Here is a 106,197-nt window from a genome sequence, read left to right on the forward strand (position 1 = left end):
TGGCACCAACAAATCGGCTGCTTTGAAATTACAGACCATTTAACTGGAAAAACTTGAAAGATGTAATCTTTTCTTCTACTGACCTTGCGGTTCCCCCACATGAGCCTACTACCATTGTATCTGCAGTTACAGATTTTGGCTGTCACTTCCTCCTATATTTTTAACAGATGGGTTCATTTGTTAGTATGCTTTTTTTTCATGCCTGCTTTTAATTTTCCTCTTTCCCCCTTCTCAAAGCACCAAGTTTATATGGAATGTTTCCTCTCAGAGAGGCACGTCACCCTCCACAACCCCCAAGGAGGCTGAGACCTCACCCTACCACCATGAGGAGCGTGCCAGCTGCTCCGCACCAGGGAAGAGCTTTCTGTGGAATACAAAAAATCCTTCCCAGGAGACAGCGACAAGAACAACCCATTGTTTTGGTTTTATATGCACAAAAGTGTCAGTTGTTTTTTTAACATTTAAATATCTTTCCAAATGATTGACAAATTAAATGCACCTCGCTGAATAGGAGGTCCATCTAACATTCAAAGTACAGGATTTTACTTGCAGGTAGAGAGAAGCAAATATTTGGGGTAATAAAACCTTCATTAACTAAGTACTTTCAGGAGAGTCACAGAAGTAAAACTTGGGCAGCTATTAGCAATCTGACAAGATGCTGTTTATTTAGGTCAGGTCTTCAGAGTGTCTGTTAGCCCTGTAATGATTTGTTAATATCTGTAATTTTCCTTAAGGCTAAACAAATGAGGAAGCCATCTTGTTTTCCACATCATTGGACCTAGCATGCTCCAGCAGATTACCATGGCAACCAGAGCAAGTGTGCCCGGTGTGAAGGGAACAGTCTAGGCCTCATTTCCTAAAAGCATGTTCCTACTGAGGTTGAGTCACCAATTAAAAGACTTTTCTGTCCTCCAGGGTTTCAGGGACATAAATAGAGATGTGAAGCCTGGATGATCAGCTGCTTTACCTGAGCTAGCTACTCTTACCAATTGCCTAAATATAGAAAAAATATCCAGCAAATAGGGAAAGAAGTATTCCTGGAATTTCATCAAGGACTGTATTAATCCTAAAAAGAATTTTTTTTTAAAGAAAAAGATTGCTTTGAAGAGTGCATTGAGACAGTTCTTGTGATTTTGTGATTACTGAGTAAACAGCTTGAACAAGGGGGTGCTCTCCAAACCTTGGAAGATGCTCATAGTGCATCTTTTATAGCATCAACAATAACATGTTTTGTCATCAGCCCTCTGTCAGTGTGTCTGAGTCACACACATTTGGTATAAGTGATGATTAATTATAGATCTAATAAAAAAAAAAAAAAAGATGTGAGACTGTGGGATGACTGTTCCAACACAGCTTTTAGACATCATTCATTTTCTTATGATCAGCTGCTCACAAGTTGCTTTTATTAAACAAAACTAAATATTATAAAGAATGGAAAGCTTTATAGTACCATCAATTAATGAATTGTCTCATCATGATATCAGTTTGCTTAGCACAAAATTGTGTCGGCAGCTGATTCAAACCAAAAAAATTTCTGTAATAATTTTTCCTATTTTGCTATATTCAGACTGATTTAGAAAAGAAGATATAATAAATTGAGAAATATGATAGAAATGCAAATATTAGCAATAAAATAACATTTTGGTCAAAGTGAAGTAATCAATTTATTAGGTAGTCATTGTCAAAATGTAGATCAAGCACTGAAAGAAGCAGTAACACTACATATTTGACTCAGTATAAGATTTGTCTTAACACATTTAGGGTTGATCGTGTAAATGTCTCTTACTGGAAAACATCCATCATAAAACTCTAAAAGTCTTCAAACCCTTCAGAGATGTGGCTGGAGCAGCCATCAGAGATAGAACACATTAGTATTCTAAAAAACATCTCTATATAGTGCCATCCTGTTTGGATAAATACTGAACACACAGTAGTTTTCAGTCAGGAGTTTCTGAGCAGCAGTAAATCCAAAACCACCCTTGTATTATTGTATTCCCACTGAACAAAGAAAAACCCCCAGCATCATGCTTATTTAGTACATGCAGGGCATGTGAGAGCAGTATAAGACATAGGGTGAAGTAGACTTGACATACAGACCTACGTTTTGTACTGTACTCCAAATGAAGGACACACAGGAGAAAGGCAGATCTGTCTACAGCACCAAGCACACATCTATCCATTTTAAGATGCATATAAGTCCCTGTTAAATTTTTTCGAAACATATCTGCTACTGATTTCCTTTAGAGTCTCAGGTGATTTTGAGTCCTATTTAAACACCGAGATACTTGACTGCCTTGCTTCCACATCACAGTGAGCATACTCAGAACCCCAATTCAGAAAAATAGCTGCTTCTAAACTAATAACATTAGCACACACTTTATTATTCTCCCTAGACCATCACTCAAAATATAATTCTGCCCACTCCATTGAATAAATGTGATTCCCTGTTATTGAATCTAACTAGCTAAATATATTCTGTTTAAGAGTTATCTTGTAGATAAACTCAGTAACTGCCTGCCTTGGAACATCAACAGCAAATTGTGGCTATGGTTTTAGCTCACTAACTAATCAGCATTTCCTCTAACAAATTCCTAGACACAGTGCTGTCCAATTTGACAGAGCTCATTAATTTTCAACTCCTGAGGAAAACAAAGTGTTGCTGTAAAAAAAATTCTTGAAAAGACAAAAATTCAATTTGCATGTACCTCTGCATGCTGGAACTTCTAAGAAGACTTCTTGCCTTAAAGAAAAATGCCACATTTTAAGAATTCCTTTAAAATACTGCATTTTAAAATGGATAGAAACAATATAGGAAATATATAGCACCATATAAAAATGATCAATTCTGACTTGTAATATTGAACTCAGTTGTGGTTGACGCACTTTCAAGAAAGATAAAGCAGAGATTGATGAATTTCAGAGTAGAGATAGAGGTAAAGTGGGATTTATATTGGATGAGAGATTAACCCAGACAGAACAGGAATAACAGGAGACTTGATGGAGGTATACAAAATTGCTACTAGTATAATAATAAACTGATCAATCTCTCCTTTTATTAAACTTGTCCCATCATATAACAACACAGAATTGCAAATTAAAAGGCAATAAATTCCAATTAGAATCAGAAGTATTTACTTATGAGAGACATAGCACTGCACAAGGTCATTAAGTGAAATACTATGGACAGAGTTGAAAAAGAAGGCTAATGTTACAACCATTAATACCTTCTGTAGATATGAAAGTCATCATAAATTACTATTAAACCTTATGTCACGAGCCATATATAAAATGCAATTTTTTCTTACATAGTTCTACTTGTCTACTGCCTTGGTTCTCTGACAAGGATTTTACCTCACTCCATAGCATCTACTGTCAGCTACTGCCAGCTTATTCTTTATAGATTTTAATTTTGTTTCACTGCCTACTGTTTGTAATTATCTCAGATGCATGAAAATAACATTTTATCAACTGCTTTTTATCCTTTTCCATTTGGCAAACACTGGTTTCTTGTGTGTGTTTTGAGCCAAACTGAAATCAACACATCTGTTTCAGTTTAATATCTACAGTTTATATAACAAGACCTATGCAGTAATATGCTGTCTTTACAGTGGTTTTTCCTAACTAGTGAAATCAAGCCAAAACACCTATGGCACATTAGAATTTTATTGATTATAGGAAATCAAGGCCTTGATAATATGTCTCTGCTAAAAGATACCTTTAGTCATGCCAAACAACCTTTTTGTTTCTGCCAGCGTTATCACTTGCTCAGGAAATAGTGTGCTTAGATAATTACTGCTTTGGAGTCAGCAGATGGGGTACAAATAATCTCAGTTCAAGAGTTGCAGAAGTAATGGGAATTGTTTTCTTTTACAAATTCCCGGTGACGAAGTATGCAACTTAAGTAAGAAGGATTGGGTACTGCTTTTGGCATCCTCTGATACCATGAATAGTTGCCACTGAAACCAAGAATCCTTCAAGTGACATCCATTTGCAAACCTGCCTGAGGACACATGGGTTGAATTTGCTTTGAAGGGATGCAACAAAGCACAAAATTCCAGGCTGTTTTCAAGTAATCAGCCCATAGTGATAAGAGTATTTGGATCCAAATGAAAATTGTCATCAGTTTTTAGATGTTTCATCACTGGCTTGAAGTTAAACTAATACCACAATAAATAAACAGAAAGCATAACTAGTAAGGTTTAGACTCATGGCAGCTTTGCTCAGATTATAGTATCCTTATGTCAGAACCCCAAGGGCACCCACAAGTTTTGTCCTGGTGAAGCCTGCCACTATTACCAGCCTGATCCTGTTCACACCTTGTAGGACAGTGCCTAACTGATGAGCACCCTCCCTCTGTGAAGGTCACTTTTGACTCCTGACTTGTCCTCCCCCTTGAAGGTAACCTGTTCTTGCTGCTCCCTGAAACAGATATGTCTTCCTAAAAAATTAAACATGGAGTTTATAACAGCAGTGATTTTTACTGCTATGAAAATTTCTCTAGCCTTCAGTTCCCTATTTACTTTGAGCCTAAACACCCACGTGACATCTTTCAGTGCAGTTTTTCTCTGTGCACCAGTTTGTGCTATTCTGAGTAGTGGCACCTCCCAACAGAAAGCATTTATGACAGTGGTCAGTTGAAAACTAGTCCCCCAGTAAATTTCCAAAGACAATCCAAAGGTACAGAGGTTTTCTACAACCAACCCAAAATTACTCTTTCTGAAAACCCTTTTCAATTGATTCTTGAGACTGTGACAGGCAGCAGAGACAACAAAGTGAGAACCCCTTAACTTAAAATAGGTTCTTTGCTCAAAGTCTCTAGTTGCTTTTCCATGCAGCTCCAGAGGAGTTTAAATTGTTTGGTCTTCAAACTATTAACTGGATAGAAATATAACTTCTACTCTTTCTGCTGAACCTGTCTCACTGCTAAGAATAAAAATTTAAAATTCATTGGTTGGAAAGAAAATACAGAAGAGAAACACTTTATTCTACAGTTTAGCAACAAGAGATTTCAATCAAACAGTTTTGGCCTTTTGATTATTCAATAATAGTTTACAATGTCTATCAAATAACTGGTTAATGCAAAATATACAAAAATATTTGAAAATAATTCCAGTTTCCTCCTTGAATCTCTTACAAATCAGACCAAAAAACTCTTCTAATGATACATTCAATAGATCACAAACAGCTAATTTGTTTAGTGGTTTTAGCTCTTATTTGATTTCTTTGTCAGAGAAGTGTTAATCTCTCATTGTGGTCACACCACAGAGATGGTACAGCTATACCTTAAGAAGTTTCATAGCAATGGTAAGGTATCTACATTTACTTCATGGTAATTATACCCTCTGGGCTGGCTCAATGCAAAAGGCAACCTCACTATAACTAAAGGTCTTTATCAGGTTCGGATCAAACTCTCAGTTGTCCACATATGTGATCAAAAATAATTCTGATTTTAGAATGTGTAAAGAGAAAACTTAAGACCACTACCTTTCTAAATTCCTAGAGCTGGATTGCCAGACTTAGCTGTAACTCAGAGGTTATTCTTCACTCAGATGTCATATGCTGTGTTCAGTCTGAATAACTTCAGCTGTACCTTTTCCAGTCCTATATTAGGAGTTTCCAGTTCAGAGGATTCTGAGTCAAAAGGATGTTGCCTCCTATTTCACCACACCACCTTGAAAACTTACCCTTTCATATGCAATATGAAGATGGCATTTTTCCATAATCCGTTTCCAAGGTAATAGATTTCCAGAGTTAATGCTATGAGCTATAGCAAGTTTTGGAGTTATTTAATACTGCCTCTGTACAGTACAGAAACCTACATTTCCTCCTTTTACCATGTTTCTCATTCTCTACCGAAGCAGCAAGGACTGTTCTCAAGTTTTAGAATTGTGAGAGGTAAAATTGGGTAATAAATCCTCACATGCTGATATCTTATGTTTTAGCAAAGGAACAATTTATATTGAATAATAAGCAAAACAATTTTCAGTTGGATGACTGACAAAAGAAATCATTGTTCATTCTTGCACAATGAACCATGAAAACCAAGTCGAGGTAAGAATGAAAATAGAGTTGGTAATTTCATGCTGCAGGCAAAGCACTGGGGACTTGGAAACTATCTGAGCTCATTGTCACTAGATTTCATTGAAACTCAAGAGGTTGCTCTCATGAAGAGTTTATCTGTACATTTTTTCTTGATTTGAGTCCACACAGTTTCAACTTTACCCTTTTCAGCCTCACTGGGAGCTTCAGATCCAAATGATCTCAAAACCTCAGAGCAAACTCCTCTTGAAATTATTCTTCTCATGGAACTCACCTAGAATTGGAGAAAATCATACAGAAAATGGATCTTAAAAGGTACAATATGTTCAAAATGAGGCATTTACTCAACAATCATATATTAATCTAGTTTTTCTTTTGTAGAATATAACTGTGGGAATTGAGCAAATAGCAAGATATATTTTGTATTTCATATAGTTAGTACTTCTGACAAAGCAATTGTCATTTAAAACAAGATGTGATTCAGAAGCTCTTACCACTTGCATAATGCCACCAAAATCCTAGAGGCTGCTCGTGGGAAACATGAAATTGTGATCAATTCTGTTCGAGGTTCTACATAAATCATTGATACCTACGATCTTAGTTACAGCTAGTCAAATAATGGCAAGGGGAAAGTGTCAATTTGCTAATCAGGAAGACTTGTAAAAGTACATTACCTTTTGGATCTACTAAAAGGACAGCAAGAGCAAAGTGCAAGCCATCCTTATTCCATTATTATGTATAAACACATGGTGATAAATAGCTTGAATGCTATTTGGGACCCCTCTCCAAATACAAGAACTGGAAAATTTCAGGGAAGAGAAATATGGGACATCAAACATTTGGAACAGTTTTTGTACACAGAACAGATAATCAGACTGTGGTTTTTCAGCTTGAAAAAAGGATTCCCAAGGAAGGATGTGACAGAAGTCTATAAAATCAATAGCATAAAAGTGTGACTAGGAACTGTTTGTATTTTGATTTTCCCTCAATTCAAGAGCTCTTGCTAGTATAAAACAAGCCATATAAACAACACAAAAAAAAATTAATTCCATGAAATCCCAGTTCAACTACCTGCATTAATATCTGGCAGTACCACTAAAAGTACACAATTGTCTGAAAATCTATCCAGTAAATTAAGCTACACAAATATTGTTAGATCCTTTGTGAAGCTTAGGACAGCTTGAATTAATTGAATGCCCGTATCACGGAAGTGGGAAATGTATACAATTAGTTTGGAATGGGGTTCAGCTTCAGTTCTTAGTTATGACACTAATTGCATGCATTTCCTACTTCCATGATGTTTCTGTAGTGCAGAAATGTAAACAGCTTTCCAGACCACCTTAAAACACTGGGTTTTTACAGTTTTTCTTTGTCCTCTGCTGCTCACTAATCAGTGGAATGCCATCCTGTTGATAGTGTCTGATGACAATTAATATGCATCCCGGTATATGATGTATATATCTGGAGTCTACTCTGTTACCAATACCATGAAAAATATGATGCTGACAACCTTTGCAGTGAAGTTGGTTAATCAAGCTACAGCATAATTAAAAGCACACAGCAAAGATACAACTGGAGGTGATAAAACTACAACAGATATGTCTGTTTAGAATTAGGGAACATCAAATGATAAGCTGTGGCGGTATGTTGAAAATTAATGAAATGAGATATTCTTCTCTGAAAGTACAGTTAAATCACTTACTGACACAGCACATCATGGATGCCAAAATGGTTTCCCAAAAGTATTTAATAGAGTAATAAAAAGACAGGACATCAATACCTATTAAGAACAGACAAAGTTTCCATGATTAGGGAAATACATGAACTGCAGATTGCTAGAAATTCATTAACTACTACTTTAACTATGATTTCATTAATTACAGTATTGTCCATCATTTATCCAAAAGTGTTATCCATTTTTGGGCATCTTTAGATAGCATCTTAGGTGGTTCTTTGGTTCAACCCACTGTGGCTATTCTTATGCTCTGCCTTGATACCTGCAACATTAAATTGGGTTGTCACATGCAGACATGTCCTCAGCTTCCATTTTTTCTCATCAGTAATTTGTTGACAGAAAGACTGACAAGTGGGTAGCTACATGCTTGTTGAAAACTGTAATAGGTTATGTCCCACAATGTCCCACTATTATTTCTAAATTAGAGCACTTCCAGAACACAACTGGAATTCCATGCTTTGCAATAACTCTGAAATCTCTTTGAACACTTCATCAGGCTTGGCTATCTGGGCTTTTGTGATGCTGTGGTTTAGCTTGGTCAATATGCTAAGAAGAATATTATTAATAATTCCTATTGTTATTACTATTGTCTCAGGTTTGTGTGGTTCTCTGGCCTCCACAACTATGCGCTGTCATCTGCTCTTTTATTCATCCCATGACACTTTTACGAATGGTCTGGCTCCCTGCCTGTAATATTGTAATATTTACTGTATCAGCCAAGTAGCATCACTTTGTTTTATCATCATTCTGATGGTCCATGATCCAGTGCAGGGACAGCAGTTACCTATTTCTGTTTCCATGGTTTAAGGGAGTGCTACTGCAACATCACTATTTTACCTGGACACAGGGAATCACTGAGATCACATCTCGCTGCAAGCCCATGCCAAGTTGAACAGCAGGGGTTCATGAAAACAAGGTTCAGAAGTTTTGAACACTATGTTGAAAACAACTTGCAGGTTTGGGTTACATTTACAATACTGTGTGAAATATGCATACACTGGAAATGTTGCTGGGATACAAAGAGGAAAATGGAGAGCAGAGGTAGGTAAGAAAGCCAATAACATTAACATAAAGAAACATCACTCCAAGCAAGTTCAGAAATTCTTCTAAAAATTGTAGCATCCTGCTTCCACGATAAACGTAAATGCTGGCCTCCATATTGGTTTTGACAAACAATCTTCTCTGGTATCTGCCTTCCATTAATTCCTGTCAGGTAGAAGGTTAGTGGAATGACTTATTTCAGCACATTATATTAATCTCCTAAGGATCAGCTGCTATATCTTATTCTATGCAGTTTGTCAAAATGTGATGATTCATTACACTAGGTCTATATGTCAATATCTGTATTTGAATAATACAGATATAAACTTTCAGGCCAGTACAGCTGGCTTACTATTATACGTAATTTATTATTTGCATTAGTCTGGCTCATCATATTTATGTATAAAAATAGGTGCAAGTTATTGTGCAAATACGGAATAAAATTAAGACCCCACCAAGTTTCAGGACCCAGGAATTACTGAAACTGGCAGTTAGCTAAAAAGTCAAAGTTTACCAGTGGCCCACCAATGGATATTTAGGATGGGAGGGAAGAAGGACTTTTTAAAGCACTTTGAAGGGAAACTGTGGAGTATTTTGAGTAGTGAGGTTGCAAAGTCTAGAGAGGACAGAAGAGAGTAGTTGTTCTTAAACTGTAAAGCATGTCATTGTTACAAATATCCTAAGATCTTAATTAGAAAAGAAAAAAATCCATGTTTTTCATTCTACTCATTTCGTATTTCAGCTTAGAGAATTTTCCCTTCACCAATAACAGCCTGGCCAAACCACTTTACCATGTCACTATTAGTGACTTGTGGGGAAAGGCCATTTATGTCCTCTGTAGCAATGAGTTAACAATGATCCACCACCTGATGCAATCAGCCTGCTCTCCACACATGGCAAACCAAGCTTGAACTGTGAAATTGCATCCTATAAAATTGTAGATGTCCCTGCAGAATAACACTTCATTGAAAGTTTGCAGGCATTTTTTGCTGACTTGGAGCGTGTTTGTATATTTTCCCCACTAGAACAGTTTTCATACAGTTATTTTTTTCTCCTCAAAGCCCACTTTAGAAAATATAAATGGTAATTATGTAAAACACGTGATGTTATTACTGAATCCCTCATTTTGGTAAAATTCAGTAGAAAGACACTGTAGCAGAGATCCAATTGGATCTTGAAAATAAAACAGAGCACCTCTCTCCAAAATCAGTTTCACTAAACATATGTGCAAATTAAATTAGTTTATTAATTTCTCTAAGTACGTCCATTTGCTAGAAAGGATTAAGCCATAAAAAATTAATAAGAAAATCTAACAGGTCCTTGTGGCTAAAAGGGGAAGGTCCAGCTACTTCACAGAACCAGACAATTGTGGAATGAGTCAGGATGCAAGGTAGTACTGGAGGTCCAACCTCCTTGCTCAGACAGAGGCATCCTAGAACACATGGATTGGATGTCCAATGGGCACAGGATTGCATCCAGATGGCTCCTGAATATCTGCAGTGAAGGAGACTCCACAACCTCTTGGGCCAATCTGTTCCAGTGCTTGGTCACCCACACAATAAAGTTTTTCCTCATGTTCAGGTGGAGCTCCCTCTGTTTCTGCCTATTTCTTCACATCTTACTGCTCAGCACCGCCGATAAAAGCCTGACTCCATCCTCTTGACACCCTCCCTTCAGATATACATCTTCCATTTATCCATTCACTTCATCCACACATTTCCACTCCAGCACCAGCTCTGGTGTTTGTCAGACTCCTATGTAAAGCAGCTCTATAACATGGCAAAAACAAATAATACAAAACCCCTTTTTTTCTTCTTCATTAATAAATTGCGTTGTCTCAAAAGAGGGTCTAGTGAGTGTCAGAGCCAAGTCTGGGAGTGGAAGAGATGGGATCTCCCAATTCCAACAGAGATTATTTGAAAGAAGGGGATGAGTGACTTGAGTAGCAGAGCCTTTTTGAAGGATCTTTCTGATGGATTGTGAATTTTTAGAGCAGCTCAATCTCATGTGATTTTACCTCGAGAACAGCACATGCAGTGCTCTTCCTGTCAAGGCACAGACAGTACTCTCTTCTTTAACTTGAATTTCCCTGCCTTTAACTTCAGCTTGGAAAAAAAAACAATTAAAAAATCCTTCTTCCTGATCAATGCAACAGGTTTGCCATGCAGCTTCCATGAGGTGAGCAAGATCTTATACCCAGGCCAGGCAAACCCACTATTGCAACTAATATTCAGACATAGTTTTGTTGCTTTTGATACTAAAGTTGTCCCACTTTCAATAATACATCATGTTTTTAAAATAAGATATCATCAGGCTTAGCAGAATATCTAGAAAAATTATACTCTTTCTGGTATGTTTTATGTTACTCTTGATAGATGCTGAACTTGACACTTTCATCTGGAATTATTATATAGAACAGTCCTGATTTGCAGTTATTCCCTGCTGTCCATTAAGCTTTTAGCAATCCCAAATCAAAATGGAATATTATTATCTCATCCTACTCTTCCAATACTTTTACAGAAGTACTGAGGATTCCAGCACTGAAGCATGTGGTTTTGAAGGCATGGTGCAAAGCAGAAACAGCAGCAGAAATAATGACAGTCAGAAGTGCTGTAAACTGCTCTTACACTATGCCCGCCCGTTTCTTTATTTTTGAGCCATAATCTGTGTCTCAGCTTATATCTGCAGGGAAGCTTCAATTTCTGACAGCTTGTAGTGATGCTGAGAAATACAGTGAAGAAAGCCACTCATCCAGTGGCAAAGTATTCACACACATAAAAGTGGTACTGAAGCTAATGAAGCTGCTATCGTTTTCAGCAAGGGGTTACAGCTTGAGGGTCTTGGTCTGCAAGATCTCCATGACATACCCCTCTGGTACCTTCCACAAAGATTTTGCCAACAGAAACCACAGATCTGTGCAGCACTGGATCTCATCTGTGAAACAGCCTGGGCTGCAGGGAAAGACCTTGGTCCTCCTTTTTATGTACCCCAATATCACCTATACAGTATTTTGTCCGTGCTTTTGCAGAGGATGGGGAGCTAATAATGCTGTTTCAAATGTCCAAAGAAGCTGATTTGTTACCCTTGTTTTTATTCTCTCATTGCCCAAAGTAATTCAGTTACCAGAGAAGCAAAATTAAAATACCTACAAATGAAAGTTCTTCTCACAGTTGGAACAGATTCTACCTGTGTTAAAACTGAGATGGAATCAATGCTCGGGGTGCCAGAAGGAGATGTGAAAAATCCTGTTCCTAATTCTAATTCTCTATTCGTATGCAAACCATCAGAGTACATCTCTGGGGTAAAAGGTAAAGCCATCTACTCTTCTCTGGAGGCTTGCTCATATTGTCTTGCTTATTAGCCCCCTTGGGGTGAGCTGACTGTAATATCTATCCAACTTTGCACCAACTTTATTTAAATCTGAAAATTTTGCTGTAGTGACAGTGAAGAAAAAACACGGAGCCCCAGAAATCTTTGCCCTACATAAATTTTGGAACTTAAAATGTCAGTAAATATCCAGGCATGAGGAAATACTCCCTTCAAAGTTTGCCATAACTTAATTCTTTGAAATACAGGGGTGCAAGAGGAGAATTTCCAGGATTTTCTGGACTTAAGTCATAAATAAAACAGACTGCATGTATTTGGCAGGAAGCCTCCTTTATGAGGGTAAAATTAATCCCCATACAGAGCATCAACATCAGCCTGAGCAACACTGATGTACCAGTTAAATCCTATTTCAAGAGTTTTGTTTAGGACTTCAGAGGGTTTTGTTTTGGCCTCTTTGAGTTGGAGATATTTTCATTCTCAGTGATTTCTTTTTTTTCCTAAGGTTAATTAGATCCAAGCTCTGGTTTGTTTTGTTTTTCTGAGTTGAAAGGTAATTTTCACTTCTTTTCATCTCATTGTAATGTTAAGGTATTCATCTGAAATTTGAATTGTAAAGAAAACCATGAAAAATCAAGGGACTTGTAACAGTTTTATGTATTTTGGCAATACTGAGAACAGATTCCTGCCAATAAACTGTTTGAGATAAATAGGAATTAATTGGAGTCATGTGGATTTAAGCTGATGTTGAGGGGAATAAAAGGACAGATATTAAACACAATTCAGACAGATATTCTTCATAAAAGGTGCTTCAAATGTGGAATTTGCCATATGTTCCATGTATGTCAACATGTTTCATCATGATCTACAGCAAAATAGCTAATGATGTGGATCAAAAACGATAGATTCTTCATGCTTGAGGAGATCAGTGGCATTACAGCAATCAAATTTGCTGAGAATAAAGCAAAAATTATGTTTAGACAGTGTCAGTGCCAGAATGGGCTGATTTCTCTACTATTCTACTATACCGACCAAGTAAAGTCATGATGCCAACCACAGAGGCTTGAGTCTTGTTCAGACACTTGAGGTCTGAAAGGATTCCTGTTTGATAGCTGAGGGTGAGCAAGTATCTTGGTGGCTTCAATTTTTGGGTCCATGCAGGCCTGTAAAAGCCTACATAACCTCCAGCCACTGGATGTACCTCTTACCGATACCAGTAATCCTAAAAAAAAATCTAAAAAATTATAATTGAAGCACAGATACACAATAGAGTTATGTCTGCACAAGTTACCTCCCACCAGCTGAGCAGCTGTATGCATGGCCAGCTCAAAGTAAGGAGCTAAGGAATTTATTACTTCACAGATGAGCAGACTCAGAGCATGTGCCTAACTTCTAGCACAGTTAGCACAATTAAATTGACACCTGACAAGTTGTTACGCTACCATAGCAAATTTGTATGTGTGACCTTTGATTTTTACTAATACTAGTGTAGAGAGCTATGATTTTGTCAAAACACACTGATATGTTGGTACGAGTGGGACCTAGCCTTAAAGAGAAAGACTTTCTTCCTAAAAGGCTTTCATCAAGTGGATGCACACTTGGGGCTTGTGAGTAAAATTTCATACCAAGACAAATTTCAGACTTTTCCAGAAATGGAGAAAAGTTCCCTATGAGGGGAAGAGATCACTGTTACTTAAACTTACATCTTATTTTATTAAAGTCAGGATTACAACCAGTTTGCAACTAAGCTTTCTTACCAAATGAATACCAGATTGCTTTTGCAGGGCTTTATAAACAATGATTTGTTCATGTGCAGAAAGCATGCATTACTAACTCATCTACAGAAGCAGAGTTCATTCCCTAGGACACTCAAATGAACAGCTTCCATCAACACAATATTTGTATTTAAAAGACAGGGAATGCAAGAAAACACTGTTTGGAGATCAAGAGGAAAAACATGCACTAAATATGCTACTGTATAGTTCTTCATTGTCTTATTGAATGTTTATTTTTAAATGTGATTGGTGTTGAATTGTCCTGGAACATTTTAACTGAATAAAGCTGCCTGGTCTCATAACAGAATTTATTTTAGACAAGAACAACAATAATTAACAATTAGGACAGGAGATTTGACTCGACAACTTCTTCCCCATGGCAAAATCTATTGCTAATAACATTAGGCAGCAATAATTTACAATCTTTTATTTATACCATAGTGCCATAGTGTTCTGGCAGAGAGGACACTATTTCCAATACACAGTACTGGAAAGGCAAATTTAACACAGTGTTCCAAAATGTTTTCATTCCACCTAAAGCCGTGCATCTGATATGTTCCAAAGAGAAAACTAGTGTCATTTTTGGATAAGGGGGTGTGTATGTGGGTGTGTGTGGAAAAGACAATTTAACCTTGTCTTTAAAGGGAGAAAATTTAAAAGAAATCTTCAGTTCGGCCTGCACCAGGTGCATTGCTAGACTGTGATGGTTGATAGTCTCCCTTTTTCTGGGTGTATAGAAGGCAGCAACATAAAAGGTGGTGAGCTAGTTAAGCTTCACAGCTTAGAGTTTATAGTTCAAACTGCCTACCCTGTTTAAAGACCCACTGTCATTTTCTTTGTGAAATCCTGGAAAGTGTATGCTAGGTTGAATTAATCAACATTGACTTTAACACTGCATAATGACAAAGCCATGGTGTCTTTAAAAGCCAGTGTGATTGTGAATGAAATAATGGCTCGAAAAAAGAAGAATTCTGCACCATGGACTAGTAATTGGTGAACCCACACAATAGTGATGAAGCTAGAATTGAGGATAAAGTGAACAATTTTAAAGAAAGAAAAGGATAAATCTGTAAAACCATCTAACTCTCCAAAGCTAATTTTAAATCTCACTCAGCTTCTGCTTAACCTAGGAGATGCTTCATCCTGGAGACATGCTTTACAGAGGTATCTAAACTGGTCCCTAATACCTAGGTGATGAAGGAATTGTCTCAGGAGGGGAGCAATAAGGCTATAAGCCTCATCAGAGGAAGTCTCCTGCAAGTTCCTGGTGCTGATGACAGTATTGTGAGAGGGGAAAAATATTGACTCCAGTCTTCTTAAGGAAGAAACAAAGAGAAACCTGGACAGCCTGTATCCTAGGGAAGTATTGTACTCACTGGAGCATTAGACAAAAATGGGACAAAACCTGTCCCACGCTATCAGTTTGGACACACAGCTCCCAGCAAACCCATTTGGAAGAGCTAAGCACCACTTTCTCCAAAGGTGCAGCAGGGAGTGTAGCACTCCCATAAGCTTTTCCTCAGAGCTATATGTAACAGGTCAGACCTTTAGCCCGTTTGACCCCTGCCCACAGCCAGGTCTATAGGAGCCAGGTCATTCATGGCATGAAGGCACAACCTGAGCTGTACCAAGCATGACAGTGAGGTCACAGTGCCTTCCAGACGATGCCTAAGTCATTTTGTGAATCTAACTTTAAGTCCACAAATTGGCAGAGGAAGAATGTAATGTAGAAATTAAATAAAAAGGTATTGTAAAATAGGAAAGGGAAACGGGGAAACAGAAAGGCATATCAAGGTCATTTTTCCATTTTAAAGTTATAGTTTGGACATGACTTTTGTGGTATGGAAGAGTTTACAGGCAGATAAGTTATTTTTGCTGCACTTTCTTAGTTTAAAATTGGTACAATTGAAAAAGAAAAGAGGAATCACAGTGACAAGCTGAAGACAAAAAAGTAACTCTTCATTTTGAATAGACAAAAACGAGTAAGAGAAGGGTGTCATTTTTAATAAAGGGGCATGGAACAAGCAATGTGCAAGCAGAACACTCAGGTTTACAAAACTCTAGGTATTAACAAAGAGCAGCAAAAGGATTAGCCATAGAAAAACACAGTTCTGCTACAATCCATCTCATCCATCAGTCACAGTCAGCCGCACTTTAAAGTTCTCTATTTCAATGAAACCTCCCAGCCTCCTCTTTCAGTAGGAAAGTGGCTTTTCCTCCTGCAACCACACAGCTTCTTAAAATATTTCAAATACATCTCATAATGAAGTTGTCCTTGGTGTATGGCCTGTTGGACAGATATTGCACACCAGTTTGCTTCTCCCAGCTGAGTGGTGGTATGGGTAGGCCACTTCCTCTCTCATCTGTAAAATGAAGATTATTTCAGTCTTCCTGTTGAATAGACAAGGCAAGAGTAACGATGTTATTACTCAAACTAATTATCAGAGTGATTTCTTGACATATTGTTTGCTTTCTGAACCTTCCATCAAATATTTAAACTCCTCTGGATTGCTCAGTTTAAAATCTTAAACAAACCATAGGAATAAATTTACTTGCACATACACTGTAAGAAGGACATTTCGATTATCCTGAAGTTTTATTATTCCACCTCAAGGAGCGGCACCATCTCCTGCATAGGTTCATGGAAGGGATGGACTTTGTTTGCTGAGAGCAGACATTTTTAACTTGGTTTTCTAGTCCAATGAAATGATAGATAACAAAAAAATGGACATGGTTATAGATATGGTTGTATATGAGCATCCATAACTGAGGAGAATGTATCACTTTGTCTCTTCTGGTATCATTAATGCAGAACAGCATTTTGCAGAGACAGGCCTAAGCATATGATATTGTTTCCCAGAGGAAGCTCAAAGCTTGTTAACTGAAATCTGGAGAAGTAAGAAAAAAACCCTATTAGATACTGACACACCAGCAACAGACTGGAGTAAATCTTGTTTGTGATAGGTGCCTTACAGCTGTGGATGACAGTGCCATAGGGGCAGAGAGTGAGCTATTGTCATGTAAGCTGTTTAGCTGAGCTAGACTGCAGAGCAGGACACAGGCTCAGATGAATCAGGGGACTGAAAAGTGCAAGGACTCTTCATATGAAATGGGAATATGGGCCACACAAGCCAGTGCTGGTAGGGGGTCTCTCTCTGGGGACAAGGCTTGAACTAGAGAGATTATATCAAAAGCTATGACTACAATTTACATTCTCTGTTTTGTATGGCACCGTAGTACTAGTAACAATAGCACACAGACTTTACACAAAAACAATCTTTTCTTTTGCTGAGGCTTGTCTACACAGGGAAATTCAGTAGTATCTTTATATCAGCATAACTCCCCATGTGGACACTCTTCCTTCAGAATAATTCCAGGATAATTACAATTATGCTGTATAATTATGCTGCATAATTATAACAGTGAATTTCTTGGTGTAAACAAGCCCTTACTCTTTAGCTGAATCTACTGGAACCTTCAGAATTATGTTGCTGTCTTTGCTGTTTACAGCCTTCTCAAACTTGTCAGTTTTATGCTATGCATTCCCAACCCACTAGCTGCTGTTTATCCAAAGTAAACATATTTGATTGCTCTAATTTGTTCTCAGATCAGTCTCTCATACCCTTATCTGACATACAGAGCATCACAGTGTTTGGTAGGTCTTTCTTAACATCAGGACTTTGAAGCATAGCACATGTGCCCAGATGCCTTTAAGTGGCTGTAAATCTGATTTGTAGGAACTATAGAAGGAATTTCCTTCTTATTGTTGAGGAAGAAGAAATCCAACTTGCGCAAACAAATGGTAGATAAATTCTCCTTACAATTTCCCAAGAGTCTAGCCATCCTCTTCACTCACCCAGCTCTGCTGCAGTTAGGTGAGGAAACAGAGGCCACATCAAATGAGGTGTTTTAACCTTGTGAGCAGCCCTGGAAGATAAAAGCATCTGTCACTGCTCCACATTAGCATTCTTGTCCTCATCAGCAAACATCAGCTTCAGTTTGAGAGAAAGATGAGTAATCTGGTTTAGGTGGCAGTGCAAAGTCACCAGCATTTTTGGTCTTGTTTTCTTAGCAGTCTGAGAAGCCAGGTATGCTGCTAGCCAGGTTACCAGTCCAGCATCTAGGGAATGCTACTCTACCACCCTGTTTGGAATTGTGGCATGACTCTGAAGAACTCTTCACTGATGTTAACTGTTGCCTCTAAACAGCTTTCAAATTATTTACTGTACAGGATATTCATACCAAATTTACCTCCTCTTCCTAAAATATTGTCAATATCTCTAATAGCAATAGTTCTGATGTTGATAATACCAAACAGAGCAAATAAACTGTTATTAATCATTTGCTTGGCCTTGATGTTTTAAAGCATTTCTGGAGCACTTCTTGTGATCCCTGGCAGTCCAGTAGCTTCAGGGATGGTCTGTTCACAGCCAGGGAAACACAGGTTCCCACTGGGCTTGAGTGCAACAGGCTGGTAGGTGCACATCATAGCTACTGGAGTTGAAGGCAAGAAGAATAGAACATGATTCAGTTTTGCTAATGGCAGAAGTTTAGGATCTTAATAAGCGATAAGGAGTAGACCATAAAATTATTTGTATTTCAGCTTCAAACTCTTGCTCAGTTTCATTTTGCATTCACAAATGTACTGCTGAATTACTTTTTTCTCCCCTCCCGCCACTTTGCTTTCCATCCAAGTAAAGGAAAACTTATTTCTTGTCTTGATTACAAGGAGCATACTAAAGCTGCTTTTTGCTGGTGCAGTCAGAGGTTGAACTGTGTCAGTTGGGAAAGATCATGGTAGGGCAAGTCACAAGGGAGTTCTGCTGTGTCCCTAATTAGCTGAGCTACCCAAATAATGTAGAAGGTCATCAGAAGCCATTTTCACTCTCTTTCTCAGATAGGAGAGAGGCTGACTACTCTGATCTCATTTTAAAGAAAACAGAAGGAAAGGAAGATTTTTATCCATTCCAATAATTTATCACATGCAGCAGTGCAGCTGTTTATATCAGAAGGCGGAAGTGGAAGAAAAGCCTTTGTTTCTCTTTGGTAAATTTTCCATGACACTCTCAGTAGAAGAGAACTATTTTATTTTGTAGGGTACAACCCTCACATGGGAACACAACAGCAACAAAAGAAAGGTTACCTGATTATTTGGCAGCAAGTTAGTATTCTTGATTCAGTTATTTAACTTCAGCATTCCTGTAGCTTTTTTCAGTTGCAGGAATAAAACTTGGAAATTATAGAAACTCCTACTCTGCCTTTGTTCAAGTGTGAGCACAGGTCATATAGACATTTTAAAGTCTCAAGCATTTGAATTATATGTGAAAAATATTAGTATCCTCTTGTATTCGAATGCCTACTCCTGGAATTGACATGGATGCAATGAACATTTATATTACTATTGCTTAACTGAGCTATCACTGTGCTTGGAGCTGTGCTGTAGAAAAAGGGTAACACTGGATCAAAGGCAGGGTAGGTGCACGATGCTGTGGTTCACAGGGTGCTTGGGCTGGTTCTGTTCCTCAGATGAGATTTCAGAGCAGTCACTGCAGGCAGAATTCACACAGGGGAACAAAAGAAAGATGGCTTTTTAGACATTGTGAAACAGAACAGAAAGAAATAGGGGAAAAAGTCCCTGTTTCCACCAAACATGCTTGTAGAATTCAATCGGTGAGAATATAACTCAGGAAAAAAACACACATGTCTTTCATGTAAAAAAATACTGGAACATTTGAAAGGCTCAGGTTAGGATAATACAACAAGGGTTGTAAGCCTGAAACCCATTTTTACCTTAGCAAGCATCTATGTACCAATTCAGAGGAGTTCACTAAGAACTTCACTTCTAATTGGACTCAGTAAAGGAGCTTTGTTCAATTAGCCTCAAGGGTCTGTTAACAAAAAAATCCACTAATATTAGGAAAATTATATGTATGAAAAGCTAGTTGTGATCATGTCACCAACTTCTTCATGAACTGAATTGTGTTGGGAAAATAAGATAATAAAAACTTGCCAAGTGGGACTAAATAATTAAATTTTAAATAAACTATAATTTTCAGTTATGTCGTAACTCTAATAGTTGAAAGAAAACATTGAGAAGCAGGAAAGCACACGTTAATATAGGAATTTAAGGATAATAGCAGAAAGCACTAATACTGATTAGGATGATTATGATGATTATAACTTCCAGTATGTAACATCATAATGAAAATGATCCAGCCTCTCAGAAGTTATGCATTTAGCTAGGCACTTGGAAAAATCTTTTCATGCTTGGATGGTTTATGCAGTTACAGTAGAACTTCCAAAGAAATAAGGAAAGGAATTAAGTAAGATGATGGGAATAACGATGCTTTATGCAGAGGAAAACATTCCTCATTCAAAAACATCCTCCAACCCCACCAAATAAGAACACAGGAAAATATAATATATACAGAAATATTTGGATAGAAAATATCCAAAAATTTGGAAAATATTTGGATAGAAATCATTCAGAGGTAACACTGGGAAGCATGGTGACTTCAGTTGCAGTCCAGTCAATATTGAGATTTATTGATCTGAGAGATAAATATTGACCAAGGTGATGCCAAAGTCAATATTTAACTTCTGGGACCATAAATCTTAATGGCAACTGTAAAGAGTAGTCAGTATAATCTATGTTTTATATATATTTTATTGCCTTTTACAAGGATATAAAAGGTTTCATAAAAGAGATACTGTTTTGTTCATTTCAAAAAGTCTTTGCCTTGCCAGAGCAATCCAAGTGTATATGCTTGCCTTTTCAAAGATCATCTAATGATTGGTGTGGTCTCAAAATTGTGAGAATCATTTGCATGATGAATAAATTGCCTATTAAACAAAAAATCCTCACAAACAAAAAACAAAACTGTTGGCAGCAGCATCTTTTGAGATTTAAGTTGCCTGTGAAAGTTACTTATCATACATGCAACACCTTGCTAGATAAAGGTATTTAACCACTATGGGGTAAATCAGCTATAAATTATGTAAGCTACCTGCAATTCTCCTGAGGTTTCATAATTTTTTACTGCTACACCTCAACACATCAACTGGATCCATAAAATGTTCATGTACATACCAGTTCCTCTTATATTTACATATTATTATAGTACACATACTACTGTGCTCTCTTGTATATTGTATTTTTCTGATTTTGTTATTAAAATTTCTATCAAATCTGCTTCTAATATGTGAAGCATTCTTTAACTCATTGTCTAGAGTTCACAGTATTAAATAGAAAGATCTTTTTCTCACTTGCTGTCTCCTTTCTCTTTGCTTATGTTAAAGAGATGATACTGACAACCATAGCTAAGGTAAATGCAAGTTAAAAAATACCCATGAGGTAGCAAATGATAATTTAGTTAACAATCTCAGAACAGTCCTAACTGTCCCAACGTTCTCCCTAATGTTCAGAGATTTCTTTTATTACATTAGAAGACATTACTTTTCAAAAGCCACTGCATATTTGACATTAACTTTTCTGACACATGAAAAGACACTTTTATAATAAAAGATTACTTGGACACTACTGCAGTGAGTGAGCCCAACTCTTCCTGAAAACCAAATTTTTAGACCAGTTTATGTGATCTAACACAGCACAAGAGAATGTTTTGACACAATTTTATGTAATAAAGCTTTAATTCTATTAAAAGAAGGCTTTATGACATTAAGGAGCAAGACAGTTAACCTCAAATGGTTTATTCATGTCAGCACAGTCCAAAGATGTAATTAGTTGTAATGTCCTTACACTCGGAGTCAGGAGTTTACAGAGGGAAGAGACACCAATGGCATTGCCCAGATCTTGCTATTCACTCCCCAGGGGGCTGGGCTGTCTAATTTTACATCTCAGAGTCGTAACAGGCAATGGCCTTCCTCTAAAAAAGTGTCAGTACATTACCAGGACAACTTACAGGGAGCCTTTTCATGCCTCAGAAACAGTGAGCTTACACAGGTACATCTGAACCAATGCAGAGCTGGGTGCCTAGGCTTTAGAAGTGCCGCATTTTAGACACTTGTTAGCAGGCACTTAGAGATAATAGATATTTGGCAGTTTTAGTCTGATCACTTGCATGACTCATTAAAATTTTGACTGTCAGAAAAAAAAAAAAAAAAAATAAAATCAGAATTGTCTGGAAAGAGATTCCCTTGTCAGGCTGTTTCTCATGACTTTCCCGGTCTTCAGAACTCCGCAATTAAGTGATGGAATTTTGTTGATATCACTTCTCTTGTTTCCGGAGGTGGCAAGGCTAGAAAATATGTTAATTAGCTAACACAGTAAAAAACCATACCCACTTCCCCCATTTCCAGTGCTAGCAATTGAGCAAACACTGATACTGGAAGCACTCTCAAAGTTTACACTCGCCTGAGGGAGTATCTTCCAAACCTTACCATAAGGGTAAGTCAAGTATTTTGCTCATTTTAAGTATCTGCATTTGTAAGCTGTGGTGATAATACTGGGAAAGAATGCAGTTTACAAAAGGGATGACTCTAGACATGATAACACTCTGAGATAACATTTTAAGAGAAGCAAACTGGGGGGAGGGGGTCCTTTATCTGTTACATCACAACAATATGGCTTTTGAAATGTTCTGTAGGTAGCTGTATTTGCAAACTGTAACTTGTGATGACTCCAGTGACAAAGGGAGGGAGAGTCATCCCAGTATGGGGGGAGCGGGGGAGGGGAAATCATTCCATAGTTTGCGTTTCCCCTACGTGTAGTCATCATCTGGCATTCGGCTTGGGTGTAATAACTTGGTGTCTCTTTGTTCCCCCATACGGGATGAAGGCTCTAATCAGTTTTGTCAGAACGTTTGCTCAGTTAATCGCCTAGCAATGTGTGATGAATAATCTGCCTATTGACTGTCTCAGCAGTTGGTGGGTTCTCCACCCTCACCCCATGGTGAGACGCTTCGCGTTTCTGCTGGCTGCTCATTTTCCTTTAAAAGAGGAGCACGGTCTCTCTTCCCCGGCCCCAATAGGCACATCCCACCCTTCCCACCCCTTTTAGCCTCACAGCTCTCTTCTCCCCTTTCCCTCAGGAATCTGGAAAATGCTGCCCGCCCACTCTGGGTTTTGTCCTTGGATAACTACCTTCCTGCCAGTCACCTTGAGCTCTCATACCACAGAGTGTTCCCTCTCTGCTGAGCTTCGGATCTTTATTTTCATACCAAGAGAAACAGATTTAAGATGAACAGGAAAGTTTTGGCAACAACTGTCATCACATTATCAACACAGTGTTAGTGATGAATAGTTCTGGAGGAAAGAAAATACCACAGAAAGCTCTACTTCACTGGGACAAAAATACAAGGGAGGATCTGAGAGGTTCCTTCATCATTGACTCAGAAGAAGAAAAATAAGAAAAAACTCTAATCAAAATATCGAATCTCAATTGCCTGCAACTGTGAATTGACTTGACAAGAAAAATCCAGGCCTCTCTTCTGCATGTGACTGCACAAAACTGTGTGGTCTGTCTGCGCCAGCCCTTTGCAGAGCAGAGAACTGTAGGGAAGTTTTTTGCAGCAGCTGTGATTTTAACATGGTTGGTTAAAAAAAGCAGAACAGAACATCTGTGTAAGGTAAAAGGCCTCAGCTCCCATGTCAGGGTAATATTTCTGTAAGTTCCTAAATTAGGCCAGAAATAAAACCCATTATACAATAAGCAGTGTAGGTTTTTGGGACAGCAATATACTCTTATAAAGGCTGAGAGAGCTACATTGTGCATTGGGAAGAATACAGAAAACATTGCATAGAACATGGAATTGAGGAAATATAAATTAAAATCTTTGTAACTGCCAGCTGTGGGGTCTTTTCTGACCTATCTGAAATTCTCAACTGTACTAACTTCGAATAAGTAGAGATGTACTGTTAATGTAATATTGGACTTGTTACAGAACTTCCTTCATGGACAGGTAAATCTGCCTTAGATCAAGCTCCAACTCTGACAGCCAGATTTCACCAAAGTGACATACATGTAGGCACTATTCTGATAATTGTTACACAGTTTGGATTCTGTGTCTCTCTTTTTAAGGATGTTCTATTTTTCAAAATTATTATTACCACCTAAATAAAAGTGGCTACAGCTCTTCTTTGTATGCTTCTGATTTATTGTTTGCATTGTCCCACAATGACACAGATAGATAGATAGATAGATAGATAGATAGATAGATAGATAGATAGATAGATAGATATAGATTATATAGATAAATGTTTTTGTCAGACAAGTGGTACCAAAAGTCACCTGCTTTCTGTGTGTTCCTGGAACCCACTAGATCCTGCAGGCAACCTAAACTAAGTCAGATGTTGTATTGTCTACATTCACACCCATCCTTGCTGTTAGGGAGTCCCACCCCTCCCTCAGAGCCATCTTGGCTGCACAACCAGGAGGGCTCACGGGATAGCTGGAGCCAGGCATGGCATGACAGGTCCCAGCACACAGGAGTTAAGAGTATCCCCAAATGCATCCTTTCACATTTGCATGCAGGTCTTGCCCAATGCTTTCCCCAAAGGCACAGAGACTGAATCATTTCAGAGCTCACAGGAAGCAAACAGATGGTCAGCAAGAAAATGATACATTATATATCTATGCATAAAAGTATGCATATTTGAAAGCATGTACAAGCCTCCTTGGAGTGAGTATACAGAGTTTCACTGCTTTTTCTAGGGTTCTGGGAACTTGTTTTCAGCTTGAACTTAGTGTCAAATAAATCTGGTTTATAGGTCACTTGTGATAGTTTGCAACCAAGTGGCATAGCACTGTGAGGCAGATACCACTGCATATTATATCATCAAGAATTCCTGATGAAAAAATAAGGAAAACATTTTAGATCTCTTGCTTTTGTGTTTTGAAGCTTCTCTTGCAATGGAGAAACTTGCTGAAATAAATTAAATCAATTGAATTCTGCACAAAACACCTGACACAAGTGAATTATGCTAATAGAATGGGTGTGTGTAGTTCACCATAGATGTATATCTCATGATCCCTGTTCACACCTCAGCATCTCATTCACACATTCTTGAGAGAAGGATCAATCAAAAGCAAGGTGCTAAATAGCATGCCTTTAGTTAACTAGATTTCTGAAGTTTCTAGGAGTTTCTAGAAGTCCAAGAAACAGGAGAGATGCACATTGTATGGATTTTACATTTAAACGTGAAAAAGAGCCTGCCCTCCAAGTTTCTATTCTCTTTCGTCAACCCTTGCATGTATTTTCCAAATATCTCTTTTTCCCACTACCTCCTTTCAATGAACACCATGCATTCAAATTTCTCACCCACTGGCTGAATTGCCATTTCATCTGCTCCTCCACAATCAGCTCATAGTCTTCTCAGAGATGTTTTGAAGAACTCTGTACAATCTACTTGATGAATTTTCATGTCAAAAACATGTCATGTCATGTTCATGCTACCTGAACATGAACAGAAATGTTTTGGCATGGAAAAGTGATGCAAGAGGATGGGGATAAGAGGAGAAGCAGCAAGGTCCTCTTTCCAGCAGAACACTTGTGATAATACAACAGTCCCTGTCTCCAGAAGCATCCTGTTCTTCACAACCTAAGCCTTTCCCCTGTATTGCAGACCAGGCATCACACTCAGGCTCACAAGCCCCTTGCAGAGCTCCTCCCAGCAGGCTGGGCTAGGCAAATAGATGCGGAGAAAGAGAAATTCTAGGAAGACTGCAAAGTCTATGCCTAACGCCCTACTTTTTGCCTCAACTTCCCAGGGCCTAAATCTGACCTTCCCTACCTCTTCATGCTATAGCTTGTTCACTAAAGCCTGGTGAAGAGAACCAGAGCTTTTGCTGAACTTTTTATATCTGTAGTCAGGACATGTGACAATATTTTCCAAACAGATCATAATTTAACATTTTAGGATCTGTCACCTAAATTTGAAAAGCAAAGCTTCTGTACTTTTCTGACCAAACTGCCATGAGTCAAACTCTCCCACCACACTCTACATCACAGACCTCAGTTTTTATTCTCCTGTACTTGGCACGGGTGAAACCACACCTTGAATTCTGCACATAGTTCTGAACCACTCACTTCAAGAAGGACAATGAGGGGCTGAAGCGAGTCCAGAGAAGTGCAACAGAGCTGGGGAAGGGTCTGGAACACAAGTGCTGTGAAGAGCATCTGAGTGAGCTGAGGGATTTGGCCTGCAGAAAAGGAGGCCCAGGGGAGACTTTATCACTCTCTACAACTGCCTGAAGATGGCTGTAGCCAGGTGGGAGTTATCCTCTTCTCACAGGGAACTAGCAACAGGATGAGAGGACATAGTCTTAGGCTGCACCAGGGGATCTTCAAGCTGGACATTAGGAGGAATTTCTTCAAAAAATAGTGATTAAATATGAGAATGGACTGCTGAGGGAGGTGGTGGAGTCACTGTTCCTTGAGGTGTTTAAGTCTTGAGGTGTTTAAGACTTGAGGTGTTGAAGAAATGACTGGATGTGGCACTGAGTGCCATGGTCTAGTTGACAAAGTGGTGTTTGGTCATAGGTTGGACTCTATCATCTAGGATGTCTTTTCCAACTAATTGATTTTGTGATTCATACCTCCTGCCTCTTTTTGTAAGTCAACCACATTAATGACTAGTCATTGGTTATCCTTATATCTCAAATACCCTGCTAAAGCAACAATTTCACAAGTTGTTCAATGCTGACTCCAATGTGCCAAATATTAACAATTGACCTAATCCCTGATTTCAAGTAGAAAACTTACTCTTCTTAAAGTCTTAAAAGTTCACTGTTCTATAGCATACAAGAAAATTGTCATATAGGAAAAAATTAAAAGGCATATATGTTCTCTGTATTTTCTGCATATACTCATGCAGTGTCTCTGGACTCATCTCCTTCCTTTTCTGTTTTCATTCTACAGGTTTCTCCAGACTTTTTATCTGAGGTAAGTGATTGTCAGTTTATTCAAGGCACTTACCATATTTACAAGAACTAGCACAGACCTCTCACATATTTGGTCTAGGTGTGATAAGAACATTTGCTCTTTATACATTAGCCCCACTTAAAACCTGTCAAAGACACCAAGTGGTCCTGCAATATATCATCTACTCTGCAATGCAAGTGCAGCTGGGTGGTTGGCTTCATCAGCCCTTTAAGACCAGATATCACTATTGCTGCCTCAAAACAGCCACAGCTCAGAGAGGCTGGCAAGATGAACATGTGATACAATCTAACTGTGACATGATCTGTAGGAAAGCAGCTTTGTACTCTTCTGTAGCAGGCCCAGGGGCTGCAAGGCCTCCCTGGAGGTCAGAAGCCAGAGCTAGGAAATGCCAAGTCATGATGGCTGGGCCTTACCAGCCCCTCTCTTCTGCCTTTTGGACCCTGCTTATCTCTCTGTGAGCCTAAAGGTCACTTTCCCCTGGCCCTTACTATTGGACAATTTCCAAAACCCCTGTAAGGTATATAAAGCCCTACTCCTGCCTGGTTCAGCAGAAGAGCTGTCACTGAGAACCTTCGTGGCAGTCACCAATAAAGAATTCTTTGGAACCTCACACAGCGCTTCTCCTCTCTGTCCCGGCATCTGCTGAGGCACCAGCAAGCTAAAGAGCTGAAATCACAAAGAGCTGATAATCACTAAGAGCTGATATCACTTGAGCTTGCCTAAGGTTGCCTGTGGCTGGAAGTTACTTGGGAGCTTGGGTGCTGTGCTCAGCCCACTGAGCTATCCTGGCGAAGGCAGCCCACTGGGCAAAGCCCGGCTGGAAGCCGCCCGATACTCTGCCATCAGTGGGAGGTGCCCTGAACACAACAAAGGTAAGTGCTCTAGCTAAGGCTACAGCCCCTCAAGCTACACCTCTACTGGTAAAAATAAACAGTTCTGGGCCGGCTTTGGCACTAAGCCTCCAGTCATCTCCACTGTTAAATTTCTGGAATGATTTGACATGGGGCTGACTTGCACTCAACCAAGCAATCTGCAGGAAGACTTCTCGAGCTAGCACAGACCAGGGATTCTCCCCACTAGAGAACCTGGCTGCAACCACCTTGCTTCCAAAGGGTGAAAATGTTCAATTGTATGGATGCAGGCAAACCAGTGCCAGGTGACTTCAGCAGCAAAGAGATGGACGTTTGATATACTAATAGAGATGTAGCCTCACTGTCTAACAACTTCCTGTGAAGCTGAAAGTGGAAGCTTCTGAAGGAAGCCCAGCGGGTTCCCATGCCCTGAATTGCCCCTCTGCTAGCTCTGAAAAGCCAGACCCTGAATTCTCTGCTAAAGTCTTCAACATGAATGGAAAAGGGGATGAGAAGCTATAAAGCAATTAAGTTGGAGACATAAAGTTGGAGACACAATTCTCCAACATCCAGATAATCATCCCCAGGTCCATATGCAGAAGAAAAAGTGTATATGCCTGGGTTTATTTAATAGATTATACAGTCTACTTGCTCACATTTATCACATGGGCTAATGTAAGATTTACTGTCCGTAATTAATCAACCTTAGGCAAGAATATTTAGCACTTCTACTCCATTTTTCATTTTCAAAGTGCTTTTCAAACACTACCTAATTAAACATCAGGACCAATTATTTCCATGGTACTTTACAGACACCATTAAAAAATGTAATATGCACATTTTAGCACGTACATGAGGAATCTTTTTAAGTCAAAACAGCTCTATTTTCAACCTGCTGAAGGAATGAAAGCAGTAACAGGATTGAGATTTCCAAATAGACCACAGCAGCAGCCAGTTAGGTCTGCTCCTATGCACACATAAGACTGTAACCCAGTCTCCTTCTTAAAACTTCTGTCTCACACTTTCATTTTGCCTGTGAGAGGACACTTAATTACTAAAGAACTGCAGAACTGGGATGAGAAGTAATTACTTCTTTTCAAGGAAAATATGCCACCACTGGGCTGGGGTTCTGATTCATATGCTCAGCAGGAACTCATGAGGTCACACCTGTAAGTTTCACCTCATTTCTTCCACAGGGGTAACGGAACAACCTGTGTGTTCACACAGCAGTGGTGTCTTCACCAGCAAGGTCAATCCAAGGCATGGTATTTACTCACTGAAAGCTGTTCCAATATCCTTCCCTCATGACCAGAAATACAGTCAACATTGGCAATTTTTTGACCACCTTTAAGGAGAAAACTGGATGTGGTGGGCCATGCTTGTCATCCCAGCTTCTCCAGAGGTGGGTGGGTGCCCATGAACCTGGGGCTTCAGTGTGCTCAGCCAGTTTTCCACATCACATTTGTCATCAGTCTGATGATCCCTGAGCTCAGGTCAGCAGGTTGCCTAAGGAAGTGACAACCCACCTGGACCAGACACAGAGCATCTCAGTTTCTGGTGGCACAGTCCAGTTTGTGGACATGTACTGAGACTGTGGTGATTTAAATCCACCGGCCAATTGACAGTAGATTTTGAATGAGAGTGTACACACAACCTCCTGTGCTCTCTGCTACAGAGACAATGCAGAGGTAAGGCATAGACTGCAATGAGCCAAGGTTGTCAGGGCTTAACCACTTAAAGCCAGAAACCTTCTCACCTCAGTAGTGAAGAAAGGATTAACGCTGCATAAATAGGCAAACAAGGGCAGAAAGCGTGACATTTCCCTGACAAGATAAATAAAATCAAGAAGAAAAATATTCTTCATTAAACATTAAAAGTTTATGCATCTGCCAACATGGCCCAGTGCAGTTCTGGTCAGGTACCTAAGAGAGCACCACATAAGCCAGCTCCCTTATGGGAAGCAGCCTAGCCAGGCAAACATGGCATTCTGCAGCACATCATTAAGCCCTGCACAGTCAGCTGTACTGACTCAGCACATCACACTAGTGTTGCTTCACTTCTTCTGGGGCCTGGGACAGGTTTATGCAGCACAGATAACTCCATGCAGCACTTAGATGAGCTCTCCAGGTACACATCAAGGCAGGGGACAGCAAACTTTCAAGGATGGTGTGTACCAGATGGTATTTTTCTTTCCCAGATTAGAGGTTAAACATGCTGGTAAGAACGCTGTGGGATCCATGAGAGACTGCCTCTTACAGAAACAATATGCTACCATTTTCTATCATCATTAAATTGCATCTGTACAAGGCAGAAGCTCCTGCTGCTCTCAGAATGAGCCAGAAGGTGGGAGCCACCAACGTCTCTCTCCAGATGGCTCAGCCCCAAAACCAGCTCTGTGCTAGCCCTACTGGTGTTTTTAGAAACTGACCTCCATGATGCTACTGGTTTCAGTGCCTCAGACTGTGAACAGGCTGGAAGTGTCACAGGACTGCAACAAAAAAGTTCTGCAAAACTGAAATTTATGGCTAAGGCTTTTCTGCCTCATCCTGAAGTGCTGTGCTTGGGCACAGCTGCCTTACAAACAATTTACAAAATTGTAATCTGGCTTAGATGCAAGAAAATTTACCTTCAATTCACAATTAAATAAGCCAACTGTCTTTCATAAGAGTGCTAAAAGTTAGGCTTTGGTTTAGATTGTTGACCTACATGCCTCAGCTCTCTGGCTGTGAAATGGGAACAGTCTTTCCAGCAAGGACATTGCTGAAATAATTTCATTCCTGCTTATAAAATAGTGAAGTGATAATAAGAGATTTAGATGTGTTAGTTTTACTAAACTATTTAAAATATACAGAGTGGTAAAAATGGTCCCAGCCTTCCTTTTTCTTGTACTAGTGTAAATGGAAGCAATTGTATTGAACACAGCTCACTGTATATGAAACTTAATTGAAATCAGTCCTTACATCTTTGTATGTAATTAAAATGGATAACGCGAATTTTTCTGATCCCACTCTCAGCTAAGTTACATCAGCTTTTTATCTGACGACCTGTTTATGGAGCTTTTTTGTTTTAAACTTTAGCCAGTTTCAGGGCTTACACAAAGGCCATGAATGTTTTAATTTCTTTATTTCAGTATTTTCCCTGGGAAGAGCAACTTGGAGGATGCACAAGCCTGAGTTTGAAAATAAGGCCATAAAATAATTTCTGAAACCGTATGAGAAGCCAAAGCAGCAGATCTTTTAACACTTAGTCATAATTATGCAGAAACTAGAGGAAAATTAATTGCATCTACCTGTGTGCAGGAAATGTTTTTGATTTACATTTTGCCATATACCCCCAAATGCATTTTTATCCTCCTTACTAACCTAACTGTTCCAGGAACACTGCAGGGTGTAGACACAGCTAAAGGCTACACTTCATTGATCACAGATGATTCTGTTATGAAGCCTTTGCCTCTAAGGTGGAAGCTGCTCAGGTCAGCACCACCTGGAAGGGACATGGTGACTGACAGACCCTGTTCCCAGTCCACTGCAAACATCAAGTGTCAAGTGTTAGTTAAGCCACCAGACTGCATCAGGCTTCAATGACAACTGAATCCCAGCTTTGAAATCAATATTATTTCAGACAGAAATAAAAACAGGAAAAAAAAAATTGAAAGGATAAGCAATTCTAACTGTTCCATTCCTAATACTTTCTTTTTGAAGAATATTTGGCAAAATAATTTTCCTGCATTTGTTATAAATGAGCCTGAGGAACTGAAGGGACTCATTTCATACCACCTTGTGAAAGCTGTATGCTCCAGTATCAGCCCAGTAACTATGACTCCAATCACTGCAGAAATGTGTTTTCCCACAAGTACACCTGTCAGCATCCCTCCATCTATGGGTCTTTGTCAAAAAACATACAAGTTGTGTGTTTTTTAGTGAGGAGAGACCTCAGGCTAGATTCATATGGCAGCTGTTATGTCCTCATTGCAAGTGGTCAGAAAGGTCAAACTTTCTTTTTCTTCTGATTTGATGAGTTAGATGATATCTGAGGCACAAAGCAAAACTGAACTGATCATTTTTTCCACATTCACTTGCAGTGCAGAATGGGTTTTACAGGCAATATTGTTACAGGTAAGCCAGTCAGACAAACACTTTGTACAGTGTGACTTTCCAAACAAGCTTCTGATCTAATACTGTGTAATCCTGATCCTAGCCCTGATATCTCCCACTCACAGTGAGACCGAAAGAGGCTACAATAAGCAGATGTGAGCACAAATATAAAATGGTAGCAGTGATGGTACCATTCCTGGTTAGATGCCTGATGAAGCACCAAAGGAAGTGAGCCAAACAATGCCATACATTGCTAACTACCACCCCCCCCAGTCTTACCTATGAATCATAGCACAAGTTTTTATTTCTGGTAATTTACCAGGTATGATAATATAGATGGCTACTAGTTAAATACACAAGTCAAAAATGCAATCCCCACGTCAAGGAGACGAGGATACATTTCATATGCCACAAATTCATTTCATATATTTCATATGCCACAAAATACTACTTGGCATTTGCTTTGGAGGTACTTAATAAACATCCCTTATTGCATGTCACATTTTGTTACTCCGGACCTAAATAATTAATGATACTCTGATTAAGAAAAATAGGAAAATAAGTTGTTATTATGAGATCCAAAGGATCCTCAGGTTTTCAAAATTTTTTTAACAACTCTCTGTTTATTTCTTTCCCAAATGTCAAGACAATATGTCAGGAAAATTATAAATACTAAACCATGTTCGCTTATGGAAATGCAGCTAGCTTCCCAAATGCACAGAAGTTTTTTAGTTTACAGCTTTGAGTGGGTTCCTGTAGGCCAATTGTTGGGAAGGGGTGGTGGGAAGGGGGAGAGAGGGGAAAATATGAGGGAGGTAGAAAGAAAAAATGGAAAGAAAAATAAAAAGGAGAGATATATAAACTTAAAAAAACCCCCTCTGGTAGAGCCTGCTGCAGTAGTATGGCACGGAAAGACTAATGGGGACAGCTGAACTAGTGCATGAGATTGTTCTGAAATTAAAAACAATGTGTATTTTGTTTAACACATTTTGTGTTATTTAAAGAAAAGTAAGAAGAAGAATTCCAGCTGGGATGGAACCTACAGAGCCCCTTGAGCAATTTGAATAATTATAGACTTGGATAAATTGCAGTTAAACCATTTGTTTCAAATGTGCTACAACCAATAACTAAAACAGCAACAGCTTTTCAGTGTAAGAGATCTGTTGCTGGCTTCAGATAAAGTACAGTGAGCTGCAGATAGTTACTGGCCAGCCATACTTTATGTAATGAAAAAAACTTTTCCTCCACAAAGCCTGTGATTTCCGAACTTCAGATACCAGCAAAAATAGCTGTATGCATTTGCTTGCCATATGTACTCAGAAAACAGTGGAGGTACTTTTCAGGAATAACAAAGGCAGATTTGGGGTTTCTCTGTTACATTCCATAATTTCCAGAATAAGAGTTTCTCAGTAGTAAACTAATCCTTATTCTTAAGAGACCATAAAAACAGGGGCAGAAAGAAATTTTATTTTCATGTTAACAATGGCCTGAACATGCTTCACATTCTTGTTTGAAAATTTGCCTCCCACCCTATTCTCACTGAATTTGCACCAGTTGGTGATGGCAGGTACCAGCTACCATGCCAGTGTTACAGCCTTACCCTATTTCACAGACGTAAATAGTGAACTAAGGGGCAGATTCATGTTGAGAGTTATCATTCTTTTACAGACAGAAGTCCTGTAAAAAAACATGGGTTTGTACTGAGCTCAGTGCCATGAGACTTCTCTGTCCAGTTGGGTCCTACAGGGCTCAATGCAGCTCAGTTTAACCACAGGGTCTGCCAAATATGCCCCTCAAGGAAGGATGGGGAAAGAAGACATGAGGATTTGATGCACCTGAGGACAGGAAAGAGGCTTGCATTTGCCAAATGTGCTAAGAACACCAAATCGCTCAAATCTATCCAGTTTAAAGAGCCTGGGGCAAAAGAGTGATGCTTCAGTCAGGCTTGTACACCATGTAATGGCTCCATGTGGTACAGACACAGGCATCTTGTAGAAACCACATTGCCACTGTTGCAAGATGAGCCACAAGTGTTCCTCCAACAGTAGTCTCACTTACCCTTGCCACTCACAAGGACAGACATTTATTTTCTTTCTGCAACTCCTCTGCATACACAAACTTAAATATGCACACAGCTAAAGCACCTCACCATCACGTTCAACCCTTTCTGCCTGCACATGGAGTTGATTCAGTATTTGCCTGTGGCTGCCAGGATCATCACTGAAGTTTGGCTGCCCTCCCTGAAGTCCTGCTGCTTTGGACGCCTCCACTGTAGCATTTAAGACAGTTGGGGCAAGTGAACAGATGCTTCTGCAAGGTCCTTTTATCTAGTGAAATGGAAGTGCTGCACTAGGAAATAGGTACCTGCGAGAGCACACTGAAATGGGTATGAAGGTAAATACAATTATTTGGCATTTCACAGGGAAATTTCTTCTTCTTAGGGAATTAAAAAAAAAAAAAAAAAAAAAAACCAAAACAAAAAAGACTGGTTAAAAACTAAAAAAGAGAGTAATAAAATTTAGCAACTGGGAAGCATGATGGAGAATCTAGTCCAACAAAAGTAGAGTGTGCCAGTGCAGGAAAAAATTAAACTTGGTGCATACACTGATGGCTTCTACTTGCACCTCAAACTGGGTATTTTTTTAACCAACTCAGTGAAGCAGTCTGATGTGTTTTCAGCAGTGATTAGAACAGCAAAATCAACTGCATGGACTGTGAAAGGTGGGTGCTGGAGAAGTCTTCTGAGACTACAGAAAAGCAGCACGACCTCAGTCCTGAGGCTAGGGACAAGGAGTCTGACCAATCATCCTGACATTCCTGAGCATTCCTATTAGGTGCACCAGACAGGATGAAGCAAAATAATACTGACAAAAATCATGTACCATAGGGTCCTCAGAAATCTCTTTGGGAAGGGAGAAAAAAGTAACAACTGAGACACCACTGATTATGAACTCAATCTTAGGCATCAAAGCAATGCACATTTCTCAGTACAAAATGGACAGTAGAGGCAGAAAAGGAAATAGAAATTAGAGTTTGTGAAATAAGAAAAAGATGGACCACTATCACATTTCTGTGTAAGTGAAATTGTGTTCTCTAAAAGGAGTATCATCACAGTGATGAATGAGATATTAAGGCAGAAATTTGATAGTTTTCCAATGTTTTGTCCAATACACTTTTAATTATTGACTTACTTTTACTTTTGTGAGCCTGTTCTTCTATATCATTACAGATCATTTCTACTCATACCCAGTCAGTATTGTCTACTGCTTACTTTCATCCTGATTTTTCCAGTGATAAGTCTCTAAAAACCCCTGAATAATATGTCTGTCCTTGTTGATCACAGTTAGTGTTTATTCACCATGATTTGATATTTAATTGGACAAGATAGATAAATTTGATTATTTTAAACTTTTGTCAAAAAGCAATTCTTCTTGTCTTTTCATGATGTTCCATCTTTGATTTATCTGCATTTTCACTGATGTTATGAGGTTTTCAGAAAACAATGCATGATTCTGTGGCCCTTTTCCATGCCAAAAGTTTTGCAAAATATCTGAATAAAGCTCAAACCACCAAAGAACACTGCTTTTCAACAGGGCACTCCTTCTCTTCCAAAAGTCAAAATTTCAACTATTTCATGTTTCCATAGTATAAAAAATATTTCAATCCAATCTAATCATTTATGAGACTTTTGAGTTTCACGAATGGCACTGACTTGTTTCCCAAGTGTACCTGCTATCCTGATACAACCAAGCATCCTGCAGGTATAAGGACAGCTTGGTAATTAGGGGTAAATCTTCACAAAATCACCACAGTCTTGCTAGAAACTGAGCCACTTCTCACTGAGCTCACTGAGTTTATGGGCAGAGCAGTTAGTAGGACTTTCTAGTTTTCAGAAATGGAAGGAGACTGGGGCAGAATCTCCTGCTTCCTGTGTAGACAGCTTTTTTGTGACTCTTTTTTGAAAACCTTTCTCTGCATCATCTACCTAGAAATAATTCTCTAACACCTGCTTGGCTTTAAATATGTGAAAGGAGTAGTGACTTTGATGGGAAAACCCAGATGCTTAAATTTGAGTATGCTTTAAAGTGGTTTGCTAAATTAAAGCCTAAGGACAAAGGAAGCAGTTTAGAAAGTGCATCAGCAATAGCAAGTCATTGCCTATAACCTGAAATGAACTCAAAACTTTTCAGTTTGGCTATTTATTTACTTTAATATTCACACATAGCTATAATTCCTGCAGTGAGAATTACTGCAATGATGTGATATGCAAGAACAGTCTCATGGTAGTTTCTGCACATATAAAAGTAGAAATCTCACAAGGGAATTTGATCTTGAAAGATTTTTACTCTGATTTCTAAAAGAAAATATATTGTTGTGGTTTTGGATTAGCTACAAAAGATTTTGATACCTCCTTCTGAGGTTCACCAACCAATCCTAATGCAATGATCACAGTTTCATTTTTAAGCACTTACTAAAAAAGAAAAAGAAGACTTTCCTTGGGGGGAGAGGGAACAAATCCAGTGATTCACCAGGATCCATTAATTTGCATCAAAAAACCCAAATATTTTTCATGTTACCCTTAATTTCTCAGCCACCACTGCCATTCCCCTAACCACTCCCCATCAGTTTCACACTGAGGATGTGTTATGAGACTGAGTGGGGACATGCAAATCATGCACACATCCCTGGAAAAATGCTTGGCAAATCTGGCTTTTCAGTTTTGCTTTCACTTGCCAAAAAATATTCCCTCATCCCCCAAGCCCTCCCTCTGCCATGTCTAATTTAATTTCAAAAGTCAGAAGCTTAACAGGGACATAAGCTTCCTAAACATGCTGTCATCTAACAAGGAATGTGAATTCAAAGCTTATAATTACGATTTTCTTTAGGTGCAGAAAAGACAGTGCAATTTTCAGTCTTGTAGATATTATTGTCCACAAGTGCTAATACAATGGTAGGGTTCACATGGCTGGGGGAGATTTTTCCCCCCTCCTTGCTCCTAAAAAAAAAATCAAAACACCAGATATGAGAGTTTTTTTGTCAATTCTGCCTTGCCAACAAGACATGAGGCTTTTGTTGCTGATGCCAGAGGTTCTGAGTTGTATAAATATTCTGTGTTTCACTGTAACAAGAAGTTGAATGACTCTGTAGAGAGCTCAGGGCAAATGAGACTTACTGACCTGCTATTTCTATAACTCTGTTATTTTATCTCTTCAAAGGGACTTGCGTACACTGAATTTTCAGTTTTTAAGTAAAAATAAGTCACTCATTTTCAAAGACATCCCCTCTGCACCTCCCTTTTCAACTCCCTAGGACCTTAAGGACACACATTTTATGAGTATGAATACATCTGTGTATGTTTGGGAGTGAAAAGGGGAAATCATAGAGATATCGTTCCTTTTAATCACTAATTTTGAAACAGCTGCTGAGCCTGGACTCTCTCATTCAAGCACAATAATTTTGTGCCTTTTTTTTTTTTTATCTCCGGTGAGGAATTCTCGTTTAAAGTGACACTTAAGTATTTTCCAATAACCCACAGTAAATACTTTTTTCTTTTTTTGTCTTTTTGTAGTCCTATGATGACTGGCCTTCTTTCCCCTTCAGTAATCACTGTCTAAAAAAAGAAAACCTCCAGGCGCACTTCACTTTTGTCCCTTCCCCCTGGCAGAATGCCCAGCCTCAGTGTGATGCTTTTAAACCCTTCCCCCCGCAGACACAAGGTTTCCAGCGCGTTGTTGCCCGGCGGGGGGAGGCAGGGCTGTGGGATACGGTGCCATGCGGGCAGGGATGCGGGCAGGGATGCGGGCAGGGATGCGGGCAGGGATGCGGGCAGGGATGCGGGCAGGGATGCGCGGGGATGGAAAGGGCTCTCCGGAGCGCAGGGCAGCTCGCGTTCCGCCCGTGCGCACGGATCCTTGCACGCACGCACACTCGAGAAACCTCGGGGTGTAACTCATTTCCGAGCTGCCTGGGGTAAGAAGGCTCTGCCACGAGGAAAACATGAATATACAACGAGTTCGGATTGCCAGGCAGCCTAAAGTGCGTGCGGATGTGGCGTGTGCGCTGCGAGTGTGCTGGTTTAATGAAAATTCAGCAGTAGTTTCGCCAGGCTGAGAATAACAGCCAAAAAAAGAAACAATGAAGAGCCTTTCTATTGTTGTGCAATGGGCAAGTTCTCCGATAATCGCTGTAGATGTGATGCAACACTCTTCACACAAGGAAGCTCCTGGGAATTGTGATAGTGCAGGATAATTCATGATCGTATCCTGGATAAACACTGCTATCATCATCTTAAACAGCACTGCAGGCAGGTGACCGGCAGATGAAGGCTGCATTATTCAAGGCATTTGAATGGAAAAATTAAACTCGGATTTACTGCAAAGAATCCTTTCAGTGCTGTAGCTTTACCAGTCATCCAGAGAATCAATATGTTTTTCTGTATCACTTTTACTGCTGCAGTAAGGCAAAGATCTTTTGTGATAAACTCTGGTTTATTTTTTTCATTCTTGTTCCCAAGTGAGCAGTCCACCCAGGTCATTCAAAGCTAAGTGTCTTGCTTGCTTCCTTGCAGTTCTAGTTTTCTGGGTATTAGCTCAAAGAAATTGCCCAGAAAAGCTAAAAAAGACTTTTCTCCTTGAGCTGACGGTAATACCATAAAACAATTGAGTCTGATATCTCTATTTTAACTTGCTCATAGCACAGTTTCAATAAAGAAGAAAATAGAGACAAGTGTATCTAACTAGAATTAAGATAACCTGTGAAATGTCACTAGATGAGAAGATATCGTGCTACTGTTTATCCAGGGAAATGCTGTGGCTGTGGTCAATGACACCAAATGTCACTAAGCTGTCCCTCCTCCCTGCTCCCAGCTGCTTGTTCCTGTTTCCATCACCACAACCATTTGCAGGTTCCATCAAATCAGGAAACTGATTCAATTAAAAAGAACAAAAAACAAAAAAGAAACAAACAAACCAAAAAAAAAAATAAACACCACCACCAAAACACACAAACCAGAAATCCAACAATGAAACAGCAGAGAAGAGGGACACTGAGATCAGAACTGCCACCTATCATTTATTTATTTTGTATCACCTAATCGTGGTCTTAAGCTACATTTTCAGATTTTTTGATGCTGTGTAAGATACTGTCATGCTACACAATGTGCTTCCTTCCATAAACATCTACAAACCCTCATTTTTATGCCACCTTAATTTTTTTGTACTGCATCCAAGAAAAGATCTTCATTGAAAGGTTGTTTTGTTTTTCCTGGAAAAAAGGCAAGGGGCATTTTAAAGTAGATGATTTTGGAGGCCTGGCTGAGTGCAGCTACACCAGTGCAGAGTATCTGCTAACAGCCACAAAGGAAAGCAAGCAGGACACTGGTGAGAGGAAAAGCTGCCACTAGTGGAAGCTTCTTGAGCAGCTTTAGGCCCAAGGTGTGGTTTTGCACACCCAAATTCAGCTGCAGGACTGTGCTTACCCTGAAGTTCAACACCACCACGTGACTACTCAGGCAAGATAAACGCTAACAAAGGCCCTTCACACAGGCAAATCTACTGCTGAATTCAATTCCCATCTATATTAAGACATGATCAATAGCAAAACTAAGGCTTGAACTTCAGCAGAGCTGGGATACCATTTGATAGAGGATATGGATGGTTCTTCTCAAACCATCCACCACAGCCTTGGGCTGACCCAGTTCACAAACCAAGTAAAAACCTGACCACACCTTTTGCATTTGGAGCCACCTGTTTTGAGATGATTAGCTTGTGTGAAGTGAGGATAGAAAGCTAAATGTTGACACTGCACTCAGTCAATCAAATCTTTCTGCTAAATAAAAAGGATGCCTTGAGCGAGACCCAGCCGACCCAGATTTCAAAACTGTGTAAATACTCTAATCCTGTTTATCTGCTATCTCTCTCAGGGAAAAGCAAATCCGCAGTGGATTCTCAAAGCCCTCTCCTGGATGTTAGCTATGTTCAGCCACTGAAGGAATAGATACAGAGTCAATTCTGTGGCTGGTTACCTACAGCATGAGTTCCAAATATCAAGACCTCACAGCAAGCTGCTTGCAAAAAGGGTATGAGAGGAGACTGTGCTAGATAATTTTAATAATGAATGCATTTGGAGGACCAAAATAACTAAACAGAAGAGCCTGCTCTCATACATCCCGGGCACAAAGCAAATAACCAAGTTCCCTGTGCTAGTAATCAAAGACTGTCTCAAAAAGCATTTAACATTAGTTGGGGAAATCCCATTCTCTCTAAAGCAGATGTAAAACAAAAATTACAGTTATAGGGACTCAGATGTCCACAAGCAGCACCCATGACCCTAAATCTAGTATTATTTATTTATTTATTTATTTATTTATTTATTTATTTGAACATTACTAGTGCTATTGCAGATCCTAAGGAACTGTGTGGAGCAGCACTTACTTCAGAGAGAAAGGAAAGGCTGCAAAAATAAGACCAGCAATGAAAAGACCTATATATTATTAAAATGGAAAAGACTGAATCCTTTTGTAAGAAAATTGCATTTAGAATGTGAAATAAAGGTTGCCTCTCATCTGCAGTAAAATGTCCCTCCTGCAGCCTGCCTGTCATGGAGTATCTGCTCCTCTTCAGTGAGAAGCTGGGCAGGTTTAGTACCCTTCAGACAAGGAAGGAAGGGATACAGGAGGCCCAAAAATCCAGGCTAGCTCCTTTCAGCACAAAATCCTGAGCATTGTCCCTCTCCCTCTCTTCACTAACAGACAGTGCTTGTAGCTACTTCAGTAAAATGCAGATGTCAGCTATCCCTTTCTTTTTTTTTTTTTTCCTTTTCTCTTTCAGGGCTCTCAAAAGGTCCAGCAAAGCAGTGTAACACTACACTGGTTTAGATTGTGCAAAGTATGTTTACCAAGGGTGAAAGGAATTTAGTACATACTCCCTCCCCCAGGATCTGCAGGACTTGAGAAGGACGGAACCAGGCAGGGAAAGAACTAGAGAGTTAAGAAAAAGAACTACAAAGCAAGCAATTTTGTTTAACACACATCCTTTTATTTTATTCTTTAATGCCTGGACAAAAGCACATAAGGCACAACAAAAGCACATTTTTTATTTAAATTAGTTCCCTGGATAGATTGCCATTGCTGTTTCAAAAATACTTGATTTTCATAGAATTCTACACCAACACACAATAAGGTACAGGCAGGGAATAGATTTCCTTTTAACTGGTAGCATGGGGAGCAGTGCTTGGTTTTTAGTTTTTGTTTGGTTGGGGTTTTTTTTATCCCAGACAATTTAAGGTACTTGATGAATGCCACAGACACAACGAGCAGTATCAGTGCAACTGAAAGGTGCCACAAAGTGCATCAGGGGTGCCAAGAAATAACCAGGGACAAGAGAGAGGCAATGTGATTCACAATCTCCATAGACCAGCTGAATCTCCCTTCCAAAGTGCTTGTCTCCATCAATTATAGATAGAGCTTGGCCAATCAGCCAAGCTTAGACACCTGACTCATTTTGTCTGGCATCTGGAAGCAGTAGTGGAGGGTAAGTGATAGTTTTGCAGGGCATTGCAAAATGTGACACATCTAAGGAGCACAGCTGGTCAGATACAGGCATTCTGCATGGTGCGAAGACTTGATCTCATGAGGCACCGTGTCTTTCTCTTCCAAGAAGTCAGGGAAACGTGTATCTAGAAAATGCTCTGCATCTTTGCAAAATCAAATCCAAATCCAACTCTATTATTCTGGGAAAAAAAATATCTGAAATTACAGCCACACCAGAGTTGCTCTTCCTTAATACAAACTTCAGAAACTTCACAAATGCAAACTGAAACTTTTCTGCGTGGTGGGGGTTAATTCCTGATAGACTGGAATACTGTGTTCTGCATTGTGTAAATTTGACTACACCTTTAAGCACAATTGTGATTGATTCATCATATTTCTACTGCAGCTGAAAAAGAATTTGTTATATGGACAGACACTATCACTTTGTATTTGACCATACTGGTGGCAGGGTGCTGAGACATGGACTGTGTTAGCCTGCACGTGGTCATATTCTTCAACCAGCAGGCCTGCTTGTTAGAATGCAATTCAGACTAAAAGTTCTTCTGTGAAGAGAGATAGACTGTTCCATCTGCCTTATTTTAGATGTCTAAAACTGAGATGAATCACTTCCTTAAATTGTCTGTATCTCTCCATGGAGTGTACAGAGTGTCTTGGACAACGGTTTTGTACATAAGTGAGATGGAAAAAAAACCCTTCCTCTATGACTGCTTTTTCCTTTTGTGGCAAATTACTGTGAACACTCCATCTAAATATTTGCATTTATGCAATAACTACAAATTTATACAAGTCATATTACAAAGCTCTCACAGTTCCCCCAAGTGAATCATCATCATCATCATCACAAGATTAACTTGTGCACCGAAGTCTACTGGAAATTTGTGCTTCAGCCAAGCAAGACCTTTATCATATTCTCACCAGATTTCTTTCTGCAGGTGCACATTTACCTGCCATAGTTGATGAGTGTCATATATTTAACTAAGGAGGAATAACTAATGCATAAAATGCCTTTTTGTGAATACTCACGCCACATTCACAACAGATTTACATAAAGTCACATTCACCCTGTCCTTCTTCCTTCAGTTTCAATGTAACCTGCATGAAATACTCATGGGAAGCAGATTTGGAGGTTATACATTGAAAATCTCTCAGATCTTAATTTTGCTGCCTGCTGCAGTTATAGGAATAACTTTGTTGTGAGTTCTCTCCATCCAACCTATAAAATAGAAACAATATATGAGAAAGTACGATGGCAGATCTAAATGAAACACAACACAATTCACAGACCTCAAAATATTATTATATATTATTAAATTATTATGATGCATTATTAAAATATTATTATATTAAAATATAGTTTGAGTTGTTTGAGACCAGCAGACCCATAAATAACAAAAAAGTACTTAGTGCAGAAGAACAATAATGTCAGTTGAGATCCTAAGATTGTCTCACTATCTACAAAATACAAACAACAGTGATAGCCAGAAGGATGAAAAATATTGCTCTCAGGTATTTTGTTAATGAAAACCAAAGGATATTATCCATGCAAATTATTTTCTCAGTGGTATTAATAGAGTAACACTTTGAGGACTTCCAAAGCTCCCTCATTTTTTGAAAATAAAAGTAATTTGTTTCCTTTCAGGTGAGTGAGTGTTTTCTGACTCTTTATCTTGACTTTTAATCTGAAAACTTTTTTCCCCAGCTGTCACAGCTTAAATGTGCAAAGACAGAAAATAAGTGACTCTTTTGCACTCCTCTTAGAACAACAAACAAAAAGACTGAACCAGGGGAGGTTGGCACCTCAGTAATAACCATGTGCAGCCTTTTGTCCTGCTAATAATAGTTAAACATGCAAAACCTGTCAGAAAGACCTAAAGATCTCTTCTCTGACACACTCTGAGGTCTTGGAGGTTTGTACTCTATCTGTTTCAGCATGACATGCATTGTCTTTTTGGCACTGTGATTGTCTTTGCCTCATTCTCTGCCTCAGGAAAAGATACCATTTACTGTGCCACCTTTGTGACTTTTTAGGTTTCAGATAACCTACTTTAGGCTGGCTCTCCATATGTTGAGAAATTTGGACTTCACTGCCATGTGGGACCTTTGTTGCAATTCATTCTCTGTCAGAAAGGATTTTTGTTTTCCCTCTCCCTCTCATAGTACATAAGCTTTATAGAAAAACATGACAGTAAGACATGAGGCAGGCAAAAGTAGCACAACCCCTATTGCGCTGTTACTGGTTTTTTTCCTCTCCCTGTCTCCAGAGTTCCCCTGCCTTAGTTTTTCTCCATCATTGCACTAGATTTATTGCTTCAGTAAATTTCTGCAAAAGGAGAAAAAGAAGGCACTCAAAGACTCTAGGGACTACCAGCATGGATCCCCTGACCACTCAGTTCTGTGTAGCCACAAAAGCATTCCAGAGACTTCCATTTTTTCACCGATGCTAAACCAGGCAACTGGGATGAACAATGAAGGGGGTGAGGTCAGATGGGAAGGAAGAGGATGCCTGTTTGGAAGATTAAGATGGAAGAATTGTCTGGAAAGACAGGGGAAGCAGGGCTATGCATATTCATAGCCCCAAGGGACATGGGTAACAGGTGGAGGAGCAAAGGAGGAGTGAGGCAAAGGCTCATTCACTGTGAAGAATACTGTGCCCATCAGAGGCATGGTTATCTTTGAGGAATGAAATGGTGTTGCCCTGTCTGTTGCACCTTTTGTCTGACTTTGGATTAATGAGAAACCTTATCTCTTTTCAGATAATTTTAAAGTTGGTAGTTTGCTGTACTAGAATGCAGTATATGACTGTTTTACCTCTTTCTCTATAATAATTTGCACACTGAAAAAAGAAGAGGTATAGAAAGAGCCTGTAAGACAGGCCATGGAAATGTCATACCATGCTTAAAACTTTAGTTAGCAGCACTGTGTGCTTCATTTAAAATCTGACAATCCCCATTCTCGCATCGCACTTCATTTAAATCTGACATTCCAGTTACCTGGAGCAAGTGCTTTGATGAAGAGAAACTTGGAGGGTAATCCACCAGGACACATTAAACTGTTACAAGTCATAAAACATCTGCACCCAATGGCAAGCTATAAAGCTGAATGGATAAAGCTATTAAATGCATAGCATTGCTGGGTTGAATTCTTCCCCCTGTGAGCACACTCAGCTGGTTCACACACAAACAGTTTTCTCATGATTGTACCATGAGCAGCTCATATGATTATGATTTTCAGTACAGAAATTTGTTAGCAAGAGCTGAGTTAGGAGAAATTTGCATGCTTCTAGTGAGCATAAAACAGAGAGCATATAAGATTCCTCCAGTATTTACTCAGCATATGATTTGAGATGTCTTTTTCCATCACATCTGCTGTACAACTTTATATAATGATGAAAACACCAAGAATTAGCTAAAATGAAATAATAGTCAAGTAGAATGGAAAAAGCCACCAATGCAAGAAAATTGTATATTTTAGAAAGCTGCCATACATCTAGGTTTATTCCATTTCTTCTTCTGGGCAGGGAAATTAACAGGGGAAAAGTGGTGATACCCAGTTCTAGCTCTGCTCTGAAGTTCAGCAGAGCTACCAGAAACCTGCAGGGAGTCAAGAACAGTTCCTACACATACCCTGGTTAGCAAAGAACAGGTAGAACCCAGCGTGAAAGGGTTCTGCCCTCTTTACATCCAAACACTGTTACTGACGTTGCTGACTGAGATTAAATAGAGGTTGGAATAGGTTTCATGAAGTCACCCACCCAAATATGACTCCAAGGGACCATATTTAGTTTTTTAAGGGGCAGATGAAAGCAGTACTCATAGGGATTGAAGCAGCAGCATTGTCTGTATGGTCTCACAGATGCCTACTGATTTTGTCCAGGAGAGATGATCTTGTTTTCAATCCACTCATCTCTTCCTAGCACTGACACGCAACAGAGAATCCATTCAGTGGAAATCACTCACTAAAATCTCAATAATCTCTTCCTTGTCTAACAACCACCACTTCTTCCATATTTTCCATGTATGGACTGACATTTTCAACACAGGAAACAGCTTCATGTCACCACAGGGTCCACAGAGTCTAGCCTAGATAAGAACCAAGATTTCTACTTCACTGAGATCTTCCTATTTTTTCCACTCAGAAGTAGAATAGCAGAATAATCTATTTCTTGCCAGATATTCTCTAAATATAATCCTGGTAAGTCAACTGAAATTCTGTTTTCATAAGTCAAAATTCCTGTAATCTTTACCAATAGGATTCTTGACACTAAAGAATAATTTCCTCTACAAAATGTTGTACTTCTTACAAGGTAGCATTTTTCAAAATTAAAATGTTAAACTGGAAAATGGCCATCCTACTACACCTACCATATTTTGGGGTAATCTCCTCTGCAAACATTAACTCAGCTACCACCTGTAGCCTGGGTAATCACTTAAGCAAACATTCTTTCAGTTGCTATCTCTGAGCAAGCACCTCACAGAGCTGTCTTTTTGCTGTATGTCTATCTTCTTTAGATCAAACAGAAGTCCCAGGTTGATTCTCTGTTCACTCAAGCAGTTTTCTTCATGCATAGTGGACTACTATTTTGCCTGTGTAAGGTATCTACAATTCACATCACTCCCTAGGTCTTTATTTGTAGGGTACATTTAAATATTTCAGATTCGAGCATCTCCAGGGCCAGTCTTACATTGCAGATATCTGCTTACACAGATAAGGCAAGTGCATGAGATTCCATGGCAGTATTTTTGTACTGAAAGCAGCATAGGAATTTAGACAGTATTACACTGTCTAAAGACAGTATTCCTAAATTAATATCTTTTACTCTTTCCCATTCCAATAATACTGCCCTTATCAATTCACTAAAATCTTCATGTTTTCTCCCATGGTTTTCTTTCTGTTTGTGAGAAGTTTCTAGCTAAAAATACATTTCATTATGCAATTTTAATTATTTCTTAATAATCTCCCTTGCCAATCAGTGTCCAGAAAGAATTGTCAAGGGTTGAGGTACCAGTAAGATGAAGCTGTGTTATAGGCCTGCCTTTCTGCTCCTGTAGATTCCTCTATTTATCTCTAGCAATTTGCTTTCACTTACTTATAATGCAGGCTCTTTACAGACTTTCCCTTGGAGCTTTAGGCACACTGTGAGGCAACTGCTACAGCTTCTGAAAAAATAATTATTGTTATTTTATGAATAAAGAGAATTGTTTGAATCACAGCAATCGTATCTGTATATTCCAAAACAGAATCACTCTTTTAATAAAGACCTGTGTAGCCAAGCAGTATTTCACACACTCCTGTAATTCCATGCAAGCATGATGAAACATTTGTCCTTTGAGCATGGCACAAACTAACTTTTTGCTTATGAAAACCCACTCTTTTGGAATAAACATGTTTTGGACAGTCACAGATAATGCCATTCACTGTTAACTCACCAAGAAAGGAATGCATAGTATGTGTTGCAATGAAAACATGCACTTCAGTTACTCCCGGAGCCACAGCAAGAAAATTCTTCAAATAAAAATCACTTCAATATGCATGCCATAAATCTAAGAAAGACTTAACATCATGTCTGTGAAAAATACCTGCATTTTTTTGCTAAGAGAAAAAGAGCAATATGTTATTAAAAATACAAGAACTTTTGTTGTTGCTATGTCCATCTGAACTCTAGACTAGATAGATATAATTTCGTATGTTACAAACAGTTATACAGGCCTAAAGGAGAACATTGCACATGAATCACTTGTCAAAAATAAAAAGCTAAGGAACCTGCAGGAAACAAAAATACTTGGCATTTGGAATACTTCCTTAATGGTAACATTGTTTTCCTAAGACTTCCCTGTTTTATGTACACCTGTACATAAAACAGGGAAGTCTTAGGACTTTGGCTTTTTGTGTAAGGTTTATTCTTTTGCACAGACAGGGTGGCATCTCTGCAAGAGATCTCACTGTAACTTCTAGTTTAAATTTTCTCAACTGGTTGGAATAATGTATCCTTTATTGCATCATACCTAAAAATTGCCTATGTTCCCCATATCATTTTAAGGAATAACATGATTCTAGCAATCTGGAAATAGCTTTAAATATTTCTATTTGAATGTCTGCCAGCCAGGGCTAGTTTTCTTATAGCATAATCTAGAAAGATGCATTAGACTCTATTTTACCGGTCTCATAGGCAATTGTATAATTTAAAGATATGCTATAAGAAGCATTTCTGTACTTTTTCTATCTTTTTCTGTTGGAAAAAAAAAAGTAACCCTGCTTGTAAAACCGTCTATTAAAATTATTTTAATTAATTCATGTACCCAGCCAGAATAATGGCTTTACTGGCAAACTTCGACTTAAAAAAAAAAAAAAAAAAAAAAAAAAAAATGCATGATCTGCCATTCTATTAAAGGAAATGGGGTCCATTTTCACATTCTAGAACCAATGAGATTTTATCTCCAGCAGACCATTGCTGCAATTTACTGAAATATAAAAGGAGATAAGGTAAACCATTCATTTAGTAGCTGTAATGAATGCCACCCATGTCCTGGGATCTATCGGGCCTGGTTGAGGGTGGTGATTGTGCTTCTCTGCTCTGCACTGGTGCAGCCTCACCTGAAGTCCTGTGCATGGTTTTGGACACCACAGTATAGGAAAGACATTAAACTCTTAGAGAGTGTTCAAAGGAGGGCTAGAAAGGTGGTGAAGGGCTTTGATGGGAAGCCATTTCAGGAGTGTCTGAAGTCCCAGCATAGATGACTCAGACTACCTCTAAGTCAATTTTAAGACCTTGATATCAGCTTTAAAATTGTCTCTTTTTTGTGTCTAATAAAATAATTGGTCAGATAATTAAGAAAGCTAATTCCTAGTACAGAGCCTTAGAAAGGCTTACCTTTCTTCTATGACTTCAGGAAATAAACACATTCCTTAGAGGCTTCTAAACAAAAGGCCTAATTTTCAGGTGTTCTGAGCATAAGTGGCTTCTCTGATTAAGAGGGTCACTGAGCTGGGAAGGGAACTCTGGAGATCACCTACTGCATGAACCCTGCTCAGAGTAAGGTCAAAAAGAACAAGCTGCCCTGTTCCATGTCAAGCTGGATTTTGAATATCTCAAAGGATAGCTGCTCTTCCTGGGTTCCTTCCAGTGTTTGACAACCCCCACAGTAAAAATATTTTCTTATTTCTTGGAATTTCATGTATCTATGTTTATGCCAATTGACAACCCTGTCAATGGGCACTATTTGGACTTGGAACTGCTGAACACAAACCTTACCAGTAAAGACCTGCTGCTTTACTTGTGACAGCCCCTCTTGTGGCCCTTCACATTGCCTGCCAGGTTCAGCTTGAGATGGGCTTTGGTTTCCCTAAGCCCACCTCCAAGTGCTTGGACAGTGTCTCTATATTTCTCCTGGGTAACCTGCCCTGCTCCCACCTTGGATACCATTCCTTTCTAGGGCTGAGTTTGGTCAGAAGCAACTTGTTCCTTCTCTCATTTTCTTGCCACCTTTGTTCTCCGGCCCTGGGGTGGGCACAGCCCTGACAACCAGGGTCCTGTCCCAGCATCCCCGTCAGGAGGAGGATAGCTGGGGAACACCAGGGCATCCTCAGCCCCTTGCACCAGGCACTTCCCTAGGGAAAAGAATGGGATGAAGCTCAGATGGGACATGAACATTTGGGTGAGGGTCAGGATCATGTCCACTGCTGGAAATCAGGGTCAGACAGTACTTCAGAAGTAAAAATTCCTCATTTTAGTACTTTTTATTTTTTATAATTTTTTTTCAGACAAAGTAACTTTACAAATTTAGCAAAACACGTGAATGTTTGTCAACCATATCTGTATTATATGCCAAAAAAATCACTCATCTATACAAAGTAGATCGAGGAAGTATTTTTTATCTATTACAGGCTTGAAACTAACATGATGTATCTTATCCTTTTCAACCCTGATTCTGATATTGCCAAATAAATTTGCCTGTTCCAGAGTATAAATTTACCCTATTTTTAATTCTAAATTGTAATGTACTTTTTAAAAAAAAAATCCAAGGTATTAATAACAGTACTTTGATATGGATTTTTCAAAATATATGATCCTGGCAAAGCCCATGGAATCTCTTTTAAATAAGCTCAAATACTAATCAGTGTATACAGTCTGTAAATCTCATTAACTTCCACTTTAAATTGTTGTAAATCATTTTGTTTTCCAATGTACGTTCTACAAAAAGGCAATACATCAAGAACTAACTCTTTTTTTTTAAAAAAAAAAAGTTAAATACATACCTCAAACTGAGTCTAACCTGGATTCCTTCAATTCTATCAAAGCCATGGATTTCAGAGAGGCTTTGTCAGAAATAAAATGGGGATTGAGAATGTGGATAAAGCAGCTTTCAGATGAAGGGCCATATACTTAGCTTCATTTTTAGCTTTATATCTTTAACTTAGCTTTATATGTATCTCTGATCTTTCCCTGTGAAAAAAAAGTCCTGTGTGTATTTCATCATATAATCAGTAACAGAATTTTGACTTCTGTTAAAATATAGGTACAGCTGAATGGTAATTGCAATGCTTATGAGGATTTCCTATTCAAATTAATATAATGGAGCTAGCCTGAAAGTCCTGTGGAGAGGACCAGTTGCACATCCTGGATTACATGTGGAAGAATGTGACAAAACAGAAAGTACCCAAATTATCTCATCCTGACATCAAGTCTTTGTGTAGGTTATCTTTTTTACCTAGCCCTATTTTGCATGAGGTAGTCCAGAATACAGAGTGAAAAACTAAAAGCTCCTATAGATGAGTGGAAGACCTCAGCGAAAAGGATATTACTCATATTTGTGGGCTTATATTTCCAGACTAGAGGTGAAAATAGTGCATTTCCCATTTAGCACAATGGATTTGGTGATACAAACTTTGGGAAGTTGTATACAAAGTTGGGGCCTTCCCTCCATCTTTTTAGTTTCCATTTAGATTGCACCTGGCACATGACTTCTCCATATATTTAATAGATATTTAAAAGAAACAAGCCAGGTTTTCTTTCTGCAGTAACCCACAGAAAAGAATTAGATCCCTGGGGAGTAATCACCTGGTTTTCCAATTTATATTATCCTTTGGCCACTTCTTTGTGTAGTGCTATATATTTTCCTTGGTGCCAGTGAGAGAAGTGTCCCCTTTTCTCTTAATAGAACTTCAAAAAATAATGCAAATTAGGTCATGACCCTGAAGTCAAGAAATTTCTCTAGCTGGTGATTGAGCAGGCTGATTATTCAGTGTGGTTTCTTTAAAGCCTTTGCAATAGAATAAGATTTTGCTTAGACCACAATTCACAGCCATGGATATTTGTGTCAAGGCCTTCTGGAGGACATCTAAGATTCCCAGTTTTACATGCAGCACGGAGCAGAGCCATTTCAGTACGCAGCAGCTCATTGCAAATAGTTACTGGTGAACTCAGAGCTGTGCTCTTGCTCGTTTACATCAGTTACCAGTCGTAATTTAAGCAACCCAGCAGACTGTTCTTTACTTTTTTTCTCCCAACCATTCAAGCTTTAGAACTTCATTGCTCTAGAAGTGTCATGACATCACTGAAAGCAGAGATCTTCCAAAAGACTGTAAAGCCTACACTGGATAAGTAACTCAGCATGAATCCCAGAGCTCCTGCAAAGAATTCAGCTGTTGCATGTATAACCCAAAGACTAATGCAGAAAAGCAAAGCAGAGATAGGTAGCTAAGCTCAATATAGGATACCAATAGAAATAATACTTATTTTTAAATTCTGATGTCCACATTTTGCAGCATTGATGAACTGGCAAATATACAAGGAAGAGTCACAGAAACTGAGTACTGAGGGAAGTGTTTTACAGAGAGAGTTAAAGAGCTCATTCTATTTAGTTCATAGAAAAGTACACCAAGAGATTAATTAATTAATCATAGTGTATAAGTACTTTCATAAGAAGGACTCAGCAGTTACTGAAGGCCTTTCAATGTAGTAAAGAAAGAATAAAAACATCAGAAGGTAAAAACTGTTCTGAAGAAAAATCATGTGACAAATCAAGCACAGATATTTGCTGGTGGAGGTGATTAACCATATGAACCACCTGCAAAGGGAGGAAAAAGACTGAGTTTCCTGAGGTCTTTATAACATGGTACCTTCTGGAAAATGTAACTATCTCTATCAAAGATACAAATTAAAAAAAAAAAAAAGGTAAATTATTAGAACAAATTAGCTAACTCATTATTAGATAGTTTGGTGTAACTGTGGCTTATGACATCTGTGAATTAGTATGTGTCTGAAATGTTGGTAGGAAAAAAAAAACAGACTAAAAGAGCAGCAGACAAAGCCAGAACACAAACTGGGAACACAGCCCACTGCCAGGCCAGGAGAGAGCTGTATGGGATAAGTGCTGATTAGAAAAGAGCTCAGAGCTTCAAGGAAAGATAGCATCTCTCCACATTTGATATTTGTTGTACTGAAAAAAAGAAGCTTTTGTATTTATTTTTTTTAATAAATAGGATTTTAGCATCAACTTCTTTTTCCTTCTGACTTAAACTACTCAATGGAATCCGGATTTCTGGCTAACTGCTCAAGTCAGAGAAAGATAACATTGAGTTTTATAGGCTTGGTACAGGGAGTAAGAGGTGCAATTCAGAGGCCCAGAATCCGACTAGAAACTTTGATGATCTTAGTCTTTTAGTCCTTTAGTGAGTCTATGAGTTCTTTGAGTATTTGTTGATATGTCTTTTCTGTTTAATATATTTGAATTAGTGGCTACAACTTTTGCATTCCTAATGCTCTTTAGTGCAACTTAGCATTGAGGGCATATTAGAAGTAGTTGGAAGATGTTCATGCAGCCAAAGCTGACACAATGAAAGGTCTCCAAAGTTCATTTATTTTCCCTTCCTCTTTAATTGTGCATCGTCATTTCACAGCCTACTGAAGAATTTTTTTTCTTTTTACTATATGGATGACTTCAGAGAGTTTTGCATTACATTTTACTGGGATTGTATTGGTTATAGGATCCTTGCTCTTCTCTTAGAACTGTGCCTGGTTGAGATGTACTCTTAGATGGCAGATCACCATTCTGTGTTTCCACTGAACTCATCTTACTTCTGGTCTCTTTAAATAGTTCATGAAGCTTGGCTGTTTTGAAGCATAACAGATTGACACTAATTCATAAAGGCAGAGTTCATTGGATAATATTTCTGTGATTTATTTGATTATTTGTTTGGGTTTGTGCCTTAAAGTATTTGACAAATCATTCATGACAGGCTTTGACAAACTATAAAGCTCACCAAATTTTGGTGTTTGCTTTGCAAAACATTGTTTTAGATATCAATTTAATACCTGTACTAAATGCACAGCCAGGGATTTCCATGGATCAAGCGGTGCACATGAAAAGATTCCTGTTACTACTTCTCACCCACAATGCAGATACAGGAAATATTTGACTGAAGTACGAGTGCTAGTTTAGAAAACTTAGAAGAGGGTTTTTACTGCACTTAGCAGTACTTATGGTTACAGCTGCACAGGACAGAATCAGTCTTTTTCCTGTATTTCAGGTGATTCTAACTCAGTTTCCAAAAAGTAAGGTACATTTATAAATACTGCATGCTGCTCTAACCAGATGACAGTATGTATTCTGGTGCTGTGTCACCAAAACCTCTGAACTTCCAAGTCACATTTGTTCTCTCTTGTTCCAAAAAGACACATTTTTAAACAGGCTCTTCCAACTTAACCTTGGTTCTGACTGTCAGGTGTCTTTTGGGGACTCTTGACTCATAGTCCACTGTAGGAGTTTGCAGCCAAATGTTAGTGCCCTCCACCTGTGCAAGGCTATTCCCTCCTTGGCAGAGTCAAAAGCCAAAGCAAATCCATGTTAGCTATTCTGTTCATAGGCTTAACTGGAAAATTTTGTGTCTCTCAGTAACAGTTGTAGTGACTCTTCAAGGCTAGAGAGAGGAGATAGGGATACAGATTTATTTCTGTGTCAGTAATGTGAATAAATAGAATGGACTAAATTCAAGGCTCAAACGGGTTGAATAAGAAAATACCATTTAAATTGTAAAACAGCTCTTGAAATTATCCAGAATGGAATGTTCCCATGATTCTTAACCAAAAATACAGAAGTAATGAGGGTGATAATAATATGGTTTCCCACTTCTATCCTTCTGCAGTGATGACTTTCACATTACTGATAGCGACGCTAGTAAAGGAGTTGCATGACTGAAGCCTGCAATTACACCATTTAAGCAGTGTTAACTTTTATAATATTTCCCTCCCATAATATTTAATGGAATATAGATTATAGTTAACTCATGCAAATCTATGACTGTCAATAGGTAGAGTCTGGCACAGTAGATATCTATTTCGGTTATACTTTAGACTGCATTGCATAACGGTATCCACAGTCTTTTGTTACTTGTATCATCCTTGCTGTTATGACATCTTTTACACTATTCATATTCACATCTTGTACAATCTGAAATGCACCAGAGTCCTGTATATCTTCCACAGCCAACATGCAGCTTAGCATTATTAAACTGATTTGCTGGGGTGCTTGATTCATGCATATAGAAAGCATTCTGTGGGCTCTCTGAAGATGGGCATTTCCAGCCCTTAGAGAATTTTGAATTTGTTTTCAGTGAATTCAGATAATTCACAGGGATTATCTAAATATTCTGTACCTTTCAGACAAATCAGAACTTCAACTACTGAAAATAAAATAAACACTGATTTAATTAAATAATTTCAATTTTGTTTAATAATATATACAATGCACATGGTAAAGTATTTAAGAGTGAAGACATTGGACTATGTTTTGACACTACCAAAAACAAGACAATTTGAGTCCCTTGCTGAAACTTTGTTGTTTCTTTTTTTCCAAAATGGAATTTCAAAAATTTTCAAAAAAAGACTGAGTTGTGGTATGTGGTTGACATTTTCTGTTTATTCAACCAGAGCTCTTCCAGAGTTAATCATCAGAGCTATCCCTAGTTAATATCCTCACAAAGGAGCCAACAGAGCAGGAAGACGATTAGTGACTTATCATGAGGTATAACATACTAAATGGGTTTATCACAAGCAGAAACAAATATTCTTGAGTATCATATTGTATTGATTTAAAGACTGATTGAAGGGTGATGTATCAATATCTAAAGGTCTGCAAATGGAGGCAGATATCTCTTAATAGAATCATATTGGCCTAGTTTGCTTAAGAGCATTGCATAGTAGCTGCTGCAGTTCCAGTTTGTTTTATTTTTAATTTTATGCTAAGCATTTGAAGTCCTACTTTGAAAATTCAATAGGCAAGCAGGGACTCCTGAGGCTGTGCTCACCCAAACCCTCTTCTCAAGCAGGGTCACTTAGAGCAGGTTGCCTAGGATCATGCACAGTTGAATTTTGAGTATCTCCACAGATGGAGACTCCACAGCCTCTCTGGCCAACCTGCTCCTGTGTTTGATCACCTTCACAGTAAAAGCCTTGTGTTCAGTTGTGTTCAGATAGAATTGCATGTTTTAATTTGTGCACATTGCCTCTTGCCATGAGCATTGCTGAAAAGGGCCTAGATCCTTCACTTTCAGTCCTTCCCATGAGGTAACTGCACACTTTGGTAAGGCCCCTTGCAGCCTCCTCTTCTCCTGAGAGAAGGGGCTGAACATTCCCAGCTCTCTCAGGCACTCTTTATACAACCGATGCTCCAGGCCCATAGACATCTTTGTGGGTCTTCACTGTTTCTACAACTGGTAAAACTGCACTTTTTTTTGCACATTAGTGCTACAGCAATTGGTTAACTTCTGACCGTGTGAGTTACGTTCTAACTTGACTAACATGTTATAAGTAGTTTTTTTAATGACTTCTTGGAAGCAAATTACTTGTTAAAGCTAATCTGTGGGCAAAGCACTCTGCTGACTCACGTTACTTTAGTTTATTTAAGCGCCTAATAGGTCTGCAGTTGTGAACATGGTACATGTAGAACATTTCAAGAATTTTCACTGGGGTCTATTGAGTTCAAACTACAATTACTCATCAATCAAGTGAAAGGCTGTGTGAAGGCACATGTTATTTGAAGGTGAGAACAATCCACATTATTCCAGGGGGCTCTTCTTTCATGCTTTTTGTGTGTTTGTTTGTTTTCGTTATTATTAGGCAGTATTATCCAAAAATCAGTAGATCATTCCCTGAACCTGTTTTTTTTGGGGTTGTTTTGTTTGGTTGGTTTTTTTTTTTGTTTTTGTTTTGGTTTGGTGAGGGGTTTTTTTTTGTTTTGTTTTGTTTTGTTTGTTTGTTTGTTTGTTTGTTTTGGGGGTTTTTTATAGTGTATTACCATGTAACATTCTTAAAAATTAAGTAAACAGCAGACCAGGTCAATAACCACAGCATCTGAAGCTGCCACAAGTAACAGCATGTGTTATATCAGTTTTGTGAGTAATAGATACATTGGTTAAGCTCTACCTAATCTGACCAGAGAAATAGTGTTGGTGGCATCTTTCAAAAATAAATACATACAGAACAGTTTTCAGAGAGCAAAAAACAAAACACAAAAACCAACTCTCCCTGAAGATGAACAATCTTTGGTAAACAACCAGCCTGTATTTACATTATTCACCATTTTCACCCAAGCATTTTTTCATGTAAGATATACAAGATATGACATTGGATAAATAACTGTGGGGAACAGAAACCCCATTTACAGTGAGATTTGGAGCCATTTTATGATCTCAATAAAAGATAATTTTTGAACATGCCTTGCATAGGAAACTAGCACTACTGTTTCCATGGATTGATACATATTCTGCCTGCATTTCATTTTGGAAATAAACATGTGTTTCTTTGCCACCCAAACTTTAATACATTTCAGGGGAGAATGGCTCTTTTTTTAACTGTGACTCATTCTTTGCTAATTCAATCAAGATGGAGCTGACAAAATAATAAAGATTTTGGAGGTATTTTTACCATGTTTGTCACTCCACCAAATGACAGTGCAAAGTTCCCTTGTCTGAATTTTGATCAAATACTTACCAGGAATGCTAAGCCTTTCAGAATCCCATAGTACCTGTTTCATAGCATGTGAGTTATTTGCTTTCATCTCCCCTTTACTGTATAAAAGAGGATCTGAGGCTGTAAAAACTTCAATCCAGAGATTCATGCAGCTGTACATAACAGATCCTTCCTCTCTCGTCATTGCAGCACAACATCAAACCAAACAAAATGTCTCAGAAAGCTACAGTATTTGCAATGAGCTGTCACAGAACCCCTTTCCTGCTTTTGAAAGAAGTGGCTGAATGCCCAGCACCTGCCTCCATACTGACATTTTTCTGAAACACCAAGGTAAAAGAATCAACCTTTGTCAATATAATCCCAGTGATTTTTTAGAAACAATGAAATGAAAAGCCTCCGTCTCTATCCTTGGTTCTTGAATACAGGATTAAAATAAAGGACACATGATTTTATTGATTTAATGAGGGATGGAGGCTTCAGTGGAGCATTCCTTATGATTAGAGAACAAGCCATGTTTGCAGGTCTCACAACCAGTTCTTCCCCATTTGCTTGACTCTCCCCATTTCTTGAGAGCTTGTTTATGTCTTTGGCTGTTAAAATGACCCACGGAGTTCACTCCTGTGCTGCATGAAGCTTCACTTCAAATGCCTGCAGTGATTTCAGTCTGTCTCTCTCAACAGGGAAAGGAAGAAAGACTGAAGGGACTGCAGCACAGTTTTGTAAACTAAAGAGATGAAGAGCAGATAGGGAGAGAGAGAAGAAAAAAACTTTTAAAATGTTAGCTAAAACACAGCAACAGCAACAGGAATAACACCTCCTACCTATGAAGTAGGCTGTGTGCAGAATGCATTAATCTTTGAGTATATTTTATCAGATAGGAATCCCTCCCCCCAGCTATGAACTGAGATGTAAGCTAAAGGAGTGCTCTCATAGCATTTTGTGATAGATTGATTCATGAACAGTGAATTAATCTCCTCCCTTAGACCTTTTACCTTTGAGTTGTGTTTGTTTTTTTTTTTTTCTTTCAGTATTCATGTGATACAAAATGACATTTTCTTATGGTAATCTCTCCTCCTTGTAGCATTGCTCTTCAAGATTAGCCAGAGGGATGAAACACAAAGAACAGTGACTTCCCAGGAAAACAAAAACAAAAAAAGCCAATAAAAGGCAAAACCAAACTAAAACTAAGATTCATATCTTATTGTTGATTTGGCTGTGTGATAGCAATAACAGAGTTACTGAGGCTTGGCATATGTAAATTTAGCACAATGGAGGTAGGTTTATGTCATAAACACCTACAGTAATAGTTCTATGTACATAAATACATATAAATAAACCAGATATATAGCATTTACTTTGCCTACAAGTTAAGCTTTCTCCATTCCCTTCAGTGTTACTGACTCTAGACTGGAAAAGTTGGAAAAAGTCAGTGCTTGGGCATTCAGTTTCCAAACCCAGCCCTTCCCCTCTCCCAATTCTGGATTCCCCACACTGACCTACTGTTCCTCTGCCCATCTCTATTACTCTCAGTAGGCAAGTGAGTCTGAAACCAGGGGGCAAAATAATTTCTTCCCAATTATCTTAAGCCATGCAAGATAACCTCTCTCTCAAGGGCAGATGCTAAAATATGCACAGAGTTCTGATGTCTAGACAGTTATGAAATATAGGTGTAGGGCTCTGCACATGCAGAAGAGAAATGCATCCTAAATTAAGTGCTTTTATTAAAGAAGTATAATCATTGGGATAACTAATTACGTCAATACCACATAGTTAATTAAACCCATTATAGTTACTATTCCCATGGAGAAGAGGTCAGACAAAGCAGCCATCCCCCTGACTCTCCTGTGCTAACAAAAGAGAGAGAAATTAAATATATTAAACAATGCTTCTCATTCAGGAGTTAGCAAGACTCATTGGAAGGGCTTGAAACTAGATTTGAAGGGGGAAAAGGATAAAACCAGGCTCACTAGAGATAAGCCAGGGGTCAGCACATCAATGTTTGAGGGACAGTGTGCTACCAAGGTCCTCTAAAAGGTACTGGAAGGAATAGTCCAACTGCAAGGCATCTACAACAGTGCACATAGCATGGGCAGCAAACAGGAGCTGGAAGTCATTGCACACCTATCGGGACAAGTGTGACACAGCTGCCATTGTGGAGACATGGTGGGTTCACTTGCACGTCTGGAGTGCTGCAGTGAATGAATAAACTCTTCAGAAGTGTAGGCAAGGAAGGGGAGGTGACGGAGCAGCCCTGTATGTTAAGGACAGTTTTGATTGTCTAGAGCTTAGTGACGGTGACAACAGGGAATGTGCCTGTGGGTGAAGAATCAGGAGGAAGCCCAAAAAGGCAGACATCCTGGTGGGAGTCTGTAACAGACCACCCAGCCCAGATGAAGAGGTAGTGAAGTATTCCGTGAGTAGCAGGGAGAAGTCTCACAATTGCTAGCTCTTGATCCTGTGGAGGACATCAATTACTGCGTGTCCACTGCAAACACAGTACAGTGGAGAGGATACAGTCTAGGAGGTTCCTGGAGTGTGGAAGAAAACTTCCTGACACAGCTGGTGTGGGAGCCAACTAGGCATGGCTTCCCACTGACGGGCTGTTTTTGCATAGAGAAGTTGGTGGCCATCTTGGACAAAATTATCAAAGTTTTTGTTTCTTTCACAAATAAGGAGGGCATTAGCAGAACTGCTCCCTCGGATTTCTGGAAGGCAGACTTTGGCCTGTCTAGGAGGCTGGATGAGAGAGCCCCTTGGGTGATAGTCCTGAGGCAAAGTAGTCTAGGAATGGTGGATATTTTTCAAGAAAGGAAATCAAAAGAAATGTCCTCAAGGTACTGTAGACAACTTGAGGGAAAAGAATGACCTGCCTGTAAAGAGAGCTTTAGCTGGAACTCAGGGGGAAAAGAAAGAGTTTATGACCTTTGGAAGAAGGGGCGGGCAACTCAGGAGGACTGAAAGGATGTTATGAAGTTATTCAGGGAGAAAATTAAAAAGGCCAAAGTTCAAACTGGAACTTAATCATGCTACTGTAATAAAAAAAAACAAACTATTAAATCTTCAGTAAGTTTGCAGATGACATAAATTGAGCAGGAGTGTTAATCCTCTGGAGGATGGGAAGGCTCTACAGAAGGATCGGGACAGGCTGGATTGATGAGCTGAGCCCAGCTATATGAGGTTCAACAACATGAAATGCTGAGTTCTTGGGTCACAACCCCATGCAACACCACAAGTTTGGAGTGGCTGGAAAGCTGCCCGGTGGGTGAGGCCACACCTTCAATCCTGCGTTTAGTTTTGGGACCCTCACTAAAAAAAAAGACATTGTGAGTGTCAAGTGAGGGCAACAAAGCAGGTGGAAGGACTGTAGCACAAGTCTTTTGAAGAGCTGGGGTTGTTTAGCCTGGTAAAAAAGAACACTCAGTGGAGACCCTATCACTCTCTACAGCTACCTGAAAGGAGGTTGTAGCCAGGTGGGGTCAGTCTCTTCTCCCAAATAACAAGATAAAGGACAAGAGGAAATGACTTTCAAGTTTTGCCAGGTAAGGTTCAGGTTGGATATTAGGTAAAATTTCTTCACAGAAAGGGATAAGCATTGGAACAGGATCCCAGGGGAAGCAGTTGAGAGTCCTCGTCCCTGGAGTTATTTAAAAGACACGTAGACATGGTCCTTACAGATCCAGTTTAGTAGGGGACTTGGAGTGCTGGGTTAACAGTTGGATTCAATGATCTCAGAGGTCTTTTCCAACCTAGATAATTCTATGATTCTATGAAGAAAAGAAAGGTTAACAGCTACAGAGTCACTCAACAAAGAAACTCCACAGAGGTAATTTATGTCACACATATGTGACTTCTTCAGATGGAAAGTGCTGTAGTTCCATTAGATTGTGCTAACAAAACAGAAGAGGGGAAAACATGAGTCTGGCAGAGTTGTTCCAGACTTTTTTCCAATGACATTTGAATACATTTCTTCAACACTTGATATATTTCATAAGTGATCAGAAAAACATGGCATAATATTCGAAGATAATGAAGTTAGCACTGCCACTCAGTCAAATCTCATCCCATCCCTCCCACCTAAAGGCTGAATAGATAAAGATTACATCGCTAGATATCCAGAACTGCTAGTAAAGAAAGAGTTTTTATTTCTGTTACCACTCATCCCTCAGAAAAATTTTCATAGGTTGCTATCACCTGTCTTATAATGACAGTAATCATGCTCTGAATCCAGAGATTCAGGGTTAAAAGTCTGAGCCATAAGGAGGTCTTGAATAAGAACTTTCAATTTCTTCTTTATTATCCAGTGAACACCTAAAGCAATAATACCAAGAGGTATAATATACTCTAACAATAAAATAAAGATCCTGCAATTTCTGTGAAGGAAAAATATGAGTTCACAAGTCCCAGAAATACACTTACCCATACATGCACACAGATGAACCTCCACAAAGTTTGAGAGGTTCTTTCACCAAAAAATAGACATTCCAATCATCAGTGTTTGTGATAATTGTCTAAGTGAAGGCTTTTCAACTTTTGATCTATGGACTCCTAGGGATCAACATCATACTCCAAAGGGGCCCATGAGTGGTGCCCAAGAAGTATATTTTCACATATATACGAGAAGTTTCCTCTGTAGTCCTCATCTCCCTGGAGACTTTGGAAATCCACAAGTCAAAAAAAGCTAGTCTGATCCCACCCTGGAGGGAAAGAGGGAAGGATGAGAAAGAGAGTCAAGAGGGGAGGGAGAAAGGAAAGGATTAGGGAGGGAAAGCTGAGGGACAGTAAGCACTTAAAACTTTAAATTTTGCCTGAAAGAAAATAGAATAACCTAATATTTGCAGGAAATGAAATTTTGCTGCAAAATCATTTACCTATCTGAGGAAATTCACAGCTTCCTAATAATGACCCACCATCCCTTAAAGCCAGTCAGTCATCATAATGGTATTAATAATCATTTTATATTATTGGCTTATATCATGCTAGAAACTATATTTCTATACAAATACAAAAAATAAGGCCATGTTCTCCTGAAAAGCTTAAAATCCAAATAGACAATACAATCAATGAATAAAAGACATTAAGTATTATTAGTCATACTTTAAAACAGATAAATGAGACACAGCAATCAAGGATATGCTAATACTGTACATTACAATGTACAATAAAAATTCCAGACTAGTTCCAGATGATCTGGTTTGCCCAGAAAGCCCACAAAGCACAGCTCCCTGAAGAGATAGCAACTCACCTCAGAAATGATACTACTTCATCATCATGACACAGCACCCAGGTCAGGATGAGTGTAGATGTGCCACATGTGATAAACTCAGTGTCACACAGAAAACTTGTGGCAGACCCATGATGCATGAGCTGGGAACATGCTGGAAGGAAACTAACTTGTCTCATGAGGTTTCCCCAGGAAAACAGAGAGGGAGTGCATTGTGTTAGTGGGGTACAGGACACCATGGGTACCTGGTCATTCTCCAGTATTTAGGCTTTTATTGGGGTCCTTAGTTTGTTGTGTTTGCTGAGTCAACCTCAGTCATTGAGGTCATCCTGAGACCAACTCATGTCATGATTCATTAGGGACTGGCCACACTTTCAAAATTAAGAAGATCCCCAAAAGAAAAATATTGTGGGTACCACTTTATATGCCCAAAGATAGTGTGACTTTTGTGACTTCAAACAAGATGAGATGAGAGAGGGCATTGCTTCTCATTGTCTATGCAACCAAGTTTCAGTGAGAGCTCTTCACAGCACTACTGTGCTGTAATAGGGCAGACACTGAGAAAGCATAAGTCCAAAAACTATTTTGACACCTCTGAAACATTCTGACAATATCTTACCTTTGACAAAATCTTGATATTACCTCTCCTCTACCTTAGCACACCCACTGCACTCTACCATGCTGCTCCAGCAAATAACTACACCAAACACTGAGTCTGCTAGGAAAGGTGAAGCCCAGAAGGACCCACAGTCAAGTAGCTGCTGCAGTGAGAATAACCAGAACATGAAGAGCCTTGAAGTAGACTGGGGTGAAGAACTACCTGTTCATTCAGGTGTCTGGAACCTCTTTTCCCTACCATTTCCCCACTGAACTTAGCTTAGACCAGTCCAAGTCTCAAGCTGTCTCTATAGCAGGAAATACTTTTCAGAGCTCAGATTCCCTGAGCTCATTCCCTATTCCAAGTGAAAACAGTTCCTGGCATGCTTTTTGCTCAGATAACCCAAAACTCTCCCAATCAATTCCCAGATGTGAATCAGAATTTAACTCAGAAGCTTTTCCAGCTACACAGTTAGATGTACCCAAATTATTTCCTTCTTTGTAAATCAGCAAAATTAAACATAGGGGGACAGCCAGACCATGGCAATAGGACACAAGTCAAAGAAATGGTAATGATACCTTTTATTTTACTGTATAGAAGTAATTTGGTTTCAATTTGACCATTGATCCCTAGACAGTCAGACATCTTATCTTGCTGCTTTACTAATTCAGCACTTAAATTCCCAAATTTCAGCTATTAATACTTGAAAAAAACCCATTTCTAAACTGTCAAAATGTTTCACAGATATCAGAACAGTTTTTGAACTCACATTTCCTCCAGTTCCTTCATGTTTTTGCTTAAGGTTTGCTGCCATAAATTCATACCTGTCAGCAAGAAAACTGTGTGATCAAGAAAATAATACACAAGTCCTGTATGGTTTGCTTGAGTTTTTAATTGGCACACAGTCAGAAGAGGCATGTAAAAATTAAGCTCTTCACTGAAGTGAATAGGGTAACTTTAAGGTTCAAGATGTTGTTTCTATTTTCTATGAAGTCTAATCATACACTGTCAGAAAATAAACTCTTCTCTGAATGATATTTTCATTGTTGTCACATAACAGTTTTCTAATCCTGAATAGGACAGCTGTACTTGTCAAATGTTTTCACTGATACAAGTGTTCAGTTCCAATTCAAATCAAAGGCAGACCTGTGTGCTCCCCTTGTCAGAGTGCTAAGACCAATTAGAGAAAGCTCCAGACACCTACCAGAATAAGAACTCATTCTGCAATTAGTGGCAGTTACTTGTGTTTTTAAAATGCTCTTTTGACAACCCAAGCACACCAAAATTAAGAAATCTGAACTAAAGACCCTTATTGTAACATTGTGAGACATCAGAGAGTAGCTTTTGTTAAAATAAAAAAAAAAACTGATCCCACTGTGTACACTCACAAAGCTGAATATCTTCTTCCAGCTTCCTGCCTTGAGGCACCAAGTAAAAACCTGCCAAGTCTGTCTCTTTGGAAAAAACTGACCATCTGACTCATTTACCCCAGAAGGACTTTACTTGTCACCTAAAAGACCTGCAGCATACGAAGCAGGAAGGCACTAGCATTGAATCCTGTCTGCCTGTTGCAGAAGCTAGTAGAGTGAAATGATATATATGCAAAGGCTATGTTAATTATCATAGGTCCTGGGCTTTTTGCTGTTTAGGAATGATCACTCACCCCTCCACTTGATGATCCTTCAACAGTAAGAGAAAATTTTGTGATGTTACTCTCTCTGGAATGTTCACTTATACATGTTTAAGGAAAGGTGTGTATCAGTGCTCTTCATTCGCTGGGAATTATTTATGTGAAGAAAACACTACGAACTTTCTAAGCAGTTGATTGAAACCATTGTCATCACCAGTGAGCACAAAAAATAGCCCAAAAGTCCAGTTATTCTCATAGCTCCTTCCAGTTAACAAGACAAAAGAATGCATGCAGAGTAGAAGGCATCTTCACACCTTGCTATAAAGAAACACTAAAGGGGGTCTGTCTGTAGTAGTAGCACAAAGAGCCAAGCCTTCTTCCTTCAGCTGTGTGGGTTTTATTCAGACTGCATTTTCTCACTGCTGGAAACACTACTGAGGAAGCCCAAATGCTGTAAGTATAAAACAAACTGACATTCCTAAAGGTGGACTTGGAGACAACCTGTCCAGAATCTTCCATGTGCACCATCCTTCCTCCTTCAGATATAGGCGATAGCTCTGACAGCTTAAGTGGGGAATGGGCTGGATCTTGACAGCTGAAGATGAGGAGCTCAGACAGAAGGAGAAATCATTGAGACTGATCAAGTCCTGTGATGCTGGCTTTACACTGGGAATAGGCAAACGAATAAAATGCAGCTAAACACACCATCTGTGGCTTTAAAATTAATTTGAAGTAGTCATTCAATTTTCCAAGATGTTGATGGTCAATCAGACTTGCTCATAGGCAGGAGCATAACCATGCTGTTGCAATGCTATCATTAAAGGTTAAAATGCAAACAAGATGTTTCCAGTTGTAATCAGCCAATAAATTCATCAGCATTATAGAAAAAAAATTAGAAAAATAAACAAACAAACAAACAAATCAGCTTTCTTATTGCCATCTTTGTCACATTTATCAAGGCAGTTGAGATGCATTTTCATATGGTAAAACTACCAAACATATCTAATTAACATTCTTACTGAAAGTAGGATTCAATCCATCCTGAAAACAACATTGTCTTAAGTTGATACAACAATAAATACCAACCGACTGGGAAATCAAAAAATTAGAGGAGTGGAAATGAGCATTGAAGCTGTTCCTTTTCCTGCACCTCAAGGACAACCAACTGTATCTGTGTCATTTCTTTAAAAGGTTTGTGTAATAGATACAGCAACTGCAATGCCATAAACCTCTGTGGGTTACCCAATCAGCTCTTTGCTGTCCTTACTATCACAAAGTTTTCATAGTTGCATTCCATATCTTTTTGTTCCACATCTGTCATTTATTTGCAAATTACTATGCTGTGTGTGCCTCAATCCTCAAAAATTTCTTAATAGACTGAAAAAAGCCAATTTATTAAAACCTCTTCACAATCATGTTTTGTAGCTCTCTGATCATGGCGTTTGCCCTCTTCCAGGCTCTCTGGCTAATCCATGCCTTTCTTAAAGTTCAGGCATGGAAACCGTGCTCTATTTGAAGACTCACCAACACCAAGGAGGATCATTTCGTATCTGCTGCACACCATAGGTCTGTTTAATGAGAACAATGCAAGGATTGCCTTGGTTGGTAGCACTAGGGCGTGTATCATATTCAGATATGATGCTCCTCATAGCTTTTCGCAGGAAACTACCACCCAACTAGTTCTTCCCACTTTATATTTGGGCAGCTAATTATTCCTAACCGAGACTTTTTCTTTCTGGGGAAAAGAGAATCCATTTCTTTCTGGAGAGAACATCAGTGCTAAAGTCTGTCAGTTTGCCATCCGTTGTCCACAAGAAATGGGCACACAGAACAGAGCAAAATCGGGTGGAGTCAAGTATAAGGTTTACACTGTTCTTTGTGAACTTCTCACTGGGATCTACTGCCAATATCATCAAAAATGAGAAGCAATTAACAACCACAGATATGTATCAGGGATTAGGAAGGCACATAATGGGGTAGGATTTGGCCTAAAAGTCAAAATTAAAATGCAAACTTGTTCACCAAAAATTAAGAAACCTAGCCTTTCCACATTTAAAGAGTTAACCAGAGACTATTTATGGATAATTTATAAAAAAACATATTTATCTTGGTTAATTCACTTTTACTGGGGATCACATGCACAACTTGAAGTCAAGACTTACACAACAGGTAATGGCAAAGTAGTTCCTTTATAGGAACTTTTACTTGCCATTGAAAAGTTAAAATATACCTATTAAACAAGAAATATTTACTGAAAGATGTTTCATAAACATGGTTTTCTAGTAACATTTCAAATGTATCCATATCAAAAATTAAAAAAAAAAAAAGGAAGAAAACGGTGTTTTACTTTTAAAAGGTCAAACAATATCAGCATAGTTTAAGTGGACACAAATGATGATAATTTCTCTCAGGAAGTGCAAGAGCTAAGAGTTTTGAGCCACAAACCCATTTATTCTGTATTTCATTCTCTAAGAACGGACCTAGGATGATCTGGCTAAACCTCTACTGGTCAGTCATGGGATAACTTGCTCAAAAAAACAGTTTCTTCTTCACCATCACAGTGACACAGTAGTATCACTCCAACTGGGTGAAAGGACTTTCACAGACATTGTAACAAGTTGTTTTCATATTTCCTTATGTCACTGGGAATAAGCTCATTACACATAACAATGTTTGAATGAAACCTACTGAACTTTTGGCTTCTCCTGATGCCTTAAGTTTGGAATTGCCAAGACGTGGGCACCACACTGAGCACAATTTTTCCAGGCAACTGCCACAGATTTGTGTGGAAATAACTGCATGAAGAAGTGATCAGTTAGGTCACTAATAGACTGGTTGCACCTGCAAAAACCCAATTTGTTTTCATTACCATGGTTACCACATATTCATTAAATCACTTTTATTTTTTTAACAAGGCTCTTACGTGTATTTTGAGAGGGGAAAGCCCTCCATATGTAGTGATACATGTAACCAGACTTGCAAACAGATGATTTGAAACCTGCACTATTCACGAGTTAGACATTACCACTCCAAGGCAGTGAAGACCAAGCTTTATAAATGCCAACCAAACCCTTATTTTTGTGAAACATTTTTGTATTTAAGCAAACTTATTAAAACTTAATAAAACATGCCAAAGCAGAAGTGCAAAAAACCAATATTCCCTGTTTAAAGGGGTGGTACTGCAGCTGTGGAAACTTTCCTGACACTCCATACCCATTTGTCTCATCTCCAAGCTCATTGGTAAGCTCAACCATGTTGCTGATCTAACCAAACTGATGCATGTCCAAGTGATAATTTGCATGTGCAGATAAGGGATGAGTACACACCCTGCATGGAGTTTCACATTCATTCATTCACAAACCTAATTTGGAAAAAAAGAATAAAATTAAGCTTTTTATTGAAGTCAGTGGCCACCAAGCTTTTAAGTGGCAATTCACTGAGTTCCTATTTAGTTTTATGGGCCTGCCTACATTTCCTTTTCATTTGGTTATGCTAGGGCTCTGGGCACCATGGCAAATACATGATAGCTTTCTCAGCAAGCCTTGTGCTCTGCAGAGATTGCTCAGTACTTCCTGTTATTGTCTGGTTTCAAAATGCAGTCTCCTGCATTTTGAAACCCAAACTAAGATGTGACTATTATACCCGTCATCCCAAAATATGCAGAAATAAAATATTTGGAATTAGCTCAGGAATCTTTATAAGTTTGATTGGTTAAGACTTCCAAGTTTTAAATAAATGGTTTAAAAATACTTATCTGTGTAAAAGCAAAACTGGTTGTCCCAAGGCATCTGCCTGCTATATTCATTTCATTGGTGAATACACATACAGCAGTCTATAGACTTCTGGAGCATAATGACAGAATGTTTAGTAGAAAAAACACTTTATGCAAATTCAGAGAACCCCTTTAACCTATTAATTGTAAGGCATTTCACAAGTACATGCTAAACTTCACAACTCTCCTAACAAGAAGAATCTCAAAGGAAGAAGAAAATCAATTCATGCAAGCAACACTGCTGGACAATTCTTTCTGATGATGGACTGTGTCTGAAATGATTGATGGCAATTACTGATGCTGTTAGCTCAGTGCTCCCATAATAATGAAACTCAGAGAAGTTGCTTCCGGAAAGGAAATGACTGAGTTCTTGTCAAAAGTGTGCATCCAAGCTTTCCGCATAGAAAAGAACTGCAAGAGGGACAACTGCTACTAAACTGGGAAAGAAATCCATGCAAGAAGAGATTTCAGCAAGCTTTCTCCCCATGTTTGCCCAAAATTTGTTGCTATACTGTATAGTCACTGGCAGTAGCCAGCCTGTCACTGAAGAAGTCTTTGCAGAAGATCTGTTTCCATATTAGAAAATAAAATACTCATCATGCTTTCACTTTATTGGTTATTTAAACTTTCATTTAAAACTTCAAGTCAAAACTTATTTTTGAAGTAGTTACAATCAGAGCTTCTTTACAGAAAGGCATTCTAGAAAATGAATGTCCAACATGTATGTTCAACAGATGGAATTAAGTGTTATTGCTTGTTACTCAGGTCCACCTTCTTTGGCACTTCCAAATAATTGCTTTTAGAGTGCTTTAGAATTCTAAAAATCTGATGTAAGTAACTTCTCTGTTGTTCATTTAGTTAAAAAAGACAAATGTCTTGACATTTTTGCTTTAAAGAGTTTTATAAAGTAGATATTCTTAAAAGAAAAAAATAGTAATATAATTCAATAAATCGCTTCTTATTTATAAATAGAACCATATTTATAAATAGAACCATACGGTCACCCTTTAAAATTTTGCCAGCTGCCTTAGATAACTAACTTAATCACAGTATTTATAAATTGTAAATAGTCCCTGTAGTAAGTTTGGAGCTATTTAAGAAACACTGCAACTAGGCAGAGATCCAAAGCATACTGAATTGTGTGGGATCCTTTCAACTGAATTTCAGAGAGTTTGCATTGGGCCCTTATTGAATTAGCTCTTTTCCCAAGACAAAGTTTGCAAGTCTCAAACATAGCTCCAAAAGCTTCTTTCCCTGTCCTCGATGCCTGTATTTAAAATCTGACCTCTACTGAAAATCATTGAGTGCACCATATAAAAATCTGAGGATATTTCAGTGCATTAATTAGTCCAGCTCCCTGAGGGCTTGTGAATGGACAGAACAAGACACCTGGTAACACCAGATACTGCTCCAGGCGTACCTGCAGATAGTGCAGTAGCTTTTACACCACTACTGAAGGTGTTCCCACCAAAAGTTATAGCAAGGTTCTGGTGTGATAGCATGTTCTGATAGGCAATCCCAGTGGGAGCCAAGCTCTGCCGCTCTGTGTCACAGTGAGCCAATTTATTACTTAATACACAGAAGGAAAGTGAAAGGCAGAACAGACAAACTGTGTATTTACTATTTCTCATTTTCAGGGCCGGAGAAGAGGAAGACACAGCTAGTAGCACTTGATGACAAAGGGTAATATTCTGGCCCTGGATATTCTGGGCAAAGCCTGCTCTGCTCACAGCTCACTGCAAAGTGAACTGCTGCAGTTCCCACAAAGTATATTTAATTTGGTCATGCAGCCCGCTGACCTTGCTACCAGTGAGAAAAACAACAGTGCTGTCAGTCATGCTTCAGGCAAGTAAAACAACTAACACATTCCCAGTTCCTCAATATGTCCCAGTATGGGCACGCATACACATACCCTCACACACTTCCACATAGCCTGAACCAATACTATTAAAAGTTCACAAGTCAGTATGTAGTAAATATGGGTATATAAATATATTTATACACATGCATACATATGCACATAAAAATTTTTGGATAGTTAACTGTGCTACTGTGAATATGGAAATACATAATTATTCCTCCTTTTTAACATTTACACACACACATACAGAAAAAAAAGCTTTTAAAGAACAAAAATCTGAAAAAGTAAATATTGTTTACTTTTATTACCATGTCCCTCCTGACAATCACATTGTCTCAGCTTTTGCCTGTTCTTTTAAGTATCTGGACTCAAAAAAAAATAAAAATAATTGGACTTATTTGGCCAGAAAAATAAAATGGAAAAGGCTCCTGAAAACATAACAATTAAACAGTGAAATGGATATGATATTTAACTTTAACCCTCTATTTAACCCTCTGCAGACTATTAATCTAATGACTGTGAGAACCATTGGAGAGAGGGAAATCAATAGTGAGGCTTTGCAGGGCTATCACTGGCTGAGCTGCAGCTGCAGGGGACACATGAGAAATCAACATGAATAAAATCCCACATGGATGTCCCTTCCCACCAAAAAGTGATGTCATGGCTCTAGAAACCTCCAACTTCTATAGAAGTCATGGAGAGAACAAACTTGGCTTCATCTGTGTGCACCACCCAGAAATGGCCTGCAAGGATCGTATTTGAAACCAAGTCAACACCTACATTCCCTTCAGAGGCACCCTCCATACAAGGTCAAGAGGACAACTTCTCCTGGCCGTAGGAAACACAAGCAACACCTGAGATTTCAGCAATTGCAGCAGTCCAGGAGGAGAGCACTCAAATTGTGATCTTTGCTAGGTTTCTGTGCCAAATCCAACTTTATTTTGTGAGGCTGGGTGTGTGTTGATTATTGTTATTATCAGACTCTCCACAAATCACCAAATACCTGAGTTTGGGGCTTCCTGTATTGTCTGATCCTCTTGTTTGACCTCAGTCAACCTCATTTTCTCTTTCTCCTAATCCCAAAAAGGAGATTATCATATTCCCTGAGACTCTCAAGTAACTCTGAGTTAGAGAAAACACAGATTTCACTACAACAGTCCTGAAACCTAGGACTTGTGAAGTTTTATATCAATTCAAAGTTTGTTCCACACAGAAATCCCAAAGAGCACTGAAACTGGAAAATGCTTCTGTTGGGAAAATGTGGGAAAACACTCATGCTGACATTCATCCTCAGGAATACCAGTTTCACACAATTTTAATTCATGGTCACTTAGGGAAGGGGAACAAACTGGGAGTTGCTGCTGGCTGTGGGCTGTGCTTAATTTGTTGGCATTGGTGGTGGTAGCCAGGCACACAGTTTAGTAAGTTATCAGGTCTCCATACTTCCTGACCCCAAAAAAACCTCAATTAAGGAAAACTATTGATTTTTTTTTGTGTTGCCAGTCAATAAGAACCAGACTCTAACACACAGGTAGGAGCAGTTGCCCAGGCCCAGCTCCTTCCTAACAATCTGCTCTTTCAAGAGTCCTGCTAAGTTTTATGGATCTCATATTCCAGATCAGAGCATTTTAATCCTGCAAATTACTGCTTACTGATGAAAAAGTGTGCAGATTGAAAAATTCTTTTGTTCCAAAACTCCCACATTGAGAAACTTACATTGCTTATCTGACATCCTATTTTGCACTGTGGTGGCATAACAAATGCTGACACAACATGTGAGAGAGGGCAGCACAATAAGGCAAGCACAAAGCTGGATTTAGGGAAGGCAATATACTTCATGTCAGATTAGGTACCTGACAGCAAATCTCATGTTGTGTAGCTGTTCAAGCTGTTTCAGATGGCTTACACAACTGATATAAAGCTATTTATTTGTATTTCTATCAATGGATAATTCATGGTACATCTTTTGAATAATTTATTTTAAGAGCTTTTTAATATTCTTTAGCATTTTATTTGCCTCCTATAATGGTGTTTAGACATATTAATCATTCAGAATAAGATGAGGGTAAATTCTAAAAATTTCTTATCTCCCACAACTTCAAAGTAACGCTCTGCTGAAGAAATAAAGATATATGAATGCCAAAAAAAATGCTTTCCCCTTAAAATATTCCCTTCCAGTATGACTTCTATGTCATTTGTACTCAGCACACAAGACTGGAAACATTTTGGACTCCTTTCAATTCTGCTGAGGCCAATCCAGATGTTGAATGCAATATTTTTATTTTTAACTTTCTATTCACTCAACACTAGGCATTGCCAAAATCTGCCTCTCTCCTTGTGCAATCTTTTTCATTAGTACAGAGAAATATGTAAAATGTTTTCAGCTGAAACATGCAGGAAGAAATGATAGCCAGTTTATGTGAGAATAACTGATGAAACTATTTATTAAATATTGCCAGCAAGGCACCAAGAGTAATTACACCCAGTTGTCTTCCATTCCTCGTTGCAAAGATGACATTTTCTCATTCCTGTCTTCATTTCTCATGCTTTTGTCACAGTCACTAGCAGTAAAAGAGTCCAAGCTCGTATGCTTTTCAAATAAAAAAAAAAAAAAAGAAAAGAAGTAAACTTGCATTTTGAGTGAGGATTTAATAATCTGGAGTGAAGTCTAATTGATGACTTCTAGAGTGAACAAAATATCTGTTAAGGAGTTTCCAATTCAAATAGAGATTCTGCCTCGAATCACTTCGGTTTTTTCCCTAGATACCATTCCAAACATGAGGGAGAAATAAAGGAACAGAGGAGTAGAAAAGAGAAAGAAGTATTTTGACTACTACAATGTATTTACATATAAGGAGTTGCAAGAAATATCACCAGCTGAAACCAAAGGACTTGAACTATGCCACTCCAGTGCACAGACAGAAGCCTGAAAAATAAAAGAGAAGGAAATTTTATTTTCTGAGAAAAAATATTTCAAGAAAGTAAGAAAAGCACACACTATAGTGGGGAATATTTTTAAAGCCTTCTTTCAAATCTTCTTGGCAAATAAAGTTTTGTTTGGTTTGGTTAAAAGCAGTGTGGCTTACGCCTTTGGCATTCAAATTTACATTCTAATAAAAGTGTGCTTATAGATTTGAATAACCACACTGCAGAGTCCCAAACACTGCACCTCTGAATCTAAAAGCTGCTACTGCCAACACATGTATTTTGCCCAGATCTCTCCATCTGCAATCAATTACTTTCCTTACTAGAACCAAAATTCCCAGTCTTTTACAGCTTGCTCACAATTATTACACTGTAGTGCCGCTTTCCAAAAATTGCAACATTTTTTATCATCTTTCCAATTCCATATCAAATGCATTCACTCTAATTATGCCTATTCCATGAATTTGCAAAGACCGTGCTGGATGCTGAGAATGGAGCTGAACTTCCTTCATTTCACTGAACATCCTCAACAAAGGGAGCTGCAGACCAAGGTAACTCCTCATTTATACCTGTGCAGCCCTGTTGGCTTCAAATTATTCTTTCTGATACCCACATACAACTCAAATTCCAGTGCCTTATTATTGGTGAAGTTGATTGGAATGTATTAGACTGTTGACAATGTACAATGCACATGAAGAAATAGATTAATTTCCTCTTTCTCCCTCACATCACACTAAAGGACAAGATTTGTTGAATAAAAAAAGCTGTTACTTTCCAGACCAATTTTCACACTCTGCATGTAATTTAAAGAGCTACCTGATGTGACTTATGATTTTGCTGGCCCTATTGAAAGCAAAAAATAGTGCTGTTTTCCCTACTGCATTCTGCTTCATCTGGAAAGCCCTAAGTGGTCCTGGGAAAAGTTGCCTTTACTTAGCCAAATCAGACAGAGAATAGAGATTGAGCTGGTCATTGCTAAATCTAATTCCTCCAGATTCAGTCTAAATGCTTCAGAGTGATAGAAGGTTTCTACAGTGTCAGAGCATAATACAGTGCCTTTCAAAACCCATACAGAGAATAGAAAGAGAAGAAAATTCTGATAACCTTCAAATAACTCCCTTCACATTACTGAGAATTTTTTTCAGGCTTAGACTTCAACATGAGAACTTACAAATGCCTTTCAATATGAAGTTCCAGCTGAAGAGACTGAACATCTGCAAGCTTTATTTTCAGGAAGACATGTGGATGGCAGAAAGCCTGCTGGTACCCAGAACTGATTTAATCAATTTTCAGACAACAGAGTAAAACAGACCCAAAAAATCACCCTGAAGAGATACCAGAACTTGTAACCAAAATAGCACATCAGACAAGAATTAGTGGGAAGTGATATGAGCTATACGTGCCTAAGACTTCCTTCAGACTATGACAAATCCCTGGATGCTGGGCATATAAAAAAAGTCAACAAATTAGCACTGGTAGAAGAAAATCAGGAATCAGGCCCACTAAACAGGAAGATGCTGGCATTTTTACAACATTTACTACTAATCCTGTAGTATGTCTGATTCTAAATGACAGCATGTGGCATTATCATAAATGTCAGTTTCATTATTGTTGCCACTTTCACCCCCTAATCTTAGGGAAAGCAAAGCTGTTAAGATGTTGGAAAAGTGATAGAATATTTTATCCTGATGTTATGGACATATGATCACTTGTAGCACTCTGCTATCATGAAGGGGAAAAGAAGTGCTAAAGCTTCTGAGCTGCTCACATAGGATTTAGCAAATTACCAGGTCGACAGGTATAAGTGGCAGAATGGGGGAAGAGGAGCTGTTGGCTAAACTATTTGTGGTGCACCTGCTCCAGTGGAGGTGGGGGGTGTGTGCACACTTGGTAAATGGGGGACCTGGAGGGGCCTACCAGAGATTACACAATGTTGTATTGGGATACCAAGGAGTTATCTGCATGTGCTGAATGAGTTGTATGAGTCATTCTAAAAACTCCTCACAAAACCTGACCATCATGCCATCTTGGACTCTACTACATACATATATATCTAGATAGACATAAATATATATATGTATGTGTGTATATATATATGAACCCCTCTGGTTTAGAAAAAAACTTTTTAAGAATCTCCAAGACACTGAAATCATAATTGAGTTTCTTTCAGTTATCCTTTTTATCTCTGAAAACTAAAAATGTAGTTATATCCCCGTAAAAACTACAGAGAAAGAGGGAAAACAACTGTGGCTAGCAGAACAGTGTGACAAACATCAGAAATGGACCGAGATGCCTGACAGTGCTGATGAAACCTTTCAGCCAGACTAGCTGTATTGAGGGTAGAACACACCAAACTGGTGACACATCCACCATTATACCCAATGTCATTGTTCATTTCAGCATTGCAACTCCTAGTTGTTTTCTGGGACCAGCATTAAGGATAACATACCCATCACTCCCTCACAGATTAAATGAGAATTTTTTTTTTTTGGTGAATTAAAGACCAGTAATCTTTTATTTCTTTTACTCAGAAGGGCCTTTTCTCCTTCTCATGTGCTTATATTCCAGGTGAAAAAGCTTTAACATTAAAAGCATAATGACAGTAGCACACAGTCTTTAGAGAGAATAGCATTAGTCAGCTTCAGAAATTTCAAATTTCAGTTGATCTTAAAATTAATTTAAGCAAATATAGGAGTTGTAAAGCTAGTAACAATATTTGAGGATTTTTGGGATATCACAGGCATTGGTTGTAAATTAATATTTCTTACATTCACCAAATATCCTGTTAAGGCTTCTTAAGATTTGGCAGTTCATGTTACAATCAACTTTGTTTATAAAAAATAAAATCCTTCTTTGAACACCAACCTTTGCCCTGAGGCACATCTGCTGAGAAAGACACAAAAACAGGTTACATCATCTTGTTAGTTTAAGATGAAGTCCTCAAAATATATATTGAAAACAGAATCTTGAGAAATCACATCTTTTATTTTTATTATTCCAGGAATACTGAATTGGCAAGCTTGTACTTGAACTTGCAGTGCCAAAATTAATACAATTATGCACAAAAGTCTTGTATTATACAAAATACAGCTTATATTTTCAAAATATGAATACTTGGCAGAAGGTCTTTCAGAATGGAAGAATTTCAGCTTGCCTAACAAACAACTAAACTTACTGAATAACCCCACAAACAAAATAGGAATGGTCCCTATCTGAAATATAGAGAAATGTGGCCATAAACAAGAAAAAAAAAAGGAAGGTTGCTCTCCCACTTTCACCCAAGAAGAAACAGAATTGGAAAGGCAGACCCAGCTCTCAGGGACACTTCAGTAATAGGTCCACTCTTTGCACATTGTTCAATGCTTGGGTTCAGATAAATGCCTCAGCACCTTGCAGAAATGATGTCCTGATTGCCACATCCCTGCTCTCTCTCCTGCCCTCCCAGCTGGACGCAGCCACGGCAGAGCTCTCCCCACACAAAGGTGTGGTGGAGGCTGTAGAACGCCTTTGACCAACACACTCACACCTTCCAGTAGCACCTACAGCACAGCTGCTGGTGATCAAGGGCTGATGTACCCCACCTTTGGTGAAAATGAGACTTGCTAGCCACTGCGGGGGACACAAAGGTGCATCTCCTCAGCCTTTTGCCCTTCTGATTCCTCTTCCTTGCTTCTCCAGCTGGAAGTGCATGGATGGGCTGCTTCATCTGTCACCTGAGCTTGGGAAGTGTGAGCCTAAGGAAATCAGTGAACAAGATGAAAGGGAGAGCATGGTCACTCATCTTGAAAGAACTCATTTCCCTTCCCAAATGCATCTTCCTCAGTTCATCCATCTTCCTGCCACCTCCCATTTTGAAGTGAGGTGCCTTTCCTTCCTTTTTCTTTCTCCCTATCACAGTCAAATTGTCTGGCTCTTTCATTCACCCTCTTCAAGCATAACATAGTGATATGGACAGGCAATATTTCTTCAAGGGTGTAAAACACACTTCATTGTGCTGCAGGGATAAAACCATGCCTGCCAGTGCACCTCCAGACAGGAGGGACACTTGTCTCTTGTATAGATTTTAGCTTTGGAGGAAGCTTACAGGAAATAGTAAAATAACTGCAGGTGAGAATTCCAGTATCAAAGAGTTCTTTAGACTTGATGGCTGATGCAAATTTTTGTATGGCATTATCATGACCCTGTTATTGTCTTAAAAAGAGAAACAACCCATTATTCTTTATTCACCACATCTTAGGATTTAATACAGAAAATAGCCCAGGAAGTGTATCCCTGCATCCTCAGGCAACCACAGACAACTGTCAGCACCCACTTGCTCCACTTTTAAAAAATTCAGAATTTTCAAGCCATTTTTATTTCCATGAAATCTTCACCATTTTCAGCTGTCCAAATATGATTGTTTCCATATAAAACTGGCGCTGCAATGTTCCACAAGAGTGTTTTAAAACAACTGAATTATAAAGTGTTACCCAAAGGGCATTTTGTCTCATTCAAATGGAATAATAACAAAATTAATCCCAGGGGGGAAAATACATCTCAGACAAGAGCTTTTACAGTAAATTTAATTTTATTTGTCCAGTTGACACCCAGTCTTCAGTGAATTGAGTGAAAGCTGATTCCTCAGAATAGATTCACTTACGATTATGATGGAGAACTTTCTGTGTCATGTTAAATCACTGCCAAGTAATGATAGTTAAATATGTAGTCATGATCATTACACATGCCATGGAGCTTAAATTTGAAAAATTCACTCATGAAAACTTCATAACTAGATGGAATAAGTTAATCGGATGAATCCAAAAGACTGGAAAAGAAGACAGTCAAAATAATTTGGCTTCTTACCATAGTGTTGGTCGAGTTGGCTCCTTCATGTTTACCCAGAGAAGCAGGGAGTGGGTTAGGTTCAGAGCCCAAATCTCTTGGCTGTCTGGTTGTCCATCTAGAGCTCCATCAAACAGTCCAGCTTGCACTCAGGGTAAAGGGCTTTTTAAAGATTACTGTGCTACCATATAAACCCATAATTCTGATAGAAAATTAAATCTCTCTCTGACTATGTTGCTGGGAGAGCAATCCAAAGGGCATGAAGATCTTATGAAGACACCCTTGTTTTTTCCAAGAATCTTCACATTAAGCTTTTCCATGAAAGTTAGGTGCTTAAAATATTTATTTGCAATTCCTGGCAGAACCTCCAAAATACCTTCCTTCAACTTTTGGGTCATACACCCTGCGAAACTCTAGCCCTCAATCACAGAAGTCAAACAGTGAAGCATCAAGTATCTTGCCCAGATTACTTAGCTACTTCTTCTGGAATAAGTACTTTATGATAACGTCATTCTGCGAGACTGCCAGAAGGATGCTTTCTCTTATTCTTGGGATGTTTTGTCCAGGATTTCACTCAAACCAGCTGCTCCTTCAATCTCATTTATTTTTATTTTGCACTATATCACTTGCATTAAAACAGAGATTAGAAGCCTGAAAACTTGGGGGGAAAGGCTGCTAAATAAGATGGTATAAAAATTTAAAATTAAAATTTACTGTACTAAGGAATTGCATCCCCACAAAAGTATTCCAAATTAATCAAGGGATAGTTTTAAGTAAAGTTGAGCATGGTATTCAGCATTGCCTAACTGCTGGTCCTACTTGATACAGATGGAAGCTTGTTATGCCATGCCTGTGTAATGGCTCATGAGAAGTGAATATATTGCCTAAGTCAATTTCTTACAGCATATTTGTAGGTGTTGCAAAACGTGGCTAGGACAACAGCCACGACTTAATACCCTGGTTAGTGGCACATCTACACAACCAGCTGACTGAATTATTGTTCAGACATGCTCTAACTAGCCTTAATTAAGAAGCAAAATAAAGAAGCAAAATAAATCAGGCTTTGTGGAAGTCAATTCAGCAATGGCTAGGTGCTTTCCAGCTATATTAAGCTACAACCTGCAATACAGGTACAGCAACGAAAATGCTGGCAAAATGAGGCCACAAAAACTGAACCACCTGCATATCCTCAGAGTCACTCCTCTACAAGTAGGGCTCAGACAATGGTAGGAAAGTAAATATAATATAAAAGTTCCTGGAGCTTTCCCTCTGGCAGCTTTCCAGGGACATTTCACCCAGGCACAGAGCCCCTGTGCAAGGGTTTCATCTAACTCTAGACTCTTTTGCCCTAAACAAGAATATATCAGTGTCCTTCACTCTCAGTCACTCTTTTCTCTTACAGAAAGACTCTTGTAAGTCAGTAATCTCTCAGTCTGATTCTTCAAAAATATCATACAGAGGTGCTTATAAGACTTCTGTTCATGATGCTTCACTTCTAGAAAAACACACCATTTAAATGAGATTATTATAGCAGGCATCTCAAGCTAAGCAAGGTGCTAGAGTTCCAGGTACTCCTTTGGCTCCCAGCATGATGGGGCAGCTTGGCACTACTTGGAGTTTCAGCAAGTGGTACCATTTTAAACCTGTTTCATCCAGGGTTTGCATGGTGATGGACAGTCAGGCTGTAAGCCTGGGAAGAAGGAAGGGAGCTTGTTTGCTCAGCCTGAATCTCTAGGGTACGCTCACTGCTGTTCTAATGTAAATGTTTATGAGGGATGCAATAAAATATTAAACTAAATGAATAATTGATATTTACTTTATAGTAATTCAGAACCTTGCTTGTTTGAATAAAATCCATTATTTACAATATTCTACTTAACTAGGAGTGATTTCTTTTTGTTCATGCCACTTTCTAATTACTTGTTCCATCTGACACATTTTCCAGAGCCATAAAATGGTTATTGGATGCCAGTGTTTAAGGGCTTAGTATCCATTTTCCAGATACTCTCTAACATGAAAAGAAGAGCTTCACACACATATTTCTTGCATAGTGGATGATCTTTATCTCTAATAGATCTTTAACATACACAATCATTATCAAGATGTAGGTATATTAATTAAAGCTGAATGATGGGAAAAGATCCCCAAAGTGCTTTATCTAGCACACAGCTTGAATTCAATACACTAGATTTGTGCTTATAATATGCATTATGCACGAATATTGAAATGACAATTTAATTTTAAAAGTTTCTGAATCTTAAAAACTGCATACCTGAAGTGCCTCCTCTAGAAAAAAAATAATTTGTTAAAAGGCTTCAGTCATCCAATTAAAGAACAGAAACTGAACCTCATGATTAATGCAAGCCCTGAAAAGTGAGTAGTTAAAATTGACAGTCTACAAACAGCACATAGCTTAAAAATTATCCATCCAAAATACCCACAGCAAATTTACAAATTCCAAATACAGGTAATGCAAACAATTCACTTTTGTTGCAGTTAATTATGTAATCAGTTCAATTAGTACAGTCCAATCTCACACATCAATTAATGTTACATATCAACAGCCCTTTAACATACCACTAAGCCCAGAGCACACTCATGTTTTGTGCATACGTAGGTTATTATGGAATGTGCAGTGAAGGAATATCCTTTCCCTGCTAAAAGCAGGGCTGCTCCACGCAGCAACTTTCACGACCTTTCTTTTATCTCTGCAATGTGAGAAACACCCAGAAAAGAGGAGGAACAGTGTGTGTGGGTTGCTGCCAGAAGTTCCTCCATCAAATTACACTGTAAATCTGCAGGACTAAAGAATGTTATAATACTGTTATAATAAACATAACATAACTCAGACAAAAAGCTTTTCACAAATTAAGTGCCAAGTGTCTCCTCCTTGAGACGTAATCAATGCAATTGTGGAGTGGTTGAAAGGCAGGCTGCATGCATTTAGCTTCTTGAAGAACGGCTTTGAAGAAAGGTTTCCAATAATCATATGGGTACCCTGCTTGCTAATTCTTATTGATAGATTAAAAACTAAGTGAGTATTTATGCTGGCAAAATGTCAGTCACCCTTTCTGGCTGATGCTTTACAGGTAAGCAAGAGCAGATTTCTATGGTTTTGTAGTGTTATGCCAGTAAAATCAGTCTGGAAATACAAAGTGCCAGGTTGCAATTTATAAAGTTACTTCACCTCAGCATGAACTCTGAATTTTGCAGGGAGTTACTGGAGAGTTGGCATGCACAAGAAACAGTGGACTGAATTTCTGGGGAAATAAAAATCACTGATTATTTCAGAGACCACCTGGAGGAGGGACCTCAGACTAGAATCCAGCTCCCCTTTTAAGCTGAACTGAATGCAAAAATCATTACAAACATATCACCATTGAAGAAATTTTTGATTCCACTATCGACTTTTCAATTTTCAAGCTGCTATTTTTGTGGGTTAGTCTAGGCTACACCTGCATGTATGTGGTTTTTCCCTATGTTCTATTTTTTTTTAGATATGTTATATGCAATTACATTTACGTTTTGTCTACAACTTTTCAAAAGAAAATTTCTATTAATAGGAGCTACGCCTTTTGTAGGTGCAGAGGACCTAACACACAGTGCACCTACTTAATTGTTATTATATTGTCCTTATAATAAGACAGATGTGGGAAAACTTAATCAAATTCAGAAAAATAATGATGGAACTAAAAAAAAACTCCAACCACATTAATTCCAATCCTTTACTGCAATCATATGGTATTTTCTTTGCATATAAGGTAGCTTTAGATTTAAGACTTTAAGACTGATAAGACTTTAGACCTATCTATGACTTAGAAGTATGAAGCACCAATCTATGTTAATCATATAGAGTCTTTTACAGTCCATTGGAAAAAAAAGGAACTTTTAAAGCACTAATCACCTCCCAGAGTAAGCATCCACACAAGCCAAGTGAATTGCCTTCTGGGAATATCTGTTTTTCTCCACAAACTTCAAGAGTCAGGGTGTCTGCGTTGCAAAATCTGTAATGAATACTACTGACTGGATTTCATTTTTAATTTAGAAAAACAAAACAAAAGTCTTCAAGAAAAATGTGTATCCACATATTTTGAGCTTCTGTCTAGCAGTTTAACCTAAACAGGAAATCAAGATGGACAATCTATGACATGGTGAGAAATAATGCAAAAAAACAGACAGAAAGAATCACAGTCTCATGAATATTTTAATATGTCAAATAATGTGGCTTCTTCAGGAGACCACAGCTTCTGAACCAGGCAGCATCACAAATTTTGTTCATACCTGCATTTGAACTTCAACAAAGTACAAAGAAACTATTTCAGATTGAACAGAACCTTAGCAAAGCCTCTCACACAGGAAGGACTCTTCTCCCTGGGCAGAGGCAGGAGCAATGTGTGATGTACTGTAACCCCATTCTCTGTCGCCCTGCACTGCCGAGGGGGAGGAGGTAGAGCTGGGAAACAGGGAGGCATTAGGAAGAAGGTGTTTTTTAGATTCATTTTGCTTCTCATTATCCTGCTCTGATTTTGTCAGTAATAAATTCAAATAATATACCAAAGCTGAGTCTTTTTTTTCCTGCGATGGTGTCCAGTAAGTGATCTCTCTTGGACCTTATTTCAACTCATGAGCCCCTTATTATATTTTCTCTCCCATGTTCGCTTGTGGAGGAGAGTGATGGAGCATCGTTGGAGGGTGCCTGGATGCCAGGCACCCCCCACAAGTGGCCTAATAACTGGTGAAATCACAGTAATTACTTGAAGTAAAGTAATTCACTTGAGCCATCAGGGTTTCCATATCAGTGCAGGCCCAGAAATGAGGAAAGAGGTAATTCATCATTCTTTTTCAAGGAGTATGTATGTCCTTCCAGGCAGCAGTACAAGGGGAAACCATGAGGTTGAGAACACATATGAACATTGCTTTCTAGACACATTAAAGAGCTTTCCACCTGCCAAACATAAAAGACACCAGCTAGACTGTACAATGTACTTTTCAAGTCAAAGTGCCTGAAGCTTCTCTGTTTCTGTTTTCAGACCCATTAGATCAAGGTCCAATTGATTGTGGTTGCTTCTTTAAATCCTTGACTTCTTAAATGTTAAAGTATTGTCTTTTTACTGCTGCATTTTGTAGTGCAGCATCCTTCAGGGAAGCTTGACATGGATTGCTCCAGCCTGAAGTTAAAAGGGGCAGCAGTGCCATGGATTGTGTGACCCTGCTATCTTCAAAAACCACCTTTCCTCAGACTGTAAACAAGAGCTTGCTGAGGATTTATTAGTGCATGTGGAGAGTAAACAAAAGCCTACAAGGATCGTGTCAGATTACAGTACCTGTGAGTAGTGGTTTGCAAGGCTCTCTGAAAGAACCTACTGCATTTGTGAATTATTGCAAGCCTGGAACATCACACAATGATGAGAGCTTAAGAGGATACTGGGTAATAACTTGACAAATCATTCTCCATCCTCCGCAGATATAACATGCTTAGTGATAGCTGAATTTTCACATTGCATCACTTTAAAATGGCCGGTTGTAAACATGACTAAAACTAAAAGGATTAACATTCCTTAGATATTTCACCCAAATCAGCTACTCCAAAGGAGGCATTTTAGCCCAAGCATTTCTCATGTCTTCAACTTTCCTCTGTGACACAACACTCAGAAAAAAATGAAGGTACTTTTCAAAATTTGTCAGTGAATTTAGTGCTTGTGAAAATGAAAGATTTATAGCCCTAATCAGAGCCAAACACTGTACATTGGAGAAATTTACATTCACAGAAGTCAGCACAAGTTCTTCAGCTCCAACTTGAAACACCCTAAATGTCTGGTCCTTCCTCCAATTAGCATTATTGTCTTAAAAATAATGAAAATAGTGCTCACAATACAATCATGCTTTGCTTATACTTGGTGAATGCTCAGTGAAGAAGGAACTACTTTTCTTTTTAAACGCACCTTCTGAATTAAGTGTGCCCCATAGATCACCTTTCACACAGACATAGATATTTGTTCATTTGCTTTCTCAAGGAAGAGATTCCAAAAATTAAATTAATATTAGGGAACATGTAAAGGGCTTGCCCTAAAAATACCAAACAATCCCCTCTCATGCTTCTCCAGAACTGGAGTTGACCTGAATAGAATAATTTCAGACTATTTTCTGGGAAATGCCTTAAACTGTGCCCCATAGTGTGGTATTGACATAACCTATGTCTGCTCTGTGGACTCCAGGAGCATTTCCCAGTTTTGGTTACCGTCATTCCCTTCCCCATGCAGACTCACATATCCTGGTTCCCATGTAGAAATACCACCCCAAAAAAGAACATGCCAAAGTGAATGGCATTGGCTTCCACTGGGAAATGAAGATGGATACTGGTGGATAGGGAAATGAGCACTAGAGAATCAAATGCTATTTATTTGTGGATCAAATATAAAAAGACCAGCATAAAAAAAAAATTCCATGTATTCATACTATGTTTCCTTGAGTTCCAGATACCCATAAATCTAAGGAAAAAGTTTAAAATTTCGTCCATTTCTACTGCTGCTGACATTTAAAAACCCTTCTTAATTGTAGAAAGAATGTATATGCAAGAAAGGAACATAATCAGGCAGAGAAAAAAGGTGCAAAAAAGAAATTCTTAGAGTAATTTCTTCCCACATTTACTTTGGGATAATGAGCATACTATCCAAACAGCTGACTATATAAAAAACTGCCAATGCTGTGATCCAGACATAATAGTGATGAGCAGCAAATCAGAAACCGCCCTAAAATAAATCCTGCACAGTATTCTTTATCCTTAAAAGCCTGTCTTGGCAGCAGTCTGACCCTGTGAAATGTCCATCTTCATACTTTACCAGGAACTTTTCTCATGTGGGGTATGAACATGCCTGAAATAAAGAAAACATAAGAAGAGGTCATAATCTCTCCTTTTCAGGGAACTGCTGCAATCTTCCCCAGAGCTGTCCTTCTCAGAAAACTGGGGGGAACAGAAAACTTCCCAGTGGCATAGACACTTGTATGGTGTGAGGGACTCCAGGAGCCTAGTCAGCTGCTCTACTTGAAGCACAAAGTGTCAGGATCCTGGGAACAGGAAAGGTTAATAGAAAAGAGAAGGAAGAAGAATTGGGGCAGAGAAAGGAAGGTGCCCCTCTGTAGAGCTGCCTAGTAAGATCTTGAACTTAAAGCCCTTCTGTCAATATTTGCCATGGTCTGAGGAAGAAACAGGCTGCTCTGCTTCGTGGTGTCTGCAGCGCCTTGGCCTGCACGCCCCCTACTCAGTGCAAGGTCTCAGAGAAGGAGGCAGGCAGGACACTCCTGCTAAAACTCATCCTTGAAAGAGAGATCCCATTATGTTCTCTTATCTGTGCCTGTGGTTTCAGCCATGGCATTGGCCCCTCTGTGCTCTCCTCCACGCAGCTCCACAGCTCTCCAAAAGAGGAGGTGTCCACAACAAGCCAGGTGGGTCTCCAGCCACAGGTCTGACACCTCTCCCTGCAGACTCCCTGCAGCCAGGTCTGTCCCTCACTCTGAATTTGGCTATATTGTCTACTAAGTTCATGTTTTTGGACTGTGATAGAACACTGACTCACCTCCTGAGGATCTCTTGGATGACCAGTATTTTTGGAGGCATGTATAAATGGGAGACTGCTCCATGTGTCTGCCTCAGAACAATTGGAGACTAATGTGTTTTCATTGGTGAGAGAGCCAGGCAAGTGTCTATGTATCAGATGTAAAATGATATTGAAATAACAAAGCATTTACTTAAATTCACATTGTTCAAACAAAAGGCAACCTCACCTATTTTCTCTTTTCAGATAGGATATTGACAGGTCCAGTTTTTTGTTCAGTTCACTTGAGACTTTAACATAACAACTAAACCTTATGCTGTTAAATTCCCAGAAATCATTTTTATGTGGCCAAAGAAAGACATGGACACTAGAGATTTTAAGAAAACACAGCGGTGTTTATTTGATTTTCTTGTTACATAAATGGATTTTATGTACTGGAAGAGTAACTAATCTTGATAGATGTGCATGTGGTAATACAGCTGATGGTTACTGAAGCCAGACAATGTGAGCTTTCTCTTTCCAAGCCTCTTATTGAGGAACTGTGCTGATACTTAAGTAAATAAAATGACAAAAAGAAAGGGGATAAAAACATAGAGCTGATTAAGATCAAATTAAAAATAAATCAACAGCAAGTCCTACTGAAATGCAACTCCAGAAGCTACAGCAGCGTCAGAGCATAATGCAAATGAAGAAAAACGCATCGGTCTCTAGACACAAACACAGCAATCGTTTCTTCATATACATCATTTGGGCATTTTAAAAGACATTTGTTTGGAATGTCTAAATTGATTCAGCTCACAAGATCATTTCACAGCAATCTCCAAAAAAATGGTAGAGCTTATCAAAGTAGCTGATGGATTACACTTTCCCACATACAATAGGGCAGTATGAAATATCTTTCTCTACTTTGTCATCCTAAGCTTCAAACATAATAATTCTCCATGTGTATCATTTGGATGTCTATCCACAGCAAATCACTTCTTTCCCCACACTTTTTTAATCTGCTTTTTATTCCAATACTGAAAAACAGCAATTTATTTTAACTCTAGAAGTATGCTACAGCTAGAAAGCAAGACAACACAATGTGGAGCCAAATGTCCAGCACAACTCAAAAGGTACAAATTTAAAAAAAAAAAACTTGTAAAATTCTAGTTGTGTGCCTTTCTTAAAGCATCTCAGTAGTTCCGTGAAAGTCACATGGAAAGATGTTCTTTTAAATCTGTTCTCTTAAACTTCGGCCCACTGAGCATTAAGTCAACTTGCTTAGGTAGAGACAGCTGCCACACAGACCTTAGTGCTGGCTCATCTCCAGTCCGGATGTTGTGACTCTAACATTGCTTAAGACACTTGTGTTATCTCCTATTCCTTTTGGAAAATGCATTGGAAACTTGAAGTTCCATCTCAGTGTTACCAGAGATGTTCATTTAATGATAGAAATTAGAGACTGATATAGAATCTTAAGTCATTTTATCCTGCAGAAACATATTGCAACAGCTCAGGCCTCTTTAAGAGCACTGCAAATGTCAGAAACAAGCATAAGTGCAAGCACTTTCCTGGAATACCTGACCATTTTCTACACCTCTTAATATATTTATTTTAAGCAATGAGTACAGCTGCAGCAGCTAAATTAAATTTTATTGAAAGAATGCACTTAAGCAGATAGGCAAAAAATATAGGCACAAAAATAAATGACAGGTTTTGTTTCTCCTTCTGTGTTTGTTATGAAAGACATTAGAAGCAAAGCTGGAAGCAGAAGAAAGATGGGAAGATTCAATGAAGATCAACAAAGGGTTACTATCTGAAGAGTGGAGAAAGTAGCAAAAGAGTCACGATAACAGGAAGAGTGGTAGCAATGCCGATAACACAACTGGTTTGACAAGGACAGGCCACATGATGAGAGCAGCATCCTGTTCTCCCTGCTGCAGCAAGCCCAAGTGCTCACAACTCCTGCAGTGGCAGGACAGGTTTCACAGATTACCATAGCCCTGGATACAGGTAACACAGTCAACCAGGTGATGAGGGAGAGCTGTGGGCAGGCTGGCAGGAAGACTGCTTCCTGAAGTCCTGCAGGGATGTGTTCATCTCATGGTCTGTGAGGTGTCTGAAGCCTACTGAGATTGTGTGACAGCCCACCTTCCCCACTACAGGAACAAAGTGCATGGGCTACCTGACCGTGGGGATGGAAACCACTTTCATGTACTGTGTTTTCTTACTTCTGCATGCCAGTAGATCTATGTCGATCATGTGTGATATTTACTTTTATTGTAGAGTAAGGCAGAAGAAATTATCACTGTACTCAGCCATCATACAGCTTCCCTTCTTAGGGATTTCATGTAGTCCAATGCTTTGGGTCTGTAGTATTTACACTGCAGTGCACTACCATCAACTCAGAAGGTAAATCCAGTACTTGCTGTGCACATAAAATCACAAAAAAATGACTGCATCAGAGACACCCAAATCTATATAAACCTGCCAACTAGGGCTTCCCCAGATGCTTTTAAAACCATAAGCACAAGATCTCTAAAACCAAAAATGAAAAGTTAAAAGTTTCAACCTTCATAAGCAGCAGAATGCTTTGATCAGATCTCATTTGTGATTGTGATAATTATATAGGAAAATATGTCAGTGCAAATGTTTGAAAAACAAAGGACATCAAAGCGCCTAAGAAGTCCTGTTTAGTTATTTGCTTTAGACATGTCCTTGACAATATTCCTGTTGGTAACAGCCTATCTCTCAAATGGCTAACTGAACATCTGAAATAATTATAACAGAGTAATAGCCAAGCTACAGCACAAATGTTAAAAGCATAGAATTCAAAGCAAACAGCATTACAGGAAGCAAACAAAAAAACCCTGCTGTTTCATTACACAGAATTTGATTAACCACTAGTTCAAATCATGATATGGATAGTCATTACATCATAACATGCCAAAAAATGCAACTACTGAAGGAAGTGGACCAGCTATAGAAAGACAAAGTTAGTCTGAAGCATGTTACCTGCTAATCAGGAATAATTTTTAACGATTTAGTGATCCAAATCTTTCAACTATTTCAAAGCTGCTGCATGCTATACTAGTAGCATTCAGAAAAAATCAATTTAAGTAACATCAGTTTACCACAGGGGAGGAAGATATATCCAATAAGGGCATGAACCAGTTGAGAGTGAGGGAAGGCGATAAAACTGATAGGTGGGTGGTTTGAAATAGCTTTTGCCTACAAGAGGGTGAGAATCACTGGTTGGGTACTTTCAAGGGAGGGCACAGGAGAAATGAGACCAATTATACAATTAGTCTAATATTATGCAACTCAGAAAAGGTCAAAATGTAATCATAACAAGAGGGATGCCTTATCTGGCTTGCCATTTAAATATTGCATTTGCCATTTAAATACTGCATGTTTGTCATGTAGCAGTGTGGGCAAGTGAGAGGAGAAGCTGTTTCTTACATTGGATGACCTCTATGCAACCTGGACTCCCTGCTTTGCCATTATATGACTGAGAAGGCAGTGTTAACTTTGGCTTTCAGTCTGTGACACTTTGGGAAACACAGTTGGCAGAAGAATGATGTTTTTCTTGAAGGGATTATTTCTTTGGGTTGGTTTTCTTTTTCCCTGTGGCTGGTCAAATTAAATTAAGTTGTTTTGATGAAGGAAAGGGAATTATTTATTATTATTCCCTGCTCTTAAAGTTGGTTAGCTCTGCAGCATATGCAAATCTAATAGGGAGAATAGAAAAGAATTACTTTAATTCTTTAGGGTGGATGATGATGAGTTATTCCTGTCTTTAAAGATGCATCAGTGAACCACCCATGGGTGGTTTTTTCTGGTAAATGTTAGGTATGAGAGAAAACATCAGAAAAATCAAAACGCTGACTTTATCATGACAATTTAGAGCAAGAATTCTGTTTGTGCTTTTGGCTGGCAAATAAATTTGTACATACATAGAGCCATGGTATCATAAAAAATTGGAGGGTAAACAGTGTAATGTTGGAGGAGTGATCCTTGAATATCAGCCATCATCCTTGGGTCCCTCTGCCCTCCAGTGTTCTATCCCATCATCCTCTACCAAGTAGGTATTTGAAGAGGCCAAACTCTGCTCTCCTGAAGTCCAGAGCAGAGAGCTTGCTGCTTGCCCTCCTCATGGCCGTGAGGATCTCAAACTCCACCATCTTGTGGTCACTGCAGCCAAGGCTGCCTTGGCCACTGCATTCCCTACCAGCTCCTCCCTGTTGGTGAGCACAGTATGGCAACTCTTCTTGTTGGCTCCTCAATCACTTATGTAAGGAAATTGTCATTGACACATTCCAAGAACCTCCAGGATAGCTTTTGCTCTGCCATGTTGCCCTTCCAACCCACCCTTCCTGGGCAGTTGGAATGCCCCAAAAGAACCTGTTTTACTCATATTTATCCTTTCTAAGAACAGCAGTGATTACCTTTCCTTCTACTCATTTACACCTAAAGTGTTACTTCACATGACACCATAAACTAAAAGGAATAAAGAAATCCACCAAATTTAATACATATCAGGCATACTGAAGCATTGTTGTCTGTGTAGGAACTTTTACAGAAAAGGTTTACAAGGACAAGACCTGTAATCTAAGTACTAGCACTTCCTCCCTGGCCACAGCCTTGGAGCGTTCTCCAATATGTGCAGAGCCAGGGTTATGCTCCCAGGTGTCCACCCAGGTGTCTATCCTGAGTAGCAGCCTCATCTGCTCCCCATTGCAAGAGCCAGGCCTTTCTTTTTTCCTACTTCCTCTTCTGTATTAACTCTTACTCCTAATACTTTCAGCAGCTTAAAAAAAACAAACAAACAAAAAAAACCAAACAAAAAAAAAAAAAAAAAAAAAAACAAAACAAGAAAACAGAGAGACTATCTGATTACCCATAACACATTTAGGACAAATTACCTGTGGTTGGGCTGTACATGTTGCTGGGCCAGGGCTGCACATGTTGCTCTGCCTTTAGTCTGGGTAGATGCCATTTCCACACACCCAGACTGCAGTGATTCCTCAGACTTAAAAAAAAAAATTAAATAGATACAGATCCACAGAGAAAGATGGAATTTCTGTAGCAAAAAAGTAGCAAGGTTTGAGGTGATGAGATTAATGTTTTCACTTTTAAAGTGAGGCAGCCAAAGAGGTAATGAGGAGGGATAGAATAAATTCCAGGGGGTGCTATCAAATGGTGAAATTGCCTGTATTATCTGATGTGATATCATAATTTACATCTGGAGGAGGTCAGTAAAACCACTGGCAAGTTTTTGAGAAAGCCCTGTAAACACTGCTTAAAGTCAATGTTCCTTTAAGCAGATGTATATCTGATTGGAGAATCAGAGTCTACTCTGTTTGTATAACCATGGAGAACTTCAATGACTTTCTGAAGGACTTCAGTTTATTATGATTGAACTCATAAGTTTAAATGTTTTTTAAACAAATGGCTTTAGCATAAGTATGTTTTTGTCCAAGCAGAGGCTTGCTTTTAGCTTCAGGTCTTTCAATGTTTTCTTAAGTATGAAGACATCAGATCAGATTTATCAGATAAGAATAAAATTAACAAAACTAATACTTGGGGTGCCAAGTACAAGGCTTTCAGGCAATGGGATTGCTAGTTAATAATTAATCACCTACTTGTTAACTACACTTAAATAAAACTTATTGCCATTTAAGTCAGGAATTAGGCCCTCAGCCATAAAATAGTTTTTCTGCAGGAGCAGAAAAATTAAAAATTTATATCTACTGTTACTACAAACCCATTCTTTTAGTCTAGGGCTGAAACTTGTTCTCATAGAACACCTTAGAAAAGAAAAAATATATTATAAAATATCTCTGTTCATGGACTATATGTGAACAAGATGCCTTCTGAATACATGGAGATGTGTGATATTACTGACAGACCAAAATTGAAAAATTGTATTATAATTGGAAGAAATAAATATGCTAAAAATGGGTTGCTAACCAAATACTTTAATATTTAATAAATTATAATTGTCCAGATCTAAAGGTAAATAAGAAATGCAATATTCGTATTTATAGAAACAGAAATTTTTATTAAGGAATTGGAGGAAATCTTAATAAGCCATATTGTCCATCCTACTGTTCAAATATATTAAAAATATTAATACAAAATAATTTCATGGCAAAAAACATTGTTTCTATAATAATATCATGATGCAGTGTTACGAATTATTAATGAAAATTAGGTTTAAAAACATGGCTTCAATTTATAAGGAAAACATTGACTTTAACAAATTAGCTCACACATAATGAGCTTGCCAGCCCTGATAGAGATTATTTGGTATTTGCTTTGAAATTAACACAGAGGGATAAAGATGGAAGAGAAGCTGCTCCTGGACAGCTTCTCTCATTAACCAGTGCCACCAGTATAACTGCAACAATCACAAACAATTTTCTAGAGAGACAGATGGAATTAAAAGTGACATTGAATGAGCTTATATGAGTAAAGTTTCACCAACTTTTTAGTAATCCTTCTAGCAATCTTCCCACCTAAATTAAAATCTTAACTACATCAGCTTCTGTTGAAGACATTGTTGAGACCAGTTCTCCTTTGTCAGCTCTCCTTCTGAATCCATTACCTAAAAACTTACAAACAGTGCAACCCAACACCTGCATATGAAACAAACCCCACTGCAGTTCCCTGTATGAAAAGCTGGCCACAATTTATCTCAGGTACTTAAAATCAGAACCATTTCAGCTGGAAAAGTCCTGTAAGATCAGACACCCAAGTGCACTGGGCACCAAAGTCCAACCACTAACCCAGCATTGCCAAGTCCACCACTAAACCATGTCCCGTAGCACCACATTTACATGTCTTTTAAATACCTTTAGGGGTGGTGACTCAGCCTGGGCAGCATGTCCCCTGACAACCCTATCAAGGAGGAAGTTGTTCCTAAAATCCAATCCCTTGTGCAAGTGGAGGCCATTTCCTTGTCTTATCACTTGTTACCTGGGAGAAGAGGCTGACCCCCAACTGGCTACAACCTCCTTTCAGGGAGTTGAAGAGAAGCCTCCTTTTCTCCAGGCTAAACACCCCCAGTTCCCTCAGATGCTCCTCACAGGACTTGTGCTCCAGACAAGTTCTTCTGTGACTCGTTTGAAGTCTTTCTCATTGAAGGAGCTGTGTGTGAACTATTAATGTTTTAATCACTGCTCAACATTGCAGGTCCCACCCTCATCTCCTTGCCTTCCCTGCCTCAGGCAAGCAGTCAGTTTTCAAGAAAGCCATTCAAATACCAATCAGAGAAAACTTCATTTAGTTAAGGTTCTCCTCCATTTGCTGTTCATATTCAAAGTGAGCTATAATCTGTGGTGAGATGTAAACTCTGGACAATTGATAAAATATGATTAAATGCTTAACAAATAGCCTCACTTATGTTGTCCGGTTTGTATGATAAAATCTTAAGTCTGTGAAAGCAATTGCTTCTGACATCTTCAATTAGGCAATAGGCTGGCCAAACAGTGCTGCTCAGTCAGTAATTCTGAGGCTATAGAAGTGGGAAACACACCGTGTAGACAGAAATTAAAGCCTGCTTATGATGAAGAGTCTGGGTTCTTTTCTTAAGCTCCAGGTTTTTTTGTGGTGAAGGGAGAAATCTGTTCATAACAGCTACCCTTTTGTGGGTTTGTATTTTTAGAAGTTGTTGTGGTCTTGTGATTAACAGCAAGGAATGGCCACAGGGTAATTGTAATATGTTAATGAAACCCCACATTCTGCACAACTTCCTTGAAGATTCTTTTTATAGATTTCACATTGGGGAGGAAATGAACCATAAAAAATGTGCTACCTAGAAAATAATAAATCATTTACCACTTACTTTTTTTCCCTTGCTGTATCACCCTCCAGCTTATGAAAACATTAAATTTATTCACCTGTCCTCCCTATGTGTACCTTTTATGGATTTTGCTTTTTCAGGTAAAATCTGCAGGCATTTCCATACTTAAGCAACCACACTCTGTCATCTAAATGACTTAATAAAATTATTTTCAAAATTACTTCACACATGCAACACTCCTTAATTTATCTCATTTGTTGTCAGGAATTGGAACTCTATGTGAACAATTTAGGAACCTTTTCTCCGGGTATCTGGTTTTAGTTACTTGAGCTTGAAAATTTTGGCAAGAGTTCATCACCTGGAATGATGAATCCCTGAATAAAGGACAATTTGTCTCTGTAGGAAGAATGCCAAAAAGTATATAAATCCTCTAGGTTTTCTACCAGCAGTAAATACCTACACTTCTAGAACTGGTTATTCCATTTAAATGTATATAAATAATACCAAGTAATTCTTTGTTTTTAGACATCTTGAAGAAAAAAATTAAGGTAGACTCAGTAATCCCCTCAGGGAAGGCTGGATGCTGATACAAACACATTATTTAATAGCACAGAAGCATCATTTGACTGGTGCCTTTTCTATGTTCATGGCCTTTATTTCATGGTGATTCATTGAAGGTTTTTGATTGCATATATCATGTACCAAGTCTACATCATCAATAAACTTCTTTCAGTAAATGGACGGTAATGAAATATCATAATCAAAGCAAAGTGGAAGCCCTCTTAAACTGAACAAAAACTATTGAGTGTAGTGTCCTGGAAAAGGAAATATTCAGTCACCTCTTGCATTGCTGGTACTCCCACAGAAGCAAGTGATGCCTTGCAATGCCTTCAGTGTAGTGTTACGCATTTAATTAATTAAATTTAATTAGTCCAAAAATACTATGGGCTCTAATATCTCTCTTATTAGTAAGCACAATTAGCCATGACCTGGACTTTTCTTGCAAAGTAAATTGAAGTACACATAAATAGCCATAAGAACCTGAGATTGTCCCTTTAAATTAATTCAAATTAGCAGCCCATGTTACCTAAGCAGCCTAATATTTTACTTTATTAATGCTTTATTAAAATATACTTTGAGACACTGAGGGTATAAGTCTATCCACTGACTTTGCAGGTAGTGGGTTTTAAAACTCAGTGATGTAAGCAACGTATGGACATAAAGTTGAACTTGTTATTTCTCATGTCTTCCATGCTTTCGCAGCACCTCTTGCACCTTCTTTGGTGTGCCCCATAGACCACAAAGGGGTAATCGGTATGAGAACCAACATCTCATTTTGAAGATAGCGTGGTGTTCAATAAACTAACATCTGCTGAAAAACAATGATGCACAATCCACTTTTGAAACCTACTGACTTCTGAGTTAGGTTCCTAGATGGCTTACATGCCTATGTAAATTTAAATTTCTATTTTTTGTTGCCTCCCTCGCTAGCTCACTCAGCCTGCTAGCTCATATTCTGTACCTTCTTTCTTTCATCAGCTTGCTCAGTGTGCTAGGCAGTAAGCTGTTTGTCATAGGGTACCTGTCATTTCTTATATATCTGTAGAATGCCTCAGCTCTGCCAGGGATTACAGATGGTACTGCAATGTAAGTGTTATAACTCAGAGGAATGTAAAAATAAAATCTGGTACATCTGTGTTACATATAATGATGTTTTATTTTCTTTACATGTGCATTATACCCTAACTAAATATGTCAAAAATTAAGTGAACAGTGCTCAAATCTTCAAAGATTATATCAAAGGATGTCACAAAAGCCTTACATGGTACAGAATTCACTTCATGGAAGTCAAATTACTTAAGTGTCAGTGGATATTTCAACTCTACTGTGAATTATTATTCTGAGACAGAAATAAGTCAAATGTTTATATACAGAAACTGCTTCTGACACTATTAACTAATTACCACATTTCCCCCCACTCCCTCCATAATTCTTGATTACATATTCGAGTTCACCATCTCTGTTTATCACCCCTTCTCTATGTCTTTTTGCCGTGCTCCACTAGAACCTCTTCCTTCTTTCCAACTCAGTAGAAATTTTTTAAACTTTATTGAAGGAGCTTCCTTTCTGTTCTGTGAACACAGGGGTGTGCATTGTACCACAGCACCCTCTGTTAATGCTCTCTATTGGCATTCCTGTCCCTCTCCTCCCCCTTCCATTATCTGTATTAACTCATTACTGCTGGACTACCCATACTGAGTGTTTAAGCATCTCAATATCAAAAATTTGGAGCAATAGCTCCAGAAGTTACAACTAGCACACCTGGGGGACTTCTAATATGATGTAATCTTTTACATGGTTTACTAGACTATAGATCAGGACACTTCTCTCTCCATTGTATGATATTTAGGCAAGCCATTTTATCTTCACTTTAAATTCACCATTTTGACAAAATACTTTGAGTTCTCAGGATGGTAAACTTTATAAGATAGCTAATTTCCTTTGTGGTGCTTACCAGTTCATGGCTTAGTATGTAAAAAATAATCAAGCCAGAGCCTGTCATTATATTCTGCTTTTCTCATGTCCCTTGCTTTCACTATCTACATTAGCCTAGAAATGTGTATTTTTTTTCTCATTTAAAAGCATATTAGAGTAAATATTGATCTCTTAGGGGTTGAAATCCCTTTTCTCCTTCACTATGTATAGCAAGGCCTCTCTGTTTCCAGCTTATGAATCCCAGTTTTCTAAAGGGGAATAAAATTAATTTTGTCCTCTGTGGATAGCCAATCCAGGTGTAATCTTTGTAACATGTCCCAGCTCAGCACAAGAGACAGTCACTTAAGAATTGTTTAGGTCCTGGGTTGTTTCACTTTATGATCTGACCAAGGAAGAGATAAGCAAAGATGCAGTGGTCTGTCACTCCAGACCATCCCAGCTTTTGCTGGATTTTATTATGTTAGCATGAAATGTCTATTATCCTAATGAAACCTTGTTTGGGTTTTCTAGGGAGAGTTTTAGTTATTATTCCAACAACCAAGGGAAAAAAAAGTAAAGATTATACCAGTCATGATTTGACACTTGAAGCAGATGTACTCCAGAGGAGGACTAGAACACATTAAGTGCTCTCCTATAATTTCTGATATCCATGGTGGCTGTCACCAACTAGCTGATGCTCATAAAAATTTATCAGCACTTGACAATGCACTTGGAAAGACTGAATTCTCTAGAAATATGCTTCACTGAGGAAACACAGGAAAGTTGGATTGCTTACAATGAAATGACTGAAATGACTGCCAAGAAAAATGCATGCAGGTTTCATTATAACTATTAATCTAATAGGTTCACATTGTATTCTCTATTTAAATCAGAAACATATCTACAATTTCCCACATTTACACTACTATTAGCTTTAGCAGAAGAAAGGAAAAAACAGATGAGGTATCAGGCTTGAGACTGCAAGCACTGTGTGTAACTTAGAAGCAACTGAGGCCATTTTCTTCAACACAAAACAGAAATGGAAACAAACAAAACCTTCTATACCTCTCCAGCCAATTTGCTCTCCATACAAGAAGTTGTACTTGGTGTCTCTTCCAAACACTGCTGCACACAGGCAGTCAACGCAGTCAACCCAGTCAACCACTGAATTTCCAGCCCCATAATCCACATCTTATCATTCTTTGTCTGATTCTTTCTACAAAACTAAAGGAAAGATTGGAGCTGACAACCTGCTGCCAGACATCAAAACCACTTCCAGTCCATCTCTGCCGTGACTCTTCAAAACACAAGAAAATAGGAATGGAAGGATATAAATACAACAGTGAGTCCAGAACTGCAGTCATAGGCTACTCTATTAGAAATGTTGTTTTACCTATCATCTAGATTACTCCATAAAATATTTATATTTTATGCCACACCTATGGCAGCTACCAAAAACTGTGCTGCACTCTGCAACAAACCTCAGCTATTTCATAAAAAGACAAGGAACATAAATATAGTGTGCCACAAAATAAAGAGAGTATTTTCCAGGGTCTGGCAGAAAGGAATTTTTAAAATAAAATTTTAACAAAATGCTGGGAAGCACATAATCTTCCATGGTATGAGAAAAAGTTTAAAAAATGCCACTTAGGTAGTCAATCTCAGTCACAGGAAAAACACTTCCTGACCCCAAATCTGGTCACTGGTTTAATCCTGAGTGTGTGAGCAATATATACCAATCACACATGTATGAATTTAATGCTGCTAAAAATACTCTATACATCTCTACCTCCATGGCCCAGAGGCAGGTGAAAGTAAGAACTCCCATTATGGATCAAAGAAGGAAAATTCTTTCTAGCCCTAAAAGTAATCACTGGAAGCCCTGAAGCATGGGATTAGTATAATATAAATACAGTATATACAATATATATTACACCACCTTTTAAATTCAAACCTCTATTAACTATCTTGTCACAGATATTAAGCAAATTAAAGACTTAGCAAGTGTATTCAGTCACAGAATATTATCAATGCATTCCTGGAAAGAACTTCAGAAATTCTACTCTACAAAATAGCACTGCATCTTATGCTTTTAACCTGACACAGTGGGGTATAGAAGATTGCTTCATAAACCTATCATCCAGTCCAAGTTATTCATTAAGTTCCTATTTGCAAGGAAGTGTTAAGGCACAGAAAAATCTGGCTCATAGAAAGTTACTATTTTCCAGAAATATGACAGGTATTTTACTTTTGGAGATTTTGACTGAGGTTCTGACAGGTCCCTGGTATGCAGTACTGATTCTTCAGTGTCAGATGCATCTTTGAAAGTCTTATTATCTAAATTTCAGTGCTTTTGGCAATCTATGTTTTAATAAGGTCATGAGTCACAACTCTTTCAGCATCCAGAAAATTGAGAATCCAGAATTATGAAGTGTTGGTACTTCTGTGGTTTACCAGTTTCTAAAAGTTGCAGAGACAGGGAGAGCAGCAACTAGAATCAGCCTAGATAAGATAATGTCAGCAGAAATCCAGCTGGTGCTTTCTAAACATGTTTGTAATGTCTGTGAAAGTAGAACTTTTCTGCCTGCTTGAGCAAGTACAGCCACTTATGACAAAGTAGCTTAAGGTTTTGATTATGAGTGATTGAGGTAGGACTGAGACATATTTACCAGTCAGATCATCTTTTGCTGTAATTTCTTGGCTAATGGTCAGCCTGGTCCAATAGTTAAGGATTTCCACTAGAGAACCAGACTCTGCAAGGCTCCACTAGATCTATTAATCACTCTGATTTCAGTTGACCTCTGGGCCATTTTTAGTAACAGACGCATAGGTCTAGTTAGCAAGAATTTTATCCCCAAATATCTTATGCACTGTTTTAATTTATGGAAGTTGCCAAGGTGCCAACAGGATGATCAGTATAGCAGATCTGAAAGAAACAGTTAAGGAGCCATGAGTAATTGAATAGCTGTGCTTAAATCTTTATTAAAAAATACCTGGCACAATAACAGACAATTTTATAGCAGCAAGCAACAGAGATCTCTTTTATCAGATTTCCTTATCACACAGAGTTCAGCATCTAGTTTGAAAGGCTTTATATACAAAACTAACTAAAAGCAATATTTAACAGAGAGTTATTTTCTATGTCACTGTAAATCATTGTTCAGCTTTATGCACTGAAACGGTGGAGCTGTTCTGAGTCTGTTATTTTCTTCTGTTTGGATTCCTACAGTAAAGAATGGATGGAAGAGAACAAAGAGGGCATCTGACAAATATGACAACCCAAATATTATAGCCAGGAAAGAAAGACGAAAGGAAGACAGAAAGGGAAAGAAATGGCAGGGCTATGCCAATAGTTGAGGAGTTTTTTTGTAGGCTATATCACAAGGTAATTGGCTGTGATGTGAATTATGCTTCCCAAGCCAAATGTGAGAGTGCTTAACAGACGAAGAGGTCAATTATCTCTTAGTAGAGCCTGCTCAGAGAAAGAGGCTACTGCAATTAGAATACACTATTAAAAATGGTTAGCCATTTTAGTATTTTAAATCACTACCCTTCAAAAAAGCTCTGCACAGTAATTCCTGTCATTGTATGCCTCACGGAATACTCTGTCCTTGGAAGAAAAAAAAATCACTAAAATATTATTCCTCTGAGTTTCTTCTGCTATGAGCCTTGAAACTCTGAGGTTACTCAAATAAAGAAACCATGAATTTATTTCTAAGAACTCTATATTGCTCACTTCTAAGTACTATATATGTTTATCTTGTCAATAAAAGGAAATTTAGAAATAAACAGCACCTAGGGAAAAAAAGGTTGTAATTTGCAAATGTGATCCAAATTCTCAGTGTTGACAGTCTTTAAAGGTATTGTAGATTACAGGGCAGTCATATGCAAATTAGGATTCTGTTTCACTTCTTTTTACCTATAATATAACTGAACTTTGAAAATCATATTTGCTCTTGTATCTTTTTGAGGAACTCTATCATTTTTGTGGCCTTTATTAACAAAATTAAATCTTTTTATTACAAGCTTTGAAATATGAACTCTCTTCAAGGTTGTATCAGGTTTCATTCTGGACAGAAGTAGAGACAATACTGGCAAAAAAAGTGTTCTAAAATATATCTGATATAAAAATAGATAAAATTTTCTTATAATTGTGCATTTACTTAAAGCATATTATATTTTTCAAGATGTTTGATCCCACCCTCTCTACAAAGGACCTTTGGACAGAAAAGTTCATGCCATACTATGGTGAGTGAAAAACAAGGTGGGGCTCTGCCACCAAAAATAAAAATTATATCAAGCAGTGAAACTGTTGTTTCATATACACAGAATGTAGCCTCTCACTGAGCAATTAGCACAATAAAACCAAGGGCTGTGGTAAGGAATAGAAATACAATGATCAACACAAGAAGCAAAGAGCCCCTTTCCCAACTGACACCAATAAACCACAAAGTTTTGTTTACTATGAACATTCTCAGCAAGGCTGAATATGGCGTTTCTTTAGCTATCACTCAAGAAATCTCTTTGTTTGAGAGCTGCTAGTAGAAACAGGAAATGATTATTCAAAATCATCAACACAAACTGAAAATACATTCTCTTCAATGAGAAAAAATCTACCCAGCAAATAAACACTTCTTCATTTTCTAAGTAAAATCAGTTGAGAGGCATAATTTCTCTGAAAAGGGCTCTGTTTTCCTTCCTTCAAAATACAAAAGTTGCTTAAGCTCTACTTCCATTTCAAAACTCTATTATCTTGTGTACATTTTTGTTTGTTTTCGTTGCTATGTTCCTCTCCTGAGAGATTCGTTTCACTGATCTTCAAAGAATTTAATAACAGCAAAATCCATTATTTTACACACAATTTCAAAAATGGTAGCTTTGAGCTTAAATTTTTGGCAGCCCATCCCAATTTAGGATATAGAAGATGCACTTGCCAGAGTGTTGCAGTGTGCACAAGCATTCTTTCAAGCACAATTGCCTCTGAAGCATGTATGACTGCAAAAATACTTCATTCCTTAGAAAAACTGTTGTTCTTAAAGAGTTTTAAAAATTTATTTTGAAAGACACTAGTTGTCCTCATTTGATTTCGGGAGGACTTTTTTTCCTTTCTGGAAAGACAATGTTATTTTGAAGAGTGTTTTGTTCTATCTAAGGTAAAGGTAAAATCACACTACTAGAGAAAACCTCCTGAATCAAAACTTGTGGTGGAATTTCAGATGCTGAACCTGTTCCTTAAAAATCCTCTTATTCAGACATTTATACTTGGAATACATGTGCTAGCTGCTTGCTTGCTTGCTTGCTTGCTGAACTAGCTAGGTCTTTGTCATAATTTAAGAATTTAATGTAGTTTCCTGTAAGTGTTCAACCAGGTCCAATAAACAGAAAAAACATATTAAAAAACTAGAAACCATTACATATGGGTGCAGCTTCCTGTATCAACATCCCAGCCACTCTCTGGAACATCAGCTAACCAACTAGTGCAGAATCCCTTAAAACTTGTGAGAAGTTTTAGCAGACTGGGATATTTTTCTGGTTCAGACATCTGTAGAAGAACCATTTTCTACTTTAATGGTTGATGTCATCAGATGCTTTACACACAACCACTTCTTCTGAATACTAGCAGAGAGGTCAAAAGAGTCACGAGTTTTCTCTTTCCCAGCACAGCTTAATGGCTGCTCAGGACTAACATTTTAATAATGGTTATCTCTGAGAACAATGCAAAACAGTATATATTTTTTTTCTTATCTTCTGCATTTTTAATTTGCTTTGCAGAATAAGTCAGTAAATGACCCAGGCAGGACTCAAGGGTATTATCCTGACCTACAGAGGCCATGTTTATCCCAGTAGCAAAGTATATGCAAACAATCTCAGCTAGAGTTTTCTCCTCCAGTTCCAAAAAAGAGGTTACATTTGTCAGACAGTCTTGTTAGATACCAACAGCACTGACTGCAAGGGCTTGGAAGAAAAGAGCAAATGGATAAATATGGCTCCTGGAGTAGAAAATTATTGTATTGAAGAGCCAGAGGACTTTTAAAATCCTTGATGTCTCTATATCATCCTGTTGCAAGAATACATTGGATACACATGCGTTCGTGGCAGATACAAGGATATACATAAGGTTAAGACATCCAAATCTTAATCTGTCTTTTCTATTCACAGCTGCTGTGCAACCCAAATTTTCATAATTCCTTGGCTTATTGCAATCCCTCGCAGCATCACACAGTATGAAAGAGTCTTCAACCAAAAGGCTGTACAGAGTTGAGAGGAACAGTCCACTAACTGAGATCACATACCACAGAGAATAACACAGCTCGTGTTGTTCTCGCTCTCCAATGAGCACAGGCAAATCCCAGGTTTCAGAAACCTTTGTAAATACTCACCTACATGAGTGTCCCTTGTCCCTGTTCACAGCCCTATCCTTATTTTTTTTCCAGGGGAAAGAAACTGCTAGCCTTGTGAGAGAAACACATTTCTTGAACACAGGGAACTAGTACATGAAGCTGAAATTCATGTCTGGAAGAGATCAAAGAGACAATACAACCTCAGCTGTTCCAGTGCAAACAGCTAAATTTACCTTTTCAATTACCTTCCTACCTGTGTACTCTATGTCTCACTGTTTTGGTAAAGAATCAGGGAATGAGACAAAGAGAAAATACCTCGTAACACATATTCTTCCTAGTCTAGGAACTCATTAGGATACTCTGGAAGACTCCCTAAGAGCCTCAGAGAAGGTAGGTGGAAATTTCAATATGCTCAGTCTAATAATTGTTCTCAAGAGGTGTTTCTTACAACTGAAGCTGTAACATATTATTAGTTTTTTAGTTTGTCTGTTTTGGGAGGATACAGGAGGTGCTATTTTTGAAGAGCTAGTTGACCACATAGTGTACAATGAAAGTAGTTGAGTTTGCTAATTTGAAATGAGTCCTAAAGACTTTAATATTCTTTGCACTATAGCAACGCAGAAAGTCATTCCTGTTTAATTAGTTAGGCCAAAGTATTTGCAAAACAATTAAGAATGTAATTTAATTTTGGTGTTTGGTAAACATCCAGGGATTCATTCATTCTGAACTTATAACCTACATGTTAAGTTTACTTTGCGAAGTATCGTTAAACCAGTCAGTTAGAACTCACAATTATTATGCATGGCATGATAAACCTAATAAGTATATATTACAAATTAGAAATATGTGTTGGAAATTTGCTTTTTAAAAAGTCTTCATAGCTGAGGAAATGAACCATAGGGTCAAATCAAAATGGTGTCAATGCGAAGTCCCTTTGGAAGATCTCCATGAAGCCAGAGGCATTTAGCCCTTTAAAAAATTATTTTGCAAGTTGCCTCCTCATTCCCATGGAAAGACTAATTCAGTGTACAGGGCATTGTGCCTACACAAGCAGCTCCCACCAGGGCAGATCTAGGAAGTGATAGCATTACTGTGTGCTGCAGTCAGCCTGTTTCTGTGGGGAGATAACAAGAAAATTCAGATGACAATTGGCAATTCAGCCAAGACACACAGCAGCAGCCAAGTCTCAACTACCATGCAACATGCCAACATTAAACAACAACAGCACAAAAAAAAAACAAAAACAAAAAAAAAAACCTACATAGAAGGACACCACATTTACTCATACAAGGATTAGGGAATGCCAGAATTAAGATTGTCTATCCAGCCTTTATTTTCCTCTTTTGTATATGTAGCATGATTGTCTTCACTCATGTTCACGTACTTTCCTCCCCATGAGAGTTCTCCTGGCACAGACTCTAAATGGGTGATTATTCAAATTTTCATTTCATCTTCTTTATTGGTTATTTGAACTTATCTAATGCCTTTCAAAACCTGCAGTGATTATAAAATTATTCATCCCTTCCAATTCCTCATTAGGTTACTCACAGTCATGTCTAAATCCTTCTCAAGCACCAATCTTCACAATGTCCTGAAGGGAAGAATGAGTATTAAGAGTCCATCTTACAGCAGAAAAGAAAGGAGAGTAGGTCCAAAATTGTCAAAATTATCCATTGGTTTTCTGTGGCAAAATGAAACATCAATACATCATGTATTTTATAGTTCTTTATATACTCAAATTATAGTTCTACTCAACTTGAAATGCAGCTGTGAGTACTGAACAAGAGGCCCCTTCTCTGCCTGCAGTTCCTAACCTTGTTCACTCTTCCTTTCCCACCTTCTGCAGTTCAATGAGACAGATTACTAAAAGAAAGGGACCACTCTGAGTACAGCAAAAATGCACAAACCAAATTTGAATTTCTCAAATTCCCTTCTGCACTCTCAGTGAAGCCAGACATTTCAGTGACAGATCAACTATGAGCATTAAAAATCTAAATTATACTAACAACTGCAAACAAAGTTACACTTTGAAAACAAAATAAAGCTTCAACAGGCTATCAAAGTTAAAGCAGTCCTGATACTAAACATCTTATAAGGGTTTATACCACATAAGCAACCAGGGTAGCTTCCTGCATAATGTCAAGATGCTCATTCAAATCATAAAACATCTGGAGCTGCTGAGGAAAGACATGCAATAATTTTTACAAAATGGCTGAAACATTATTTTCCCAATTTTTAAACATATAAGATATTTTTACTCATAAAACTCTCATAATGAACTGAAGCACAAACTGAAAGCAGCTTCCTGGATGGGTAATCCTGAGAAAAACGTAACTGTAACCCTGATTTCATAAAGGCATGTCCTGAAAGGCATTTCCTGTAAGATTTCAGCAGCCACAGGAAGAAAGAGAAGCTCATGGCTTTAGAAGTGTGCATGCACCTGGCTGCAGTGGGAGTCATGCCCCAAACCCAGCTGTTTTGGTCGGGTGCCCCACGTCAGGCAGGCTGCGGCGCGGGGCCGCGTTCCTCTTGCAGATGTCAGTGTATGCCTGTCCTGCCCATGCCTGGCTCCCCACAGCTTGAACCCTGAGATTTCCCTAAGCAGAAACTGCCAGGCATCTAACACATATCAAATTCAACCCTGTTTTCTGTGATGTGGCCAGATATCCACCAGGGACAAGGCTGAAACCACCAAACCCATTTTACAAGTGACCTAAGCCAGAATCCAGCTCTCCAGAGGCAAAAGGCTAGTAAATTAACCTACTGTGTCACCTAACCCTTCACTATTGATTAGTAATTATTCTTTTCAAATGAAACAAGGACACAGGACATAAGGTCATCTACAGTATATCCTGAGAAAAGCCAATGTTTCCCTACATCCTTCCATCAATCACTGTTGAGCACTGACTTGAAAGAAAGGGTTCTCATTGAAATACAATTAAAAAAGTAATTTAACTCAGTCTGCATAAACCAAGAAGAGCTTGAGATTGTGAGCTAGTTCTGAGATAGGCATGACAAGCACAACTATTGTCAATTTTTCTTCAATCTGAAGAAGCCACTGGAAAATTTAATAAAATAAGCTGTGAGTAAATAAAACAACCAGGAACCAGTGGTCCTAGTGATGCTAGTTTAGTGATGATCAAAATTATTCCATACTAGCTCCCTTTGGCTATACTGACCTCCCTCCTCCTTTTGATCATTCCTTTCCTTTGTATCGTTTCCTACCTCTAATTAACTGCTAATTAATTGATTGGAAAACATGCTGCTCATACAAATGCACCCACTGAATTATTTTATCACCTAAAAAAACCCTCACTCTACCTTTTTTTGAACTATAAATGCTGCAGATAAAGGAACCATTGAGAAAAGAAATATATCTATATTCTTTATGGATATAGCACTTATAAATTTAGGTAACCAGTGATCCTATATTGTCCTCTGTAATAATCGACGTTGTATTTTCCTGAAGACTGACTTAGAGCACAGATCCATGTTCCATTTTCTAGTTCTATAGGTTAAGTTCTGAATTTCCAGAAATCCCTCCAGAATCTAAGATATGTTCCATGTTTTGAAGCTGAGACTTGCAATGGGCTTTGCTTAAGTCAAGATCCCAGGTCACAGCTGCAGTTTCAGACATCAAAAATTCGTTTTCAGACTACCATAAACACAAATTTTTCTGCAGTAGCACAAATTCTGTGGTGCAAACTCTGAGCAGACAGAAACTTCTTAGTCTTTAGGGCATCCTTTCTGCAACATACTTGATTGCTAGCTTCCTTGAGGAATTAGTGTTACTGTTTTATTGCAAAAAAAAAAATAACGGGAGTCAGTTATAAGTCGCCACACTGTTTTCCCAGGATTTTGAAGGTTCTGCTTTAGTTTAAGAGAAAATATATTGTTCATTTACAGTTTCTTCCATGATTTCAGAAGACACATGAGAATCCCATACCTAAGTTACATAATTGCATATATAGCATGGGAAATGCAGTACACACTGTTCTCAATACATTAATGCCATAAATTTACAGTAACAATTAAAGCACACAGAATAAAATTTATATTGTGATTATATCATGTCAGTCAGGATATTTCTAAGGTAGTGAAACTTGTTCGTTTCATGGTGAGTTTATGATTCTAATATCTTAAATATGTATGAAGTGTATTTTATCTGAATTCATGTTTGACATATAAAAATAGCAGAATCTAAATTTCAGCATTTTGCCTAAGGTCACAATATGAAGCCATTTTAGAGTAAAGGTTATCATACTGCTTAGTTTGGTGGCATTTGGGTTTTATTATTATTATTGTTATTATTAATACTTTTTTCTACAGTAGAAATCTCAAAACAGGTATTAACCTTACATACTATATGTACTGGATCCAATTCTCAGATCTAACTTGGACTGTTGCTAGCAAAGTATTTACCTAGAAAGCAAGCTAAGAACTGACCTAAAAGAAAAGACTGTTCTGAAGTGTAGCCAGGCTCCTATCTAATGTGCAAGAGAGGAGTGTATCACTCCTGAGGCCGAAAGCAAAGAGCAGAGCCTGCCCCCATAGCAGTCTGCTTGACTCAAGCCAGAACAGCCTCCCTTTTCTCCCTTTTAATGTGCTCCTTATTTAGCTTTATATCACCTTTTATATGTATCCTTCTTTCTAATCCCAAATGTCACAATTTTTTATTCCAGTTTATGTTATGGAAGATCCATGTGATGCACCCTTCTCTAGATATCCTAGTCCTGTGTTCCACAGCTCCAAAGTAGCATTTCCTATGTAGATGTCTTCTCTATACACATGATCTTTTGTCTGTGCACATGGACCACCCTAATCAACTGATTCTGCAAACACTAATTTCTTTTTTATATCTTTTCAGCAGCATCTTTTCTGTTTCTGCAATAGAAGGTATTTAATTCCTTTGTCTTCCTTTACATCATCTTTCTG

At 38.4% G+C, this 106,197-nt stretch overlaps 2 long non-coding RNA genes across 4 annotated transcripts; one reads left to right on the forward strand and one right to left on the reverse strand.

Moving 5' to 3' along the window:
- Nucleotides 1–13,853: 13,853 nt before the first annotated feature.
- Nucleotides 13,854–27,640, reverse strand: LOC135296761 (uncharacterized). Of its 3 annotated transcripts, none has more exons than XR_010358766.1 (4): nucleotides 27,423–27,640; nucleotides 19,058–19,460; nucleotides 17,771–17,841; nucleotides 13,854–16,305 (listed from the first exon to the last, which is right to left on the reverse strand). It is a non-coding gene; the product is annotated as an uncharacterized LOC135296761 (long non-coding RNA). The 3 variants fall into 3 exon arrangements; XR_010358767.1 differs by having other exon boundaries at nucleotides 13,854–16,277; nucleotides 26,850–27,640; XR_010358765.1 differs by having other exon boundaries at nucleotides 26,850–27,640.
- On the forward strand, nucleotides 27,466–57,598 carry LOC135296762 (uncharacterized). The gene is made up of 4 exons (XR_010358768.1): nucleotides 27,466–27,688; nucleotides 56,466–56,606; nucleotides 56,957–57,104; nucleotides 57,358–57,598. It is a non-coding gene; the product is annotated as an uncharacterized LOC135296762 (long non-coding RNA).
- The last annotated feature ends 48,599 nt before the right edge of the window (nucleotides 57,599–106,197 follow it).

Source organism: Passer domesticus, chromosome 3 (genome assembly GCF_036417665.1).
Source record: "Passer domesticus isolate bPasDom1 chromosome 3, bPasDom1.hap1, whole genome shotgun sequence".
Taxonomy (NCBI): domain Eukaryota; kingdom Metazoa; phylum Chordata; class Aves; order Passeriformes; family Passeridae; genus Passer; species Passer domesticus.